This window comes from Marmota monax, unplaced genomic scaffold, assembly GCF_021218885.2.
Source record: "Marmota monax isolate L192 unplaced genomic scaffold, Marmota_monax_Labrador192_F-V1.1 WCK01_AAM20220418_F8-fsc00070, whole genome shotgun sequence".
In the NCBI taxonomy this organism is placed as follows: Eukaryota; Metazoa; Chordata; class Mammalia; order Rodentia; family Sciuridae; genus Marmota; species Marmota monax.
Window position 1 is genome coordinate 9,962,139 of NW_026692116.1, and position 122,298 is coordinate 10,084,436.

Sequence of the window (122,298 nt, forward strand, 5' to 3'; positions counted from 1 at the left end):
CCATGAAAACTTATTGATATTTTTCTATGTGACTAAATGAGCAATCATTTGTACAAATAGGACATGTAGGTTATGTTGATGTAATAAACTTTCCAAAGTGCTGGTTAACTTCATCTGGTGCTTTTCTAATTTTCCATTATGTTGCATTCAAGATGTACAAGTCTTTTACCACTGTGTAAGCAGGAAAATGACTCTCACAGTCTCAGTAAATTGAGAAGGAGGCTTTTTTTAAACCTCAGGCAATTAAAATAGATTGGCCTTTGCAGTTATACCATTGACCTTTTCTCTGAGTCTACTCAATTGGCAGTGAAATATTTCTTCCAAGTACTCTGGTTGTGCTGGTCATCAAACTTAAAATCTATATAGTAACTATCATTCATAGATTATATATTGTATAATTTTATTTTCACACAATGTACTAACTATATGTTGATATTGTTCTGTATAACCTTGATAGCTTAGTCAAAGTAAATTTATTTTCCAATTCTGGCTGTAGATTGCCGTTTGGCCACCTACCATCTGACAGTCTATTAACTAAACTATTGAGAATTGAATAATACATTAATCTATAATGTTTTGAAAGATAAAGCGATCAGTAATGACATAGTAAAAAAAAAAACAGCACAGTCCTCTCTTAATACAAAATACTAAGTGTTTCAGTTCAATAATCTCAAGTCCGATGCCATAACTGCTTACCTTTGCAGTATTTGCAGAAGTCAAATACTTTCATATTTATACTTTACAGTAAATTAACTCCATGGAAGTTACTGAGTTTGATGTATTCTGTCTTGGGGAAAGAAGCAAGGATAAGGCAAGATATACACTATTGTTATTTGATTCACTCCCAAGATGTTAAGTGATTGCTATATCATAGACCAACTTATGCCTACTGGAGATTCAGGAGAAAAGATGCCTTCTCCTCACAAGGAGCTCACTCTTTGTTAGGGAAGACATGTTGTACTGCTATGGCAGGAAATCTGATGCATTCTTACAAATTCTTCCATTGCAAGAAGCTTGGTCTTGAGAAATTTGCTTGTTTACCATCCTTAATTAGGAAAGGAACCAATAAAAACAGTCTCAAGCAATTTTTTATTCATAGCTGTGAAAATAAAGTTTAAAAACTAACCAACACAGGGCTGGAGCTGGAACTCCGTGGAAAAGTGCTTGCCTAGCATGCTGAGGTACTGGGTTCAATCCTCAGCACCACATAAAAATTAACAAAATAAAGCATTCTGTCCATCTACAACTAAAAAAACAAAACAAAACAAACAAACAAAAATACCAAACTAACCAACACAAATGAGAAGAAGGGTGTTCCTTTTGAAAAAAATGGCAAATGCAGCAAAGTGAGCACCATCCTAGACATAAACATACCAGGAGTTTGAAAGAGTGGAAATGAGGAGTTATTTTTCATAAGTATAAAGTTTCAATTAAGATGAAAGAGACTCCTGGGACTGGAAATGTAGTCAGTGATAGGGCATTTTTCTAGCATGTATGAGGCACTGGATTCGATCTCCAGCACCACTAAAGAAAAAGAAAAGTTCTGGAGAGATAGTACAAATAGGTGCACAAAAATATAAATTAAAAATGTGCAACTAATAATGGTTAAGTTGGTAAATTCTATGTTATGTATATTTTTACCATGATTTTTTTTTAAATTGGGAAAAAAAGAAATAAGCGCAGTGTGTTTGTTCTGGAAGTCTTTTTCCAAGAGATAATAAAAAAACTCTCACTAGAGAGAAAAAAGAAACACGGAAAAATATCCAAAATGTCAAAATAGTTTAAGTAAATTATTCATTAAACTGTAAACAAAAGTATAGATATTCTAGTAAAGTCATTAATAAAACAATTTATAATAGTATGCTATAGAGACCCTGAGATAATGATATGAAGTTTTTTTTCTTTTTCCTTTTTCTTTTGCAGTGCTAGGAATTGAGCATGCAGGCATGTACTCTGCCACTGAGCTACACCCTCAGACCTAAGGTTAATATTTCAACAACGTTGATGCACCTTTCTTATTTGCCTTTTCAACTTGCCCCATGAAGGCAAGAATTTTTTGTCTTTTTTTATTCATTACTATATCCTCAATGTATAAAACAGTGATCAACACACAGTCGGGACAGTTTATTGGATACATGGAGGTCTTGTGTGTGTGTGTGTGTGTGTGTGTGTGCGCTCTTTTTTCTAAATTCTGGGTGTAAAGTGTTATGCTAGGGTGTGTAGGTAGGTCCAAAAAGAGGGGTCTCAGCATAATTAAAAGGGTAAATTAAGGAGGTTAGTTTCAGACAGGATCTGATTTTCATCTCCAGTGCACATTTCATGGATCCACCATAGCAGAGGTGAAGTGATTCCAGCCAAAGTTTATGAAGTGGATGTCTTGGGCCTTGAACCAGGTAAAGAACTGGTCAGATACTTAGAAGGGTCTGCAGTGAAAGTAGGAATTCAAGGAAGTCCAAGAAGCATTGGCAGGGGTGGATTTAGACCCTGATGAAGCCAAGAAGAAACGATTGGGAAATTATCACTATCGGACATGAGTAGCTTAACCAGGAGCAGGATGTACTTCTGGTGGTGCTCACCCCTGAACAATGACCAGTTCATTGGTGTTCAAGTGAGACGGCTCTGAGTTGCAGGCACCACCTTAGAAGAAGTAAGGAGGGGAAGGGGTATCAAAAGGATAGAACAGTTATTTCAAATGGGGTTAATAAGATTATTTTAACAACATGATCAAAATTAAATTTAAAACAGATTAGACTGAAATTTGTTTTCTATGCCTGCCTAGCAAGTGGGGGAATGATAATGGTGATCAGGGAAGTTTTTAAGAAAAAATATACTTATCTTAGTATATCTAAGCAGTGTAAATAATTTTGTAACTCTGCCATCCAGAGATAGAAAACATAGTCCCTGTCTCAGAGACTCTGCTGGAAAAAGGAGAAAATTAAAAGATAATTCTAATACAATATTATATCACATATCCTACACCAAAGGAGCTTAAAAGAGCACCAAACTCATCAGATAGCAGGCAAGGTAGGCGAAGAGCTCCTGGCAGTGATGTTCTGAGGCATTGAATTTAAGCAGAGCCAGAATGTCCCCAGAAGCAAGGGATATTCACTCTTGGCTCAGCCACAAAGAAAGTCAGTGACATTCCAATCCAGTTTACAAGGCCTTTATTGCTACCTGGCCATAGGAATAACATCTGTGCCCCCAGATGTAAAGTTTATGGAACAGAATCACTGAGAATGCAAAGTCACATTCATCCATCCACTTGCTCACTATGTGTCTGTCAACAAGTTACTTGTATCTTGGAACTCAGTTTCCTTCTCTTTAAATTATGGGTAATAATAGTGTTTGTTTGGGGTACTAAGTTCATTCATCTAAAGAGCTTAGAATAGTTCTTTTTAAAAAATTTTTATTGTTGGTTGTTCAAAACATTACATAGTTCTTGACATGTCATATTTCACACTTTGATTCAAGTGGGTTATGAACTCCCATTTTTACCCCAAATACAGATTGCAGAATCACATCAGTTACACATCCACTGATTTACATATTGCCATACTAGTGTCTGTTGTATTCTGCTGCCTTTCCTATCCTTTACTATCCCCCCTCCCGTCCCCTCCCCTCCCCTCTTCTCTCTCTACCCCCTTTACTGTAATTCATTTCTCCCCCTTGTTTTTTTTCCCTTTCCCCTCACTTCCTCTTGTATGTAATTTTGTATAACCCTGAGGGTCTCCTTCCATTTCCATGCAATTTCCCTTCTCTCTCCCTTTCCCTCCCACCTCTCATCCCCGTTTAATGTTAATCTTCTTCTCATGCTCTTCGTCCCTACTCTGTTCTTAGTTACTCTCCTTATATCAAAGAAGACATTTGGCATTTGTTTTTTAGGGATTGGCTAGCTTCACTTAGCATAATCTGCTCTAATGCCATCCATTTCCCTGCAAATTCTATGATTTTGTCATTTTTTAATGCAGAGTAATACTCCATTGTGTATAAATGCCACATTTTTTTTTTAATCCATTCGTCTATTGAAGGGCATCTAGGTTGGTTCCACAGTCTTGCTATTGTGAATTGTGCTGCTATGAACATCGATGTAGCAGTGTCCCTGTAGTGTGCTCTTTTTAGGTCTTTAGGGAATAGACCGAGAAGGGGAATAGCTGGGTCAAATGGTGGTTCCATTCCCAGCTTTCCAAGAAATCTCCATACTGCTTTCCAAATTGGCTGCACCAATTTGCAGTCCCACCAGCAATGTACAAGTGTACCCTTTTCCCCACATCCTCGCCAGCACTTGTTGTTGTTTGACTTCATAATGGCTGCCAATCTTACTGGAGTGAGATGGTATCTTAGGGTGGTTTTGATTTGCATTTCTCTGACTGCTAGAGATGGTGAGCATTTTTTCATGTACTTGTTGATTGATTGTATGTCCTCCTCTGAGAAGTGTCTGTTCAGGTCCTTGGCCCATTTGTTGATTGGGTTTTTTGTTTTCTTATTGTTTAATTTTTTGAGTTCTTTGTATACTCTGGATATTAGGGCTCTATCTGAAGTGTGAGGAGTAAAGATTTGTTTCCAGGATGTAGGCTCCCTATTTACCTCTCTTATTGTTTCTTTTGCTGAGAAAGAACTTTTTAGTTTGAGTAAGTCCCATTTGTTGATTCTAGTTATTAACTCTTGTGCTATGGGTGTCCTATTGAGGGATTTGGAGCTCGACCCCACAGTATGTAGATCGTAGCCAACTTTTTCTTCTATCAGATGCTGTGTCTCTGATTTGATATCAAGCTCCTTGATCCATTTTGAGTTAACTTTTGTGCATGGCGAGAGAAAGGGATTCAGTTTCATTTTGTTGCATATGGATTTCCAGTTTTCCCAGCACCATTTGTTGAAGATGCTATCCTTCCTCCATTGCATGCTTTTAGCCCCCTTATCAAATGTAAGATAGTTGTAATTTTGTGGATTGGTTTCTGTGTCCTCTATTCTGTACCATTGGTCCACCCGCCTGTTTTGGTACCAGTACCATGCTGTTTTTGTTACTATTGCTCTGTAGTATAGTTTGAAGTCTGGTATCGCTATTCTAAGCAGGATTCACACTTCCTGCTTAGAATAGTTCTTGTCACCTCTTCGATGCTCATTCAAAATTAGCTGTTATTCAGTACTTGTAGGGCACATATTGATTTCCAAAACATTTCATACTTTTTTTTTTCCAATCCTGAGAAGATCAATAATATAGTTTAAGAACTAATGTACAAAAGAAGTTTAAAAGACTTACATGATAACAGAGGAAGATACCTTTCCCTATTTCTTATTTTCTTTGAATGGAGAGATTCCCTAAACCATATCCTGGATTCTCTACTTTTTAACTTCCTCCATTACTGGGGAAGCAGTGTGATTTATCTGGTTGGTAAATTTAGGAAGAAAACTATGTGAGATTGGCTCCCCTCCCTCCTTGTTCTTGGGAGTGAACATGCAGCAAGCATGATTCCCCCAGTCCTTCTGTGACTGTGAGACAAAGTTGGCCCAGTTCAAGGGTTCAGTTTTAGCAAACACATTTGGCTGACAGATGCAAAGCAGCATTCTACAACAGGACTGTGTGTGTGTGTGTGTGTGTGTGTGTATTTTGTTTTCTCTGAGTCCAACATTGATTAACCATGAAATTTTCCAACAGAAAACAATATGAGTTGTTTCTAAAACACCTCTGCATGTGGCCACACACATCAAAGAATCAGTTTTCTTTTCTTTTCTTTTTTTTTCTATTTTTCTTGGAGACATTTCTCACAGAGACTTCCATCCTCCTCCTGCAAATTGTATCACTTTGATGACAATTCAAATTTTAAAATGAAGAAAAATGCATGCAAACTGTGGCAGAGACTATTAGTTGTCTGCCAAAATCCATTTTCTCTTTCCATAACAACAAAACCCAGGCTTCAGCTAGTCTCATTACTGCCTAGATAAAGGCTACACTTGAGTGTACATTGTATGTAAGTTTGGTTAATGAGATACAAGAAGAAATGTTATATAGTATTTCCAGGATTCTCCTTAAAGGAAGGAAGTTCACCCATTTCTCATCCTCCATCCTGCTGCCTGAACATAGCTATGATAGCAGGAGCTCAGGCAGCCATATTATACAATTAAGATGAGGTCCCCACAATGAAAGAGAGAAAAGTATGAGGTATTGCAGGAAGCAGTGATTTGAATCATGGTTTCTGACTGTCCCACAGCAGCATATGGACATGCACTGGGAACTTCCTGTGTAAAGGTGCAGATTGAGAATGCCCAGTTGCTATAGTGACTCCCTGCTTAAAAGAGGTTTTGTGAAAGGCACAGGACTATCAGTCTTGACCCTGAGTTCAGACACCAGCTGCCAGGGGTAGAGAATTATTAGCACAAGTAGATAATTATAATTGGCTTTGTCCTTTAGTCTGCCTGCTCTGAAGAAACTTTCTCACAGAAAACCCTTTGATGATAAAACCTACATAATAAATGTAACACAGAGATAAAGTAGCTCTGGACCATTGTTCCTCTATCAGAGGATAATGTCCCACCTGGTCCTAGTTTTCTTTGTGTATGTGTGTCTGTTTGTCTTTTCTAATCCCCCCCATCGCCCATTGCTGATTTCTGAGTCAACAGCGGTGCAGGTCACAGCAAGGAAGACCCTACATTCCTGATAGCTTCAAAAGATGCCTTACCAATTTTGAAACACTTATCTCTGGACTTACATGTGGGATAAAAATAAACATATCTTTTATTTAAGTCATTAACAAATGGTGCTAAGAAAACTGGATATCCATATGTAAAAACCTAAAAAACTGGATATCCATCTGAGAAATGGTTGAACTTCCTTCCTTTAAGGAGAATCCTGGAAATACCATACAACATTTCTTCTTGTACCTCACCTGCACAAAAGTCAACTCATAATGAACCAGAGACCAAGAAATAAGACTAGAAACTTTGCAACTACTAGAAAAGAACATAGGGAAAATGGTCCAATATGTAGGCTTAGGCAGCAACTTCCTCAGTAGGACTCTTATAGTTCAGGAAGTACTACCGAGAATCAAGAAATGGGATGGCATAAAACTAAAAAGCTGTTTTTTTTTCCACTGTAAATTTTTGGCATCTTTGTCAAGAATCAGATTACTAGCTGTGTGGGTTTGTTTTAGTGCTTCTCTTTTGTTCCATTATACTATATGTCTATACCAAGTTTTTTTTTTTAAATATTGCTTTGTAGTATAATTTGAATTTGGGTAGTATGATGCCTCCAGCTTTACTATTTTTTGCTCAGAATTGCTTTGGCTATTCTTGGTCTTTTGTTCTTGTATACTTTTTTTTTTCTTTTTCTTTCTTTCTTTCTTTTCTTTTTTTTTTTTTTTGGTACCAGGGATTGAACCTAGGGGTGCTTAACCACTGAGCAACATCCCCAGACCTTTTTATTTTTTTAATTTGGAGACAGATTCTGTCTAAGTTGCTTAGAGCCTCACTAAGTTGCTGAGCTGACCTTGAACTTGTGTTCTTCCTGCTCAACCTCCTGAGTTGCTGGGATTATAGGCATGTACCACCATGCCTGGCTTGGTCTTCCATATACACTTTAGTATTTTTTTTTAGTTCTATGAATAATGTCACTGGTATTTTTAAAATATTGTTTTAGTTGTCAATGAACTTTATTTTGTTTATTTATATTCAGTGCTGAGAATCGAACCCAGTGCCCCACACATGTTAGGCAAGCACCCTACCATGAGCCACAATCCCAGCTCCAATATCACTGGTATTTTGATGGGGATTTTATCATCAAAGGTTTTATTATCAAAGGGTTTTCTGTGAGACAGTTCAGAGCAAAATCTGTATTGCATTGGATCTGTAGTACGTACTATTTTTATTCCCATTTTACAGTTGAAAAAATCAATTAAAAAGAGATTGAGTACCTTTCAAAGCTTCTCAGTTATTGGCAAAACTGGAAATAAAACCCAGGCACTATTTCACAATAATAAATTACAGTTTTGCACAGCAGGCATTCCAGGGCAGTCACTTTCAAACATTTTTTAACCATGATATCCAGTAGGAATCATAACTCAATACATCAAAATTAAGAAATAGAAAGTGATGTTTTATGAAATAATACTTTTACCAGATGTAATTCATTAATATATTCTTTATTTCATTTTAAAAATTGTTGATTACAGCTAATAAATTGTTTTTACAGGTCTTTAACGAATTTGAAAAACAATAATTTGGAGGCCAGGGATACAAATGTTAAATTGATATCTCTAATAGGATGTTTAATAATGCTCTCAAGTTTACTGTCTACAAACTCCTGATTTCATCAACTACTCCTACCCCTTCCCTTTATTCTTCCTCTCTAAAAAAAATGGCAACTTCTGTACTGTCCACATGGTAGCAATTAGCCACATGAAGCTATTGAGCCCATGATATGTGGCTGTTGGAACTGAGACATGCTAGAAGTATAAAGTGCAAACACGACTGTGAAGACTTAATATGAAAAAAGAACATAAAACATCTCATCAATAACTTTTTATATTGATTATTTGTTGAAATAATGACTTAGACATAGTGTTAATATATGTTACTAATAGGAAAATTTCACCCATTTTTTAAAGTGACAACTTGAAAATTTTCAATTACACTCAAGATTTCTATTGAACAGTGCTTGTTACGGCTGTTTTCATAGATTAAAAACCTTGGAATCATAGTTGACACCTTTCTCTCTTGTAAATCCTGCCCTCCAAAATAGAAAGTAGAATTCAACAACTTCTCATGGCTACACCTTTATCCCAAAACTTGCACATGTGTACACCACTTTCTCTTTCTTGGATAATTGAAATATGTTGTAACTGTTCTCCTTACAGTCCTTCTTTGCTACCCTCTTCAGTTTATTCAGCTGTCCCCCACAAAGTTGCAGAGTGATATTTTTACAAATTGTGTGTGTGCTGCTGGGAATTGAACCCAGGTCTTGTGCGTGTAATGCAAGCACTCTACCATCTGAGCTATATCCCCAGGCCTCAGAGTGATACTTTTAAAGGGTCACTCCTCTGTTCAAAATCCTTCAGTGTCTCTTTTTCCCAGAGTAAAAGTCTAAGTCCTTAGAATGGCCTGCAAAGCCTTACAAGATTTGATGACCACCCCATCTTCTATGATTTGGTTGAATGTCCACCAAATGCTCATGTGTTGATTGCTGGGCCCCCAGCCTGCAACACTATTAGGTGGGATCTCTAAGAGGCAAGTCTAATTGGAAATCTCCCAGTTATATGGGGGCACATGCTTGAAGGGGATGCACAAGGTCCTGGGTTCAATTCCCATCACCACACACACACACACACACACACACACAAAGTTGATTAACAAACACACCTCAGCATCCTTTTTGGACCTACAAAACTGTAATTTCACAGTAAAATAAGATTCTTATCCATACCTGGTTAACTTAACCCCAACCTTTTGTCCATTTTCTCATGACCATTAGGTGTTCTTGAAAAACTCTGAAAGATGGGTTTTCCTTTTTCCTCAGGCATAAAATCTTCTTAGGCATCTACACAGAGTCCAGAAATTCTGGTGTAAAATATGTGCAGCTTAATCTCAAGATGATCATCTGGTACAACCGGATGTTGTAAATACAAGCAGTATTCATCCTCTCTATTGTAGACTGGCCACACTTCACCCACCTAGTCCAGTGTCTGCATTCAGGAAGATGTTCCCTGCTAGGATATGATTTTTTGTTTGTTGTTTTTGTTGTTGTGGGGTCTTGTTTTGAGCTGGTCTCACTGAGTTGCTGAGGCTGGCCTCAAACTTGCAATTCTCCTGCCTGAGCTTCCTGAATAGATGGGTTACACAGATGCACCACTGAGCCCAGAAAGGATGGACACCTGTTGGATGGTATGTCAGAGACTGTAGCCAGGTTCCTTATTTCAAACCCAGGGAAATCAAGGCTAGGGGAACTTAGGCAAGTTTTTTTGGGGGGAAAAACAAGAAACCCCCCCCCCCCCAAACAGGAAACACACAGTGGTAGAAAAGGCACGAGAAGCCACATTGCTTGGCTCTCAGCATTCAGTCCTTCCCATGAAAAGATCCTACTGGGCGGCTCAATCTATTTCGTAGCCTGGAACCACAGAATTTTCAGTTCACAGGCTGTGGCACCCACGCCGCCACACCTCCCCTAAGGCCGGGAGAAATAGCGGTTCCCAGCTTGGGCCCGCTGCAGCCACTTGGGAAGCCGGCTTCCCGCAGCCTGAAACTCCGCAGTGAACACATTCTCGCGAGACTAGCGGTCTGGGCTAGTGGGCCTGGAGGTTCCCGGAAGTGGAAGAGAGGCAGGTCCACTCCCACTTAAGCCAGTGCACGCCTCGCCGGGTCGAATCTGGGCCTCCGGGGGACCCGCGCGAGGCGGAGTCTCGGGGACGCTCCCCGCTGGTCTCCGGGTGCTGGCGCCACCTCCCCTCCCTTTGCCCTTCACCGCGCCCTGCCCTCCCTGGGCTGCGGCGTTTGTCCACGGCTGGGCAGCCGGCCTGTCCCCTTTTGCTTGCCTTCCCGTGCCCTCCCCCGAATAGCGCCAGACCCGGGGTTTCCCAGATGCCGCCTGTATAACTTGCTCACCGTAAGTGCTAGGAATGCTGCTGGCCTCCCGGAGCAATGCATTCTTTCTATCTATAGCTCTCTCTGTCCATCCTATGTCTATTACAGCTATTCCAGGGGCGACAACTGCTTTCCTCTGTTCTCATCTCCCCATTGGTGGCTTCTGACCCGAATTTGGGAATGGGGCGATCTCCCACCTGTTATCTTTGAGCAGACTAATCTCCTGTAAGCAGAAGTGCCATTTGGAGACTTGACAGCCTTTTGGCCTGAGACCGGGGAATTTTTCCCCTTGAACTCCAGGCTTTCTTAAATAGTATCGCTTTTCTCTGAGAATGCTTTAACTTGTTTGGTTTTGTTATGTTTTATTTGTAAGAATTGACAATACAGTATATTTGCTTCAGTCTTCCTCATTGTGCTTTAAGGGAAGAGAAAACAATTTGCCATCTCGGATCTTCTTTATAAGATTCCTTCTTTCTCATTGCTCTGCTAGAGTTAAACGACATTTAGAACATGTAAGTGCAGCTAGCTGTCAGCCCTGGAGAGTTTAAGGTAATAGTTATTTTCTTTTTTGTAATTCCTTTTTTTGTGTGTCACAGGGGTAACTCATTTGATTTTGGAGTTCCTTTAATTCTTCTGAAAGATTTCAAAGCCTCCAGAATCCAAAATGGGACACGGTAAACAGATTAGAATTTTACTACTAAACGAAATGGAAAAGCTGGAAAAGACCCTCTTCAGACTTGAACAAGGTAAGTAGCAAGTTGTTTGAATAGCTCCTTTGTGTCTTTTAAATTTTAACTCATTAATGGGCAATTAAAAATTTTATTGGTTCTTCTTAGTTATACAGTTTAAAATTTTTAAAACTTTATGTTAGGGACTGGGATGATGTCTAAAGTAGTAGAACTTGAGCTTGACATGAGTAAGGCCTTAGGTTCAATCCCCAGCGCCAAACAATAAAACTTTGAGTTAGATACAGTTTTCTAGGATCTTCATATTCTGCAGATTAAACTAATTATAGTTGATTTTAGTTAAAAGTGTTTTATATCTGTCATGTAAGAACAAGGATAAAATAGGTCAATTTTCCTTCTGTGCAAACTCCCACATTAATGACCACATTATTTCTGATAGCATTTCTTATTAAAACTTAGTGAAAATATTTTATATATAATTTTGCTGAGATATCTGTAACTTTGGTTTTTTATAGCTCACTCTTTTCCTTTACTGAACCTCTGAATTAGTAGAGTACAGCAAAAATATAATAAACTATTTTTTATATTAATCCAAATGCTCTCAAATGTGGGGAAGATAAAAGCTGAAAATAGTTTCTTGCCAAATAAAAAATAGCCAATGAGATTATGCTCATATAGTTAAGCTGTGATTTAAAAGATCAAATTGTGTTTCTATAAAACAGATTCATAGATGCTGTATTTTCTTAGGTTTTGTAATTTTTCAACATTGAAAAACTTTCCACAGTGATTTTATGTAATATAATTTGTGAAATAGAAATTGAATATATGAAAAATAAATACAGCTCCCCCTTACTGGTGTACCAAATGGACAGTGGTAATCATTTTGAAGAAATTTTGTTATTTCTATAATATTTGAAGAGTTAAATTTATTTTTCTTTGAATTTCAGCCATCTCATGTGTTACCCCCAATGCCAACCCTCCTCTTCTTCCAACTTGGTGTGGCACTTAAGATCACCAAGTACTTACTCCATTTTTGGCTTTCCTGACTCTGCACTTTTCTGGTTTTGACTATTTTTTCCTCTTTACCCTCTTAATATTCCTGTCAACTTAATTTGTCTCACTGGACTCCCTTCTACATCTTAATTAATTGCAAGTATCTGCTAGGAATCCTTTTTTTTTTTCTGTTCCCCTAGCCTCAAAGAATTATGCATTCTTACTGCCTCAGCTGTTGTGCCAAGAACTCCTTAAAAGAGGTCCTTGAGCTTTGCTTTCTTCATGGAAGCTTTTGAGTACAGTGTAATGACAAGTGTAAGGAATCAGCATTTTCCTGGCTGTGCTGCTAACAAATTATGTGGCTTTCGTCAAGTTACATTTTTAGCATTAATTTCTCTATTTGTGAAATAAAGATATTCTGCCCTTCCACAGAAGGGCAGTTAATAAATACTTGCTGATCGATCACTACAGCTCTGATTAAATGTACCAAAACTTGGCAAATTCAGCTAACCTGTTTGAAGAGGGGATTGTGAAGGTCTTATGAAATAAGAATGATGTGGTTGACTTTGTAACTCTAGTTAAGAAACAGTAATTTCGTCCAAATGCTATGAATGGGAATATGTCACTTTTTTTGTAGTGATCATATTATTTTAGAAGATAATTTGTAATGTGAAGGATGAATTAAAGAGAGGGAACACTGGGACAAGAAATCATCCAGAAGGCTCTTTTAAAAAACCTGTCTGGGGGTTGGGGTTGTAGGTCAATGGTAGAGTGCTTGCCTAGCCCATCTGAGGCACTGGGTTTGATACTCAGTACCACATAAAAATAAATGAAAAATAAAGGTATTGTGTCCATCTACAATTAAAAAAAAGCTTAAAAATGGTATCTGGTTAAAGATAAGGATTTAACAATATCAGAGTTGCAAAGGGGGACAGAATGAGACATTTTAAAATGCATAGGACTTAGTAACCAATTAGAGTGAAAAAACTGGGAATTTTTAGTTTTTTTCATAGTTAATTGACAAACAACCAAACCATTCTTCATTTTTCTTTTCTTTTTTCCATAAAAGAATTTATCTTCATTTTCAAGACTGACATCTCTGTAGATTCTTTTAATTCAACAAGTAGAAGACTGAATAATTATTTTCTAGCCAAAGCATGAGTCTTCCCATTTTATTTATCTCACTTAGTAGCAGAATAATGAACATAATAAGTATTCTCCATATTTGGAATTCTTCCATCTTTTATATAGGTTGGTTAAATTTATCATTTTTCCTCTTTAAGAAAATATAAACATTTTATATATAAACATTCTTTATTTAGGAGCTTCAGTTTCTATAAATCATGTGGAGGGAAAAATTTCCATTTACAATAATACTTTATCACTCATCTTGCTAGCTGTCTCCAGGAGGGATATGTATTGCCTATGTCTGCAAATCTGTAATATGTATTGCAAATCTGAATAAAGTATTCCTAGTTTTAGCATGAGGAATAAGATAGCCACGCTATGTACTGCTATGATCTAAGTCAATTTTAGCATGATGATGATTAATTATGGAATCTGGCATAGGCCAGGTATTCTAGTGTTTCATTTACTGTACATAAAAATTTTAGTTTCTATGACTTGGATTAGAGGTCTAGAGTGTCTTGTATACACTGATCTATGTATTGGGACACAGAAAGACAACATAGACTACTACTTTTTCTTCTTTCTTTCTTGCTTGCGTGCTTGCTTTTCTTTCTGTTTTAATTCTTTAAAAGTAACCCAAGCTGGGTGCTGTGGCACACACCTGTAATCCCAGTGATTTGAGAGGCTGAGGCAGGAGAATTTCAGGTTTGTGGTCAGCATCAGCAACTTAACAAGACCCTCAGCAACTTAGAGAGAACCTGTCTCAAAATAAAAATAAAAATTAAAAGCGCTGGGGATGTGACTTAGTGGTAAAGTACTCCTGGGTCCAATCCCCAGTACCAAAAAAAAAGTGTTTAATTTTGCTAATATATGAACTAATATTAACACTCCCAGTTTCTGTCAGATAAGTTAAAAAACAAACAAACAAACAAAAAACATTATGAGGAAAGAATTGAGGTCATAGGTCTGGGGGCACTTCCAATCAAACCCTTGTTTTTTTTTTCAGTATGTTGCCATGGATTACATACATACTTAAGTCAAGTTAAGTAGATAAACAAGTTATATTATGTTAAATAATAGGGGTTAGAAATGTAATTCAGTGGTAGGGAGCTTGCCTAGCATGTGTGAAGCTCCAGGTTCAATGCCCAACACAACAAACACAAAACAAAACAATCTTTCCAAAACTCTGAAACAAGAGGAAGAATAACCAGAAATGACTCTTTTACTCTACTGAAGTTGGGAAAGATGAGTTACAAACTGTTTAAGTGTTTGAGACTTGCCCTTTGAGATTCTGTGTTTTCAGGAATGACAAGTAGCCTTCTAATATGAAACTTAGAAAATGTCAGAAAAAAATAAAAAGCATTTATCTTTTTCAGATACACAAACGATAAAGTTAATTGCTTTACTGAAGGAAATTGATACTGTGGAGCAGAGTTTGGCACACTTTTTCCCCATAAACTTTCAGATAGCAAATCTTTTCAGCTTTGTAGGTTACATACCGTTGGAGCTAATGAACTATGCCATTGTAACCCAAAAGCAGACATAGGCAATGAATGGATATCACTGTGTTCAATGAAACTTGATTTATAGAAACAATTTACAGTATGTCCAGTTCAGTATCTAGACATACTTTCCTTTCTGTAGCAAAAGTGTTTGAATATATATTTTAGAAATGCTTCTATCATTGTGTGATTTTTACCCATGTAAACGAACACATGTCCACTTTAAAAAATTGATAACCAATTTTCCTTTGTGTTTAAAATCTTCCACATAAAAGTTTTCAATTGGTTTTCACATCATTAGTTTATTATAGTCATGCTTCAGAATTTTGTGTGATTAGCTTATAAAAACAATTGCTGATGTCAGAAAAAATATAAATTCACTAGCATTTCAGCAAAAATCTTTATACAGTTGGTGAATGTGATTAAAGATTAATATCATGGGGCCAGGGTTTTGGCTTCTCAGTGCCACATAAATAAATAAAATAATGGTATTGTGTCCATCTACAATTGAGAAAAAAGATTAATATATGGTTTAATGAACACAGCACTAAGATTGTCTTTTATTTGTATTTGGATACCATTGTACAATATTTTTTCCACCTTTGAGGCCATTAAAACCACTTATCAAAATATAGAACTTTGAACTTTGAATCACTTTATAACAGAATATTAAAGACCTTTAAAAATAATGAAATTTATTTAATCAAATTGTTTTCACTGACAGTATCAATATTAATTTTTACTGAGAGTTGAAAGACTTCCACTTATTAATAAATAAAATAAGTTATTAAAAAGTGTTTATTTCATTTATATCTTATTCCTTTAATTTTTCTCTAGTGTTTCACAATTTACATAGTTTATTGAATTTACGTGTACATTATATAAATACTCATTTTGGGAATGCTTGTCTTTTTTTCTGAAATTAGACTATTTATTCAAATACTGTTTTAAAGATGTTAGATGAGTTTTAACCTTTGTACTGCAAGTTCTCTGAGTCTTTGTGTAATTAGAAAAACAATATTTGTATAAATGTAATGGGTGGCAGTTTGTTTAAATATGTCCAATTGGCTAGTCTCTGATATTTGCACATGCTTAAAATGTCACCATTTTCCCTGATGATAAATGTAAACATTCTTGTAAAGGTATATAGATGATTCTCATAGACACTAAGTATTTTATTTCATGTTTTAATTCTACATGCAACTATTTCTTAATCTATTCTTTTATGTTGTAGCTCTAATGACTTTCACCAATTATAAGAATGTATAAAAAAGACATTTTGTTTCTGTGCTTTTTGTTTAAAAATATTGAGATCATACTGTTTAAACAATTTTGTAACTGCTTTCCCCCCTACTGCTTATAATGTTATTGAGTGTATATTACCTTCCTTACTACCTTGTTTCAGCCATACTTTTTTCCAGAAAGGATTTCAGATACATAAAATTTAACAAAGTATTAAATGCTGTTTAAATACCTTTTTATACCATGATTTAAAATGGCTTTGTGATATTCCATCTTATAGATATATCATAAATTATTTCATTATTTCCAATTATTAGATATTTAGGTTTTTGTCAGTTTATTTAATCATAGTAAATGAGATTATGATAAATATCCTAATACATGACCTATGTTTGCATCACTATTTCCTCAAAAAGATATATACCTACATTAAATTATTAGGTCAAAACAATAAAAATTCTTGGGGCTGGGGTTGTGGCCTAGCATGGGTGAGGCACTGGGTTCCATCCTCAGCATCACATAAAAATAAAGGCATTGTGTCCACTTACAACTAAAATAAATAAATAAATATATATATATATATATATATATATATATATATATACACACACATGTATAATATATATAAATTCTTAATATATCAGTGCTATATTAATTTGTAGAAAAAATTGTGTATGTAGTTCCGTAGTTCCTGGGGAAAAAATTCTTGGTTTTATGGTACAATGTGAAAAGTGAGTCTCTGGATGTTTAGTTACTTAATAACACTGTTTGGATAATTTGTTTTTGATTTACTAACACCATTTACTATGAATAAATTTATATCCATATTTTATTTCAATTCAGGAATGTAATTAACAGTTCTTATCACTAACTTTTTTCAGAAATGGTTAGAACTTCTATTTACTCACATTATTCATACTACAGTATGAAAGCAGGCTATATTTCTCTTGGCAGTCATAGAATTTGATTGGATTAGAGTAAATTCGAAGAGTCTGGTATTCTATCATGTTTTACTGAAATCTTTACAGAAAATATCTTTCCCATTATTTAGTATTGTAGAAAAATTTACCACCTGTTGAACATCAATGTGGGCAATTTACTGCTACAAAAGAATAATTTTAGACTTGAGAGGAACATACCAACATGTTCTTAGTGTCAGGATTTGCCTTGAACCATACTAATTTTCCTTCTTTCCTTCCTTCCTTCCTTTCTTCAGGGCTGGGAATGGAACCCAGGGCTTCCAGCATGGTAGATGAACCGTCTGCCACTGAGCTACATCACCAACCCTATTATTACTATTAACTATTTTTTTTTCAATTTTTTTTTTTTTTTTTTTTGTGTGTGTGTGTAGTGCTAGGGATTGAACCCAGGGCTTTGTGCATGCAAGGCAAGCACTTTACCAACTGAGCTATATCCCCAACCCATCAATTTTAAAATTTTGAGACAGGTTTTTACTAGATTGCTTAGGGCCCTACTAGGTTGCTGAGCCTAGCCTCAAACTTGCAATCCTCCTGTCTTAGCCTCCCAAGTTGCTAATCCTCTCATCACACTTGGCCCAAGCTGACTGTAAACAGCAATTTATACTGTTACCTCTGAATCATATCCAATATAATATTCACTATAAATTTCCCCCCTTGTTTATTTGTAACAACCCTCTCTGACAGTGAAAAACCTGATTCTCATAATCTTTGTTTTTGAAAGATATTTTTACCAGGTATAGAATTCTAAGCTAACAATAGAGGCATACCTCAGAGATATTGCAGGCTCCATTCCAGACCAAGACAATAAAGCAAGTCATATAGTATTTTTGTTTCCCAGTGTGTATATAAGTTATGTGTACCTTATACTGTAGTCTACTGAGTATAAAATAGCATTCTGTCTTAAAAAACAATGTACATACCTTCATTAAGAAATAATTTATTAGGGCTACAGGTATAGCTCAGTGATGTAGTCTTGCCTCACTTGTGTAGGACCCTGGATTTGATCTCTAGCATTGGGAAAAGAATGGAAGGGAGGGAAAGGAAAGAAATATTTTATCACTAAAATATGCTTATGATCATCTGAGCCTTAATGACAATTCTCAATGTTGATTCCTACTGACTGATCAGCACAATGGTTGCTGGAGGTTGGAGTGGCTATAGCTATTTCTTAAAATAAGGTCACATTGAATTTTGCCATCTCAATCAACTTTCACAAAAATTTTCTATAGCATGGGACATTCCTAGCATTTTACCTACAATAGACCTTCTTTCAAAACTGAAGTGAGTCTTCTCAAACCCTGCCATTGCTTTATCAACCAAATTTATGAATATTCTAAATCCTTTGTGTCATTTCAACAGTGTACACAGCATTTACCAATAGTTTCCATTTCAAGAAACTACTGGCTTTGCTCATCATACAAAACAACTATTCATTCATTAAAGTTTTAAATAAATTACAGCAATTCTGCCATATCTTCAGCTGCACTTATAATTCTAGTTATCTTGCTGTTTTCATCACATCTACAATCACTTACATCACTGAAGTCTTAAGCCCTCAGAGTCATCCATGAGGATTGAACTACATTTTTTTCAAATGCCTTTTAAACTTGATATTTTGACCTCTTTCCATGAATCGTGAATGTTCTTAGAAGCACCTAGAATGGCAAATCCTTTTGAGAAGTTTTCAGTTTACTTTACCCAGATCCATCACTATTGATGCCAACTTTAGTCTTACAAACTGTATTTCTTAAATAATAAAGACTTACCAGGGCACAGTGATACACGTCTTTAATTCCAGAAACTCATCTGGCTGAAGCAAGAGGTAGATCACAAGTTCGAGGCCAGCTTGAGCAACTTAGTGAGATCCTGCCTCAAAACAAAACAGAAATTTAAAAGCAAGGGCTGGGGATATCACTAAGAGAACTTCCCTGGGTTCAATCCCTAGTACCACTCAATACATACATATATTTGTACTTAACAGTCAGAATTATTCCTTGATCCATGGGCTACAGAATGAATACTTTTTTAAACAGGCATGCAGACATTAATCTCATTGTACATCTGCATCAGAACTCTGATATGACCAGTGCATTGTCAATGAGCAGTAATATTTTGAAAAGAAACTTTTTTTTTTTTTTCTGAGCAGTAGGTCTCAACCGTGGGTTTAAAAATATTCGGTAAACCATGTTGCAAACAGATGTGCTATCATCCAGGCTTTGCTGTTCTACTTATAGAATACAGTCAAAGTAGATATAGTGTAATTCCTAGGGTCCCTAGGATTCTCAGAATGGTGAGTACTGACTTTGACATAAATTCACCAGTTGCATAAGCTCTAATGAGTGTCAGCCTGCCTCTGAAGCCATGCATTGACTTCTCTGTTGCTATGAAAAACTCCTAGATGGCACTATAAGACTGTTTCATCTACATGTAAAATCTGTTTAATGTAGCCACCTTCATCTTCATCATTAATCTTAGTTAGATCTTCATACTGCAGCTGCCACCTTGGAATCTGCTTTGATTTTTATATTAGGAAGATATCTTCTTCCTTTAAACCTCATGAGCCAACCTGTGCTAACTTCAACCTTTTCTTACATCCCTTAGCTTTCATAGAATTGAAAAGAGTTAGGGTCTTGCTCTGGACTAGGCTTTTGCTGAAGGGAATATTGTGGCTCATTTAATCTTCTATTCAGACCATTAAATCTTTTTCCATATTCAGCATTAAGGCTATTTTCCTCCTTTATTCACATATTCATGGGAGCAACACTAATAATTTCCTTCAAGAACTTTTTCTTTGTGTTCTCATTCTGATAAGAGAAGCCAAAATACTTACAGTGGCCTAGAAGGTCTGTATGATCTAATTACCTGTTTCTTTTCTTTTTCCTTTCCCTTACCTTATTCCAACCCAGCTATACTAAGCTGCTTGTCATTTCTGAAACCAGCACATACTTAAATACTAGTTTTATTGTCCTGTTTTCTTCGCATAGTCAGTGCTTTCCTTAGATGGCCATAATAGAGATGTGACCAATTACCTTACTTCTCTCAAACCCTTTAGCTTCTCAGTTACCATTCTATTTAAAATTTCTGCCACCACATTAACATCTTTCCTCTCCTCCATTGTCCTTAAAATGCTTATTTCCCCTTTTTTTCTCAATATATGTCCCCTCCTTTACTTATTTATTTGTGAAGTTCATTGTTTAATATGCTCTTTCCTCTCTAGAACTCCAGCACTGCAAGGGTGGAATAATTTTCTATTTTGTTCCCTATAGGTGCTCAGTCTTTAATGTTTTATTATTTTATTGGCTATTTAATAAATCAGTCATTATAACTATTAGTATTTCCTATCTTCTCAAAAATATTCCTTAAGTATTAAAAATTATACTTAACTAAATTTCCTGCTGCCTTCAGTTTTTTTGCCTATCATTAATTGAGATACATCATATTTAGAAGCTTTGTATTCCTAACAGACTGGAGTGTAGTCAAAACTTTCACATTCTAACAATTGTAACAAAAGTTCAAAGCCTTCCTTAAACCGACCAAAACTCTTCAACAGTAAAGTTTTAACTATAATGGGGTTTTGTTTTTGTTGCCTCTAATGATAAGTACTTGTAATACAAGTCTCAGGTATAGTTTAATAGAAATAGTATGACTTGGGAAAGAATGGGAATATCTTGGGTGTCAGGATTCCAACAAAGAGTTTAATAACTAAATCATGATGAGTAGGGATAGCAGTTCATGTGGAGGTTCATGTACTCACTCAGAAGAACCAATGTGTACTTCCCTTCTGATTCCACATTCAATGATGTGGCTTCAATAGCTTTAGATTATCCATGGTGGAATTGTTCTTATCAAGAAGTCAACAAGTGGGGCTGGGGATGTGGCTCAAGTGGTAGCACGCTCGCCTGGCATGTGTGCGGCCCGGGTTCGATCCTCAGCACCACATACAAACAAAGATGTTGTGTCCGCCGAAAACTAACTAACTAAATAAATAAATAAAAAAGAAGAAGTCAACAAGTACTACAAGTTAGTGTTTCCCACCACTCCAGCCAGTTGGTACATCTTTGTTAGCATACGACTGTATTTCAGCAGATATCAATATGGGGCTCACATGCCTTCAGAATTGTGAAAAGTTCAAACTCTGCCTCTTTTGAGTTTGACTTCTTTCACTGAAGACTTGTTTTCTTTGTAGAGTAGGATAGTTGTCCCAGTATACCTCCCAAGTTTTATATATAATCCCATACTCTTGACACCATAGAGAAACTCACTTTCTCTGCTGCAGTTTGAAAAATATTGGAGAACATCTTCACTCAGATGCCCACCTCTGCACAAGTCAATTTAGGGGTGAGGGTAGGGTGCTGTGAGGGATTGAGGAGATCAATATAAATAAGGATGTAAGAATTTTCACATCTTAAAGTAACTATGTGAATAGGAATCAGTTTACAGGGAAAGAAACAGGACATTGTGAAGCAGATGGTTCCACAGTGTTTGCTATACTTGGTAAAACAAAATGCAGCTAAATCAGAATCTTAGTTTTTATAATTCTTTAAATAAAACAGTATTTTTAACATAATTTTTTAAAATATGGTTTTTATTTAGGGTTCGAACTACAGTTCCGATTAGGCCCAACTTTGCAGGGTAAAGCAGTTACTGTGTATACAAACTACCCATTTCCTGGAGAAACATTTAATAGAGAAAAATTCCGTTCCTTGGATTGGGAAAATCCGACAGAAAGAGAAGATGATTCTGATAAATATTGTAAACTTAATCTGCAACAATCGGGATCATTTCAGTATTACTTCCTTCAAGGGTAAGTGAAGTTAGGTGTTCTGTATATGGGGAAAAAAAGTTAATTCATTGTAAAACTTGAAATTATGTAATTTATAAAAAGTTATCAACCATGGCAGTATAATTTTTACATTGCTTTTTGAGATACAAATAGAATATGGCTCTTCAATTTCTATGAGATTATCTAGTCTTTTCCTACAACCTGATTATAGGATGATATTTATTTAAGTGTGCTGGCTATTTCTGATAAATTCTAGTACATTTGTTTTTCATTAAAACAACATTATTAGATATTATGTATATTGTATGTGGTATAATTATATAGTAATTGTGCAATGTAGTATTAACTGTGTAATAATGCAGAATGGGTAAAAAATTGCTTTCCATTAAGTTTTGTTGCAACTTTGTAAATTATTGTATGTGTTAGAAATAATATAATTTTAAATAGGATAGTTCCTTCCAGTTATTCAGATACTAGAAAAATCTCGCTTTTTCCCTCTCATTAAATGGAAAGTTTTAATTTTGCTTTTTTTTTCCTTAGAAATGAGAAAAGTGGTGGAGGTTACATAGTTGTGGACCCTGTTTTACGTGTTGGCAGTGATGATCACGTGTTACCCTTGGACTGTGTTACTCTCCAGACATTCTTAGCCAAGGGTTTAGGACCTTTGGATGAATGGGAAGACAGACTGAGGGTTGCAAAAGAGTCAGGTGATGTCAGCTTGGTTTCTTTTCCTTTTCTTTTTTAAAATAAATGTAATTATCCTCTGAAATACAGATTTCAGAGGTTTTGCTCCTACTTCTAATTTTACCTCTTAATATATTTAGTAATTATATGAACCATATGAAAATAGAACCATATGAAAATAGAACCATATGAAAATTTTTAAAGTTGACCCTTTTTAATCCATAAAAATGTCAAGTTATGTGGTTCAACTTAAGGACATCTATGATAAAATGTGATCATTGTTATTTCTGAGATTTTTGCTTTGACATATAAAACCAGTAGCAAACTATTAAAATGTAGAGGAAATATATTATTATATAATTTTAATTAATAAATATTGACTTTCCACATGGAAGGCATGAGCTGCCAATACTTACAATAAGATAAAGCTTATTTTACTCTTATATAAAATAGGAGTAACATTAATTTTCTATTTTCAAGTTAAATGTAGGATTAAGAAAGGAATGAAAAGTTCACTGGCATAACTATGTACTATAAGTACTGTGAAACATTAAAATTAGGAGATGAGTATATACTGATATTTTTGTATATAAATATGTCTATTCAACAAATAGAAATTGAATCCCTAATAATAACTAAGCACTGTTTTGTGATTTTTTTTCTAGTACACTATTTTATTACCCTGGTCTTGTAGATGAGGACACTGATATTCTGAAAGATATAAGTGGACTTGCTTAAAGTCTCTTTTGGTACAGCTAGAATTTGAACCTAAGTCGTTGACTCCTTTTCCAATAGTATGGTAGCCTTTCTATTTTACTTAAGAAAGTTTACATTGATATTTTTCTTAGTTTTAGGTTGGTTTTGTTTGTTTTTTCTTACAGTGGTCTTTGTTGTCTTGCTTTTCAGGTTACAACATGATTCATTTCACCCCACTGCAGACACTTGGACTATCTAGGTCGTGCTACTCCCTTGCTGATCAGTTAGAATTAAATCCTGATTTCTCAAGACCTATTAAAAAGTATACATGGCATGATGTTGGACAGGTCGTGGAAAAACTGAAAAAAGAATGGAATATTCTTTGTATTACAGATGTTGTCTACAATCATACTGGTATGAACTTCATTAATTTTGATGAGAATATTAAATTCTGATTATTTCATTCCTCGATATTTTATATAACAGTTTGTTTCAGTGATGGGAACTGAACTCAGGGCTTCAAAACTGTTAGGCAAGCATTTCACTATCAAGCCACATCCTCATTCTTTATGTAATGTAAATTTTATAGACATACATGATGATAATGTCTTTCAACTTCAAATATCACTGTACATAGTATCACTTTTTTTGTTCCAAGAAAACAGTGCTAGTTGAGGATATAGTCAATATAGAATTTGTATGTGATGTTTATAAAAAGAGTCATGATAGAAAGGACCTAATAATCATATCTCAACATAGAGTATTAATACTTTCCAGACAAACAAACATATTCTGTATAGCAAAATATCTGGTACTATAGCATGTATGAAAAGAACTACATGATTTCTACTACTGGGGAGAAAATTATCAGTAAACTCTCAGAAGTTATATCCTTCACATATTAAAAGAGCTTTAGATCATCTCCAGCACCAAAAAAAAAAAAAAAAAAAACTATTTTTGTTCCCAAGATACCTTAGCTATATAGAGTTCTATAAAATGTACCAAATTTTCTCAACTGATGATCTTCAAGGAGATAGTTATTCCTTTTACCTGTCATAGCAACTGAGTCTGGACTGATGATGCCTCTGGGCATGTATTCAGTTTAACCCATCATACCTTACAAAATATTTTGTGGGCCACAATGTTGAAGAGTGTGGAAACCACTAATTTGCATATGTATAGAACAGGAATTCTGGGTGGTTCAAAAATTCAAGAAATTTCATGAGGTATTTTCCAAGTAAACATAGGAATTATGAAGATACTTAAAAAATTTATTGATCTATTTCATCAATATAGATGATAATCTCCAACAATAGCAGCAAAATTAGGTTGAAAAAATAGATATATTCTAACATTCGGTGTTTCTTTGTGTGCCTGGAAACCAGGTTTCAAAGTCTACAGTGAAGCCATTGTAATCTAACAACTAAGTATTCATTACTTATAAAATTGACAGTATTGGTAATTACTTAGGCATCTATAATATTATTTATGTCAAATTCATCAAATCATGTGATGGCATTGTATTAGTTACAAATGGTAAAAGTTAGAATATGGCTTAGGTAGCTGTAACAGAGAGACTGAAAAAGTGACTTAACATTGAGATTGTATGTAGATTTTACAAAAGATTAGGTAGGCATTTCAGGACTAGAGTACTAGCTCAGTGGTGCAGGGAAAGGAAGTTGTTTCTCTTGTAGCTCTGCTGTCTCCATTGCTTTGCTTACAGCTTTTAATCAAACATGGCTGCTCCAATTCCTGTGTCATATCCCACCCAGAGAAGATGGTAAAGGGAAGCTATGCCTTCTAAGTGCATGGTCTAGTATATGTGTTACTATTGATCATATTGCGAGACTGCTGTTCTTACATTAGATAAATGCTCTACATATGCTAAATGTTCACAGGATAATTTTCATAGACTTTAGATGATTGTATTTTATAATTCTCACCAATTGTTTTGCTGGGGATAGTACTTGCTGAGTTCTATACTACTGCACTCCAGAAGTCTATAGAGTGGATTTCTCTTTCATGTAAAATTAGAAAAATACTTACACTACCTAATGTTTAGAATTCTTTCACTTACCACTTGATTTTGTATCAAAATATTGAGAAAAGAAATAGAGTTTTAAGATTTTACCCTTAAAAACAATTGGGTAGAGTCAGACATGAAGATGGCCAGCCTCTTAGGAATCTGAGGCAGAAAGATTGTTTGAGCCTACTAATTAAAGACCAGTTAGGGCAACATATCAAAAGAAAAAAAATCAGATATCCTTGGCATTTATCCTTAACATACATATCTGTGTGTGTGTGTGTGTGTGCGCGCGCGCGCGCGAGCGCGTGCGCGCCCATGCACACGTGCACAGTCCTCAGAATCAAACCCAGGGCCTTGCTCATGAGACTCTACCACTAGGTTACATCACTAGTAAGTGAAAATCCTAATGGGATACAAATATGACTACATTTTGTCTTTTTAACTTGAATTTCAGTGAATGTGATGATAAATCTACGGGGCAGTATCTTGGTACCAGTTTGGAGAACTGTCAGTTTAACTTTTTTTTTTTTTTGGCAGTACTTGGGCCATGTGCATTCTAAGTAAGTTATTCTGCCACTGAGCTATATCCCCAGCCCTTTTTATTTTATTTTGAGACAGGGTCTCACTAAGTTGCCCATGCTGGCTTATAACCTCTTGATCCTCCTGTCTCAGCCTCTCACATAGCTAAGATTACAGATGTGCACACCAAGCTGGGCTTTAATTTCACTTTTATTATATGATCTCTGCTCCTTATATATCCTGACTTCACCTAAGTGTTTATTTATTGTGGATATAAATAAATAATAACTAAATTGCTTACTAAATAAAAGACAGAAACTAAAAATGATACTGATTCTAAAATTCTATAAGTGAGCTCACTGAGTAAATAAGACACAAACATGGTCATCTCATCAGCACAGCAAAGTGGTCACAATTGCAGATTCTGAAGAGAGACTTACATTAATTCCTCTGGCCAAATTACTCAACCCTTGAGCCTTAGTTCCTCCTCTATGAGAGGAACATAACAGTATGTTCTGTATTGTGTGAGAGGAAATGAAGAATAACAAAGTTTATTTAACTGCGTAGAACAATTCTGGGTGTGCAGTAGGTATTACTTTCCATTTTTCTAACCACTTGTATTCCTCAGTATGAATTCAGGGGGCATTAGTCCATTGTAAACATAAAACAAATTGGGTCTAACTTTTGTCTATTTAAAAAATTAAATTAGCAATTTCTCAATCTCATAAAAACAACATATTTTACCCTTTAGGATTAGCTGTGCAAAGATGTTACTTGTGAAAGAACTAATTTTTCTTCCTTTGTATTTTCCTAAGCAATATTTAAGTTAAAAAACAAGTGTATGAGAAGATACCAAAACCAAAGTTTTTTTTTTTCATAAAACAGAATCAGTATAAAATATCGATATCTAAATATAGAAGGAAGTGGGTGGTAGATGTTGATATTTCATCTTTAAACCTAACATAGATACCATTTTCAATTTAATTATAAGATATGAGTTTTCTTTTGTTCAAATTTATTTGTTTTTATTTTTTTTAAGCTGCTAATAGTAAATGGATCCAGGAACATCCAGAATCTGCATATAATCTTGTGAATTCTCCACACTTAAAACCTGCCTGGGTCTTAGACAGAGCACTCTGGCATTTTTCCTGTGATGTTGCAGAAGGAAAATACAAAGAAAAAGGAATACCTGCTTTGATTGAAAATGATCAACACATGAATGTAAGTATTTATACAGTAATACCAGACTAAATCAAAATAACAAAATTTCTTAAGTACAAATTAAATATACAGCTGAAAATTATTTATAATCAGTGTTTTAATATGTTAAACAATATTTGGTGAAATATTTAAAAATATGTTTTAACTGTTAAAATTTTTCAGTGTATTCGAAAAATAATTTGGGAGGATATTTTTCCAAAGATCCAACTCTGGGAATTTTTCCAAGTAGATGTTCACAAAGCAGTTGAACAATTTAGAAGACTTCTAACACAAGGTAAATAGATGCAGTAGATTGTTCCTATCAATTTTAAGAAATTTAATATTACTTTTAAAAGGATAACTCCTTTTTTTTCCTTAGTTAATATTCATTAAATCTGTTGTTTTGATACAATATTTTTGGTATTTGAAAACTGATTCTGGAAGCTGAAACATCTAAAGGGCATGCTCTAATAATAAAACCAATTTTTATTTTATTGTTGGCAGAATGCTCAGAATATAGTCAAACTCAGCATATATTTGTTAAAAGCATGAATGGGAATTAGGTAGAGCAGGTTACTTCAGCTGAGAAAGGCTTGAACAAGGCTTTGAAATCGAGAAATGTGAATCTTCTGCTGTCTAAGGTAAGAATCTTAACTATGCAAGAGGGACTTCCAACCGATGGTGCTCACCACAAACACCCTCCTTACAACTAGTGAGACTGAAGTTAGATATTAGCTAATAATAAAAGGTAAAAAAGTAAATATTCAGTTAAGGATGTAACTAATCTAGTTAATCAGTGTCCCCTTAACAAAATAAGAGGAAAAAAACATACTCAAAGAGAACTTGAGGTTTTTAGGAGACAAATTAGAAAGGATTATGAAGAAAGTATCTGCAAGTAGTATGGGACAGCCCAGCAGGGAGGATGTTTGGGGACTCGGGAGGGGTTCTTTTAAAATAGAAAATTTTCTTCCTTGTCCAGAGACCAAGACTAGAATAGGACCCAAATATACTGCCTTTGAAGTAGAAATGAGTTTGCCTTTACATTTAAGAACTCAGTTGGATTCAGGCATCAGCTTTTACAAGTAGGTAACACCTTAATACAGGAACTTTTAGTCCTGATTTTGCTTCATATTTTATTCACCAAAAATTTCTCTCTCCTTTAATATTTATAAGTAGTATCATTTATATGTAATATGTGTGCTCATTATAAAGAGAAAAAGCCCCAAATAGTTCAAAATATAATAAAATACAATGTGCAACTTCCCCTCCTACAAAACATACTTTGAGGGAACTACCAAGTAATAGTTTCTGTGTTTCCTTTCAGATTATTTTTGAAAGAAATTCAGATTTTACATGTGGTTTTACATAATTCTCTCTGTAAACTATATATATACTCGTTTTATATTTGTATATATGTTACATACATTAAACTAAAGCATGGACTATTTAATTTGTTCATTAGCTGACAATATGAATTTATTATAGTTATTTCTCTTAACTCCCAAGTAGCAATACACTGTTTTAACGTACTTTAACTGGTTGGGATTGTGGCTCAGTGGTAGAGTGCTTGCCTAGCACGTGTGAGGCACTGGGTTCCATTCTCAGCACCACATAAAAAATAGATAGATAAATAAACAAACAAACAAACAGACAAACAAATGTTTAAAAATAAAAAGAGTACTTTAACTAGCTTTTTTTTTCCCCAATTTTTTTGTAATTCTTTCATTCAATGCATTTTTATTGATCCACCTACTGTGTGCTGGACACTCAGGCATGAGAATTCAGTGGCAAACATAGCAAGAACCTTGCCCTAGTGGAACTTATATTCTTATAAGCAGTACTATCTAAAATATACCCTGTATATGTATGTTTATTTGCTATATAAGTAGATCTACAGGATAAATTGTTATACGTGAAACAAGTAGGTCAAAGGATATGCAAATTTCAAATACAATAGATATCATCAAATTGCTTTTTTAAAATTATACCTACTCACATATTTTGAAAAACTCTTACCAACATGTGATACCAATAATCTTTAAAATCTTTTTTCAGTCAGGCAAATCATCTTGGTATGTATGGTTAAATATCTTGTCTTAGTTGATATTTCTTTTTATGTTAATGAAGTATCTTTTCACATGTTAATTAGCCACTTACATTTCTTGCATTAATTGTCTGTTAGTATTTCTTCCCATTTTTTATTGGACTGTTTGTCCTTTTCAAATTGATTCATTATTATTGATGGTTCCTTATTATATAGGTGTTAAATATATTCTCTTAGTATGCTGTTGATCTTAACTATTGCTTATGGTGCTGTTTATTTTCAATGTAGTCAGTCTTTTCTTTTATGGCTTTTCACATCATGTTTAGAAAAGGCTTTTCATAAACATACTGTTTTTTCTAATAATATTATTCATATTTTCCAATAAAATATTTTATGACACTACAATTTATGTGTATCACATGAAAAAGGTATTTAGCTTTATTTTTAAAATGTTGTTAAATTGATAATCCATAATTTTACACTGATTTGAAATACAACCATAATACTTCTTAGTGTATAGCCATATCCTAAATATACTTTAGGCTTTTATCTGTGTTTTCCATTTATCTGCCTTCAATTCTACCAGTACTAAAAACTATTTATTGATACTACTGGTATAGATTTGTTTTTTTCTTTCTCAAGCATTTTTTAGCAGTTTTACTCTTCCAGATGAACCTTAGAAACTGGGTTTTAAGAATCTGTTTTATTTTATTGCTTATGTTTTTGTAAGCCATTTCAAGGTCTCTTTAGAATAAAACAAGGACCAATTAATTAATTAATGGAAAATTAAGCCTAGTATATAACAAAGGAAAAAGCCCACAAATGCTTTATTTATAAAGAAACAGGCCAAAGGAATTTATTGTGAGGAAGGGTTCTTCAAGAAGCAGGAGGCTGTGGGGAAGTTGGCATGATTGGTGACTTACCACTTGCCCAGTAATTCTTCCTCCTGGAGGCAGCTGGCACCTCAAGACTAGTTGGGGCACTGGTATCTCTCTCCGTCTCCCGGGAGTTGTGTTTGAATCTGGGGCTGTTTCACCCAATAAATTCCTCAGTATGACAGAATTCTCTCTGAGTCAGACATCCGCAAAAGCAATGGAGTGGTCTCAGATCCTTGAAATTGCACCAAGTGTTCTCCAAAGGGCCTACCTCCGTTTAGAGTTGGCTCAGATGTGCCCACAGTTCATTCCCGCCTTCCATCACAAGTACTTCTTTCAGAGAAAGCAAAGAAAGTCAAGTTTTTAATAAGATTTACTTTAGAATTAGAAGCAATCTTTGAGGAAACACAACTCCTGAGGTTAGATTATTTGGTAGCACTTGAGAAGAAAATGCTACTACCAAAGTACAGATGTCATAAAGTTTAATAAGTAGGGCTGAAGGAGTTGAGTATTTACTGGCACTCATAAAGCCTTGAATTTGATTCCCAGCAGTGTTAAAAAAGAAGAAGCAATAGTAGTAGTGGACATTGACTGAGAGCAAAAACGTGGGGCTTGAGTTGAACTGATAACAATCCCTATGTTTGTTTGTTTTTTGTTTTATAATGATATTTTTGTCTCTGTGTATTACCCCCACCCACTGTGTGTATGTGTATGGTATGTGGTATGGAGATGATAAGCAGGAGGATGGAGGGGTAGGAAGATGGTTATGAAATTAATATTTGTTTTATTTTCTATGAAATAATTGTATATTTAAAATTTGAAATCAGGGGCTGGGGTTGTGGCTCAGTGGTAGAGCATTCACCTAGCACATGCGATGCCCTGGGTTTGATCCTCAGCACCACATAAAAATAGATAAAATAAAGGTATTATGTACAAGTACAACTAAAAAATAAATATTTAAAAAAATTTAAAATCAGTGACAGTTATAATCTCCCTGTGAATATTTGCATTTAAATACTCATCTTTTCTTCTTTCAGGAAATAGGAGAGTAACCAAGTCTGATCCGAAGCAGCATCTGAAGATTATTCAGGATCCTGAATACAGACGGCTTGGCTGCACTGTGGATATGAACATTGCACTAGCGACTTTTATACCGCATGAGTATGTTATTTGTTTTCTTTGTGAAATAAATACTACTACTACTTATAAAACATTATGGCTAGTATAATTTTCAAAGAGCTTATTGAAATCCTTCATATGAAATGAAATAGGCACCATAATTCTACTTCAGCACATGATGTATTCATGTTTTTTATATGTGCCAGGTCATATTCCTGTGCATGTATATAACAGTCTTTACTGTTGGAAAAGTTTTTCAGTCATAATAAGATTCTGATGATTAAGATTTCTATGACCCTTGTTAGAAAAATTTTATATGTAAGTTTTGTAAAAAATGTTAAATAGGTTTGTATTGCTTTATCTGCTCTAGCGATGGGCCAGCTGCGATTGAAGAGTGCTGTAATTGGTTCCGTAATAGAATTGATGAATTGAATTCAGAGAAGCATCAACTCATGAATTACCATCAGGAACAGGTTTTACCTATATTTATTGCTTTTCTTTGAGTCTTTAAACTATTTTTTTATTGTTGATGATGATGCAATATAATTTAATATTTTCCAGGCAGTTAATTGCCTTTTGGGAAATGTGTTTTATGAACGACTGGCTGGCCATGGTCCTAAACTAGGACCTGTCACTAGAAGATATCCTTTAGTTACCAGGTATTCCATTTTCTTTTCTTTTCTTGAACGATTAAAAACTAAAATTTGTTTTTAACTGTGAATTAACCTAAATGTTTCCTTTAAAGCACAACTTCAGTACATTTCTTAAACTACGAGAGTTTTGATTTGGAATTAGGCTTAATTGTGTTAGGCAAATCTTTAGTTAGAAAAATGATCATCCATATGAACAAATTTATAGTTGTTGTTATTTACATTAATGTTTCTGGAGGTGTGCATACTTAGTGTCTTAGTCTGTTTTCTGTTGTGGTAACAAAATGCTTGATGTTGGGTAATTCATAAGAAACAAGGTTTAGGGGCTGGGGTTGTGGCTCAGTGGTAGAGTCTAGCACGTGTGAGGCCCTGGATTCAATCCTTAACATCACATAAAAATAAATAAATAAAATAGTTGTGTAGGTGTGTCCAACTACAACTAAAAAATGAATATTAAAAAAAGAAGCAAGATTTAGTTTTGTTCAAGGTTTTGGAGACTTGAGAAGTCTAAGAGTGTGACACCAGCATTTACTCAGCTTCTGGTAAGGGCCTCCAGCTGCCTCAACTCATGATAGGAAGGGGAAGGGCAAGTGAACACATATGAAAGAGACAAAGCAGGAGGGGCAGTCTTACTTTCTAACAACCCACTCTCTTGATAACTAATCCAGTCCCTTGTGTGAGTTCCTCCCACAAGAAAGGCATTAATTCATTCATGAGGGCTCCACTCATATGACCAAGTACTAAAAATAATGCCCATCTTCTAACACTCTCACATTAAGAAATTAAGATTCCAGCACATGAACTTTTGGGAGACACACTCAAACCATAGCAGTTAGTGATAAATATAGTGTTAATCAAATTGAGCAAGCATTTAGATCCTTATTTTCTCCTCCTCCTCTTTTTTTTTTTTTTTTTTTTTTTAACTTTTGACAATGCTGGGGATTGGGCCCAGGGGCTCCACAAGCCATCTACCATTGAGCTATACCCCAACTCCATAGTTCTTTACTTTATAGATAAAATGTAACATAAATTGGGCAACTAGAAGATAGTAAAAGCCTTTGAGAAGTAGCATCAATATCGCAATTGTTTTCTTGTGATTTTAAGAGAGGTTTTAAAAATTCCTTAAAATGTTAGCATTATATATGCTGCAATGTTAACTCCATTTGTCATATCCTATAAGATTTACTGCCATTTGGGGAGGTAAATAATGTTTATTGATTTTTACCTATATTGAAGTTTTTTTCCTGTAAATGGTGTCACACTAATTTTATTTATTATACTCATGAGGAAAGTTTAATTTTTAATGTTGCTAATTCAGATTCTCTCCAAGCAGTTTCTCTGTGTGGATTTAATATTTAATGTGTGGATTTAATATTTAATTTTATCTCTATAGGTATTTTACTTTCCCATTTGAAGAAATGGCCTTATCTGCAGAAGAATCTATGATTCACCTTCCAAATAAAGCTTGTTTTTTCATGGCACATAATGGATGGGTGATGGGAGATGATCCTCTTCGAAACTTTGCTGAACCAGGTACATCACTTTTGACTTCTCAATGGATAGGGAAAAAAATTCATAGAAAGTTCAATATGATCTGTTTTTTTGATTTGTTTCCCCACTAGGCTAGAGGTTTTTAAACTGTTTCACCAGTTTGAGAGAGAAGAAAAGGAGGTAGAACTTTGAAACTAATGCTGTTATAATTACATCTACATAAGAGAGATTTTCAACCACTGGCCAGAGAGGTATTAAGGTATTTGAAAGGCAGTTATACCAGAAACTAATTTTTTTTTTAGGTTCCCCTCACTTACTCTAGCATCTTGTTTTCAACAACCATGTTATTGCCAGGAAGCATTTTATAGGAAACATTTTGATATGTATTTTTTTCAACAGTTTAGAATTAGTAGTTTATTATTGTGACCTTAGAATTGATTCAGAAATCTTGTATGCTGTTATTTAAGAATATGACCTTGGGCTTAAGTATTTCTGCCCTTTCTTTTCTAACCATTCTAAACGAAAAAAGAAATTCTTCTATATGCCATGAATTTAATATAAATTCTTGCCAAAATTGAGTAGCAAGTTGGAGACAGAGCCTTAAAATGTTTTGGTAGAACTATAGTTATAAGAGTCTATGATAATGCTATCACTATTTTTCCTCAGGAAATAACTTGGAATTTTGAAATTGAGCTCAATCTTTTAGAAGAGACTATAAGGTGTAATTTTTGCCACATATATATAAGATAGAAAACTTTGTCCTATATCATTTTAGATATGATTTTAGCCAATATATCATTTATGGTAGAAATAATGCAGTTTTAAAATGGTATAGTTCCTTGAAGTAAATGTTTTTATTCTATTTCTTAAGCCATTGAAAACAAACTTCTTTTTTAACAGGTTCAGATGTTTATTTAAGAAGAGAACTGATTTGTTGGGGAGACAGTGTTAAATTACGCTATGGAAATAAACCAGAGGACTGCCCTTATCTCTGGGCACATATGAAAAAATATACCGAAATAACTGCAACTTATTTCCAGGGAGTGCGTCTTGATAACTGCCACTCAACACCTCTTCATGTAGCTGAGGTATAGAAAAACAATTCATCCACATTAAGCAAAGATATTCAAGATTTCTTCCCAGCTTTCCTCAAGTAGACTATACAGATAACCGTTTCACTCGGCTAGTTGAACACGAGCATTGATTTGGCATTGAATTATATTTTTGTAGAATTTGAATAATTCTAACAATCTTTAAATGCAATTGTTAAGGAATACTGGGTTATAAAATGTTTAGCAAGTTAATTTTAAATTTTAATTCAGGAAGAATTCAGGAAGAGCGATCATATTTGTCAGTAATTCCATTTTTATCAATTATTTATGAAAACAAAAGTGTAAATATAACTATTGTCTATTCCTCTTTTGGGTTTTTTAAAGCAACTTTTGAATAATGCCAATATTTATAATATTATCTTCTACCTAGTACAACTTTGTAAATAAATACTTATAATTTTAATCTTGCTAGTAAGATCCTTGATAGCTTCCTAGCAACAATTTTCTGGAAATACGTGCTTATCTGAAAAATACCTATTTCAATAATTTTCTATAATATATATGTCTCAAGTCCTATGATGAAAAATTGATTTGATTTTTGAGGGATTTAGTAAACATTAATTAAGTAAACATGAAATAAGAACATTGGCTGATAGAACATTATTTACCTCCCCAAATGGCAGCTCTTTGTCTTCATATTGTGCTTTAACAATAGCAAAAAAATATATACATGTATGTATACACACACACATATATATACTTATAACATTATGGCACAACTAAATGTTAAAGCTAACTTAATTAACTTAATTTTAAGTTATAAAATCCTCTAGGATTGTGCTTGTTAGGATTCCAGGTATTTTGTTATCTTTTATGTAAGGATATGTTAAAACATTTTTGGAACCAATCTAATTTTTTTATTATAAGCTAATATTTTCTGATTCTGTGTAGCATCAATGTAGATCATAAATCTCAGAGGTAGAAATTGTAACGAGTTTAATCTATTTTGTCCTATAATCCCAGATATGGAATGCATATAAAAACTTAAATAGAGTATACAACATAGAATACATATTATATAATATGATTAATTATATAATAATATAAATTTGATTAATATATGTAATCATAATCTATATTATGATTTTTTTTACCTGTTTTAATGTACCTATGTCAATTTCATTGGAATATTTACAGAATTGAAAATGGGACTCAGTGGCTTAAGAGTTTGTTATCTGCAGGCTTCAATTTGGTCAGTCAGACCTAAATTTTACAATAGCTAAATAATTCACCAGGAAAGAATTTATCATTAATTACTTAGGAAACCACCTGGAAATTAACAGTCTGACTAGATATTAAAACAAACAAACAAGGGCTGGGGTTGTGACTCCGCCGTAGAGCACTCACCTAGCAGGTGCAAGGCCCTGGGTTCGATCCTCAGCACCACATAAAAGTAAATAAAATAAAGGTATTGTGTCCAACTACAAACTAAAATATTATATATATATATATATATATATATATATATATATATATATATATATATATATATATATATATTTAACAAGAAGCAGGGAGAAATACTGGCAGAATTGCAGTGATACAGGTTACATTTTTTAAAAGCACTAACATTTTTCTTCTTCTTTTCTCCCTTGTGTCCCTATCTCTGCAAAATCTAAACTTCTTTTTAACTGCTTTACTCTACATATTCTCATATTTCCTATGTTTGTTGGTTCTGTTTGTTGTTTTGTCACATTTGTGCATCAAACTTCATTTGGAATTCTTTCTGAATTTTCATTTTGTCTTACCATATGTATCTTCTTGTATTAAACCCATGCCTAGTCTTGTCTCCTCCCTTCCTACCTGTCTCACTTTTCTCTCTTTTACATGTGTTACTGTGCTTTTTTCAGTACATGTTGGATGCTGCTAGGAAATTACAACCCAATTTATATGTAGTAGCTGAACTGTTCACGGGAAACGAAGAACTGGACAATATCTTTGTTACTAGACTGGGCATTAGTTCCTTAATAAGAGGTAGGCTTGTTGAAGTGTCTTTCCCATTTAAAACTTCAGCTTTTGTTTAAGTGTACTGAAAGACATTTAGTAGTTTTTTAATGTAATTCTTAATAATTTTCAATACAATTAATATTCTTTTGGATAGTCTATGGAGAGTTTCCAATCTAAGTCAATCTATTTTTATCAGTAAATATTTCTACTTTGGGGTAAAAGATCTCATTTCAAATCACAAGGTTGGCAGGATGATCTAATGGCTCACAATCAAAACCATTTTTTGTTGTTAAAAATATACAAATCTGTTCTTCATTTTCTACCTGGGTATATGATATAATCTTTAGATTTTTTCCTATAGATTTTTGTATAGCTAACATCTCAGTAAACACCTGAGGTTTCCTTTTTTCTATCTGAGCCATCTCTCCCCCTAAGTTATAAAAGACTTCTTTGGTCATTTAAACTAGTAGACATTTAGTAATTATCATTAATTACTTAGGAATTTGCTTAAAGAAGTTTTATATTTGATTATACTGATGTGTTCTTTATTTTAAAAATCAATTGTGAAATTTAACCTTTTCTTGGACATAAGTAGTAGAGATTGTTAAAATGTTCTGTAATGCTCCACAGAGGCAATGAGTGCATATAATAGTCATGAAGAGGGCAGGTTAGTTTACCGATATGGAGGCGAACCTGTCGGATCTTTTGTTCAGCCCTGCTTGAGACCCTTAATGCCGGCTATTGCACATGCTCTGTTTATGGATATTACCCATGATAACGAGTGTCCTATTGTGGTAAGCATCATTCCATTTCTTGTATTTACTTATTTTGCTAGATATTTTGATATTTACTTATCTGATATTTTGTGGCATAAATATCCACATACTTCAAAATAGTATCTTAGATTTAAAAGCAATTATAGCTTATGGTTTTAAAGATGTTCTTTTGTTGTAGAAGAAATTAATGTATCTTATAGAATGTATTTGTGTAATGATTTTTTATTTCATTATGATACAGAATTTTACTTATTTATTTTATTATGATACAGTGCTTTTCCTTTGAAAGAAAGTATATTTTGCTTTTTAATTGTTTCCTAGCATAGATCAGCCTATGATGCTCTCCCAAGTACCACAATTGTTTCTATGGCATGTTGTGCTAGTGGAAGTACACGAGGCTATGATGAACTAGTACCTCATCAGGTTTGTTTATGTGTTGTTTTTTAAAATTCATATGATTAGCATTTTTATAAAAAAACTCCCATTGTAATTAAAATGTATACATGGCCAAGTTTTACCGTTCTCCAGATATCAGTGGTTTCTGAAGAACGGTTTTATACTAAGTGGAATCCTGGAGCATCCCCATCAAATACCGGTGATGTCAATTTCCAAAGTGGAATTATTGCAGCCAGGTGTGCTATCAATAAACTTCATCAAGAGCTTGGAGCCAAGGGCTTTATTCAGGCAAGAGACCAAGTTTCCTAAATGTCTTTCTGAAAGTTTACAGGGGAAGACTTATCAGTTTGAGCACTCACTTTCAATTTGAGTGCTAATTAAGTGCCTTTTTTCACTTCTCAGGTGTATGTGGATCAGGTTGATGAAGATATAGTGGCCGTAACCAGACATTCACCCAGTATCCATCAGTCTGTTGTGGCTGTATCTAGAACTGCTTTCAGGAATCCCAAAACTTCATTTTACAGCAAGGAAGTGCCTCAAATGTGTATCCCCGGTAATGTAATCTAAAAATTGTTATTGTAATTATATCATTATATTAAATTATACTATAATGTCATATACGTCATCATTATATGTTCTATATAACAAATGCAAGTGTGAATGTAGTTAAAAAGAGGAATTACAAATTTTGGATAACTTACATTTTTATTGCATGGAACAAAATCTGGACAGAAATACACTCAAATATTAACCTTTTTTTGAATTTTAAAATGTTTTGTTTACATCTTAATACATTCTGTTTTCCCTTAATATGTATATAATGAACATGTATTTGTCTTATACTCTGACATAGATAAATATTTCTTTTTATATGTGTGACATACATTTATATGTGTGTATAAGTATGTATTGCATTTGCGCACATACACATATATAAACAAAAATGGAAAATAGTCTAACATGATACTTAAGATTCCTTGCAATCCATCCTCATCTACTATCCTAGCCCTGCATTCCTCTACTGTTTCAGCCAAATAGATGTTTTCACTGTTTCCGAAGAAGTCTTATTTCTATCTGTATATGATTTATCTCCTTCAAGGACTAAAGTTCCACCTCTTTGAAAAACCTATACATACTCAGTGATTTTTCTTTCTAAACATATAATAATCATATTCTATGTCTCTCTTTTGATACTTAATTATAAACTATATCCCTGAGATATGTTACTATTTCTAGACTTTTTTCTAGATAAGTATATTTTATTTTCTTGTTATTACAGATAGTATATGATAGCATAGCTTGATTCTGTGTAAGCAGCAACAGTATGACTTTGGAGAGTCTCATAAAAATAATCACATTCTATAGGTGTTCATTGCTGGTTGCTAAATATGTATAATTCCAATCTTTAAATATTATCAACCTGAATAGTTTTAGTGTTAAATATTCCTTACTTTCCTTAACTGTTAAATTTATATTCAGTAATCTCATTGAATCTTTACTAATATTCATAGATTTTTGTGTTTATTTTCTATTTTTTTTTTAGTTGTCAATGGATATGGTGATTTTATTTTATTTATTTATTTTTATGTGGTGCTGAGGATTGAACCCAGTGCCTCACATGTGCTAGGTGAGCACTCTACCTTTGAGCCACAACCTCAGCCCTATTTTCTATTTTTGATGCTGGGGATTGAACCCAGGGCCTCCTGCATGCTTAGCACATGCTCTACTACTGACCTGTGCTCCCAGCCCCATCCCTTCATAGTTACTTTTACAGAACTCCATCACTGTACAGTATTATCTCAGGTTTTGTTTTGATCAGTAATGATTCTTAAAACATTTCCATCTGTTAAGTCTACAAATTGTGATTTTAAGTGTATTTCGTATTTTGTCATTCAGTTTTTAATAAAATTTACTATGGTTGGTAATATTCTTATTTAAATTTTGAATGTACATTAGGAACAATTTTTTGTTAACTTTTTAATATATTTGTAGGCAAAATTGAAGAAGTAGTTCTTGAAGCTAGAACTATTGAGAGAAATACAAAACCTTATAAGAAGGATGAGAATTCAATCAATGGGTTACCAAATATCACAGTAGAAATTAGAGAACATATTCAGGTATTTGGGATTCACCTCTTTCTATTATTTTGAATATTTTAAGGTCATGTGAATTATTTGTTGAATGGATTTTCATAATTTTTTTCAAGCTTAATGAAAGTAAAATTGTTAAACAAGCTGGAGTTGCCACAAAAGGGCCCAATGAATATATTCAAGAAATAGAATTTGAAAACTTGTCTCCAGGAAGTGTTATAATATTCAGGTATGTTAATTAGAGTTCAAATTATTGACTTTACTTATATTTAAAACAGTTTAACTGTAAACTTTGAATAAATCACTCCTAAAAATCAACCATTTTTTATTAACATCATTCAGAGTTAGTCTTGATCCACATGCACAAGTTGCTGTTGGAATTCTTCGAAATCATCTGACACAGTTCAGTCCTCACTTTAAATCTGGGAGCCTTGTTGTTGACAACGCAGATCCTATATTAAAAATCCCCTTTGCTTCGTAAGTATGTCTTATTTTATAGAGATTTAACATTTTAATAACTGGTGAGTTGTTGCTGTCTTGATTTAAACACGTTAAGGGTCCTCTCTGTCCATACTACTCAAAGTGTGGTGCAGGGACCAGTAGTGTCAGCATCAGCTATTGTTATCCTGTTATATTATCATTCATGTGGGTATTCACAGGGGTGCTTTCTAATTCTTGTGCAGTCTTTCTTCAGATATACATACATACATGTCTACATAAACAGAGACACACACACAATTTTATTGAACTGAGATTAGGTTCTATACATCACACTCCTTACTACATCATTTTTAAAAATTTTAACATATTATTCTATTATATGACTATACCATGATTTATTCAATCATTTTCCATTTTGGACATCTAGAATGCTTCAAATTATTCCCTATTATTTATGTCTTTGTACATTCTTCTTGGAATAAATCTTTAATTATTCACTTTCTATGTGTTCCACTAATACTGAATAATATTGGTTTTGAAGCTTAGATGTAGGTTCAATTATAATTTCATCACCATCAATATGATTTTAGACAAGTTATTAATAACTTTCTTCAGCTCAATCCTCATCTGGGAAAAAGGGCTTATAATAAATAGTATCTACCTCTTAGGTTTTGTAAGGATTAAATAGGGCAAATACAAACCACTTATAATAGAATGACTAGCACATAGAGGGCTTGATGTGTTTGCTCTCATTCTTACTAGGATAAGTTTCCATAAATTAAATTTGGGGTTAGATTGTATTATAAGATTGTGTCTTTCAGTCTATACTGCCAAGTCTTCTCCAGGAAGATTGTACTAATGAGAATATTCAGCTCAGTGTTAGAGTGTCCATCCTTACCAATACTGAATATATATTATTGTAATGCAGTACGTTAAAGCTGAGTGTAGACCCAGACTAGGTAAGAATTATTATTTTTTGATTCTTATTAGCTATAAGAAATAAGAATGAGTGCCTGTTAATGGAGAGTTGTGAGAATTATTCATATAAAACACATCGTGTTTAACACACAGTAAATGATCATAAATGTTATTACTAATTAAATTGGTAAATATGAAGTATAAAATACTTTAAAATAACATCTCAACATATTAATTAATTTTTTTGTCCATTTGTATTTATCTGGTGAGATGTCATTTTATATATTAGCCCATTTTTCTTTGGTGTTAAATTTTTTGTTGTTTTATAAGCACATTTATTATTGAAGAAATTAAGAAATTAAGAAAGAATTAGGAAATTAAGAATTAAAGAATTAAGAAATTCAAACCGTTCTTAGCAAAGTAGCTGCTAAAAAAACAATCTGCAATAGATGTATGTTTCTGTAGAATGCTTATAAAAGCACATTCCCCCTTGAACCTACTCTGATTATTTCAGGGCAAGGGCAAGAAATCTGCCTTCTAAACAGCTTTCAAGGTTATTCTTGTTGAAGGAGTCCACTGGCTACATGTTGGAAAATAATGCCCTAAAGTGAAGTTGGTATTAAGTCTGCAAATGGTCAGTCTTGATTCATGAAATATAGCTGTGAGGAGAGAGGCTGAGATAGAGACAAAGCACAGCTCTAAGCCAAGACAGAACAAAAAGACCAAGAAGGATGTATGTTCAAGAGGACATATGTTCACATAAAATTGCAATTATGTAAAATGAAGTCACCTGAGCAACCAGAAATACAGGAAAATACAACTCAGGTATATTCATCTGCAGTCAGTTTTACAGTCTCAGTGCTAATTGAATGAAGGGAAATTAAGGCCACGACACTTAGACTTTCCTCTGACCATTATCAAGAAGCATCTTTTTTTCTGAGAAGATGCTGGTTTCTTGAATGATGGAACTGAGGGGCAGTGCAACCTGATACGAAAGATGGTGCCAGGAGAGAAATACAAAGGCAGAGACTGTTGTTTCTTAGGTGGTTAACTTTGACTTTTGATTATCCCTTTATTGATCCTTTGATAGGTATTCCAAGTTTTTAAGATAAACAGCATAAAAAGTTCTTTATGTCTCACTTATCAGGGAAAAAACTAAGTCTAACTGAAAGAACTAAAAAATAGACTTATAAAGTATATAAAAAACCAAAAGATCTTTGTATTCTCCCCACCCCACCCCCAGTACTAGAGATTGAATCCAGGGATGCTTTACCACTGAATCACATCCCCAGGCCTGTTTATTTTTTTATTTGAGACAGGGTCTCACTAAGTTGCTTAGGGCCTTGCTAAATTTCTGAGTCTGTCCTTGAATTTGAGATCCTCTTGTATTGGCTTCCTCAGCCACTGGGATTGCAGGTGTGTGCCACCACAGCTGGCTCCATCATGCCTTTTTTTTTTTTTAATTAATTAATTAATTAATTTTACAGAAGAATATACATTTTGACGTATAGTACACAAATGGAGCACAGCGTCTCATTCCTCTGGCTGTACATGGTTCAGTGTCACTCCAGTAGTGTAATCATACATATATATAGGATAATAATGTCTGTCTCTTTCTACTGTCCTTCCCTTCACCACAACCACACCTTTCCCCTGACTCCTTTGACCTCCCTGTACACAAACCAGTGTCCCTTCATTTTTCCCTATCCCCCACCCCACTATGGATCAGCATTCACTTATCAGAAAAAACATTCAGCTTTTGGTGTTTTGGGATTGGCTTATTTCACTTAGCATGATATTCTCTAGTTCCATCCATTTACCTGCCTATGTCATAATTTCAGTTTTCTTTAAGGCTGAGTAATATTCCATTGTGTGTATGTATCACATTTTCTTCATCCTTTCCTCTGTTGAAGGGCATCTAGGTTTGTTTCATAGTTTAGCTATTGTGAATTGAGCTGCTATAAACATTGATGTGGTTGCATCACTGTAGTATGCTGATTTTAAGTCCTCCATCATGCTTTAATCAATAAAATTTGGTACTTTAATCATGTACTTGGTTTTGGAGTAATATTAGTTGTAATTTAATTTCTAGCATCTTGATTACTATTTATAACATATATATGATGTTTATTTTAAAACTGAGTTCCTAAAATGTGTGTTACAAAGATACTTTATAATGCAGGTTTTATTCTTTTGCTTTTATTAAAAGCAAGTAAAAGTCAGTATATTTAACCATTTATCTTTGTTTTTCAATTCTTAGTATTGCCTCTAAATTAACTTTGACTGAGCTAAATCAGATACTTTACCGATGTGAATCAGAAGAACAGGAAGATGGTGGAGGTTGCTATGACATACCAAACTGGTCTTCCCTTAAATATGCAGGTCTTCAAGGTAAGCAAGTATAAGAATAGACAAACTTTTCATTTTTCTTTTACAGACATACAATGCCTTCTTTAAATAAATAGAAGTATGGGCTGAGAGTGCAACTGCCTGGGTTCAAACTGTGACTCTGCTCCATACTCATTGACCTTTGGCAAGTAACATAATCTCTCTGTACCCCAGTTCCTGCCTCAGTAAGATGTGAATAAATTGACTAATTCAGAAGGCTACATGAGGAGTAAATAAAATCATTCAAGTAAAACACTATAACCAGGGTGTAGCACAAGGCATTCACTCAGTACATGCTACCTAGAATTACTGGTCCTGTGTCATTCGTTCAAATCATTTAGAATTCTTAAATATACTTTAACCTTAATTAATATTTTTTGACTTGGTTTATTATGTTCAAAAAGCAGAATATGTTTGTTTAGTCTCCAAAAGAAACTGAGTTATAAATATAACACATTCTTCTTCCTTCTTCATCTAATTGGACTAATTGGATTTTTGTTCTCATTGCATATTTGTTTCCTCCTATAAAGGAACTTACAGGGCTAGGGACATGGCTCAGTGGTAGAGTTCTTGTCTAGCATGCTGAAGGCCCTGGGTTTGATTCCCAGCATCTAAGAGAGGGAGTGGGGAACAAACTTATGTAGTTAGAGTATTTATAAGATGGGCTATAGAAAACAAATATTTAACTATGAGTTTAATATTAATCTGTCTGGTTGGTAATATTTTCCCAGATTTTTGTATAAGAACTTTGGTTTATCAAACCCATATTTCTGGTTCATATATTTTCCCATTTGTCATGCCTCTTTTTGGACCTTTATTTCTTTGTCACTTAACCCTTCTTTAAGGATCAGTTTCATTTTTACACCTTCCATAAAGCCTTTCCTTTTATTTTTATTTTTTTAATGTTTTGTTTTCATTGCAGTACCAGGGATTAAACCCAGGGATGCTCTTCCACTGAGCTGCATCCCCTGCCTTTTTTATTGTTTAATCTTGAGACAGAGTTGCACTAAGTTGCCCAGGCTGGCCTTGAACTTGCAATCCTCCAAACTCAGCCTCCCAAATTGCTGGGATTATAGGTGTGTACCGTCATGCCCAGCTGAACTTTTACAAACTATCACTTTCTTCAGTAATTTCTTTGTTCTACAGACAGACACCCATTACCTTTATTTACTATACTTTCTGGAATATATTACCTTATTTTGGTACTTATAATTTTTTATGAATTTTTATCATTGTATTTAAGAAGCGGGCTCTAAAACTAGACCTAGGTTCCACTGAGTAGCTGCATAACCTTAGAGTAGTTAAACTCTCTATGGTTCAGTTTTCTCATTGAAAAATGTCGCTAATAATAGTATCTATCACAAGGGATTGTTGATAGAATGAAGGGAGTTAATGCATTTAAGACACTTAGACAATACTGAGTTCATAATAAGCACTTAGGAAGTGTTTACTCTAAAATTCTACTAAGATTATAACTTGAGAAAGAAGAATGTAGCTTTTAATCTTTTTTTGTGGTTCTTGTCCTCAGCTTTTATACCTCCTACTAAAGCAAGCACATAAGTTCTAGTAAATTTTTCTGAGACCTGTTGTATTTAATGGCAAAACAAAGTATTTTGTTCTATGAGTAGTAAGTAAATGTATCTGTTAGTTGTTTTAAGCAGTTACCCTACTCCATTTTCACTCTAGCTGTTGTTCCTTCCTCCACACTTAATTCCATCCCTTTGGTCACTGTCAGATCTGTTTCCTGAAACATTGTTCCCATCAAATTTCATTGTTCATCAGTGGTACTAATATTTACTGAGCAACATTCACCTTTCACAAAAGTTTTAGGACATATGTAGAATGTTATTTTATACTGTCTTGCTTTCCAGATTTTTTGTATTTAAGCTTTATTTCCCAAATTTTCCTTCCCTTGAAGGAAAAACTTTATCTTAAATTTATTTATTTCTCAGAATATACCATATACACAGTTCATGGATTTATTAAATTCTAACTAAATTTAGTTGATATCACTGAAACCAAAATAACATTTTTAATAAGGTGGGAATGATTAATTTTTAATTTTAATTTTTATTGGTTCTTTTTAGTTATACATGACAGTAGAGTGTATTTTGATATAACTATATAAGCAGGGAATGTATTTTATTCTAATTAGGACATCATTCTTATGGATGTACACCTGGGTGGGATTCACAGTGGGGTATTCATACATGTACATAACAAAATTATGTAAGATTAATTCCATTACCTTTTCTTTTTCTATTCCCCCTCCCTTCCCTCCGTTCCCCTTTGTCTAATCTGAACTTCTGTTTTCTCACTACCCCGCCTTATTGTGGGTTAGCTTCCACATATCAGTGAAAACTTTCGGTTTTTGAGGATTGGCTTATTTCCCTTAGCATGATAGTCTCCAGGTCCATCATTTACTAGCAAATGTCATAAAGGCTGAGTAATACTCCATTGTGTATATATACCACATTTTTTTTATCCATTCATCTTTTGATGCGCACTGAGATTTCATTTCACTCCAGTGAGAATGGCAATTATCAAGAATCCAAGTAACAATAATAAATGTTGGGAAGGATATGGGGAAAAAGGTACACTTATACATTGTTGGTGGGACTACAAATTGGTGCAGTCACTCTGGAATACAGTATGGAGGGAGATTCCTTAGAAAACTAGGAATGGAACGACCATTTGACCCACTCCTTAGCATATATCCAAACAATTTAAAATCACATACTACAGTCATGCAGGCATTATAGCAGCATAATTCACAGTAGCTAAGCTATGATTATCTTGTTGAATAATAAAAGAAATGCAATTGTTCTTTCATTGAATAGCAGACTCTGCTATGTACACATAGACATTCTAATGCATCTATTTAAGAATTTTGCCTAATAATAATTTTGCCTAAATGAGAATTTTCCTAATATCTCACTTTGATGATTTGCTTACTTTGAAGTGCCTCCTCAGAGTCCCTCAAAAGCAAGCTTTATTCTTCTTATCACCATAGGTATTCTTGCTTTCTCCGAGACCAGTTCTGTGATTTTCTTAAATCTTGCCTGAATTATAATGAATTTACCACTTTATATCATGGAAAGATACAGGATTATCAATTTTTTCTCCTTTATGTCTTAAGGCAAAAATAAAAATGCCAATTGACTTTGAATATTATAACATTAAAAAAAAGTAGACCAGTGCCACAAGTTATAACTTTTGGGAAGCTTTGTATGAATTGTGGCAGTAGTCTCCATCAACACGCCTTTGCATCCTGGTTCCAGTCCATACCGCCACACTTTCCTCATACTATGCTGAGTGCCATTGTGGACTAAGTGGCCATTTTGTCTGCTTCTCTGTTCATGTCAAATCATCAGGACTAGCCATAACTCAACTATGGGACATTTTGACTCTATCAGTAATGCAGCATGGTATATCTGAATTTTCAGGGCTAATGTCCGTATTGGCAGAAATAAGACCAAAGAATGACTTGGGGCATCCTTTCTGTGAAAATTTGAGATCTGGAGATTGGATGATCGATTATGTCAGTGGCCGGCTTATTTCACGTTCAGGAAATATTGCTGAAGTAAGTATTAAATAAGTAAGCTGTGTCCTACTCTAAAATAAGCAAAGGCACAATAAGAATTATTATATATAGATATATACAGTATGTATATATATAATATTTACCTGTTTTCCTCCCTTCTTTGTGTTTCTAGTTTTAATACATGGAAATTTGATTCATGAATTATTGGATAGCACAGTTTCATGTTATGATTTATCTCTTAAAATATGCGTAGCCTGTGAACACACCAAATTAACTTTTTAAATTATTTTTACAACAGGTTGGTAAATGGTTTCAGGCTATGTTCTTCTACTTGAAGCAGATCCCACGATACCTTATCCCATGTTACTTTGATGCTATATTAATTGGTGCATACACCACTCTTCTGGATGCAGCATGGAAGCAGATGTCAAGGTATATCCAACAAAGCTTATGTAAATAGGTGTGTTTGCATAGAAACTATACACAGAGTCACTTTACACATGCTCTTAAAAGACCAAAGCATGAAATTTGGAGACTCAGAGCTGGAAAAGTTTTAAGTGGAGAGTAAATTTATTAACATCCTTTAGTCTGAAACATACAAAAACAAACCCATGTAAAATCTGTTCTATATAAAATATGTTTGGGAAAAAGTAACTTGTTTTATGTTATTTGTTTCTATTTATTTATTCATTGATTTGTTAAATTTAATTGATATAATGTTTAGAATATGTACATAGAGTTCTTTCTCTAATTTTCATCAATTAAAAGAAAAAAATATTCTGGTATTAATATGAATGAAATCTGCCTTTTACAATGAAATTTTCTAAAATGAAACTACAAATGGAAATGAATTATGAGAGCCAGCAAGTTGATTTCGGCATGTTTTCAGATTTTTCAGAAAGAAAAAGCACTTCAATTCTGCCATTTGTGTTACAACAAGGCCTGGACTAAAGCCGGCTAAAATAATGGATGCCATGAAAGCAGTTTTGAAATCTAATCAAATTGAACATTTTTTTCCTACTATATTACTATCTTTATACATTTGTGTGGAGAAATCATTTGAAGGGGAAAAACAGAATAAAACTGCTAAAAAGTTTTGTATTTTTACAGATCATATCACTTTCATTACAGCTTTGTTCAGAATGGTTCAACCTTTGTGAAACACCTTTCACTGGGTTCAGTCCAAATGTGTGGAGTAGGAAAATTCCCTTCTCTGCCACTTCTTTCACCTTCCCTTCTGGATGTACCGTATAGGTTGAATGAGATCACAAAGGAAAAGCAGCAGTGTTGTGCTTCTTTAGCTGCAGGTAAGGAATTTTGTAGAAGGTTAAAATGTATAAGTCAATAGTATTCAAAAGGAAAACTTACAAGAAAAAGACTTTTTAAAAAAATTAATGAAGTTATCCAAGACTGTATATTATTGCTTAGTAAAATTTCATAGATACTCCTAAAATACTAACCATGTTATTATTTAGTTATAACTGTGTATGAGGCATTTATGTGTGTTTTTATTGTGTCTGGTTAATCCTTTTCTTCCAACTCATGGTATTATTTTAAATAATATTTAAAATATATGTTTTAAATCATTATTTTACTACCCATTTTCCTATATCTCTTCCCAGTTTTTAAAATAAACTTATATTAAGATCATTTAAAGGTGTCCTATAAGTTACAAAACACAAAACTGATTTTAAATAATTATTATATGGGGATTGGTGTTGTGGTTCAGTGGTGGAATGCTTGCCTAGCATCTGTGAGGCACTGGATTCAATTATCAGCACTGCATATAAATAAATGAATAAATTTAAAGTCTATCAACATCTAATAATTTTTTTTTGTTTTTTTTTTTAAATATTTTTTCAGTTGTTGATAGACCTTTATTTTATTTATTTATATGTGGTGCTGAGAATCTAACCCAGTGCCTCACACATGTCAGGCAAGTACACTAACCCTGAGCCATAGCCCCAGCCACAAGTAATAAAAGTTTTAAGAAATTAATATTATTATGCATCCAGATGCTGTCAATTGGACATAAAATACTTCCAGCCATGCTTATTGGCATCTGTTCCTGAAAGTAGATTAAAAAATTCAGTCAAATAACAAATATGAGTAACCAAATTAGGATAAAGAACAGGCTTTCTTTTTAAATAAATTTCCATCATATTTCTGGAAAATATTTAATTCTTGAGGTCACTGAAATTGAGAATTCTCAAAACTAACCTGAAATATGTGAAATTGTAGAAAGTATTATATATTCATGGCTCCCTCTGTTAAATTTAAATTTCATTAAATTTGTATCTGCTCAGATCAAATGAAAAGGCTTCATGGTACCCAACAACTACAATAAAAATTACCTTTTCATTTAGAATGATCATAAAAAAATCATAAAACTCTTTTTTGGGAGTGGAGATGTAGCTCAGGGGTAGAGTACTTGCCAAGTATGTGTGAGGCCCTAGGATCAATCTCTGTCGCCACAAAAATAAAAAAATAAAACAATTTTATTAAAGAATGAAATTAAAACTCTGGTTTAGTTCTGTAATTGTTTCATATTTTCACTTGACTGTTTGATCTTCTAGTACCTGTCATTTCCCAATGAATCCATGCAAATACTCATGAAACTGAACTGAGCCATTGTGGGGAAAAAACATGCTGATATGAAGAATTTTAGGTTTTAGCCTATTTCATAGAAGCCTATTACATCAAATAGTAATCTCAGTCTTTTGATTGTATGCTGTTGCTGTTAAATACCCCTAATACATGCATTTATTTATAAATTGTATACCAATATATGTTAATGGTACCTGATACACTTACATCCAAGTATAGTATAGTAAGTAAATAGAAATTCTGGTATTTTCTTCTAGCATGGAATGTTTTGCGTAGTGTTTACTGGCAAAAATAGAATAAACTCAGATTTGCAGGTAGGTTTTTTGGAGGTTCATTTTAAAATGGCTGGGAATTCATTTCTTTGGTGATAGTATTGCAAAACATGTTATAATTATAAACTTTTATAATAATTGACAAAGCAGAAATTATTCCAAAGATATATGATCTATAAGTTGTATACTCTCAGAGATGAAAAGGTTAATATGGGTGTGTGGGGAGGGAAGAATAGATGTTTGCTTGTTGGATTAGTCAAAGGGGAGTGAACAGAAGCAGAGATGGTAATAGGAAGCCCGTAGAATGAATTGGGAAGTAACTTTCCTGTGTACATTATGAACACATGACCAGTGTAACTCCACATCATGTACAACCACAAAAATGGGAAGTATATTCCTTGTATATATAATATGTCCAAATATACTCTACTCTCATGGATATCTAAAAAGAACAAATTTAAAAAGTTAATATAAATATTTCCACATATCAGTGATACAGATCTTATAGCCTTTCCTTTTTTTTTAAATTTTTTAATTTTTTATTGTGGGTTGTTCAAAACATTACAAATTTCTTGACATATCATATTCCACACTTTGATTCAAGTGGGTTATGAACTCCCACCTTCACCCCATACACAGATTGCAGAATCACATCAGTTACACATCCATTGATTTACAAATTGCCATACTAGTGTCTGTTGTGCTCCGCTGCCTTTCCCATCCTCCACCCTCCCCCCTCCCCACCTCTCCCCTCCCCTCCCCTCCTCTCTCTCTACCTCCTCCACTGTATAACCCTGAGGGTCTCCTTCCATTACCATGCAATTTCCCTTCTCTCTCCCTTTCCCTCCCACCTCTCATCCCTGTTAAATGTTAATCTTCTTCTCCTGCTCTTCGTCCCTACTCTGTTCTTAGTTACTCTCCTTATATCAAAGAAGACATTTGGCATTTGTTTTTTAGGGATTGGCTAGCTTCACTTAGCATAATCTGCTCTAATGCCATCTAATTCCCTGTAAATTCTATGATTTTGTCATTTTTTAATGCAGAGTAATACTCCATTGTGTATAAATGCCACATTTTTTTTTATCCATTCGTCTATTGAAGGGCATGTAGGTTGGTTCCACAGTCTTGCTATTGTGAACTGTGCTGCTATGAACATCGATGTAGCAGTGTCCCTGTAGCATGCTCTTTTTAGGTCTTTAGGGAATAGACCAAGAAGGGGAATAGCTGGGTCAAACGGTGGCTCCATTCCCAGCTTTCCAAGAAATCTCCATACTGCTTTCCAAATTGGCTGCACCAATCTGCAGTCCCACCAGCAATGTACAAGTGTACCCTTTTCCCCACATCCTCGCCAGCACTTGTTGTTGTTTGACTTCCTAATGGCTGCCAGTCTTACTGGAGTGAGATGGTATCTTAGGGTGGTTTTGATTTGCATTTCTCTGACAGCTAGAGATGGTGAGCATTTTTTCATGTACTTATTGATTGACTGTATGTCCTCCTCTGAGAAGTGTCTGTTCAGGTCCTTGGCCCATTTGTTGACTGGGTTGTTTGTTCTCTTATTGTTTAATTTTTTGAGTTCTTTGTATACTCTGGATATTAGGGCTCTATCTGAAGTGTGAGGAGTAAAGATTTGTTCCCAGGGTGTAGGCTCCCTATTTACCTCTCTTATTGTTTCTTTTGCTGAGAAAAAACTTTTTAGTTTGAGTAAGTCCCATTTATTGATTCTAGTTATTAACTTTTGTGCTATGGGTGTCCTATTGAGGAATTTGGAGCCCGACCCCACTGACTGTAGATCGTAGCCAACTTTTTCTTCTATCAGACGGCGCGTCTCTGATTTGATATCAAGCTCCTTGATCCATTTTGAATTAACTTTTGTGCATGGCGAGAGAAAGGGATTCAGTTTCATTTTGTTGCATATGGATTTCCAGTTTTCCCAGCACCATTTGTTGAAGATGCTATCCTTCCTCCATTGCATGCTTTTAGCCCCTTTATCAAATATAAGATAGTTGTAGTTTTGTGGGTTGGTTTCTGTGTCCTCTATTCTGTACCATTGGTCCACCCGCCTGTTTTGGTACCAGTACCATGTTGTTTTTGTTACTATTGCTCTGTAGTATAGTTTGAAGTCTGGTATCGCTATACCGCCTGATTCATACTTCCTGCTTAGCATTGTTTTTGCTATTCTGGGTCTTTTATTTTTCCATATGAATTTCATGATTGCTTTCTCTATTTCTACAAGAAATGCCGTTGGGATTTTGATTGGCATTGCATTAAACCTATAGAGAACTTTTGGTAATATCGCCATTTTGATGATGTTAGTTCTGCCTATCCATGAACAGGGTATATTTTTCCATCTTCTAAGATCTTCTTCTATTTCTCTCTTTAGGGTTCTGTAGTTTTCATTGTATAAGTCTTTCACCTCTTTTGTTCGGTTGATTCCCAAGTATTTTATTTTTTTTGAAGATATTTTGAGTGGAGTGGTTGTCCTCATTTCCATTTCAGAGGATTTGTTGCTGATATACAGGAATGCCTTTGATTTATGCGTGTTGATTTTATATCCTGCCACTTTGCTGAATTCATTTATTAGCTCTAATAGTTTCTTTGTAGAGCCTTTTGGGTCTGCTAGGTATAGAATCATATCATCTGCAAATAGTGATAATTTAAGTTCTTCTTTTCCTATTTTGATGCCTTTAATTTCTTTCGTCTGTCTAATTGCTCTGGCCAGTGTTTCGAGAACTATGTTGAAGAGAAGTGGAGAGAGAGGGCATCCCTGTCTTGTTCCAGATTTTAGAGGGAATGCCTTCAGTTTTTCTCCATTCAGAATGATGCTAGCCTGAGGCTTAGCATAGATTGCTTTTACAATATTGAGGTATGTTCCTGTTATCCCTAGTTTTTCTAGAGTTTTGAACATAAAGGGATGCTGTACTTTGTCGAATGCTTTTTCCGCATCTATCGAGATGATCATATGGTTCTTATTTTTAAGTCTATTGATGTGGTGAATAACATTTATTGATTTCCGTATATTGAACCAGCCTTGCATCCCAGGGATGAATCCTACTTGATCATGGTGTACAATTTTTTTGATATGTTTTTGTATCCGATTCGCCAGAATTTTATTGAGGATTTTTGCGTCTAGGTTCATTAGAGATATTGGTCTGTAGTTTTCTTTCTTTGAAGTGTCTTTGTCTGGTTTAGGTATCAGGGTGATGATGGCCTCAGAGAATGAATTTGGAAGTTCTCCCTCCTTTTCTATTTCCTGAAGTAGCTTGAAAAGTATTGGTATTAGTTCTTCTTTAAAGGTTTTGTAAAATTCTGCTGTATACCCATCCGGACCTGGGCTTTTCTTAGTTGGTAGTCTTTTTATGGTTTCTTCTATTTCCTCAATTGATATTGGTCTGTTTAGGTTTTCTATATCCTCCTGACTCAATCTGGGCAGATCATATGACTTAAGAAATTTATCTATGCCTTCACTATCTTCTAATTTATTGGAGTATAAGGATTCAAAATAGTTTTTGATTATCTTCTGTATTTTTGAAGTGTCTGTTGTGATATTGCCTTTTTCATCCCGTATGCTAGTAATTTGAGTTCTCTCTCTTCTTCTCTTCGCTAGCATCGCTAAGGGTCTGTCGATTTTGTTTATTTTTTCAAAGAACCAACTTTTAGTTTTCTCAATTTTTTCAATTGTTTCTTTTGTTTCGATTTCATTAATTTCAGCTCTGATTTTAATTATTTCTTGCCTTCTACTTCTTTTGCTGTTGTTTTGCTCTTCTTTTTCAAGGATTTTGAGATGAAGTATGAGATCATTTATTTGTTGGTTTTTTCTTTTTTTAAGGAATGAACTCCAAGCAATGAATTTTCCTCTTAGAACTGCTTTCAATGTGTCCCATAGATTCCGATATGTTGTGTCTGTGTTTTCATTTATCTCTAAGAATTTTTTAATTTCCTTCTTGATGTCTTCTATAACCCATTGATCATTCAGTAACCTATTGTTCATTCTCCAAGTGATGTATGCTTTTTCCTTCCTTCTTTTATCGTTGATTTTCAGTTTCATTCCATTATGATCAGATAAGATGCATGGTATTATCTCTACTCCTTTATATTGTCTAAGAGTTGCCCTGTGACATAATATATGATCTATTTTTGAGAAGGATCCATGTGCTGCTGAGAAAAAAGTGTAACTGCTTGATGTTGGGTGGTATACTCTATATATGTCAATTAGGTCTAGGTTATTAATAGTGTTATTGAGTTCTATAGTTTCCTTATTCAACTTTTGTTTGGAAGATCTGTCCAGTGGCGAGAGAGGTGTGTTGAAGTCTCCCATGATTATGGTATGGTGGTCTATTAGACTCTTGAACTTGAGAAGAGTTTGTTTGACAAACATAGCTGCACCATTGTTTGGGGCATAAATATTTATGATTGTTATGTCTTGTTGGTGTATGGTTCCCTTAAGCAGTATGTAGTGTCCCTCTTTATCTCTTTTGATTAACTTTGGCTTGAAATCTATTTTATTTGATATGAGTATGGACACTCCTGCTTGTTTCCGAAGTCCATATGAGTGATATGATTTTTCCCAACCTTTCACCTTCAGCCTATGTATGTCTTTTCCTGTCAAATGCGTCTCCTGTAGGCAGCATATTGTTGGGTCTTGTTTTGTGATCCATTCTACTAGCCTGTGTCTCTTAATTGGTGAGTTTAAGCCATTAACATTTAGGGTTATTATTGAGATATGGGTTGTTCTTCCAGCCATATTTGTTTATTTCTGTTACTAAACATGGTTTGTTTTCCTCTTTGATTATTCCCCCCCCCCCTTTACTGTCCTACCTCCCACTGTTGGTTTTCATTGTTATTTTCCATTTCCTCTTCCTGTAATGCTTTGGCGAGGATGTTTTGAAGAGATGGTTTTCTAGCTGCGAATTCTTTAAACTTTTGTTTATCGTGGAAGGTTTTAATTTCATCCTCCATCCTGAAGCTTAATTTCACTGGATACACAATTCTTGGTTGGAACCCATTTTCTTTCAGTGTTTGAAATATGTTATTCCAGGATCTTCTAGCTTTCAGAGTCTGTGTTGAAAGATCAGCTGTTATCCTGATTGGCTTACCCCTAAATGTAATCTGCTTCCTTTCTCTTGTAGCTTTTAAAATTCTCTCCTTATTCTGTATGTTGGGCATCTTCATTATAATGTGTCTAGGTGTGGATCTCTTATGATTTTGCACATTCGGCGTCCTGTAGGCTTCTAGGATTTGGGATTCTGTCTCATTCTTCAAGTCTGGGAAGTTTTCTTGTATTATTTCATTGAATAGACTGCTCATTCCTTTGGTTTGGAGCTCTGTACCTTCCTGTATCCCAATGACTCTTAAGTTTGGTCTCTTAATGTTATCGCATATTTCTTGGATGTTCTGCTCATGGTTTCTTAAAAGTCTTGCTGAGCTGTCTATGTTCTTTTCCAGTTGAAATACTTTGTCTTCATTGTCTGATGTTCTATCTTCTAAGTGTTCTACTCTGCTGGTGGTATTCTCCATTGAGTTTTTAAGTTGGTTTATTGCTTCCTGCATTTCTAGGATTTCTGATTGTTTGTTTTTTATAACCTCTATCTCCCTGTATAGTTGATCCTTTGCTTCCTGGATTTGTTTGCGTAATTCGTTGTCGAAGTGATCTTTCATTGTCTGATTTTGCTGTTTAATGTCTTCCTTGATACTCCAGATCATCTGAAGCATGTATATCCTGAATTCTTTATCTGACATTCCATCTGCTGCAGCTGTTACCTCTTCTAAAGTTGCGTTGACCTGCATTGCTTGTGGTCCTTTCTTTCCTTGTCTTTTCATACTGCTTGCGTATCTTTCCTGCAGGTGCGGGCGGCGGCTCTGCTCTCTCCTTATTCCAATTGGGGTGTCGTGGCTACCACGCCGGCAGGTCACTGGGCCTGTTCTGGGAGCTGGCGGCCGCTCTGTTCTGCCCCTACTCCAATTGGGGTGACGAGTGTACCACGCTGGCAGGCCACCTGGCCTGATCCGCCGGTCGGTTGCAGGTTTGCCTACCCTGCAGGCGCGGGTGGCGGCTCTACTCTGCCCCTACTCCAAATGGGGTGACATGTCTGTCATACCGGCAGGCCACTGGGCCTGTCCCGCTGGTCGGTCGCAGATCTGCCCACCTTTCGGGCACGGGTGGAGGCTCTGCTCTGCCCCTACTCCAATTGGGGTGTCGTGACTACCCCGCCTGCAGTACGCTGGGCCTGTTCCTGGCACGGGCGGCGACTCTGCTCTGCCACTACTCCAATTAGGGTGGTGTTTGTACCACCCCGGCAGGCTCCTGGGCCTGATCCGCAGGTCTGTTGTAGGTCTGCCTACCTTGGAGGCGCGGGCGGCGGATCTGCCCTGCCCCTCCTACCACGCCTGCGGACCCCTGGGCCTGATCTGCAGGTTGATCACTGGTCTGCTCACCCTGCGGGCATGGGTGGCGGTTCCGCTCCGCCCCAACTCCAATTGGGGTCACGTGACCACCACACCGGCAGGGCCTGATCCAGGCGTGGGAGAAGGATCTGCTCTGGCCCTACTCCAGTTGGGGTGACGTGTGTACCACTCTGGCAGGCCACTGGGCCTGACCCGCCAGGCTGTCACAGGTCTGTTTACCTTGCAAGCGCGAACGGCGGCTCTGCCCTGCCCCTCCTACCACGCCCATGTACCACTGGGTCGCGGGTCTGCCCACCTTGCGGGTGCGGGTGGCGGCTCTGCTCCGCCCCCTCTCCAATTGGGGTCACGCGGTCACCACGCTGGCGAGCCACTGGGCCTGCTCCGGGCGCTGGCGGCGGCCCGGCTCCTCCCCTCTGGCTCGACGACAAATTGAGGAGACTCGGGTGACTGTGCCTAACCCCCCCTACCAGGAGACCAACTGCTTATGTCACCGCTGGTATTGATGAAGTTCTCTCCTCCGCCGCTTTCTGATGACATCAGATCTCTGCCATGTTGGTATCCTATGCGAATGGCAGCATTTCGTTCCCCTTGCCGGGCAACCAAAGCAACGGGTGAGTCCTGACCGGCCCTCAGCAGGACCCGGACCGAGAAGCAGTTTCCGCAGGCTCCTAGCCCCGGTCCAGGGAAGTTCCGGGAGCCGGAACTCGGCCGCTCCGTGCTCGGTGTAAGCTCCTATAAGTGTAAGCTCCAAGAAGCAGTCCCCGCGGGCTCAGTTCCGGGAGCCGGAATTCGGCTGCTTAGAGCTTAGTGTATGCTCTGATAGGTGCAGGGTCCAAGAAGCAGCCTCCGCAGGCTCCGCAGCCCTGGGCCAGGGCGGTTCCGGGATGGTTCCGGGAGCCGGAACTCGGCCGCCCCGCGCTCGGTGTTCGCTCCGATAAGATCAGGTTCTAAGAAGCACCCAGGCGCTGAACCCTAGCAATCTGTCTGCAAGCCGCAGGCGAATTGCAGCCTGAAATTACCTGTTCTATGGCTGAATGAGGTGCGGTCAGTCGAAAACAGGGAAGGTGACGTCAGTTTACCAACATGGTGGCTGCTGGCCTCCTCTGTGGTCTGACCGGTGTGGAGAACCGAGATGGACCGCTTCCTTCCCCTGTCTCAAACCCAGAATTCAGCCCTGAGTACGGTGCTTGCGCGGCTGGCAGAAACTGCAGCGCTGTAACCCTACGTCTCTATCCCAGCGCGCGCTGCAGACTCTAGCCGCGGGGCGATTTGCTGAATAAGCAGTGTTACCCTCCGTGCGACAAACCTCTCGCGTTTGAGTCCCCGTAGCAGATCCTCGTGCGATGGAAATCCTTCCTCCAGGTTCCGGCGCACCCCACTATTGCTGGAAATTCCTAACAAGATATCCTTTAGCCGTCCTGACTTGTCGTACTCCCACACAGTGAAGCAGCACACGGGGGCAATGCACTCCCCTCGCTGCCATCTTCCTTCAAAATTCCAAAGTTTTAGCCTTTCCTTTTTAACAAAGACAGACTGTATATATTTTAGGATATACAAATTTAAAGTCACCTTTGAATCTCTCTATCTAGGTTTCATACAAAATGTTGAATGGGTTAAACTATAGGAATGCTGTCTGACACAGACTGCTACCTATATGTTAGCTGCTGTCATTGTCATCATCATCAAAGTTTGTAGCCATCAATCATGTATATCAACCATTATTTAAAAATACACAGTGTGGGCTGGGATTGTGCCTAGTAAGAGTGAGGAACTGGGTTCAATTCTCAGTTCTGCATGTAAATAAAGTCCACTGACAACTAAAAAACATATTAAAAAAACACTGTGTTTAGGGAAACTCTGTACTATCATTTTGGAGATAGCATAGAAAAAAATGTCTAATGTTGCCCTTTGTTCCAATATTTCTCTTTTTCTTCCTCCTCTTTTTCTTTCTCTCTCTTTTTTTTTGCGGGGGGGGGGTTCCCCTTTGGCACTGGGGATTGAACCTAGGGTGCTAAACCACTGAGCCACATCTCCACCCTTTTTTAATTTTTACTTTGAGACAGGGTCTCACTAAATTGCTTAGGGCCTCACTAAGTTGCTGAGGCTGGCTTTGAACTTGTGATCCTTCTGCCTCTATCTCCTGAATTTCTGGGATTATAGGCCTGTGCCACTGTACCTGGCTGCTTCACCATTTTTTGACTATTTTTTTTAGTACAAATAACAGCTAACAATCATATTTCTTCAAATGTTTTATAAAAAATCAACTGGACTGGGAATGTAAATCAGTGGTAGAGCACTTGCCTAACATGTACAAGGACCTTTCTTCAATCCCCTGAATCGCAGGGAAAAAAAAATAAAGAAACTCAAATCAGTTTAAAAGTAAAATTTTAGAATTTTTCCTATTACATATCCTATTTTTATCTTACACATAAAAGTTGTAATTACCAGGAATGTTCATTGTTTAGCATACAAAATCCCGTTTTCATCTGCAAAAAATTTTTATGAAAGTATAACACTTTTTAAAAATTCATTTATTTTTACTTTTCCTTTTTTGAGGGGGCAGGTACTGAAAGTTGAAACCAGGGGTGCTTTATAACTGAGCTTCATCCTAGCCCTTTTTTATTTTATTTTTTTTATTTTGAGCCAGGATCTCATTAAGTTGCTTAGGGCTTTGCTAAATTGTTGAGACTGGCCTCAAACTCGTGAACTTCATGCTTCAGCATTCCAGATTGTTGGGATTACAGGCTTGTGCCACCACACCCAGCCAAAATATATTTATTTTCAGTTGACAAACATTATATTTATTTATTGTATACAAAGTGTAACAGTATTAATTTATTTTAAATTAATAGGAAATTTGGTAATATGTTTGACTCCAGAATAATAGAGTAATATACGTATTTAGTTGGTTATCATTCAGGTAATCATTTCATATTTAGATTTATTTATTATTCTTAAAGACATGGTAGAATCTTTAAAGCATGTACTTAGTATCATATTATATTACTTTATATGTTAAATATTTGATTTCTTGCTTTTAATTTATTAAAATAAAGGTTTTTGTCTTTTTAAAGATACCTTGAAATCAGTTGTATAGCAATCTTAAAATCAATTCTCTAGCACTGGTTCTTGGGGCAGAGGATGTAACTTAGTGGTAAAGTGCTGGCATAGCATACAGGAGTCCCTGGGTACTAGTCCCAGAACCTCAACAAAAAAAATCTAACACTGTTTTCTAATCTCCTTTGGGTCTTCTAAAAATCTGGTAAATCAGATGTGGTGGTACACACTTTATTCCCAGCATCGGAAGCTGAAACTGGAGAATGCCTGCGCAACATAGAAAGAGCCTATCTCCAACAAGCAATCGAAAAATAACCTGATAAGAATATAGAATTGGGGCTGGGGTTGTTGCTCAGCAGTAGAGCACTTGCCTGGCATGTGTGGGGCCCTGGGTTTGATCCTCAGCAACACATATAAATCAATAAAATAAAAGTATGTGTCCAACTACAACTGAAAACCAAATATTTTTAAAAAAGAAGAAGAATTGCTCTGGTGGGGGTGGCACATGCCTATGATCCTATTGACTCAGGAGGTGGAGGCAGGAGGATCATGAGTTTAAAGCTAGCCTCAGGAATTAAGGCATGCTGACCCTAAGGAATGTAGCGAGACCCTGTCTCAAAATTAATAAAAAAGCCTGGAAATTTGCCTCAGTGGTTTTATATATTATAAATTTCATTCCATAAAAGTTGACATAACAGACATACATTTTGCAGATAATTTTAGAGAGTTTGCAGACACATTGTAACTTACTCTTCTACCCTATGTTTAGAGTAACTATTGTGTGATAATACAGTTTATTATATTTATATTTACATATATTTATCTTTTCTGTTAGGCTTACCTCATTTTTCTTCTGGTCTTTTCCGCTGCTGGGGAAGGGATACTTTTATTGCTCTTAAAGGTTTACTGCTGGTTACTGGACGATATTTAGAAGCCAGGTAAGAGATCATCTAAAAAGTTGCAACGTAAGTTTATGTCTTAATGTTTTCTATATGTTCTTCAAACCTTTCTTCTGATCCATCTAATCTCAACATTTGAGAGGTATGTTTTCCATAAATTTTTCAATGGTATTTTTATAAATGTTCATTGAAAAATATAAGAAAAATTTAAAGGAGGGAAAACTCTTTGAATTTACCAAGTTCTACTCATCCATATTATAGGTTAGGTTATGTTCAGAATTTGTAAGATTATTTTTATAAGATAAAATTTTTGATCATTTTATGTCTTTTATAATGAAGTTACTGCTGGCTTGTTGAGTCTTACAGAAAAAAAAAAAGAGATAGCAGCTTTCCTTCTGTTTGTTGCAAGCTTGTGAGCTCCAGTTTCCAGATTCAAAATGATCTTTTTTTTTATGTCACACAATAATATAAATGAATTTATTGGAGGTTGAAAAGAAAGTTCTGCAGCAGTGTGATTCAGAATGTTCCACAAACCAGTACTAACACCATCATCTGATAACTTGTTAGAAATGCCTATTCTTTGTGCCTATGGCAGACCCCCTGAATCTTAACCTGGGGATGGAGAGGGCAAGGTTGGTAGGAGAAACTGTATTCACATCATCTAGGTAGCAATCACCAACTGGAAGTCTGGTTAGGAAATGCGAAATGGAACAACTATTTTGACTACCTATACCACAGGGGTGGTTTTCCTTCCTCCCTTTGTAGAGGTGTTCATGGATCAGAAATCTTTTTATTCAGTTTTCATGTATATGACATTTTTCTGGAGGGTCAAGATTGCTAGAACTCTCACCTTTTATTAATTGGGAATGTCATGTGCATACGGACCCTTTTGTATTTTAGAAAACAAAACTTTGCTATTGTACTATTACTGGATAAACATTAAACTGAAACATAGAATTAATAAAATTTCTGAATGTTTTAGTTAAAAAGCATTAAAGTCTAGATGTTTTTAAATGACTTTTTCCAAGATCATACAGGTTGGCAAAGCTAGGATTTAGACCTCAGCCATATTATTTCTTAATTTTATGATCTTTCCAGAACACAACTCCATCTTACAAATGAGATACACCAAATCTTACATCTCATTTGGTGTATGATAGTAGAATACTATTTTTAAATTTAAATACCAATTTTTAAAATTGAGTGGTTTTTTTTAAAGTCAGCTTCTGGCCATCGGTTTTCTTATATATTTGCTTTGCTTTTGGTATGTTATAAAATAAAAGTTTATGCCTAATAATTACTTGGATTTTGAAATACTATGGATTTCAAAAGTAGAATCTAGAGCTATAAGGAACTTTAAAATCACCCAGCCCAATCCCTGACTACACAGATGAAAAAACTGTTCCAAAGAGGGAAAGTCACAAATTGTTAGAGAAAAAGCCAGGGCTGCAACCAAAATCTCTTACTTTCAATTCATTGCTTGTTTATCATATTATGACCGCTTTCTAAAAATATATACAAAAAGAAATAAGGACAAGTGAGAAAATACTTCCATGACACAGTCACCAAAAGTGAACATGTTTGTCTTCAGTTTTTAATAGTATGTTTTCATTTCAAATGATCCCTTCAATTCTGTTGTTTAGGAATATTATTTTAGCGTTTGCTGGTACCCTGAGGCATGGTCTCATTCCTAATCTCCTCGGTGAAGGAACTTATGCCAGATACAATTGCCGGGATGCTGTGTGGTGGTGGCTCCAGTGTATTCAGGATTACTGTAAAATGGTTCCAAATGGTGTAGACATTCTCAAGTGCCCAGTTTCCAGAATGTATCCAACAGATGATTCTGCTCCTTTGCCTGCTGGCACACTGGTAAAGAGAATTTATTAAAACATTTTTCTTGAAATATGACTTATTTCCTAATATACAGTAAACATAAAACTGCTCCTTGCCTAAAGAGCTTGTAACATGGTAGAAGAGATGATGTGTCCACATAAACATGGTCATTGCAAAGATGGACAAGTAGTACTATGTAGTCTCATAAAAGGGAGAGAGGAGTAGTAGGTGGGACTCAGGGAAGAGGACTTATAAAGTAACTAAAATTTCACCTAAATGCACTCTGAAAATGTGAGTAGGATTTTAGGAGAGTTTGTGGGAGAGTATGGGAAGACTTGAAAGATGAAAGGAACAGTGAAGCATATTGAGTTGAAGCACAGTTTAGGACATACTGCTCTGCCTAGTTTCAATTTCTGTGTAAAACACCTGAGGGTAGTGAGAGAATATGGAAAGGGTGAATCAGGTGTAGAGGGCTTTGTCAACCAATCCAGGTAGTTCAGAGTCTATCTTATGAATGATGTTGAACTGATAAACATTTTTGAGTGTTTTTCCCCAATAGGGAATATACAATAATACTACGTTTTTTGTCACTTCTGATCTGCTTTTGTTATCATGTATTCAATATAAGACTTCAGGGGTGGTGAAAACTGCTTCAGGGCTAGCATGTTTGTGTCCCCATGATGTTTATATTTATCATGAAGTATTCAAAAGACATTTGTCAAAAAATAATTCTTTATCTCGTTCCATTGTCCTACATGGGTTAATGTTATCAAGTAGGTATTTATTTTAGATCTATTTATTTTCTCAAAATTTGGTAAAAGTTGCACAGTATTTTTATGTGCTTCATACATTTTATAACTATATCAAGAATTTTTATATGATAGATTCAGATTTATTTACAGGTTTTTTAAAAAATAAAGTATAAAATATAATCAAATATATGAGGACTCTAAATTTCATTTTTTGTTTATATGCTTCACCTTATTTTTAAAAAATACAATTATATATCTCTCTATATGTCATCCTAAGTATTACTTTATTATTAATATGGGCAAAGAAAATTATCTGTGGACTCTTTACATTCACTGGGATATTTTCTGAAGTCATCACAGATTCCCATGTTTGAGAGTACCACTTTTGCACATAATTTAATCACTATTACCTATATGTGCAGAGGAGTGAGAATATTTAGGTGCTAAATGACAAGCTAAACTCATTATTGTTTATTGTTCTGATAGAAACTATTCAAGCTCATCATTTCGCCTATCTGCAAAATTACAAATTATTTTGTCACAGGCCTGAATATTTAAAACTACTAATGTTAAATATTCATATGACAGATTGTATTATTTTGTGTAGTGGGAGCTGCTGCTTTTCCCTGGGCCTACTCCAATCCTTATTTCTCCCTCCAAAGAAAAGTATGTGTTTTCATATTACTTAAGTTGTGGGATTTAGGAGAAGATAAGTATGTAGTTTCTAATAGAGGACACATCCATTCTGTCTCAAACAGGATCAGCCATTGTTTGAAGTAATACAGGAAGCCATGCAAAGACACATGCAAGGCATACAGTTCCGAGAAAGGAATGCTGGACCACAGATAGATCGAAACATGAAGGACGAAGGTATGGAATTTTAACTCCATAGTGAATATTCACTGATGCAGAGAAATTAAACCTTGTAATCATCCTCTCACTTTGCAGTAATGTGTGAAAAACCTTAGGATGTAACAATGAGAAAGATAACACTGTTTTTGATCTCACTTAGTTTTTAGTTTCTAGAGGAAATATGAAATTTCATATCATTCGAGTCAGCCAATATTAACAGTAATATTGATGGTTACAATTTATAATGATAACATCAATATTTTTTTTTAAAGAGAGAGAGAATTTTTTAATATTTATTTTTTAGTTTTTGGTGGACATAACATCTTTATTTTTATTTTTATGTGGTGCTGAGGATCGAACCCAGCACCCCGTGCATGCCAGGTGAGCGCGCCTCCGCTTGAGCCACATCCTCAGCCCCAATAATATCAATATTAATTGCCATGAATTGAGTCATTATCTGGTAGGCATTGTGCTAACTACTTAACCTATGTTGTTCCAATTTAATACTCCCAAGAACATTTGGAACAAGTTATTTTGTTTTCATTTTTACTAAATGAGAAAACTGAAGAGTAGCCTGCTCAGAACCACAGAGCTAGTAAGTGGCAAACTACGATTTTTTCCCTGGTCTCTCTCTTTGGCTTAGGCTCCTATAAAACAGTTTTTACAAAAAGGATATATGTATATCAAGTTAAAATTGATAAACTTTTAACTTCTTCTTCCTTATTTTATGGTACACAATCATTACTAGCCAATGCAAGGCTGATTGTTTCATTTTTCCCCTATTTCTCTTAGAGAATCATTCTAATGCATTTATTGTGTATTTATTTTTATAAAACATGTATTATTTTATTTATATGTCATTTTAATATTTTGTTAGTGCATTATAGTTATATATAATTTTGGGTTCATTTTGAGATAGTCACATAACCATTTGTTCCACTTCAGTCCCTAATACTTCTTCTTTTCTTCCCCTATTCCCTCCACCCATGTTCACGCCGCCATATTCCCTTTCCTCTACTCTACTGGTTATTTATTTATTTATATAGTTTTAATTGGTGATTTATAGATGTACATAACGGTGAAAATCATAATTTGGTTAATTGCATTCTACTGTTCCTCTCCCATCCTGTCTCCCTCCCCCTCTGCTCCACTGATCTCCCTTCAATTTTCATGGGATCTGTACCCTTTTCTTTTTTCCTTGTTTCTGGCTTCTGCATATGAAAGAAAACAGTATACCCTTGACTTTCTGGATCTGTCTTATTTCACTTAGATGCTGTTCTCCAGTTTTATCCATCTAATAGCAAATGCCATGTGTATCAATTTTTTAACTTTATAGTTTAGAGAGAATTTGAGATTCATAAAAGTTTGCAAAAAAGTGATTCATGGATAACCATGAACCACTCTCCCAGTTTCCCTTAGCTTTTCCCAATGGGGATGCCTTATATAACTGAAGTATCTTTAGGAAATTGACATTAGTGTGATACTGTTAACTAGCCTATAACTGTTAACTAAACCTGATTTGGTTTCTTTTTTTTACATTTTCTCATCTGTGTGTCTGCGTGTTTGTGCATATATGCTCACACTTGCATATATGTGTGCATGTAGCTCTGTGAAATGTGACTCCATGTATAACTTCATGTAACCACTACCACAATCAAGAAATAGAACTAATCCATCACCACAAAGGTCTTTGTGTCTGTTTGCCTTTATAGTTAACACCTACCCACTCTACTGCCACACTTGAACTCTAACAACTGCTAATCAGTTCTCTCTATATATGATTTTATTATGTTGGGAATGTTATGTAAATTGAATCATACTGCATATAACCTTTTGAGTGGTTTTATTCATTAATCATAATGCCCCCGAGATCCATCCAAGCGGATGCATGCATTGTAGTTTATTCCTTTTTGTTGCTGAATAGTATTCCCTCTTAGGGATGTCAGAATTTATTTAACCATTCATCCACTGAAGGACATCTAGGTACTTCCATTTTTTTACTAATACAACTAATATGAATATTTCATATGTAGATTTTTACATGACACATATGTTTAATTTCTCAGGGAATGCCCAAGGATATGAATCAGTCATATAATGAGTGCCTGTTTTATTTTATAAGAAATTGCCAAACAATGTTCCAGAATGGTTGTACCATTCTGGTTGATTTTCATCTATACTGAATCACCGTTTGTTGTTATGGAGTTTTGTTTTGTTTTGTTTTGTTTTCAAAGAAGTGCTAATGGTTGTGTAGACTGCTATACAATATTTGCATTTCTCTAATGTTAAACATCTTTTCATGTACTTATTTGCCATTCATCTTCCCTAATTGTGTCTTTCGCTTATTTTCTAATTGGATTGCTGGTTTTTTGACTGTTAAGCATTTTAAAAATATTGTTTCAAAATTTTTATTATAAAATGTCCCAGTTTAGCCATTTGTAAGTGTGCAGTTCAGTGGCTTTAACTACATTCACATTGTTGTGTAGCCATCATTACTATCCATCTCCAGAACTTTTTTGTCATCCCAAACAGAAACTACCCAGTAAACAATAAGTACTCATTCCCCAGCTCCTAAAAATTGCTATTCTACTTTCTGTGTCTATGTATTTAACTATTTGAATGTATTTGTCCAGTTTCTGTTGCTATAACAAAATACCTGAGGCAGGCCACTTTATAAAGAAAAAGATTTGTTTAGCTCAAAGGTTTGGAGGCCGAAAGTATAAGCTGAAGCATCCCTGTTGAGTTTGGCGTCTGGTGAGGACCCTCTTGGTTATATCACATCATGACAGATAACCTCATAGTGGGAGAGATTATGTGTGGGGGAGATCTCATGACAAGAAAGAAAGGTAGAGATTTAGGGGTCACAATCATTCTTATTCTTTGGAACCTAACCCACTCTGAAAGGCCGTCATTGATCTTTTCCAATGGTAATATCTCCAGTGACTCAACCACCTTCATCAGGCCACACCTCTTAAAGCTTCCAGCACATCTAAATCATAGTCTGTGTACCTCATATAATTGAAATAATAATATATTTGCCCTTTGTTTCTGGCTTATTTCATTGAGCATAATTTTTTTACGGTTCAACCATGTTGTATGTGTATCAGAATTCCAAAATTTCTAAAATGAAATTTTCCATCTAACATTTTTCAAAACTAGAAATTACAACCAAAATAAGCTGGAAGAAAAAAAAAAAACCCTCTTAAAACTTACAGAGATTCTCTTCCAGACTGTTTCCATGATTTTCATTAGAGAATCTCAATGGGATAGAGGGTCTTTATATGCCAAACAGAAATAAAGGACTTACCCTGGCTGTTCCCCTTGTTGGTAAGTATTCTCTCCACATCCATGGCTTCTTAATGAAGCAGGCCTACATTCTCAAACCTGAAAGGATGCCAGTCGTTCTGTAGGCATCTGTCTTCTGGCACCACACCGCTACGTGCCAAGTCTACAGCTGAGTTCCAAGAAGGCCATACATTTTTGAATTGCAAATATGTGCTAAGTATATAAGACAATGACTGACAGGAAAAAAAATGTTTTTTAATTACAAACTCAATCCATGTGGTTTATTTATCAGTGGAAGAAGTTAGAAATTAATTCCCCTCTCCCCCCCCAAAAAAAACCCCAGCAAATAGCAAACAAATTTCCTTGGAAATCAGTCACATGTAGAGTGCACCCTAGAAAAGAGAAGGGGCAAAACAGTTGCCACCCACTTTCATGAGTTTCATCAAATACTGGATCTATTCAAAGGTGAAGAGAAAAGGCAACTTTCAAAAAGGCTGTGAGGGAAAATCTGTTCCAAGCCTCTCTCTTTATTTAGTATGGAATCTTCATGTTCACATGGCATTCTTCCTATAGTTCACATCATCTTCCCTTTGGGTGTATCTGTGCCCAAATTTCCTCTTATAAAAATACCAGTCAGATTGGATTAGGGTCCACCCTAATGACCATTGTAACTTGATTACCTTTGTGAAGTTCAGTTTCTAAATAAAGTCACATTCAGATACACTGGAGGCCAGGATTACAATTTTTAAATTTGTGGGGAGGGATCCATTCAAACAAAAACAAAAATGTTTAGTTTTGAGAAGTATTTATATACTACTGATGGCATTCCTTTTTTATTTTTTTTTATTTGTATGTGACAGTGGAATGCATTACAATTCTTATTAAACATATAGAGCACAATTTTTCATATCTCTGGTTGTATACTGAGTATATTCACACCAATTTGTGATGGCATTCCTTTTTTAAAATAATTTACAGTCAGGCATGGTGACACATACCTGTAATCCCATGGCTTGAGAGACTAAAGCAGGAGGATTGCCAGTTGAAAGCCAGCCTCAGCAAATTAGTAAGGCCCTAAGTAACTTAGTGAGACCCTTTCTCCAAAAAAAAAAGAAAGAAAATTTACAAATGTATTTATCGAGATATAAAATATTCCTCCCATGCTCCCACTCCCACTCTAGATAGGGCAGAGGGTTGGAAGGGAAAGGAGGGGACATAGGTTATTAATGATGGTGGAATGTGATGATCATTATTATACAAAGTACATGTATAAAGATATTAATTGGTGTGAATATACTGTGTATACAACCAGAGATATGAAAAATTGTGCTGTATATATGTAATAAGAATTGTAATGCATTCCGCTGTCATATATAAATAAAAGAGATATAAAATATTTATGTTTTTATTAATTTAATCTGCTCCTAGGTATCTAGCCTATGAAATAATTTAAAACACACAAAAAAGTCATATTATATGATGATATTGATCATACCATCATTTATAATTATGTAAAAGGAAGAAATAGCCTTTATAATTAACATAAAATATTTACAATGACCAGAATGAAAAAATTACAAAATTATACCTCTGACACACAAATGTGAAATCTAGTAAATAAAAAATATTTGGATATAAGCCATTTATAAAAATATTACTGTATAAAAATATTAGAAGGAAGTATATGTCTTTTGATTTTAAAATATGATTATGGTTTTATAATTTATGATTTTAAAATATAATATTACATTTAAAATATATTAATATGTTAATATTAATATAATGGCACCATTTTTAACATAATGTAATGAACCTTTGAGTTTCTAGGTAACTCACTAAACTCATTGGCAAATATTGTATGTTCAAAATTACATTTTATATATTAATTTAAAATCATTAATTTATTATTTCTAGCAGTAACATTCAAATACTAACCCTGCTAACCCAAGTTAGCTGCTAACAATCACTTATAGTTCTTTTATCCTTCAGTAAATCAATAGAAATAGATTTTATATTTAAAGAACATATTTTGTGATATCTTTGAATTAATTTCATTTTTTATTTCAACTTACAGATAGTGGTATAAATTTTACCTCAAACTTAGTACTCAAATTAAGCAGATATTAACATTTGGTTATATTTTCTTCAGATCTTTCTGTTTTTGTTTGAAAAGAAATAAACCATATCAGGTATATCCAAAGCTTCATTTCTCCTTTTCTTCCTTCCCTCTCTAGAATTAATGACTATCTTATAATCAGGGTTCACTATTTCCATGTATATTTTTAATGCTTTAGACTTTTGTGTATTCAAGTATATGCAAATTACATGTGATCTATGTTGTGTTGTATATATTCAGTGTACTATAACATATACACTGTATAAATATTAGATGTATTTTAAAATTATACACAAATATGTGTATAATTTCATGAGTTTCTTATAGACCAGATAGACATGAATAGTTGTATACATTAGTATTATCTGTTTTAAGCTTTTACAGAAAAAGTTTTTATTATACATCTCCTTTTATGACTTGTTTACCCAATCATTTTGTCTTGGGTATTTTTGTTCACATAAATCTACTTCTTTAATTTTATATGATAGAGAGTGTTTCTCCATATATAAACAGCATTTAATCATTCCTCTACTGAGTGGCTTATTTTTTTGCTGATAAAAGCAATGTAATGATGAATATTCTTATAAGCATCTCCATGTACACAGGAGTAAGGATTTCCCTAGAGTATATTTAGAAAGAAATGTAACTACTGTTCAATTTTACGTCTCTAATTTTTAAGATATTACCAAGTTGATCTTCAGAATAGTTGTCGTGGTTTATTATATTCCTATAAATTATATAAATATTTTAACTAAAACATTAATTTTCATTTGCTATATATAATATGTACCGGTTATAGAACATTTGTTTTATACATGTTTTGGGTTTTTTAGGTTTTAATATGACTGCAGGGGTTGATGACAAAACAGGATTTATTTATGGAGGAAATCGCTTAAATTGTGGCACATGGATGGATAAAATGGGAGAAAGTGACAGAGCTAGAAACCGAGGAATCCCAGCCACTCCAAGGTAGTGTTTATTTTAAAGTGCTTTTGTAATTATGCCCTTTTTTTAAAAAAAATATTTTTTAAATATATATATTTTAGTTGTAGGTGGATACAATACCTTTTTTTAAAATTTTTATGTCATGCAGAGGATCGAACCCAGTGCCTCAGGCATGCTAGGTGCGCGCTCTATCACTTGAGCTACAACCCCAGCCTCTAATTATGCCCTTTTAATTTACCATTTCAGTTTTTAAAAACACATACTTGTAGAATCTTTTACTCTATTAATGATGTATTCTTCATAGTAAATCAATAAAAATCTGCCTCTCTTCCTCTCTTCTATTTTCTGACTCATCCTTTCTTTCTCCTTGTCATGCAGATATGTTCCTTTTGATATATGTTGTATAACAAAGCTCTCTGTTCTTTTTTTTAGAAATTATCAAGGTTTTAGCCTCTGCAAGTACTTCAAAATCAAGTCTTATGATCTATTATCCCAATGGTTAATATTTCATTGTGCATATCTTTTGTAAATATGAGCAACCATCAGTTGTTCTGTCTTTTATAAAGTCTTTTCACTTCATCAAAAGGGAATCTTTTTTCTTCGTGATTTTTTAAACTTTTGTGCCAGAATTTGTCATTTTTCTTTTTTTATTTCAGAAGCTATCAACAAATAGCTTCTTGTACTATATTAAGCTGAGAAGCTCTTTTCTTCAAATTTTATCTTCAGTCAGAATTATCTAAAAAATAATTTTTAAATAGTTGCTACTGGACTGAGGGGTGTAGCTTCCTGGTAGAACACTTCTCTAATTTGGGTGAGGCCGGGTTTCAGTCCCCAGCAAAATTATATATTCCTTATAAAGTTAGGATTTCTTAGTAGACAGTTGCTTTTATAATGAAATGGTTATACTATTTATCAGAATTGTTTATCAAATTACTTCTTAAAATAGTGCCTAAACAAATCCTACTTAGAGAATAAAATTTATTTTTAATTTTAGAGATGGGTCTGCTGTGGAAATTGTGGGCTTGTGTAAATCTGCCGTTCGTTGGTTGCTGGAATTATCCAAAAAAAATATTTTTCCTTATCATGAAGTTAGAGTAAAAAGACATGGTAAGCTGTTCCTTTTATTTACAAAGAAACTTCTAATACTGTCTGTATTTTTAACTATGTACTCATCATTTGATGCAGTTAGCTAATATTAGAAAACCATAAATTTCAAGAAGAAAGAAAAATAATTAATCTACTCTATGGAAATTGTAGAAAATCTAGTTACTAACCATATTTTTGATAGCAGTTTAAACTGAGGTAAGAAAAACAACATAGTTACTGCCTTATTGTGCTTTTCTTTTATCTTAGTGTGACTGTGAACAGGTTCTATTTTCACGAACAATTTTGAAATCTTTACATCTTTTTTGAGAAAATTCTGTCCCATTGAAATATTATTTGAGCCAAATAAATAATTTAAAATTTTCTAATTCATTTGTTAAAAGTAAAAAGAAATGGATGAAATTAATTATGTTTCATTTAAGATAATGTGTGTGAAATATTATTCAGTATGTAGTCAATATAAAATTATTCCTGAGCTATTTTATATTTTGGGAAGTACTAAGTTTTTGAAATCCAGTAAATGTTTTATATCACATCTCAGTTTAGGCTAGCTACATTTTCAAAAAGTGGACAATTTATTTCTCCCTAGTAGATAAAAAGTAATAAGTGTACTAAATACGACTTTTTGGCTCTTATTAGAGGTTTGAATTGCTTTAAATGTCTGAAACTGCCATGTCTTTTCATCATTTTCCAGGGAAAGTTGTAACAGTCTCATATGAAGAATGGAACAGAAAAATACAAGACAACTTTGAAAAACTGTTTCATGTTTCAGAAGATCCTTCTGATTCTAATGAGAAGCATCCAAATCTAGTTCACAAACGTGGCATATACAAAGACAGTTATGGAGCTTCAAGTCCTTGGTGTGACTACCAGCTAAGGCCTAATTTTACCATAGCAATGGTCGTGGTAAGTGAAGTGTTTGTTACTGTCCAAATTGTAATAGAATTTACTTAATTTATTTTTTATTTTTTACTGTTTTCATTGAACTTCAGAAAAGAATATTGCTTACTAGTTTTATATAGTCTTTTATAATTAAAAAGGTCTGCTTATCACCTTTAACATTTACCAATCAGTATCAAAAAATAGAAAACAATGGAAGATGATCAATGAAGTGTTTTCTTGATGTATTTTTCACATCCTGAATACATTTAGAAAATGATATTTGTGCAAGACACTGTGCTTGGATTTTGCTGTTTATGCCAAATCCAGCTGCTTCAATGAGCCCCTGACCCACCCAGTTGTCCTGAAAGCTAAAGATGTCTGTATTTCCAGTCATCTGAGCCACAACCAGTGCCTCAGCATGCTAGATGGGAAGTTCTGGAGTAGTGAATTACCAGGAGTAGCTTAATTAATAAATTATGTATAGCCAAGGATTCTAGAGTCTCTCCTTTTTAAATTCTGCCTAAACTATGAGGGCAATAAAATAGTGGTTTGTGTTTGTCCATGCCTGCCTAGCTGTTTCCATTTTGTCAAAAACATAACTAAGCATGGTATTATAAATTACAGTAGAATGAAAAACACACAGGCACACAGGACAGCTTTGGTTCAATGTGCATTTGATTTTATTAATCATTAACATTAACTGTAGGTCAACCACCAAAATTAATGCAGATCCTCCTCTCCTTCTTCTCTGTATCACAAGTAACTTTACACTGTCTACATTTTATTATGATCCTAGAAGCAGAAAGTGGGTTCAGATATACCTTACAGGAAACTCTTGTAAATATTATAAAGAATCAATTACATGAGTTGAAGTGAGTTCTATATTCCTAATAACTATGGCAACTTCCTGTTGATCTAGTACATTTTTGAAGAATACCCACACATTTTCCTAACTTCTAAGGCCTAGAACAAGGCTTCCAAGTTAGCATGATGGAAATAAATCTGGTTAGGCATCTACTCTTAAATTCTGCCCACACTGTATTTTTAAATATATTCATTCTTTTTCAAGATGATGATTTGTATATGTAGGTGGAAAGTAATTCTTCTGTGATGTGAAAAAGTTGTATGTTTGTGTTTGGCATTCATTAGGCCCCTGAGCTATTTACTACAGAAAAAGCATGGAGAGCATTGGAGATCGCAGAAAGAAAATTACTTGGTCCCCTTGGCATGAAAACTTTAGATCCAGAGTAAGTTGGAATCTAATATTAAGAATGTTGTTAGTATTATATTTAATCCAAATATATTAACACCAGCTATTAATTTTTCTTATCGATAACATCTCCAAAATTTCATTCAGACTGAGTTTTTAAAAGCGTCATCTGTACTTTCATTAAGCATCAATACTCAGAATGCCTCTGTCTTATTCTGTATTCAATAATCAGTTAGAGTTTTAGTTTTTAAACTAATGCCATGAATATTGTCTGATGCACATTTTTCTTATCATAAAGGTGGTAAATGATTATTATAAACATTAGAAGTCACAGATATATAAAGAAAAACATGAAATTACTTTAAACCCCTTTATCTAGAAGTAAGCATCATTATCATCTGATCTATCTGTGCATTTTTGTACAATTTGGACCATATGGGCATATACCTAAGAGAATTTATGCAAAACATTACATGGGGTCAATCCCCAGCACCACAAAAAGAAAAAAAAATCATTCCCTTGCTTCCTTTCTTCACCTCAATTCTACTCCTGAAAGGTGGTCATTATTTTTTATATTGTTTCTACTAATAGCTATTTCTACATTTCTAAAAAAAAGTATATGCTGCTGTTTTATGATATTTTAAGTATTAGCTATTATTCACATATAGTGATGACAGGTGAGGATTTAATTCTGTTCTCAATATTAGTTATCTCCATCCTTTCTTTGTAATTATACTACTCTTTTTACTTATATCCATAAATGATTTCATTTTTATTTTACAGTTGTGGGTTTATGCCATCATGTATTTCTTGTCCTTTCCAACTTTTTTTTTCTTCAGTTTCTTATAACCCTTCTGTTTTTCCTTTATGATTTTTCTTTAAAACTTGATAGTTGTTATCAACTTGCTTTCTGTATGAATTGATGACAGAACCTCACCTTTGTAGAATTTTCCTACTTTACTATGTACTCATTTCCATCACGAGATGCAAAATTTTATGTTTTTTCTTAACTACATTCTGAGACTCTCATATTTTCAGAGTAGTTAAGAAGCACTGATCAAAACTAAAACACAAAGTTTATTTTTGTGGCCACATCTATCTTACTTTAAAAAAAACTTTGTATTTAAATTAAATCGAGTATACATAGCCCTTGTATTATCTGTTGCAATAATTTTGTTTGCTGCATAAATATGTTCTACATACTATCAGAATGTATGTTGAATTGCTATTTGTAGTCTGATGATATGCCAAATATGATTTTAAAATAACTTCATGGAGAAGTTTCAAAAACAACCTTTATAATCTATAACCAGTAAAACCTTATCTATAATACTTAGTAATTCAATTTATTATATGGCCATTTCAATTATTATTCATATATTAGAGACCTTTTGAAATACTTGACTTTAAACCAATGGTTAGTGTCAAGCTAACTCCTGGAAGGCAAGATACCTGAATATTTAATATTTTTTATATTAGTCGGTATTTGTTAATCATTTCTGAACACATCGCTAAAGTCCTCTGGACTCATTATATTCTTATTTAAGGTTAAATTATGTTTTAATGCTGAGCTTATTCTATGAATTGGAAGATAACATGATTATTTCTCTTAGCATTGCTATTGAAATGTTTTTAATGCTTTCTATGATATCTGAGCTTCTTTTATTTAACTTAAGTTCCAATCATTTTGCAGTGATATGGTTTACTGTGGAATATATGACAATGCCTTAGACAATGACAACTACAATGTTGCTAGAGGTTTCAATTATCACCAAGGACCTGTAAGAATTTATTTTTTCTCTGAGTTTTCAGTTATTTTTCAAATAGTTGTAGATATTCACAGTTCTTTTTCTTTCCTTTACTTTTAAATTATCTTTTTTCAGGAATGGCTATGGCCTGTTGGATATTTTCTTCGTGCAAAGTTATATTTTTCCAAATTGATGGGTCCGGAGTGTAGTGCAAAGACAATGTTTTTGGTTAAAAACGTTCTTTCTCGACATTATGTTCATCTTGAGAGGTAAGTTGTCATGGGCATGTAATGTCTATAACTGGTGTGTCCTCAGTTCATTAGATATTAGGTAAACTAGGTTTCCTTAGGATTCATTTCTCTGTGCTCTAGGTATCCCAATTAAGCTTGAAACCTTTCTTCTTTAACATGGCATCGTGGAAATTTTACCTTCCCTTCATTACTTTAGGTAGTAAGTTACTTAAAGCTAAGGATTTGATATTGTATGATTTGAACATATGGAATAGTCTTTGATTTTCAAAATTTAGCTCGTATTTTTAGAATGTGGTTAGCAAAGAATAAATACAAAAAACAAAAATATTTGAATCAGGCCTTTTGAACTAGTTCAGGTATATATATATAAATATATGTATATATAACAATTTTCAAAAATGTTCCAATTATAGTTAAAATATTGGAATTTGCCTTTTGACTGTTATTTCAGAAACAGTTTCTCACCTCCTCTGTCCTACTTATTAGCAGATTAACAGTGTCAGAGTTACATATTTTTCTAAAATGGTACAAATTTCATCAAGTCTATCTTAATTTCTCAAATTCTAGATTATGCCTTCATTTTATTGCTCAGACTAATTATGCATAATTGGCATAAATTGTATCACCTCTCTTTCAAGAACATAAGGGACTTCAAACTATCATGGCAAATATTGCATGAAAATTGGTTTTCATTAGCTTAAATATACTCACAGAAAGCCCAACTCTGTCATTGCCCTGTACTGTTTCTGGGGGTTTTGCATTTATTTTCTCTTTGTTCCCTTTTATCTGTTAAAAGTAAGACTATCTGGCATGCATGGGGTCATTCTACTTTTACCTGTCATCTCATCACTTCAGACCTGTTATGAGACCTTGTTCCAGTAATTAATTATCTTCTCTTGGTATTCCACTGTATCTTTCCTACTGAAGCTACAGAGATATCTGTCAGCCCATTCTAAAACAAAATCCCTTCATATAGTTATTAACTCAAACCTGGTCCTGTCTCTCTTACCAGCCCATGTCCCCTTCAGGAGTAACCTCTTTTTTCTTTCTCCATTTTGACCACCCACTTAGTCTATTACCACCTTCATCTGGCTTTCGCCCTCACCACTCTGGCAAAGCCACTCAACAAGATCTCTCCTAGTTTCCAGACCCCATGACTTCCCTTCAGTTCTCTACTTTGAGCTGGCTATTGCTTTCCTTTTTTCATGAAAAACCTTATGGTACTATTAGTATTAGGTTTCCCTTGTTAACATGGTAGAACTAATGGTAATAACAACAAATGATATTCATTGATCACTTAACCATGTTGTAGGCATTATTCTAAATGTATGTATGTAAAATGACTCATTTAATGCAAACAACTATGTAAAATTGCTACTGTTACCATCATCATCATCTCCACCACCACCACATATTACTGTTATCCACTTGTCCACTTACACACTGTGTGACCATGAAGAAGTTGTTTAACTTCTCTAAAGCTTGGTTTTCTCATCTGTATAGAGTGAGATGGGATCTTTGGAGGTTGGATTGTTTCAAGGACTGGTATATTAACATATGTTACATAGACAAGATAATAAGACAGATATGAGCTATCATTAATTATCTTCATTTTATAAGTTAAGAAGGTGAAGTAACTTGGACAAAGTCAAACAGCAAGTAATCTACTTTAGCTTTTACTAAAATCCAGGCAGTCAGGTCCTCCAGGCTGTGCTCTTAACTACACTATTAACTCTGTTTACTCTTTCTCTGGCTTTTATTTCCAGCACCTAAATATGCTCATTCTCTAAAAATCCAAGGGATTTTGTTTGTTTGCTTGCTTATTTCTTGTTAGTGTTTTTGCTTTGCAATACTGATTTCTGAACTCAGGGCCACACACATGTCTGGCAAGCACTCTACCTGTAAACTACATCCCCTGCCCAGGCAGGCTTTGAACTTGTGATTTTCCTACCATAGCATCCTAAGTAGCTTGGGATACAGATGTGTACCCTGGTTGCCTCTTGTCCTTTCTAATACAGGTGTTTAGTGATATACATTTCCCCTTAAGTATCAGTTTATCATATTCCACAAATTCTGATATGTTGTATACTTATTTTCATTTATTGAAGTACTTCCTTTTCTTAAATTTTTTTATTTGTTCTTTTTAGTTTTACTTAACAGTAGAATGTATTTTGACATATTATACATACATGGATTATAACTTCCCATTCTTGTAGTTGTGTATGATGTGGAGTTACACTGGTTGTGTATTCATATATGAACATAGAAAAGGAATGTCTTCTGTCTTTCCACCCTCCTTGCCTTGCCTTCATTCCCCTTTGTCTAATCCAATGACTTTCTATTCCCCCACCCCTTATTGTGTGTTAGCTTAACAGAGAGAACATTCGGCCTTTGATTTTTTGGGATTCATTTATTTCACTTAGCATGATAAGTCTCTAGCTCAATCCATTTAACAGACAAATGCCATAATTTCATTCTTCTTTATGGTGAGTAATATTCCATGTGTATATATACCTCATTTTCTTTATCTGTTCATCTGTTGAAGGGCACCTGGGTTAGTTCCATAGCTTCACTATTGTGAATTGAGCTGCTGTAAACATTGAGGTGGCTATATCACTGTAGTATGCTGTTTTTCAGATCCTTTGGGTATATACAGAGGAGTGGGATAACTGGGTCCAATCGTGGTTTTATTCTAAGTTTGGTTGAAGTACTTTCTGTTTTCTCCTTTGATTTCATCTTTCACTCATGGGTTATTTAGAAATTTATTATTTAGTTTTCAAATGTTTATGAATTTTCCAGAGCTATTTCTATTATTGTTTTTAAAATTGAGTCTATTGTAGTCAAGGAATATACTCTGTGTGACTCAAATCCTTATAAACTTATTAGTAGTTATGATTCAGAATTTTCTGTCTAGGTAATTCATCTGTTTTCAGTTGCAAAGAATATATATTCTGGGGTTGGGGATGTGGCTCAAGCGGTAGCACGCTCACCTGGCATGCGTGCGGCCCGGGTTCGATCCTCAGCACCACATACAAACAAAGATGTTGTGTCTGCTGAAAACTAAAAAATAAATATTAAAAAAAATTCTCTCTCTCTCTCTTGAAAAAAAAAAAAAAAGAATATATATTCTGCGATCCTTAGGTGGCGTGTTCTAGAAATGTCAGTTGGTTCAAGTTGGTTGATGTTCAAATTCCTTAAGGGGTTTTCATCTCCTTGTTCTATGAATTGCTGACAAAGGAATATTGCAATCTCCTGCTGTACTTGTTTCTGTGTGCTGTTGTATATGTTTTTGCTCCAGGTGTTTTGAAACACTATTATTAAGTATATAAACATTTATGAAATCACCTTCCTTATCACTGATACTTCTCTGCTCCAAGGTCTACTTTCTTTAATATTAATATAGCACTCCAGATTTCTTTTATTTGTTACCAACATATATTTTTCCATCCTTATATTTTCAAACTATCTGTGCCTTCTCTGGCTCTGACATCCCCTGAACAGATGTCCTGAGACATAAATGCCCTTCCCATATTGTCTTACACTCCACACTAGGCAACCTCTTCATGAAAGTGCCTTCCTTACATCACTTGAGTTCAGATTACTCTCAACCACCCCCACACCTGTTGTGACCTCCACCTTCTTCCTTATACCTCTTGAGCGCTGACATCTTGCTTTGAAGTACTTGTAATCTGTCTTAGTCAGCTTTCTCACTGCTGTGACCAAAAAGACCTGACAAGAACAGCAGAGAGGAGGAAAAGTTTATTTGCGGGCTCACTGTTTCAGAGGTCTTAGTCCACAGAGAGCTGGCTCTATTCCTTGGGGCTCAGCTCCATTCCTTAGGGCTTGAGGTGAGGCTGAATATCAGGGCAAAAGGGTGTGGTGGAGAAAAACAGTTCAAGACATCACAGCAGGAAGTAGAGAAAGAGCTCTACTCCTCAAGGACAAAAATATATATCCCAAAGTCACATTCCCAGTGACCAACCTCCTCCAGGTACACCCTTCCTGCCTACAGTTACCAGTTAGTCCCTGTCAGGAGATTAATTCACTGTTTGGGTTAAGGCTGTCATAACCCAACCATTTCACCTCTGAATCTTACATTTTCTCACATGAGCTTTTGGAGAACACCTAATCTAAACCATAACACTATCCTTTCCTTCTTTTCTCCTCCTCTCTCTTATTGTAGATACCCCCTTTGTTCTGCCTGCCTAATGAATTTAGGGATGATTTTTTCAGGAAAGGAGACTTCTTTATACTAGTGTGGGTATGTTCCATGTACTAGTGTCCACATTTAATTGTGAGCAGCATAGTTTTATAATCTTATAATTTTAGTAATTTTATAACCTTGTTTTGTTTCATAATATCAGTAGGACCTTGTTATGGCCACGGCTGCCATAACAAAGCGCCACAAACTGAGTGACTTCACAGAAGCTGTTAAACAACAAGATATTGTGTCAATTTCTGCAGCCAATAATCTGAAATCAAGGCATGGGCAGGGCCATTTTCTCTCTGAAGTCATTAGGTCTGTGACAGCAAACCTTCAGTCTTCACTGGACATTCCTTTTGTGTGCATGTTGGTGTCCAAATTTCTCCTGTATAAGGATGCCAGTCATATTGGATTAGGGCCCACCTTACCCCAGTATAACCTCATCTTAACTAATCATATCTGCTGAAAACTAATCATGAATGTGGGCGATATAGTTCAACCACTTACAGATTACACAACTATCCAACTTCAGAGATTTGGCATTTCGCTCTGAAGTAACTTTAATACTTGGAGACATTTAAATAATTTTTCTATATTTTACATTTCTATTTGATAGATTTTTTTAAGGAATATAATACCAGGCTAGGGTCGTAGCTCAGTGGTAGAGTGCTTTTCTAGCACATGTGAGGCACTGGGTTCATTCCTAAGCACTACAGAAAAATAAATAAAGGTATATGTTCATGTACATATACCTTTATTAAAAAATGAATATAATACCTAGCTTCTTTGATAATACCTATCAAAAATAACTCATATTCATCTTATGGAATATTTTCCTATTTAATTATGAAATATTTCCTATATACAGAAGAATATTTGTAACACAGCTGAGCTCCAATGAAAAATAAGGAAATTAATATATTCTCACAACCCCACTTAAGAAAGAAACATTATGGGCTGGGGTTGTGGATTAGCTGTAAAGTGCTGACTTAGCATGGCGAGGCCCTGGGTTCAAAGCACCACATAAAAAAACAAATAGATGTTGTCTATCTACAACTAAAAAAATATTAAAAAAAGAAATATTACAAATTTCTGTATTTTTACTTTTTTGAAATTTGCTTCATATTTAAGGATGTATTTTGAAACTAAGAATAAATTAGATACAATAATAGTTCTGTGTTCTAGAACACATTTTTAACCTTTATTAATGCCTCTTAATTCTGTATTAGTAAGGAGTAATTCTAGCTCGTGTATCGTAGGGTTACGGTGAGCATTAAATGAGGTAATGTATATAAATTACTAAAAATTATAACATAAGTGTATACTATATAAATTTGTTATTTAGTAAAATGAAAATGGTCAGTTTTTCTCAGTGACAATTCCTAGTGTTTATTACTTTATTTAGTTTTACAGTTATATCAAGATCACACATGGGGATGTACCTCAAAAGTAGAGTGCTTGCCTAGCATGTATGAGGCCATGGAGTCAATTCCCAGCACCACACACACAAAAATCACACATACTATCTACATAATTACAACTTGAGTCTTATAATTTATTCTACAATAATGAAATTAAGCCTCAAAGAATATTCCTATATTGCCTGGAATGGTGAGGGTTTACTATATTTCTAATAGATAAAAGGATCCTTTGTATTTGAAAGTTATAAATCCTAAGGATGGAATAGGAAAAAGGACATCTTTAGGATATTCTGGTTTATTTTGTTACAAGTGATTGTTTCTGTACTAAAAGGCAAAAAACATGAAGTGTTAACTATATTGTTAAAATGTGTTAGATTATGTCTCATAAAAAATCCTTTCTATTTTTCAGATCCCCTTGGAAAGGACTTCCAGAACTGACCAATGAGAATGGCCAGTATTGTCCTTTCAGCTGTGAGACACAAGCCTGGTCAATTGCTGTTATTCTTGAAACACTTTATGATTTATAGTTGGTTCAGATATATTTAATAAATATACAACTTCATTATGCAATGCAAGATCATAATGCAAATGCCTATGTATACAAATTCAAGTTTTTAAAAAAATCTTTCATATAATATTGATGCCCAATTGGGTAAGATTATAAAAGCATTGATTTATCTTTTTCTTTTTAATGTATGAAGATAGCTTTCAGTTTGAATAAGAGAAAAATATGATTACCAACAGAATTTTCTTTTGAGTTCATTAAGTATTCCTTGAAATCCAGCGTTAGGAAAAGAAAACCTATATAATCTTAATTTTCTACAAAAGTAAAAATGGAAAAGTATCTTTAAATTGTGGTATATATTCAGGAACAATACATACTGAACAGGCTGTGGATAATTAACATTCTCACCATGTACTATGACTTTTTTTTTTTTTTTTTTTTTGGTACAGGGGATTGAACTAAAGGGGCACTCAACGACTGAGCCAGCCCTATGTTTTGTATTTTATTTAGAGAAAGAGTTTCCTGGAGTTGCTTAGCACCTGTCTTTTGCTGAAGCTGGCTTTGAACTTGCAATCCTCCTGCCTCAGCATCCCGAGCTGCTGGGATTACAGGCATGCACAACTGCACCCGGCCTGTGACTGCCTTCTTAATACCTTATTCAATATATATTTCAGAAGTGCTTCATGAATGTAGAATTATCAACATTTCTACCATATATGTTCATAAATGAAGCACAGATGTTCAAACTGTGATATTATTTTTTCACTGATGTATCAATATGTTTTCAAATGTTATGAATGTCAATAGTTTATTAAAGACAACTGACTTGTGCTAATGATGCATAGACTGGGAAAAAAGCAGAACATTAAGAAATTGATTTCATTAAAAACAGTTTTGTAAAATTAGCCTCAAGTTCCAGTTTCCTGTTATATGAGATGACTTACATTTTCAAAATAGAAATTGTTGGACATATTTATGAGAACTTTCAAGAAGACAAGAATGTTATATTAATTTTTAAAACTTGATAGCTCTCTCTAGTTTCTGTGCAAAAGTCTATTGACAGAGCATAATAAATACTGGTTTCTGTTAATGAAAGCCTACATTGACAAGTTCAGTATTCAGAACAATCTATTTTTTTTTTTTTTTTTTTTGGTACTGGGGAATCAAACCCAGGACCTCATACATACTAGGCAAGCACTCTACCACTGAGCCACATTCCTAGGCTGACAACAATCTTAATATAATAAAAGTATAGATACAAATTCAGTAGTTATCTTGAATCCAATAAAATAATTTGAAACATATTTTGTTTTAAGATACCTTAAACTTGAAAATGACATAAAAGTGAAAAGGTTTTTAACATTTATAAGAATTTACATTTTTGAATAGCACTTATTTCCTAGATGGAATTTTTTTGTACTATTTTTTTCTCAAGAGTAAATTAATTATATCATTATACTTTTGTTTGGGAGAAAGTAGTTGTAAAAATCCTTTCATTACTATTTAATATTATTCAGGGATATGTATGTTTATATATAAAATAATGAACTTTTCTCAAGAGATGATATACCTAACAACCTAAGAAATGAAAATAAAGATAGGCATTCAAGGCACAACTTCTAGTACCAAAATCTATAAGTGCATCAAATGTCAAATGCCCATGTTGAAAGGCTCATGCAGTTTACTGCAGGATTACCTACCCACCCTTCTGCAAAGCTGACCCTGCTTTAGAAATAGTTTTCACTAGCTTAGTTTTCTGGTACCTAACCTAGAGCAGATTAAGTCCTACAAATTCAAGGAAGCTTGTGATAGTAATCTGACCACTATTTATAAACAAGAATTTCCAGATTTTCCTTTTTTCTTCATTCCCTCCCTTACTCAGTATATAACCTCCTCTAAACTTTGGAGGTAAATGGAATGACCTTAGCCAGGCCTAGAAACCCATACTGGTTATCCCAGCAACTCAGGAGTCTGAGGCAGGAGGATCACAAGTTCAAGTCCAGCCTAGACAACTTAGTGAGACCCTGTCTCAAAAAAATGAAAAGGACTAGAGATGTAGCTTAGTGACAGAGCACCACTGGGTTCAATCCCCAGTACTGGGGGTGGGGGAGAATGACTTTCCTTGAGGGAACTATTAGTTCATCCAAGGTTTATGTAGCTATGTGCTCTACCCTAACAATACAGGAAATAAGAAAGGTAACAGAAAACCTGCATATGTAACTAAAGCAAGAACTGACAGCTGGCAGTTAAATGTGACTAAATAAATAACAAGATGATGGTTTTTAAAAAATAGATATGCTAGTTTATCTACTGTAGGGGAAATACCCATCTTGGTAAATCTTTTGGATATTGCATTCTTAATTAGGAGTATTAATGAAAGAACATTGTCATATTATGCATGGTCTGCTTTATAGTTTAAAAAGGCATGTTGTGAGCTAGGGATGTAGCTCACTAGTAGAGTGCTTGCTTAGAATTTGCAAGGCCCCTTGGTTAGATCCCCCACATATCTCTCTCTCTCTCTCTCTCTCTCTCTCTCTCTCTCTCTCTCTCTCTCTCACACACACACACACACACACACACACACACACACACACACATTGGGGAAAAGACAAAGAAGAAGAAGGCATGTTCTGCATTATTCCATCCATGGTAGTTAAAGTAACACTTTTAGACTTTAGAAGGATAAATGCCATTTGACTGAAGAACATTTATGTAGAATGCTTCATTCCTGTGCAACACTGGATAAGCTGTTATTATATTACATTTTGACAATGGTCTGTGCCTTGGTTTTTCGTTAATCCAAATCAATCTGAACCCTTCAAAATGAGAATGAAACTTGCCACTTTTACCAGTGTGCTGTGATATTTTAGTAACTTTTCAAAGGTAATTAAGGAAACATGAAACTTATCATATGTATCAATATTGTAATATGAATTGTAATCCATTCTGATATCAGTCTTATGCTGCTGTATCTACTGGGCAAATGTCATTTATATCTCTGTGTGCCAAGAAAATAAAATGTTTTCTAAAGGACTGTGTTTTGATTTCCTTACATCATTTTCCAAATAACTTGACATTTATTAAGTACTTACTTATTTGGGTGCTTACCTTTTTGATAGGATGTGTGGGGACAGAGAAAGAAGAATTTTAAGACATTTGATAATTTAATTAGTCATGTCAAAATTTGGAGCTAATTAAACTCTTGATGTATAAATAGATCTATTAGCAACTATGCACTCCTCTTGTATGTCTTCAATACCATGAACTTTTTATTTTCCTTTCAACTTATTAAATGCAAATACTACATGCCAAGTAGACATACATACATAGTTTCTACTGAAGTAACCAATAAAGATTTTGTCACTTTTATATTATTTTACTGAATAATATATATGTGTGTATATGTATAACCTAAATTGATATTTTTAACTTTTGCCTTAAGTAGTATTGCTTCATTTTTCTAATGTAGATATATACCTTTATCTTCAGATAAAAGGTCTTAACCTAAAAATCTAAACCTGTAACTGTCAAATGGTTTAAGGTTAACTTATCAAACTTGCTAACTTTACTTATTTAAATCCTCAATGTGTTGATATAATGAACTCAAGGAATTTGCTTAGTGGTTTATTGTTTTTGTTTTTTCTATTTGTATGGGCCTTGAATTATAAAATTATAAAGCAGTATTGAAATCTTGTCATTTCGGCTGCAACTTTTTTTTTTTTTTTTTTTTTTAGAGAGAGAGAGAAAGGGAATTTCAGTATTTATTTTTTAGTTTTCGGCGGACACAACATCTTTGTTTGTATGTGGTGCTGAGGATCAAACTCAGGCCACAGGCATGCTAGGTGAGCGCACTACCGCTTAAGTCACATCCCCACCAGCCCCAACTTTTTTCCTAATATTTGTTTTCTTAATATATTTGGTTTTGTTATTTTGGCTAGGAGAATTTTTTGTTTAACTCACAAAGGCTTTTAAGTTTTCTTTAATCAAATCTTTAATTTTTACTTATCTCTTCTCTCCATTCAAATTTTAATCAGACACACACAATTTAAACATTCCTTCTATTTTCCTTTGGGCTTATGGGTTTTTAACAGTTATATCTGATAAACACTTAGGTAAAAATCACTTAGGTTTTTTAAAAATTGTTGCACTCTAAATTCAAGTTGAATATGTTTATGGTAATGCCTTTTTTCAGTCATTGAATTTTTTTTAATAGTAGGACCTACATTTAGGGATTATTGTTGAAGTTATCTGCCTACACATTCACTTAACTACTGTAGTTTTTGTTTTAATATTTATTAGTTTTTTTCTTATCACCTTACTTTCTAACCAATTCCCTACTCTTCATTTTTCAGAATTTTCTTATATATTCCCAACTTGGCATTCTTATGTATTTTTCAAATCCAAAAACTATTAGTCTTTTTCACTAAGTACATTTAATAAGAACTAACATAATTACAATATTTAATTTTATGTAAGAACATAGAATGTTTGGGATTTTTTTGTTTGGTCTAGTTTTTTGTTTGTTTGCTTTTGCTTGCTGCAATTCTTCCTAATATTTATGTTTTGGTTGTTCAAAGCTATTTTAGTTCAACTGATAGCCTATTAGTCAAAATAAGAAATTCAAATACAAGGCTGAAAAGGTACATGTGAAAGTATGTATGAGAATACGTGTATAGACACACACACATACACACACATATAAATACATATATGTGTGTGTGTGTGTGTGTGTGTGTATATATATATATATATATATATATATATATATGTTTTGAAGTAGGGAAAGTTTTAATGTGAGTCATATGAATACACTTATTAAATTTGGTGATGAATGTATATATAGGAATATATAATAATATATATGCAAATATACCATTGATAATTGTTATGACAAAATACACATAATATTTATAATATATGCTTTTATGTAAAATGAAGTTTAGGTTTAGGATAAATTGTATCTAGGAATATATAATGATGTATATACCTTTGGTATATACATTGGTAATTGAACATAGAATTCAAATATACTGAATATTCATATGAATATATATGCTGACGTGTATAATTAGGTTTAGGTATAGTGGTAAGATTTAGTACTAAAGTTTGGGTTGAGTTAAGGTAGAGGGTTGGGGAACGAATCTGTATATTGAGAAACATCAATATTCATAAGAATGTATGCTTGAAAATATGTATCAAATCTTATATAAACATGTTTTGAAATAGGAAATTGTTTTATGTGATGCTTATGAATACACTGCAAAAATCCACTGTATGGGAGTCTTCTCATACTCTCTGAGATGTTGTATTCCGTCTAGGTAAGACCTTGTGGAGAAACTGCCTCCATCTAGGTAAGACCTTATGGAGAAGCTGCCTGTCTGCTTTCTTGGTTTCATGCTACAGAGCAGCCAGAAACAGGACCACCTCTATTCTGCCATCTTGGATCTGCCCAAATAATTTTATTAGGGAGAACTGAGAAGACCCTTCTAAACAGATGGTGATAATAGAAGGATTATGCACCTGTTAAATCTCTAAGGACCTATACATTGAGAATGTGTAGCACATCTGACCCCTTTAGTTACAATAATAGATAGCCCCTTCCACCTTGCTTAGAAGAAGATAACACCCTCCAGATGTCAATAGAGTATATATGTAGGTATGGGTGCCCCATGGACAACAGGGAATTCACAGACTTTCAAAATCATGTAAAGTTCCCCTAACATAGAATGTGTTGTGCAGTTACTTAAGTCCCCATCTCATGGTATCCCCAAACCTGGAGGTTCTATTTATTGATCCCTGTGAATAGACACCAATAACTTTTTTGTTCTTTCCATGTCTGGAGCCTCTAGAGCATGTTATCTCTAGGGATGTCAACTACACTTAACAATATAGAGCTAATATTAATAGTTTGCCTCTTTGACGCCCCCCCAAACCCCTGTACTCAAGAGGATGGCTTCAGGAAACATTTTTGTCTCAGCACTTGCCATCTAAGCATCCTAGACATACACAGGAAAGTTGACATCTCCTTCAGATAGCTGATGTCTGTCTTTGTGCCTGGTCACTAGATGGTTTCACTGACAGGTGGGGATATCAAAATGGATGTTCTCAAAGTGCTTAGAAGAGGGAGAACTGGGATCAGTACTGGACTCTCTTTCTCTTTTAGTTCCCCACCCAGGAAGCCTGTCCCCATGGACTCTTGAATGGAGAGGTGAGCCCCAACATGCCAGAGGTGCAAGCCTCACATGCACACATGGAGTCAAGAGCCCAAAGGAAAATTTGTCTTGGAATGCAACTGGATCTACACTTTGATGGTGACAGCAAAGTCAGCCTGAGCCTTTCCTGCACCAACTAGAGCTTTATGATCAATACTTTCCCTTCTGCAAAATAATGGATGCTCTTCCAAGGTAGGGAAGGAAAGGGGAAGAGGAAGCCCGAATCCAAGTGTTGGTTGTCAGGGTGTTGAGGCCTCTCCATGTTCTCTTAGGGTCAGACTGAAATCTGAGATTCTCCAATATGATGAGGCGAGCAAGATTGGGATTAGTATCAGAACTGCCCTCAGGTCCTGGACTGTCCTTGGCCACGTGGATTTTGTAAGTATTTACATCTCAATTCCCTTATTTCAGAGACCTGATAAATAATATCTACATTTATACATGTGTGGTATCATTAATTAAATAATTTTCTTAGTGATAATTCAGTAAACAAATTGTCCAATTAAAGCATTCACTATATAATATCAAGTCGTTAGGTCTGACAATATAAAACAAAATGATGTCTAGGAATTTTTTTCATCTTATATAGAATATTTTTTCAGTAACAGTGTATAAATCCTAGGTCCACAACTCTGTGTCATGACATATCCAGCTCCTTTTTCTCCTTTCCTACTCTCTTTGAAATAAAGTACAACCTCAAAAAGAAAGTGCACAGATTGGTCTCCTTGATGATTCCACACTCAGTCCATCCTCTCCATCTGTCTCCATGGCCATGTCCTCAGTGTCCTTCTCAACCAAGGTCCACTTTGCTCAGGTGTGAAGACTGAGCTTTCAGCCCTGAAAGCCCACTTCATCTGGGTCAGGATCATCTTACTCTCTGGTGTTCACTTCAGGTGGCACCCTCATCTGAGATATGAGACCCTCAGTGCAGGAGGAGGCAAGGGTCATGCCACATAAGGAGCACCTGCCTTGCACAAGGATAGCTGTCTTGAAAGAGCTCAGTAAGCATCAGGGGTGCATTGTTCTTCACACACATATGATAACATATACTGGTGAACACCTTTTCTTCCCACTGGCCTTTTACTTCTCCATGGGTTCCCACAATCTGTCAAGACTCATCCCATGGCTCAGTTTTTGGTCCCCTGCACAACTCCCACAGATACCAGAGCATGAAACCAGCTCCAGTCAAGATTTTGTAAGGATAGTTTGAAACGTCTGTTTAGTCCCACATACCTTCACACTAATTTCTTGTTGTTATCTAATAGGGCATCTGCTTTTCATGACATCTCTCTCTCATTCTTCTCATATTTCTAAAGATTTTCTATTTTCACATGACTGTAATAATAATTATATATCATCTCTCCTGTATTCCTATATAACATCTTTGTTCAGACAAATATCAATACCTACATGATACCTATATGAGGGTTATTATATATATGGGTATGTATGAAGCATATCATTCTTATGCAAGTTTTGTGAAATTCATAGGATTTCTTTTCTTTTCATTAATAGTGGTCTCCTCCTACTTTGATTTTGCTTGATTATTTATTTTCTCCTTCCTGCCCGTAGTGCAAACTATACCAAGTATGATTTCCTTGTCTTTGCCTTATAAACCTGGGAGATATTGGTTTTTAACAATCCTATTTTACTTGAATATTTTTTTATAAAATGGGAGAAACTTTACCTCCCAGAAAGCTTATCATCACCAGATATGTCACTTAACCCACAAATATTTTAGGATCCACTTAAACAAGACATTGGATGGTGAATCTTACACTAGAAACTTAAAACTCCGTATTTACCAGAAACTGTACAAGAATTGCTAACTCATGCCTCCTTTGAACTCATGTTGTAAATTTCTAGTTCATTTATAACAAAATGACTCTCAACTTTTAAAGAATAGAAATAAATAATCTGTTGATTTTAGGAGCCAAATAAAAGTAAAAAAAAAAAAAAAAAAAAAGCTAAAGTAACACATTTAAGGGTTGGGGCTGGGGCTCACCTGTAGAGTGCTTACCTTGCACATGTGAGGCACTGAGGCACTGGGTTCAATCCTCAGCACTACATTTAAAAAAATTAATAAAGGTATTGTGTCCATGTACAACTAAATATATATACTTAAATATATATTTAATAACATAAATTAATAAATATGAATTTAAATATATTAAATAATTATTAAATTATTAATTCATTAATTAATTCTCCCACTTGATATATCTTTTAAGGATTTTTTTTTAATTTTAGAGATTTGTTGTTCTACTTGTTTTCTTGCAACTTAATTTGTTGAAGAAATTGTGTTGTTTGTCCAATAGAATGGCCCACAGTCCAAGTTTTGTTGGATGTATCGTGTGGAATAATTTAATATTTTTCTCTGTCCTAAAGCTTACAAAGCGGTAGTTGGATCTAGAACCTTTTGGCACTATTAACCATTTGGGGCTGATAATTCCTTGTTGAGGATGGGGGCTTCCTGTGCATGTAGGCTGTTTAGTAGCATCCTTGGCCTCTACCCACTAGATGTCAGTAGAGCCCCCTTAGCTATCACAGTCCTCCATCCCCACCATCCCCCCCAAAAAAACACAAACAAAAACCCAGGTCTCAAGATCTTGTCAAATGTTTTCATAGCAGACCTATGTTCTGCTGTGAAAAGTAGGTTACTTGTACTACAAAATTAACAATATGGTTGATGTCACCACTGCAGATTAAAAGATCATTCAGTCTGGAACCACAAATACTTTGAAGAGAACACCTGAACACGATTTTAGGAATATTTAATTTAAGCCTGCACAGAATGGCTGACTCAAAAGCAACATATAGAGAATGTGAATTTCCTTTTGAGAAGGAAAAATATTAGAGACAATAATAAAATAAAATAGTAAAAACGCAAGTAATTTCTTTCCCATGATGGAAAATTCTTTTCCATTATTGGAAACTTCTTTTTCCAGAAGTGTTTTTCTAAGACTTGTTGAACAACTTAAGATGTTGGACTTACACAATAGAGATAATGATGGTTTTTCTTTTGGAGAGGCACTTTATACTTTTATTATAAACCAAGCATTTTGGTCTTGCAGAAAAGTATTATTTCATGCTCCAAATTGATTTGTGTGCTATAAAATTACTTTAAACACAACACAAGTCAGGGGAGATTAATAAAATAATGCTTTTAATTTAAAAGAGAGCTGGAAGCTGTGCTGCACACCTATAATCCCAAACGAGTGGGGAGGAGCCTAAGTTCAAGGCCAGCCTCAGCAACTCAGTGAGGCCCTGACCAACTTAGTGAGACCCTGTCTCAAAATAGAAAACCAAAAGGTCTGAGGATGGCTCAGTGGTACATCATCTCTGGGTCCAATTCCTAGTACCAAAAATAAATAAATAAATAAATAAATAAATAAATAATTTAAAAATGAACTACCATTTTTGTTTGTCTTTGCAAGTGACCTCATTATCTGGATGCAGGATGACAGATAATATATTTAAAGGATTTAGGAGGAGGTTTCAGATTGAAAGACAACCCTACTTATAATTTAACCAGTGAATATTAATTCTTCAAAAAACTTCTTTGTATCAGATTTGACATGTAATACTTGGCTGTTTGAGGATGCTTTAAAGGCACATCTGTTGTGGAGGGTGTTGAGAATAACCTGGAGCAGATAGGGTGGCAAATTTGCTTCCTTGAACTCTTGAGAGTTGCCCTCCACCTGGTGATTGACTTTCAGAATCCTTATCCCTTCTGTTGGTATCCTTCAGTTTTGAGTCATCAGTGGTTTCATGAGTTGTACATGGTGCATCATTTCTCTAGAGTTTTTGAAGGAATGTTTGTTTGGGGTGTCTTCAGTACTATTAGTGCTATTGATTTGGGAACAGGTATGTTTAAGCCTTATGGGTAAATTTTTAAAAATCAAATCTGAAAAACAATTGTGGATCCAGATTCTATTTATCATTTCCAGGTAATTTAAGGACGAATTGGCCTCATTTCCACCAGAACTTTTTGCATATGAGAAGTGTTTCTCCTTCTTTTTCTATCAGTGAATGGTGTCTCTCTTTCTTTATCACCTGTTGTCTATCTTCCTTATCTCTATCTTCATCTTATTTCTCTTTCCCTGACTCTACTTTCCCCTATATCTTCCCCTGTCTCATTTGGTCTACTTTATTCTTTTCTCTTTCTTCTCCTTTCATAATTTCCTCTCCTTTCCATACCTCTGTCTCTATTTGCTTTTCTCTCCCAAACACCATTGCTTCCCATTCCACCCACCATTTCTCTTCATCAGGAACTTGTTCATGATATTGTAAATGACATAGCCAGTTCCATTTTAATCAGGAACACCATCATCTTTATTAAAGGGAATGGTGGATAAATGCATGAGTAATTAATGCATTTTAAAATAGACTTCAGAGGGTGTTTGGGGTTAAGGAACTTCTCCACATTTCCTTCCAAAAACCTTATTTATGATTTAACTGTGGCTGCTCCACTCCAGCCTCTGATTATTCCTTTCTTCTTATTAGTTTGCTTCAATTCAAGCATCATGAGTTTCCATATAGAGAGTGTTTGTTGCCTTTATTTTCCAGTAGTTAAAAGGATGTTTGGTTTGGAGGTTTCCTGAGTTTTTGTGACTCAACCTTGGTATTATTCTGTTTGGGGTGTGAAGGGATAAGTTGTGAATCTGAAAAATTCACATAGTAACCAAAGAGCCTCATTTCTATCTTTTCTAAGTAGTACTCAAGGGACAAAATTTGTTTTATTTTCTCAACACTGTTTTTCCTGTAATGTTTCTGTTATTTAAGAAGTATCCTGTTCTCTGTCAGTGAGTGTTTTTTTTCTATCTCACCACCCTAACTTATTGGTTTATCATGCTGGCCTCCTTTTTCTAAGTGGGGAGTCTCTTCCTCCTTTTGTTTCTTTTTGCCTTCACCTGTTACTTTCTTCCATCATTTCATCTCTGTCCCTATGTACACCCCCATTTTCTGTCCACTTCTCACACTCCCCTGGGCCTTTTCAGTTTCTCCCTATAAGGTCATTTTTCTGTGCCCCAGCTTGTTGATCCTAGACATACCACCTGTGTTTCTGGTTTTTTGTTTGTTTGTTTGTTTGTTTGTTTGTTTGTTTGTTTTCTGACAGTTTATCTCCTGAGATAAATGGCATTACTTGTTTCAGTGAGTAGTGCAGGCCAGGAGCTCTTGGGGGGGGGGATTAGTTTATATACCCATTCCATAGTCATTTTCTCTCATTCTGAGATGAATTTTGAGAGTGCAGATGGAGAGAGTAAGATAGACCTGCGTGGAAAATGCTGCCCTCTACTGTGGGCAGAGTAGTGGGCTGGTTTCAATTTAAATTTTTGTTTGTTTGTTTTTACCAAAATCTGCCTTTATTAAGGGAACAGACCATCAGCCCCTACCCAGCTTCACCTGCACAGCCACTGCTGGCCCAGCTGCCACCTCACAGCAGGCCATCACCAGCCAGTAGTACCCCTGCCATCCTCACGGCCACCTGTTGAAGTCACCATCTCCATGCCTGTAAAGGGATGCTGCAGAGACCGACTGCTGCTTTCAGTGCCTTTAGTGGACTGGAAATCTCAGTAAACTTCTCTGAGCAGCAAGGAACAAGGATTTGTTCAGACATCCCAGAACTGAATGTAGAGGTTAGCAGTAGAAACAATCAATAAATAGACAACTTCTCAAATAAAAAGACTCCACATGAGCTCCTCTCAGGAAGACATTCACACACCTGACTGCAGAGCACACCTGCCTCTGGCCAACGGGAGGGCGGCAGGCAGCCATTGGAGGGGCAAGCAAGGGAGACATGCGCTGGAGACCTCGCTGCACAACGTCCGGATCTGAGGGCCAGGGTGGTCAGCAGGCACCACCGCAGCTGCTATTTAAAACAGGGCACATGCGCCCCCTCTGGCCCTCCTGGCATGCCCTGTGCATGCAAGGAGGTGAGAGAGGGCTTGTGTTGTGGTCTAAATGCCTCTGAAAAAGGTCAGTGTCTCTGCATGCTTCGTACCCCAGTAGACGAAACAGTAACTATGGATCCCGATGGCGTCCTCAGACCTCAGGCTGCACTAGGGTCACTTACCAGTCTGGTTCTTCTTTGGCACTGCGGCCCGCTTGGGCTGCCGCAGTGGTTATGGATGGAGAGGGCGTCCATGCTGATAGACATGGTCTTGGCTGGATCAGGTTGAACTGTTTTGGCCTGAGCTGTATTTGTACAGCTTGCCGATCATCTTCTTGGTGATTCTCCTGGGCCCCGTGCTAGTGAGCTTGGAGATCTCCTCGGTGTCGGGGTAGTAGCAGTACAGCGCCCTGAACTGGCAGCCAGGCATCACGGAACAGGATGAAGTAGTGGTTGGTGTCACACTTCTCCAGCTCCTCCAATATGGAGCTCTTGTGAGGCTCTTTCACCTTTCCAGCCAGACAGCAGTGGGAGATGGCGTTGTGGTTGATGGGCTTGTTGGACTTTCTACTGGGCTCCTTGAAGAGCTTGGGACCTGTGTACTCCGCCACTGAGGCCAGGGAGGAAGCTGTTGACGCCATTTCCCAGTCCTTGTCTATGGTCCTGCTTGGGTTGCTGCTCCATATGGGCAAGGCTTCCAAGGATTCCACTCGCTGAGAAGGTGTGCTCCCCGAAAGAATGCTCTCGGGCTCCATGGTCGCTGCATAGGCCAAGGACAGGCTGGAGCCAAATGAATCTGACTCAGGTGATCATGGTGGAGGAGCACTTGCTCCCAGAGTCACTGCCAGACTCTTCCCAGTGCACGGACTTTGGGGGCAGCTTTTTCGGCTTCCACCTGGGTTTGCCGAGCCCTTGCTCCTCTAGGATCTGTTGCTGCTTCCTCCGCAAATACTCCTGCTTAATGAGCTCTCGCCCTGCGTTCTCCTCCTCCTTCTGGATGTGGTCCTCCTCAGCTTTAGATGGGGCTTCATCCCGTTGGAGCTCCACTTCTGCTTCCAGCTGCTGCTTCCATACTCGAGCCTCTTCAGCCTTGCGCTGCTGTTTTAAGAGGAAGGCCGCCCAATTCTTGGCAAGTTCATCTTCTGCTTTCTGTTCATCCTTAAAGAAGAAGCCAAGCCCAGGCTTCTGGTCACCGTCACCGAGGAGGTCCACAGAGCCCATATGTCCAGCCCCCAGTCCCCTCTTCGTCCTCATTGGGGGCCTGTAGGTGGGACAGGTCCACCTCAATGAGGCTGGCCTTGCTCCTCAGTGGCTCTTCCCCAGGAATGTGGTCGCTCCCTGCGGGGTCTTTCCTGCTCCTGTCCATGGCTTCTGTGAAGTTCACCTTTTGTCACAGAATATTTGCCTCTTTACAGGAGGATAGAGACAATGTCGCTGGTTGCTATCATCATGAAGTCTGTAACTGTCCAACAGACACTTCTCAGGAGGGTTGCTGCCAAGGACTGCAGCACTGTCCACACCTGGGCTGGGAGGTGTTCGTGAGTGATCTCCAGAGGGGAAAGGTTGCAAATGCGGGAGGGTCTCCAGGCAGGGTGTTGGGGTCTTGCTTTGAGAAGAGCCCTACTGCCTATCCTCTGGAACCTTCAGCTTAGCTCGTCTTCCTGAATGAGAGCTTAGGCCCTGCCCCAGACGGGGTGGGGATGGGAGAGTGGTGGTGGTGGTGGTGGTGGTGGTTTGCAGTGACCAGCCACCCCAGTGGGAGAAAGCGCTCAATGAAGTGGATTGAGGTCTTTACTTTTTGGTCCTGAGAGTTATTTTTAGGGCCTGGCATTGGTCCCCTGGGGGACTTCATGAGGAGCTGCTCCTGCTGTGGGAGATCTTCAGTATGGCCTGCTGCAGTGTGCTGATGGTCTCGTTCAGCTTCTTGATGGAAAGGTCGCATTCACTCAGGTCTCCCACTTTGCCAATGCCGTCCTCCAGGAGAGCAGCGGAAAGCGCTCTGCCCTTCTCCCCATCGTGCACAGCAGTCAGCTCTTTGGGGCTATGAAGCTGGGCAAAAAGCTGCCAACGCCTTTTCCCAGTCCTGGTCTGTTGTCCTGCTTGGGTTGACGGCAGAGTCCTCGCCAATGAAATCCTGTTCCACTTCTTCTTTGTCTCCCATATCAGAGTCAGAATCTGGCCTCAGGCAGCCCAGGCCTCCTTAGAGGGGGTGCCAGAGCTTCTTGGGCCAACACATAACCTCCCCTCTGTGTCACCATCAGCCCTGACTAGGTGAAGGAAAAAGCCATTGGCAGACTGTCACTGAGACAAGGGATCCAATCTGCCAGTGGCCAGAGCCCGCCCCCCCCCCCCAATGCACTTCTGTAGCTTCTGCAGACTGCAACCCCACTCTGCAGGGTCAGTGCTGGCAGCAAGCTCTGAGGACGAATTGGTGAAAGTGCTAATCAAGTCACCATGGCAGGTCATCTTCTTTCGGGCAGCAGGTTGAGTGCCCTCCCTGGGCCTCCTGGGCACATTGCTCCAAGGTCTCCTTTCCCCTCGCTCATCCTCCTTGGTAATGGTCTGCTTCTTTTTGCTGGCCTCAGCACTGCTGGAAGCAGGGGCTCCAAGAAATATCTGTCAGGCTTATTCTCTAGGGCATCCACCTGCCTCTGGGGGACTGGATCAGTGGGCTTCACAGCTGATAGCCTGTGATCCACAGGCCGCCCTCATCTGCCGCTGGCCCTGGTTCCACCCCCACGAGCGAGCGCTGGCCAGTGGCTGGTCTCTGGGGGACTTGGCAGTGCATGGCGGGGAGGGGCTTATGTGGCCAGGGTGGTCTTGGAGGTGGCTTGATAGGGCATCCAAGGGCCATGCGGGGATGGAGGCTGCGAGCTCTGGCCCTCTCTCGCCATGCATTAGGCGGGAGTCTGAGTCCTGAACGCTGGAGGAAGCGCGGGGATGAGTGTGGGATGGAGGTGGTCGCTCTGGTGCTGCATTGGGCTGGGGACTGCAGAGATGGCTGCTGACCAATTGCAATCCAGGGTCAGGGCGCCACAGGGTCACGCGGTGGTCCCGCAGGGGAGGCGGCTGCGGGAGGGGCGGGGTCTTCCGGGAGGATGGAACCTTGGGATGGGCGCCCACGAGCGGTAGATGTCAGGAGCGGGCACCATGGGAACCGGAACACTGGTGATCAGTGAGCAGTTGGAGCAGGACTACGAGGCTGCGGCAGCTGCGGACCAGAGCGATACTCGTGATACTCAGGATACTCACGGGTTAACTTGACTTTTCCTTCTTGGTTTTCGGGTCTTCACAATCGTCTTTCCCACTGGGATCTTTTCGTAAGTGTCGTGACATTTCCTGAAATTTCATTTTGATGAGTACCTAGGTAAAGAAACTAACAAGTGCTGTTCCCTTTTTACTTTTTCTTTACCCACTTCACCTCATCTAGGCCTTGGTTGATGACTACTTTGGGGAGGGGAGGGGGCCCTAAAGGTGTAGGGATACTCTCCTTGCCTTTATTTCTGAGGGCCCCCTCTGTTGCATCTCTATCCTACCTCTTCTCTGTCCTTCCCTTATTACTGTCCCTTTTGTTTCCATTCACCATTTTTAAACCATGACCTTAGCACACAAAGTTAGGATATAAATTGGAATTGATAAGCTGGGAGATCCCAACTGCTACAAGGAGAGTATGTCCCTGTGAGTATGAGGCCAGGATGCCCCAAGACCCTGTCCGTGATAAAATCTGGTGTTCCAAAGGTTCCCCCCCTTCTGTGGAAACCAAGTGGACCAGGACTGTCTTTTTCTTTGAGTAAGACAGGTGCTGGCTTATTTCACTTTTTCACTACTGTCCCTGCCTTAGAGACCAAGGATAGGGTTCCACACTGAGTCATTTGGATCTTTGACATCCACTGAGTTCTTTGGATCTTTGGAGGGAAGGGAGGAGTGTTAGGTGTTTTGTGAATATTCCAAGACCATTTCTAAACAGCAGGCAGCTTGTTGTTCTATATCAGTTTTGTTCTTTTCCTCTTTGGGTTCACTTCACCTCCTTATTGAGTTTGGGTGTAGGGGTCTCCCTCTTCATGAAAAAGAATTCAAAATTAGATGTGAAGGTGAGTATTTAGGATGAGTAAATAAATCACAGCACATTATACATGTATACATGTGTGTCTTTGAAATTTAGATCCTCCCCCCAGTGTGTTCTTTAAGCAGTTTGCCAGAAATGCCTACTTAGAAATGCTACCTTATTGTAAGAACTGTGCAAGTGAGGAACAGTGACACTTAAGCCTCATTAGGTTGACAATACCTATAGCTCTGGTCTCATGATTTTGATAAAACCTTTCAGACTGAATTGGAAGAAATCCCAATGGGCCCAGGTAGAAAAGATTCACCCCCCAAGTTGGCAGGATATTGAAGTTTGGCTGAGTTGAAGAATCACTATTCACTGAATGGAGGGTAACACCAGCCCACTCCACCCTCCGGAAAATAGAACAACCTCTCAATTATCATCGCCTTCACCTCCCACCTGTAAAAGCCCTTGACCTAGGAATGTGGGCATTTACAACTGCTCTTGGTCCCAGGGCGTTAGTACTACCAGTGAACAAAGATGATTCTCAGAGGGATTCTGGAAGGATTTTGATTCCTATCTATGGTAATTTATTCAGCATTCACTCTGAAAATTTAGCAGGATCTCACTTTATGCTAGACAGAGTCCCTGTAGAACCTTTCCATTTAATGAGTGGCAGAATACAATAACCAAAAAATAGAGCCAAAGGAATGATTATTTTCAATGGAGGGAATGAAGTGATATTTTTGTGTGAGCTTGAAAGTAAAGGGTAACTTTAATAAGCACAGAAGTGGGGAGGCTTTCTGCACAGAATTTCTGGTTATCTCTAATGTCTACCAGGATCTCACTGCTTTGACAGTGCAGCCATGTGCTCAGAGCCACTGAGTAATCTGAAAGAGAGCTCTGTAGGTGGCCAGAATGTGCAGGTGTCTCAAATCAAGCCAGAACCACTTGATTTGAGACAACAAGTCACAGACAATAGCTCTGCTTTGAAGTTTTGAAGAGTAGTTGGTTTCCTGTTTCTTTTTAATTTCCCATTCACTTTCATCATGGTGATGAGCCACACACATAAAGATAATCCATGTGTGTAAAGAATCCAGGGGATTGATAAAGGTTGGGAGCACATTCTGGTCTTTTCTGTGGAAAGTGGTAGGTGTTTTTTTAATTGTCTTTATTATTACGTGATAAGGAAATGAGCCACCTTGTTCATAGAGCAGATATTTGGCAATAATGCCTCCCTTGATAAGAGTTTTATTTTTCTTGAAGAAAGTTTCAGGGTGTATTGCTGAGAAAGTTTTCAAATGTCACAGTCTTCCTTTTTATTTTATTTGTTGTGGTGTTACATATTGAACCAGGGCTTCAGGCATGCTAGGCAAGCACTCTACCACTGAACTACAGTCTAGCCCCATAGTCTTCCTTGGAAAGGAAGAGGTAGGAGCTAATTAACATGTTTATAGAAGTGTTAGGGAAGAGTAAGTTCAGTTTCAACTTCAGGGTGTATACAGACAGAACCTTCCATAATTTTACTTATAATATATTTCTCTAATATTCATTGAATACTACCATGATGTCACATTTGTGCTTAGCATGTTAGAATGAATGGCTGGCTTCCACAGGACATTCAGGGGACTCTAGGCTTGGTTGAGCCTTGCTGGAGAGAAATGGGAAGGAGAGTGATGGAGCTTATGGGGATGATCTTGAGATAGCCCAGAGTAGATCGGAACGTAGACTAAAAAAACAAAAACAAGTTTTTCTTATGGGAAATTTCAAACAGGCATCAAAGTAGGCCAAACAGTATTTGAACTCTGTGTATACCACCTCAGTTTCAAAAATTATCAACACCTGCACAGTCTTTTATCTCTACTACCATTATAATTAATAATCCTTAAAAACAATTATACACAATACATCAACATGGCTGTGTTCCTAAAACATCCTTTATTTATAAAAATAGGCAGCTACCCTTCATAACCCTGAATTCAAAGACGGATAGTGTTAGGTTGTATGTTTAGTTGTGTGGTTCCTGTTCATTTTGGAGTTGACTGAAATAAGGTTTGAGGTTCAACCCTCACATTATGGATATCTGTTATTTCAGCACCATTTATTGAAAGACCACGGAATTACTTTGGCATCTCTGTCAGAAATCAGTTTACTGGGATCCAAGGTGGCAGAGTAGAGGAGATCCTGCTTCAAGCTGCTCTGTGCCTGAATCAGAGAAAGCTATCAGGTGGCTTCTCCTGCTCAGGGTCTTGCCTTGAGGGAACACAACATCTCAGCGCATGTGACAGGACACCATCCAGCGGATTTTCGCAGAATCCACCAGATCTGTGAACACCAAGCAGAACTCAGAGCCTCTCTGTTCAGGTGAGACTCCAGTCTTCCCTCCAAAAGCCTATAGTTTGAGCACAGGCGCGACTCTCAAGTGGGGGAGCAGAGACACCAACTCAGCACCTCAGCGGAGTGGCAGAACTCCAGAGGACGCTCTGCTCCCACGCAGGTCCCCAGACCACATTCTAGGTACAGCACGAGGACATCCCAGCTCCCCCCACCTCACCAGACATCCGGACTGGAAAAAGGACTGACTCTACCTTTCTCACCATCTTTGGTGGGTGTGGTTACCAGCCAGGTCTGTGACTGAACAGGTACCTGGGTTCCAAATCCCCTCCCCCAGCTGTGATAACTCTGTATAGACACTATCCGCACAAAATCAGCTCTCAGTTGAAAAAGGGCGCAGTGCCACCAGGACGCTGCCCACCTGGTGCAATCCTAAGGTGGAGGGCGTGAGGTCCCCTAGCTGAGACCTGATAAGCAAGAGAGGGGAGGGGGCTAAAACCCAGGAACAACTCAGAGAGACCAATATTAGGGAAGCCCAGATGAGAGAGGCAGAGCTTTAGTCTTCTCACACTGGTTACCTACACCACCATGAGGGCAGAGAACCAAGCTTGGAATAGACAACTCCACCTACTGAAAGAGAAGGGAAGAAAAGGGAACTCTGAGAGTATTTTGTTGTTTGTTTGTTTGTTTTCTCTTCCATTTTATCCTCTTTCTTTCTCCTCTACCCCTCCTCCTCCTCTGGTCCTCACAACCCCAACATATGTGAAACCAAGAACTTTGCATGAAATAGAACTGAGTGACCAGAATAATATGATAAAAAGGAATTGCATAAGCCACCCCTCTTTTTTTATTTCTCTCTCTCTCTTTTTTCTTTTTTGCTTCCTTTTTATTTTTCTTCCTTCCTCTCTTTCTCTTTCAACCTCCTAATTTTCACTATTTTTACTTCTTGTAATTTTCTACACATTTATGTGGTTTTTTTTTTGCATTCTACTGTCCTTTCACATACTGGTCTCCCCTAAATTACCTCCTGTCTATTCCCCTGCTACTAACCCTCTTGATTAGAGTTCTCCTCCAAATTTCCTAAGTTTTATTAATCCATTGCCCTCACATCTTTCACCCTTAACATAAAGTCAGATACCTGACCTCCAGTTCTCTGTCCACCACCAGAAGAAAGTGTACATCTTCTATGAAACTACTGATTATATTTTAAATTATAATTGAATCTAACATTACTAGACATTGAGACTATAAATGTCTTAATAGCAGTAATTTACACATAGGTAATGTATTGTTGATATTGGGAACTGTCAACATTGTCCTTCCCCACAAAGAAGGGAATTTGGAATATACAAGAGCACTACAAATATATAGGGTAAAAAGAATAACAGTCCAGTCCCATAGAGCAGGAAAGAAATACCAGCAACATGTAAAGACAAGGGAAGAAAATACCACAAACAATTGAAGACAATGCATCATTAGAAGAATTATAAGAAACAGCAGAAAAAATGACAGAGAAAGATTTCAGGATTTACATTATTCAGATGTTTTGGAATCTCAAAGAAGACATTAGACAACAAATACAGAGAGTGAAAGATCACTTTGACAATGAGCTACATAAACAAATCCAAGAAGCAAAAGATGACCTCTACAGGGAGATTGAGGAGATATATATATATATATATATATATATATATATATATATATATATATCAGAAATCCTTGAAATGAAAGAAATAATGAACCAAATTAAAAACACAAATGAGAGCATCACCAGCAGAGTATACAACTTAGAAGATAGGACATCAGACCACAAAGACAAAGTATATCATCTTGAAAAGAGTGTACACAGCACAGCAAAAATGATAAGAAACCACAAGCAGAAAACCCAAGAAATATGGCATAGCATAAAAAGACCAAATTTAAGAGTCATTGGGATAGAGGAAGGCACAGAGGTTCAACCCAAAGGAATGAGCAATCTATTCAATGAAATAATATAGAAATACTTCCAGACATGAAGGATGAAATGGAAATACAAATCCAAGAAGCCTACAAGACAACGAATGTGCAAAATCACAACAGACCCACACCAAGACACACTATAATGAAAATGCTCAATATACAGAAATAGGAGAGAATTTTAAAAGCCGCAAGTGAACAGAATCAGATTAGTTATAGGGATAACCAATTAGGATAACAGCAGATTTTTCCACACATTCCCTGAGAGCTAGAAGATCCTGGAACAACATATTTCAAACCGGAAAGATAATGGGTTCCAAACAAGAATCTTGTATCCAGCCAAACTAAGCTTCAGATTTGAAGATGAAATAAAACTTTCCATGATAAACAAAAGTTAAAAGAATTTACAGCTAGAAAACCGACACTAAAACACATCCTTGGCAAAATATTTCAGGAAGAGGAAATGAAAAACAATGATAACCGGAAGAAGGAGGTGGTACACTAAAAGAAAAACTAATCAAAGAGGAATCCAAGTCATGTTAAATAACAAAAATAAAAAATATGACTGGAAATACAAACCATATCTCAATAGTCACCCTAAATGTTAATGGCTGAAACTCACCAATCAAAAGACATAGGCTAGCAGATTGGATTTTTAAAAAAGATCCAAGAATATAATGCCTACAGGATACTCATTTGATAGGAAAAGACATCCACAGACTGAAGGTGAAAGGTTGGGATAATCATACCTCTCACATAGATTGATGAAGCAAGCAGGGGTCTCCAAACTCATATCAAATAAAGTAGATTTCAACCAAAGCTAATCAAAAGGGATAAAGTTGGACATTACATACTGTTCAAGGTAACCATACACCAACAAGACATAACAATCATAAATATATATGCCACAAACAATGGTGCAGCTATGTTCATCAAACTCTTCTCAAGTTCAAGAGTCAAATTGACCTCCCAGCACAATAATCTTGGGTGACTTTAACCCACCTCTCTCACCACTAGACAGATCTTCCAAACAAAAGTTAAATAAAGAAACTATAGAGTTCAATAACATAATATCTTAGACTTAACACAGACACAACATATCAAAATGTCTGGGACACTATGAAAGCAGTACTAAGAAGAAAATTTATTGCATGGAGTTCATTCCTTAAAAGAAGAAAAAGTCAACAAATAAATGACCTCACACTACACCTCAAAGCCCTTGAAAAAGAACAAATCAGCAGCAAAAGCAGTAGAAGGCAACAAATAATTAAAATCAGAGCTGAAATCAAAACAAAAGAAACAATTGAAACAATTGACAAAACTAAAAGTTGGTTCTTTGAAAAAAAATAAAATTGACACACCCTTATCCATGGTAACAAAGAGAAGGAGAGAGAGAACTCAAATTACTAGCATATGTGGTGAAAAAGGCAATAACACAACAGACCCTACAGAAATACCGAAGATAATTCGAAATTATTTTGAAACCTTATCCTCTAATAAAATAGAAGACAGTGAAGGCATTGATAAATTCCTTCAGCCATATGGTCTGCCCAGATTGACTCAGGAAGATATACACAACTTAAACAGACCAATATCCAGTGAGGGAATAGAAGAAGCCATCGAAACACTACTAATCAAGAAAAGCCCAAGACTGGATGGCTACACAGCTGAGTTCTACAAGATCTTTAAAGAAGAACTAATACCAACCCTCTTCAATGTATTTCAGGAAATAGAAAAAAGAGATAGTACTTCCAATCTCATTCTATGGGACCAATATCACCCTGATTCCAAAACTGGACAAAGACATTTCAAAGAAAGAAACTTTCAGACCAATATCTCTAATGAACATAGATGCAAAAATCTTCAGTAAAATTCTGGCAAATCCAATGCAAAAACATATCCTAAAGATTGTGCACCATGATCAAGTGGGATTGATCCCAGGGATGTAAGGTTGTTTTATCAAACAGAAATCAATAAATGTAATTCATCATATCAATCACCTTACAGATAAGAATCATATGATCATCTTGATATATACAGAAAAGCATTTGACAAAAGACAGCACCCCTTTATGTTCAAAACACTAGAAAAACTAGGAATAACAGGAACATATCTCAACATTATGAGGGCTATCTTTGCTAAGCCTCAGGCCAATATCATTCCAAAGGGAGAACAATTGAAAGTATTTCCTCTAAAGTCTGCAACTAATCAGGGATGCCCTCTCTAACCATTTCTATTCAACATAGTTCTTGAAACACTGGCCAGATCAACTAGACAGATGAAAGAAATTGCAGGAATAAATATAGGAAAAGAAGAACTTAATCTAGCACTAATTGTTGATGATATGATTCTATAATTGGAAGACCAAAAAACTACACCAGAAAACTTCAAGAAATAGTAAATTAATTCAACAAAGTAGCAGGATATAATGTCAACACACATAAATCAAAAGCATTTATGTATATCAGTCACAAATCCTCTTAGCAGGAAATGAGGAAAACTCCCCATTCACAATATCCTGAAAAATAAGATACTTGAGAATCAACAAACGAGGTGAAATAAATATACAATGAAATCAACAGAACCCTAAAGAGAGAAATAAAAAGAAGACCTTAGAAGATGGAAAGATCTACCTTGCTTATGCATAGGCAGAATTAATATTATCAAAATGACCATATTACTAAAAGCATAATACAGGTTTAACACAATTCCGATCAAAATACCAATAGCATTCCTCATTGAAATAGAAAAAAGCAATCATGAAATTCATCTGGAAAAATAAGGGATCCAGAATAGCTAAAGCAATTCTAAGCAGGAAGAACAAAGCAGGTGGTATCACTATACCAGAACTTAAACTATACTACAGAGCAATAGTAACAAAAACAGCATGGTATTGGCACCAAAACAGGCTGGTAAAGCAATGGTACAGAATAGAGGACACAGTGACTAACCTACAAAATTTCAATTACCTTATAGTAGACAAAGGAGCCAAAAGCATGCACTGGAGGCAAGAGAGCATCTTTAACAAATGGTGCTAAGAAAACTGGAAATACATATGCAACAAAATAAAATTGAACCCCTATCTCTCACCATGCACAAAATTTAACTCAAAATAGATCAAGGACCTAGGAATTAAACCAGAAACTCTGCATGTAATAGATGAAAAAGAAGGCCCTAATCTTCACCATGTGGGATTAGGCCCCAACTTCCTTAATAAGACCCCTATAGCACAAGAATTAAAAACAAGAATCAATAAATGGGATGGATTCAAACTAAAAATTTTATTCTCAGCAAAAGAAACAATCTGCAAGGTGAATAGAGAGCCTACACCCTGGGAGCAAATTTTTACCTCACACATCAGATAGAGCACAAATCTCTAGGGTATATAAACAACTCAAGAACCTAAGCACCAAAAAAACAAATAATCAATAAATGGGCCAAGGACCTGACCTGACACTTCTCAGAAGAGAATATAAAATCAATCAACAAATATATGAAAACATGCTCATCACCTCTAGCAGCAGAGAAATGCAAACCAAAACTACTCTAAGATATCATCTTACTCCACTCAGAATGGCAGCTATTATGAAGACAAACAAAAACAAGTGTTGTCGAGGATGTGGGGAAAAAGGTACACTCATACATTGCTGGTTGGACTGCAAATTGGTGGAGCCAGTTGGGAAAGCAGTAAGGAGATTCCTTGGAAATCTGGGAATGGAACCACCATTTGATCCAGCTATTCCTCTTCTCTCACTTTACCCAAAGGACTTAAAAACAGCATACTACAGGAACACAGCCACATCAATGTTTATAGCAGCACAATTCACAATAGCTAAACTGTGGAGCCAACCTAGATGTCGTTCAGTGGATGAATGGATAAAAAAAATGTGGCATTTATACACAATGGAATACTACTCAGCATAATAAAAGAACAAAATCATGGCATTTGCAGGTAAATGGATGGTGTTGGAGAAGATAATGCTAAATGAAGTCAGCCTTCCAGATTTTAGAGGGAATGCCTTCAATTTTTCTCCATTCAGAATGATGCTAGCCTGAGGCTTAGCATAGATAGCTTTTACAATGTTGAGGTAAGTTCCTGTTATCCCTAGTTTTTCTATTGTTTTGAACATAAAGGGATGCTCTACTTTGTAGAATGCTTTTTCTGCATCTATCGAGATGATCATATGGTTCTTATCTTTAAGTCTATTGATGGTGAATAACATTTATTGATTTCCGTATAGTGAACCATCCTTTCATCCCAGGGATGAATCCTACTTGATCATGGTGCACAATTTTTTTGATGTGTTTTTGTATCTGATTCGCCAGAATTTTATTGAGGATTTTTACATCTAGGTTCATTAGAGATATTGGTCTGTAGTTTTCTTTCTTTGAGGTGTGTTTGTCTGGTTTCGGAATCAGGGTGATGTTGGCCTCATAGAATGAATTTGAAAGAGCTCCCTCTTTTTCTCTTTCCTGAAATAAATTGAAAAGTATTAGTATTAATTCTTCTTTAACTTGAAGGCGTTCCCTCTAAAATCTGGAACAAGACAGGGATGCCCTCTATCACCACTTCTATTCAATAGAGTTCTCGAAACACTGGCCAGAGCAATTAGACAGATGAAAGAAATTAAAGGCATAAAAATAGGAAAAGAAGAACTTAAATTATCACTATTTGTGAATGATATGATCCTATACCTAGAAGACCCAAAAGGGTCTACAAAGAAACTAGGAGAGCTAATAAATGAATTCAGCAAAGTGGCAGGATATAAAATCAACACACATAAATCAAAGGCATTTCTGTATATCAGTGACAAAACTTCTGAAACGGAAATGAGGAAAAACACCCCATTCATATTTTGAGGATATTTCCTCAAAAAAAAAATACTTTGGAATCAACCTAACAAAAGAGGTGAAAGATTTATACAATGAAAACTACAGAAACCTAAAGAGAGAAATAGAAGAAGATCTTAGAAGATGGAAAAATATACCCTGTTCATGGATAGGCAGAACTAACATCATCAAAATGGCAATATTACCAAAAGTTCTCTATAGGTTTAATGCAATCCCAATCAAAATCCCAATGGCATTTCTTGTAGAAATAGAGAAAGCAATCATGAAATTCATATGGAAAAATAAAAGACCCAGAATAGCAAAAGCAACTCTAAGCAGGAAGTGTGAATCAGGCGGTATAGCGATACCAGATTTCAAACTATATTACAGAGCAATAGTAACAAAAACAGCATGGTACTGGTACCAAAGCAGGCGGGTGGACCAATGGTACAGAATAGAGGACACAGAGACTAATCCACAAAGTTACAACTATCTTATATTTGATAAAGGGGCTAAAAGCATGCAATGGAGGAAGGATAGCATCTTCAACAAATGGTGCTGGGAAAACTGGAAATCCATATGCAACAAAATGAAACTGAATCCCCTCCTCTCGCCATGCACAAAAGTTAACTCAAAGTGGATCAAGGAGCTTGATATCAAATCAGAGACTCTGCATCTGATAGAAGAAAATGTTGGCTCCGATCTACATATTGTGGGGTCGGGCTCCAAATTCCTTAATAGGACACCCATAGCACAAGAGTTAATAACAAGAATCAACAAATGGGACTTACTTAAACTAAAAAGTTTTTTCTCAGCAACAATAAGAGAGGTAAATAGGGAGCCTACATCAAGGGAACAAATTTTTACTCCTCACACTTCAGATAGAGCCCTAATATCCAGAGTATACAAAGAACTCAAAAAATTAAACAATAAGATAACAAATAACCCAATCAACAAATGGGCCAAGGACCTGAACAGACACTTCTCAGAGGAGGACATACAATCAATCAACAAGTACATGAAAAAATGCTCACCATCTCTAGCAGTCAGAGAAATGCAAATCAAAACCACCCTAAGATACCATCTCACTCCAGTAAGATTGGCAGCCATTCTGAAGTCAAACAACAACAAGTGCTAGCGAGGATGTGGGGGAAAGGGTACTCTTGTACATTGCTGGTGGGACTGCAAATTGGTGCGGCCAATTTGGAAAGCAGTATGGAGATTCCTGGGAAATCTGGGAATGGAACCACCATTTGACCCAGCTATTGCCCTTCTCGGACTATTCCCTGAACACCTTAAAAGAGCGTACTACAGGGATACTGCCACATCGATGTTCATAACAGCACAATTCACAATAGCTAGACTGTGGAACCAACCCAGATGCCCTTCAATAGATGAATGGATAAAAAAAAAATGTGGCATTTATACACAATGGAGTATTAGGCAGCACAAAAAAATGACAAAATCAAGGAATTTGCAGGGAAATGGATGGCACTAGAGCAGATTATGCTAAGTGAAGCTAGCCAATCCCTAAAAAACAAATGCCAAATGTCTTCTGTGATATAATGAGAGCAACTAAGAACAGAGCAGGGAGGAAGAGCAGGATGAAAAGATTAACATTAAACAGATACATGAGGTGGGAGGGAAAGGGAGAGAAAAGGGAAATTGCATGGAAATGGAAGGAGACCCTCATTGTTATACATAATTACATATAACAGGTTGTGAGGGGAATGGGGAAAAAACAAGGAGAGAAATGAATTACAGTAGATGGGGTAGAGAGAGAAGATGGGAAGGGAGGGGAGGGAGGATAGTAGAGGATAGGAAATGTAGCAGAATACAACAGTTACTAATAGGGCATTATGTAAAAATGTGGATGTGTAACCGATGTGATGCTGCAATCTCTATTTGGGGTAAAAATGGGAGTTCATAACCCACTTGAATCTAATGTATGAAATATGATATGTGAAGAGCTTTGTAATGTTTTGAACAACCAATAAAAAATAAATGAAGTCAGCCAATTCCAAAAAAACAATGCCAAATGTTTTCTCTGCTATAAGTGGGGTGACTTATAGTTGAGTTGGGAGGAACAGCATGGGAGGATGAGATTAATTCTAGGGAGGGGTGGGAGGGAAAGGGAGGGGGAAGGGGATTAGCAAGGATGGTGGAATGTGATGGAAATCATTATACAATGTACATATATGAAGACTTGAAATGGGTGTCAACATACCTTATGTACAAACAGACATATGAAAAATTGTGGTTTATATTTGTATTAAGAATTGTAATGCAAAAAAATAGAACATATATAATGGCATAAACTGACGTGAACATACTTTATATCCAGAGATACAAAAAATTGTGCTCTGTATGTGTAATAAGAATTGAAATGCATTCCAGTGTTGTCATGTATTTAAAATAAATTTAATGAATTTAAAAAAAAGAAATAGCTTCACTAAATACAAGAGAGTCTACTTTGAATTCTATTTTATTCTGTTGATTTGCATGTCTCTTCCTAAGCCAAAAGCACACTGGCTTGATTCCTGTAGCTCTACAGTGAATTGTAAAGTCAAGCAGTCTAGATTCTCTAAAATTTCTTTGGCTCTCCTATATCTTTAACATTTTCATATAAACTTTAGAATCAACTTGTTAATTTCTGCATAAAAATGTGCAGGGTTCTTCCAAAATCCTATATACTCAGCAATAAAAGAGAATAAAATTATGGCATTTTCAGATAAATGGATGGTGTTGGAGAAGATAATGCTCAGTGAAGCTAGGCAAGCCCAAAGAAACAAATGCCAAATGTTTTCTCTGATATAAGGAGGCTGATTCATAGTGGGGTAGGGAGGGGGAACAAGGGAGGACTCTGGAGCAGAGGGGTGGGAGGGGAAGGGAGAGAACATGGGGTTAGAAATGATGGTGGAATGAGAAGGTCATCATTATGCCAAATACATGTATGAAGACACGAATTGGTATGAATATATTTGTATATGACCAGAGATGTGAACTATTGTGCTCTATATGTGTAATATGAATTGTAATGCATTCCACTGTCATAAGTAAATTAAAAAAGAAAAAAAATGTGTGTTTTATAAGAGATCAATAAATGAGATGCTTTTTTATGTTAGAAATTCAAAATAATAGCTTTTGTAATATATAAGTAATCTCAAAGTCTAAAAATTATTCCAAGTACAATATCATGTGGTATATGTTTTTGTCATTTTACCCTTCTTACATACTAACATTTCTGTTGTTAGGACCCTGCTCCCTTGGAACATTTCAGCAATCATTAATGGCAAAAGCAGCTGCCACCCATAAGTTCAGAAAATGGAGATTTCCAGCAAGATGTAGATACTGTGAACACATTGTCATATTTGGAGGTCTTAAATGCGAAGAGGTAAGATCTTTTTGGAATCACAATGTTTTTAATTTGCTATATACCTTTTTGTTATGATTTTACTTATTTAGAGATGTGTGTGTCCAGACACAAACACACATTTAAATATATATAAATTTGTTGTTTGTACTCCTGGGAACTAAATTCAGGGTCTTGCACATGCCATATTTTTAGAGAGAGAGAGAAGAGAAAGAGAGAGGAAGGGAGAGAGAGAGAGAGAGAGAGAGAGAGAGAGAGAGAGAGAGAGAGAGAGAGATTTTTTTAATATTTATTTTTCAGTTTTCGGTGGACACAATATCTTTTTTTAAATTTTATTTTTATGTAGTGCTGAGGATCGAACCCAGCGCCCTGCGCACACCAGGCGAGCGCATTACAGCTTGAGCCACATCCCCAGCCCATCTACCCTTTCTTAAAATTGTGTTTTGAAATGGGTTCTTGCTAGATTGGTCTGGCCTTCAACTTGTGAAATTCCTGTGTCAACCCCTCAAGTAGCTGGAATCATGGGCATATGCCATCACACCTGGCTTGCCAGTACATGTTTATTAAAGTCCCACAGTTTATTTCTATACTTTTCTTGTTAAATGTAATTCACAAACCACAAATAGTACTTTTTAACTTATTTTTGTCGTTATTAGTCGGCCTGTATTTTGCTTAGTTGTGAATAATTTTAAGGTGAGTCAATCAGTTTTCAAATATCATTTTCTTATAGTGTCTTCTTGTCTGCCATAAAAACTGCATGGCAAACTTAACCATCGTTTGCGGACATCGGAAACTTCGGGGGAAAATACACTTATTTGGAGCAGAATTGTCCTGTGTTGCCAAAAAGGAGCCAGATGGCATTCCTTTCATAATCAAAATGTGTACTTTAGAAATTGAAAAGACTGCCTTGTGTTTACAAGTATGTTGTTTACTCTTAAAACTCTAAAAACATAAATGCTTTTGTGATTTGTTTTAATGAAAAAGAGATTTTAAGAAAATCAGCACTCTCCATTTGTAATAACTAAATTTATTCACATTTATTTGGAAAATGTTAATTTATTTGACTTCAACTTGTATTTTTTAAATACTAATAAACATTGAAGTAGATACATCAACTCTGTCTAGATGTCTGCATTTAGCCCTTTGTACTAAAGTAAAATATTGCATTCTGTTTTTCTTTTCTCTTCAAGGGAATTTATCGAGTCAGTGGCAACAAGGCAAAAATCGCAATACTGTGTCAAGCTCTGGAAAACGGAAGGCATTTAGTAGATCTGTCCGAATTTTCTTCACACGATATCTGTGAAGTGTTAAAATTTTACCTTCACCAGGTAAAAGTTTTATTCTAAACCTACCATCAAATGCAAAGAGCAAAAATATTTTATATTTCATATTTTTCATTGGTATAGACTATGTCATCACCCCCCTCATTATTCTAAGATTTTATAATGATGTACTTTGATGTGGATATATTTCCATCCAGTATTCTGGCCACTCCATGAGCTCTCTCAGTTGTGAGCACATTAGTTCTTGGAACTTTTCCTGATTTTTATTGCCATTCTCCCACCCTTGTACTTGAAGCTCTTGTTTGGAGATGTGTGTGTGTACACATACACAAACACACATATAAATATTTATAAATTTGTTATTTGTACTCGTGGGGATTAAAAATTCAGGGTCTTGCACTTGCTTGGCAAGCATACTTGTTCTCCAGTTTCCTTACCTTTTCTTTATTGTTCTTTTTTTCTTCAAAAACTTTCTAAGACATTTCCTTGTCTTTTTCTTCTTGAATAAGTAAATTACTCCATTTGTGAGATCATGTTTCAATATTCCAGAAGTCTGATTTTCTATTCTTTTGATAACATTTTTTAAATGATTATATGATGCTCTTTTATTGTGGATATTCATAGATTTTTCTCATTAAGGGTTCTTTTCTCTATTTGGCCTCTAACCTCTGTAGAAATACAATGTGACCCTCATATATAACATTAAATTTTCTATAGCAACATAAAAATTAAAAATAAAGTGAAGCGAATTTTATTATATCATTTAACATTTTGAATATCTAGTTTTTCAAATTATGAGGTATTTTTTTTATTTATTTATTTGTATTGCAGCTCTTCTTCTTTGAAATCTGTTATCTATTTTTCATTTGGAGCACATCTCAGTTTAGATCAGTTGCATTTCCAGTGCTTTTTCACCATATCTGACTAGTTGCCAGCATATTGACAGCATCATTTTACACCTTCAATTTGTTCTTTTTCTACCCATTTTGATTTTTGTCTTTCATGGTGTCTAGTTACACAAGTTTGGACTTGAAATCACTTTGGAAGCACTTGAACACACATCAAGGCTTTTTAAAAACTTTGAACTTTACTATAAAGTGGTCTAGGTGGACTGTTTGTTATATGCCTAACTACATGTCTCTAGTTCCCTGTTCTGGCACTGGTGTGATCCTCCTGGGAAGGCATTTTTTTTAATTGTAGATGAACACAATACTTTCAATTGATTTATTTATTTTTATGTGGTGCTGAGGATCAAACCTAGTGCCTCACACCTGCCAGATGAGTGCACTACCACTGAGCCACAACCACAGTCCCCCAGGAAAGGGGTTTTTCCTTGCCTAGAGATACAATACCAATACTGTGGAAGCCAGGGTTACTAAGACTGTAGGATCTGTGCTTTCAGTGTGCATATAGCCAACATATCCCCATTTGAAGACAGTTACCTCTCTGTTCCTTATGTTTGGCATTGCCTCGATTCAGAGAGCCTCTGTATACCATTGCCCAGAGAAAAATTTTCCAGAGTTTTAGAAAGGAGATTGCCCTAGTACATGGAGTGGAGACAGGATTCTATAGAGAGCTAAGCTTTCTCAGCTGGCCCACCTGCAACCTAAGCCAAGATCAGAGGACCTGGTAGTGATTGTCCTCATCCCTTTAGGATTCTGAAATCATGTTGAGTGACAAAGGGTCAGTTCTCTTGGAAATGCTGCATCAGGACTTATTCATCTGCTCTTCTACTTGTGAATTGTTGCTTTTTGTTTTCTCTATTTTCCTAGTCCTTATGAGCCTACTGTATTTTAGTGGAATTGCAGGAAGGAAAGAAATTAAGTATAAATTGCTGGATCTATAAGGTTAGCCCAGGAAAGCATTTATAACCCTTTAATCACATTCTACAGACCCCTCAACTGAGAAATGGAGGTTGATACCTTTGAATGACTGGAAGTCTCATAATGTGTCATCCTTAATCTTGTTTAGTCAGTCAGGAAGAGGAGATGAATTGAGTACAATACAATACACTTGCATTCTGTTGAGGAATTTTGTGTGTCTAAGACTTTCATTTGGGAAAGTGTGCTCAATTCTTGCAATATTGTTAGAGAGTAGCCTTTATCTAACTCATTGACCTAAAGCTCCAAGAGGTGATGTGACTTGCTTCAGATCCCAGAGTGGTGAAGATAGAAACTGATCACAGGGCAACACCTTAACTTCCCACAGATATTATAGGACATCAAGTAGCTAATGGTTCACTGAATTTTCTATTGTAGATCAGTAGAAACATTGAAATTCATTATGGCAGTGGATATTTGTTGTAAGAACTACTTCTTTTGATCTATTCATGGCAAATCAGCCTGTTTTAAAGTTTCATGAGATGATGACAGTATGTTTTTGTAGGTCATATTATCTTGTGCTGATCTTCATTCTTGCCCAAGTAAAATCTGTGCCCTTTAGCACTTTGATATTTTTACCCCTTACTCATAAAATCCATGGGTTTCTGATTCATTTTATAGATTTTGTTCACTATTCTATGTTTGTTCCAGTAAAACAGCTGAAGATTATGCTATTTGGGGGGCAGATGTGAATATAATGTGTTTAGGATAGAGATGAAGAGTTTTAAAATCCCATAATGAAGCTTAAAGCTTAAACTTCATTTAAAGTTTAGAATTTCACTCATTATCTATTAATTTGTTATTAACATAAATATAATTTATAGTCAAGATTTTGATTTGCTTTCTAAGTCACTTCTCTACCAAACATATATATTTTATTTTACGGGCAGGGATGAAGCTCAGTACTAGAGTGCTTGCATAGCATGCTTGAGGTCCTAGGTTCAATCTCCAGTACTGAAAAAGATATCAATAAATACAGATTGACTTTAGATTTTGTTAATCTAAAGGGACATGCTAAATTAATTGAGTAACTCTCACTTATAGTTGACTTTAACAAAGAAAACAGGCAGAAGATTTTTTCAAAATATTTATTTTTTGGTTGTAGCGGGATGCAATACCTTTAATTTATTTATTAATTTTTATGTGGTGCTGAGGATCAAACCCAGGTCCCCGCATGTGCTAGGCAAACACTCTACCTCTGAGCCACAACCTCAGCCCAAAGGTATTTTTAATATAATTTTGTTTCTTTAGCTACCAGAACCATTGGTTTTATTCCAATGGTACCAGGAATTTATGGAGCTTGCAAATGTCATCCAACATATTAACCAAGAACAGGACACCAAAAGGGACAACTCTGAAGACAACACATCTCCAAATATGTGTACGGGAATCAACCAAATTCTTCTCAAAACCAAGGACCTTCTAAGACAATTGCCACCGTCCAATTTTAACACTCTACATTACCTTATCATCCATCTTAAGAGGTAAGAATTTTTATACCATCTTAGCCATTTTTAATTGAACAGGGCAATAGTATTCAGTACATTTATATTGTTGTGTTATGATGTTCAAAATGATTTTTAGGATGTCTTTATTATGTGTTGGGAGAGGGAGACATTGAATACATGTTCATGCAGCAAACATGGTTCCCTCAGATGCTTCCTGTGTGCCAGGCTCTGGCTGGGGAAACTAGGATGGAAACACAGGGTTTCTGCTATTTGTGGGCTTATCCTCTTGGGGTACAGATCTGTATATAACCACAGTTCACCATCATCCTTTTTCTAGTAGCTGTGCACAGCTTGTAGGCATGCAGAGGAAGTTTTGGGGGTAGGAATAGAGCAGAAGAGGCAAAAGGCCTTGTGTCTGATTTTAAGAACTGAGTGGTGATTTGGTAGTGAATGTACAGAAGAGCATATGAGGCAGAGAGAAACAGACATGGAGACACAAGAAAGCATTTTGCATTTAGAAAATTTGATTTCATTAGGCTACAATATAGCAAGCAGTAGCAGGAACTGTGCTACCCTTCTTAGAGACTTGATAAAAAATCTTACGTACCTGGCAGATGAGTTGACCATGTTGTTTCTATACACACTAAAGAACTTGGAATCAGGAATTTCACATATTCAGATTTGCCTGCTAGACCTTTCTGACAGCAATTAAGATCTCCTTTTAAATTTTTTTTTTTTAAATTTATTTTTTGTGGCTGGAATTGTGGCTCAGCAGTAGAGCATGTGCAAGGCCCTGGGTTTGAACCTCAGCCCCACATACAAATAAATAAATAAAATTAAAATTTTAAAAAAATTTATTAGTTCAAATCAGTTATACATGACAGCAGAATGCCTTTCAATCCATTGTACACAAATGGAGCACAAATTTTCATTTCTCTGTACATGATGTAGAGTCATACCACATGTGCCGTCATATATGTACTTAGGGTAATGATGTTTGTCTCATTCCACCCTCTTTCGTACCCCATACCCCTCCTCTTCCTTCCCTCTCCTGAGCCCAATCAATGTTCCTCTATCCCCAGAGACACAATTATGTATCAACATTTATTTATCAGAGAGAATTTTGGCCTTTGATTTTGGGGGATTGGCTTACTTCATGATATTCACCAACTCCATCCATTTACATATAAATACCATTATTTTATTCTCTTGTAATGCTGAGTAATAGTCCATTGTGTATAAATACCACAGTTTTTTTTAACTATTCATATCTTGAAGGGCTTCAAATTATTCCACGAAATAGGATAGCAGGAAACCCTTCCAACCTCATTCTGTGAAGCTAGTATCACCCTGATACCCAAACCAGCAAGAGACACATCAAGGAAAGAAAATTTCAGACCCATATCTACCCGATGAACATAGATGCAAAAATTCTCAATAAAATTCTGGCAAATCACATACAAAAACGTATGAAAAAAAAACAATGCACCATGATCAAATTGTGTATCCAGGGATGCAAGGTTGGTTTGACATACAGAAATCAATAAATGTAATTCATCACATCAATAAACTTAAAGAGAAGAAACCTATGATTATATCAATTGATGCAGAGAAAGCATTTGACAAAATACAGTACCTTTTCATGTTCAAAATATTAGAAAAACTAGGGATAGTAGGAATATACCTCAACATAGTAAAAGCTCTCTTTGCTAAACCTAAGGCTAACATCATTCTAAATGAAGAAAAATTGGAAGCATTCCATCTAAAAATTGTTCAACATAATCCTTGCCACTCTAGCCAGAGCAATTAGGTGAAAGAAATTCAAGGGAATACAAATAGGAAAAGAAGAACTTAAATTACCATTCTTTGCCAATGACATAATTTTATACTTGGAGGATCCAAAAAACTCCACCAGAAAACTTCTAGAATAATAAATGAATTTGGCAAAGTAGCAGGATATAAAATTAATGCCCATAAATCAAATGCATTTCTATACATCAGTGATGAATTCTCTGAAAGACAAATAGCAAAACTACCCTATTCACGATATATATATATATCACAGTTTTTTTACCCATAGATGAATCTAGTATCATCCTGATAGCTAAACCAGGCAGAGACAGATTTCTTTGGATAGTCATAGAAATAACAAGCTGAGAGTGTTTGAAGTAAAACCAGAACATTGATAGTGGCACTAGAACAGAGACATGTTCAGGAGAGAGAATCATCTAGGCTAGAAAACTAGCTGTGGGCAGCTGGGAGTGTGGCTAGTGATAGAACACTTGCCTAGCACATGTGAGACACTGGGTTTGATACTCAGCACTGCATAAAAATAAATAAATAAAGGTATTGTGTCCATCTCTAGGTAAAAATTACTTTTTTAAAAAAGAAAACTAACTGGGCAGTGAGAGAGAAATTGACAGTGCTGTTTCAGTTTCCCATATAAGAAACGGGGAGTATATCCCACATACAAGGATGGAGCAATATTTAGAGGAGTTTTTCTTCCTTCTGCTACTGAGTTCAGTAGTTCCTTCTACTTACATTTATTTTATCCTAATATAGTACTCTGAAACTCAGTTTGGTGTGTGGTAAGTATCATAATGAAACAAAGGATTCTTTCCCTAGACCCACCAAACTTGACCCTTGACAAACGTTTTGTAGTCTTCTATAGCCCGAGTTTTCTCCACCCTTCTCAAGTCATAGTAAACTACCATTAAGGACATCTATTAGGAAAATCTTATACACTTTATGTGTTCTTCTTTTCAGGGTTGTAGACCATTCTGAAGAAAACCTGATGAACTCAAAAAATTTGGGGGTGGTATTTGGACCCTGTCTGATGAGGCCCAGGCCTACAACCACTCCTGGTACCATCTCCTCCTCTCTTGTTGCATATGCCAATCAGGCCCTGTTGGTAGAATTCCTCATTACCAATGCACAGATGATCTTCGATGGGTCCCTAGAGCCACAAAATGTTTCATCTAGTACTGATGTTGTTGCACCTTGGGTAGATAAAAGCCCTCCTTCCAAACCTGTAATATCAACAGAACACTCCACAAAGTCACAGTATTTTTCTACAAAGCAAGTGAGTTTTGACCATTACAGAATTGGAATAAATTTGTGATGTTTATGTTAACAAGTTAATAATCTTTGAACTGTTTGTTTTGAGGTGTGTTTTGCTTTTAGTTTAAAACTTTTCTTGTATCAATAGGATCTCCACACTGCAGATATTGAAATTGAAAATTATGAATTGGCTACATCATTTGAGGAATCAGAATGCAAGCAAAATGCATTGGAAAAAAGGGATGCATGTCTCATTGGTGAGTGGTTATGTAACATATATCTTTGCATATTTCAAACCTTGCCAAGAAGTAGTGATTAACAACCAAGGTGAGGGCTGGGCTTGTAGCTCAGTGGTAAAACACTTGCCTCGGCATGTGTGAGGCCATGAGTTGGATCCTCAGTACCATATAAAACAAATAAATAAAGATAAAAATATTGTGTCCATCTACAATACTCATCCTTTAAAAAAAACAAGGTGTATTAAGTTGAGGTAAGTTCAAACTTCAAGATTTTATTAGTTAACTTTTCTAGCCACTGAGAAAGTTTAATGAATGTCATTTAAATGAATATCATGCTTTGTTTCTTTCTTGTAAAAAGATATCTTGAAATTCATAAATTATTTTTGTTCTCTTTCTGAGATTTGTTTTCACCTTTACTTCTTTGTCATCAATTAAAGTCAAAACAGAAAAAAGCTGGACTCCTGAAACTCAAAAAAATAAACTCCTAAAGTTTTTTGTGTCCCTTTACCTGTGGCCTACCTTTAGCACATTAAGCACACATGTCTTCCATTTTCCTGGCTCCAGTCTTTTTGTGCAGTTTTTTGATCGTTTTATTTCAGTGAATGGTTTCTGGTAAAGGGGTTGAAAACCTTTCATTCGTTACTGATTTAGTAGAGCTAAATCCGAATTTTTCAATATATAGTCATAAATGTTAAATTTGATATATAAAATTAATGAAATATCAATGAGTGTAGCCTGAGAAAGTCTGAAAACAAAGACAGTCCATTACCTCTCTGCAAAGAAAAGCACTGGACTCACTGATTCCATTTATCTGATTTGATCTTCTTAGCACTTCTGTGCTATGAACCTTGGCCTCCTTTAAGCCATAGCTAACAGTCTGAGGAAGGTAAATAATGCCAAGTTTCATATCCCTAAATTATTGTTGATTCAGGATTTGAACCTCATCCTGTCTCATTCCTAAATGTAACCTTGTTTCACTGTCCAATGAAATTGGATTCCCAGGTAGGTATGGTAATAACAATAAATAATTTTAAAATATTTGAAATTTTCATTACATATCAGGTAATTCTGAGCCTTTTCTTTAGAACATCATTAACACCACATGCCAACATATCTCCACATAGGAGTTTGTCTTGACAGAAGAAGGCAAGTAGGGCTAGTGCACTAGCCCTACTTGCAGAACTGGAGCAGGAGCTGAGCCAGCACCCAGGCAGCTAGAAGTGGTGCTAGAAGTTCTGCAGGACTGTAAATATGTTCTGGTGGTTGCCATCCAACCACAATGGCTCAGCTCACTTCCATCAATGTGGTGAAGGGTCTAGGAGAGCAAATTACATGAGCACTGCCTGGGAACCAGGGAAGAGAGGCCAGCAGCCTGAGGTGAATAAGGAGGTCAGATGAGATGATGACCTGCGATCATCATCAAGTGATGCTGGTGTGCACCTGTCTGCAAACCACTGCCCAAGGATATGGGAGAAGGACCAGGTGGCAGGGATGAGGACTCTGGGCTATGAACAGGGCTGTTGGAAAGCCATCAGACCAGTGGCAAAGCACACAGTTGTCTGATGTTTCTCAGCAGGGAGACGAGGATCATGGCCAGATGGCTGCACCTTTCTAGCAACAGGAGCTTCTGGGGTACATGCAGCAAAGACAGAGTGGGAGATGCTAGGGTTCTAGGTGAGAAAACAGGGACCTTGGGACCAGACTAGAGGAGAAAGAGAAGGAGGTAAATCTGGAGTCTCCAGGACCAATAGCAGAATGGCAATTTTGACAGCTCTTCAACCTTCCTTTGTCCAGAGGATATTGCCCTGTATTAGTGGGTCAGCTGGAGAGCATCCAAGTCCTCTTTGGTGTTTTGCCCTCAGTATGGACAGAATGTAGCTGGAAAGCAGATTAAGTGACAGGCAAAGTCCTTGGTATTCATGACATGGCGTTTTTTGGCATACAGAATAGTGTTACTGTTCTAGAGTTACCATTGTCTGCCTGTTGAAATCAGGAAAGTCTTAACACAGAAAATATTCATTCATGGGTAGTATATTAAAACAAGTTACTACAGGAAGTGTTTTTTTTTTAAATTTTATGTGCTTTGTGACTATTTGTTCTATTAAGATAAATTTTAAAAAGTAATGCTTTAATTAAAAATGTGCCTTTAATATTGTATGGATTTTTAATTCCTCTGCATAGATGACTGAGAAAATAATGTTGGAAAAAATATGTAAGACTCTGTTGTTTGAGAGAATGCCCATTCATAAATAACCACATTTCCTTATTAACCAAACTTCATGAAGTTAAAAAAAAAAAATCTCTTCTTTTTCAGATCAGAGAGAACTTGAATCATCATCACAAAAGATGGACAATATGTGTAAAACCACAAAACCACTTAGTCTGAAATCTGATGTGACAACAAATGATATACAGAGGCCTATGCCAAGCCCCAAGTTCAGATGTTTCTGTTTGCCTGTATATAGGTTCCATCTTGCAAGCTCTCCTAATGAGAAAAACAGCAGAAATGTGGGAAATGTCAATTCAGACAAATTTTGCCGGAATCTTACCTTTGAAGGACTTAATAGAAAAGATACCCCTACGAGTTTTGGCTCCCAAATTAATGGTTTTGATCAGCAGATTCCACAAAAAACTCAGGGACAACAATGTGAACCAAAGAACTTAACTGGCATGAGTGCAGTGATTGTGCCAAGTATACTCCAGGAAAAAGTGACAATGAGCATCAAGGTTAGTGGTGACCATTCCAACGGTGCCACACAGCCCAACACACCAGCCAGTTCAGCAAGAGAGGCACCAGTGAGAATGTCCTCTCATTCTCACCATCTTGCTCCTGCAAGAGCACCCAGAATACTGCAGCCCCATCTCGGGACAACATTTTACAAACCACCTACCCCGACCGGCAAAGTCAGGGGGACTGAGGAGAGACCAGCTTCACCTTCAGCAGCAGTGCCTCCTAGCACAGCTCTTACTCCCCTGAGTCATGTGGAGAAATCTGTTCCAGAGGCAGACAGCACATCAGCTTATGCTTTGAAGCCAGCTGCTGAGCCTAAAGAGAACTGTGAGGAGGTTGGCCTGCCTGACATGAATCCAATGTGCCAGGGACTCAGGCTAAAACAAATGGAAGAGTTACAAGACCTTGAATTTGAAATGCCACAGTTTGTGTAGGTTGTCAAAATTCAGTTTTTCTTTTTCTTGTTTCGTTTTTATGTATTGTGTTTATTTTATGAAAGAATGTTGATACAAAACCCCTTTTGTATAGGATTGCCAAAGTATATATTTTGCCTTTTGGCCTTGTATTTTGTTTGCTAATCATATAGAATGATAGTGTTTTAGTCATACAGAATGATAGTGCTCACTGGTATTGTCTTTAAATTCTGTGTTTTTGAAGTTATGCATAAAATAAGTATTATAATTTTAAATTTAAAATAATTTTCTCTATAAAATGATTCATGTAAATGCATCTTTAATGTATAATATTGTTCTCAACAAATAGGGGTAGTAGGGGAAAATGAGCTTTATTTTGGAGCAAACCTGGTGCTGATTCATAAAATGCTTCTGAATGCAAGTGCCTGAAAAATCTTGATTGGGTATGAATATATTTTTTTCCCACATAATGTTCTAGTGCATCTTTGACCACTTGTGTTGTTATAGCATGTATGGAAGCATTGGCAATTCACTTAACTTTTTTAATATTTACATAGTGGCCTAAAAGCTTGTGAATCTGTGTTTAGGAGCATTCTACTTGTCAATTTTTACATATGGTAATTAATACAATTGTAGAAAGAAAATACACTTCAATACTAAAAAGTTTGAGACATTGGCAGAGACAACACAGACGGACAGAGTTGAGGCATCTCAAGTGTAAGAGACCTGTAACCACTCTGCTGTCACCTGCGGCCTGTTGCTGGATTGCCTGCGACTTCTGGCTTTCTGCTGAGGAGAGCAACTGGCCAACAGCAAGGGCAAGATGAAGCTCTTTCTGGTGGCCATGGTTCTGCTGCTGCTCTGTGCAGCACGGCTGAGGAGGATGACAAGAAAAGGACATGGGTACCATGGTCGGCATTGAACTGGGGACCACTTACTCCTGCATCGCGCTGTTCAAGAATGGCCACTGGAGATCATCTCCAACAATCAGGGCAAATGCATCAGGCCGTATTATGTGGCCTTCACCCTGAAGAAGAATATCTGATCCGCGATACAGTCAAGAATCAGCTCACCTCCAATCCTGAGAAGATGGACTTTGATGCCCAGCGGCTCATTGGCAGCACTGGGAATGACCCTTCTATGCAGCAAGACATCAAGTTCTTGCCTTTCAAAGTCTTTGAAGAGAAACATAAACACAAACCATACATTCAGGTTGATATTGGAGGTGGGCAAACTAAGACATTTGCTCCAGTAGAAATATCTGCTATGATTCTCACTAAAATGAAAGAGACTGCTGAGGCTTATTTGGGAAAGAAGGTTACCCATGCAGTTGTTACTGTACCAGCCTATTTTAATGATGCCACTGGCAAGCAACCAAAGATGCTGGAACTATTGCTGGCCTGAATGTTATGAGGATCATTAATGAGCCTACAGTAGCTCTATTGCTTATGGCCTGGATA

At 35.9% G+C, this 122,298-nt stretch overlaps 2 protein-coding genes and 1 pseudogene across 5 annotated transcripts; 2 read left to right on the forward strand and 1 right to left on the reverse strand.

Annotated features, from left to right (window-relative positions):
* The first annotated feature begins 10,307 nt into the window (after positions 1-10,307).
* Agl (amylo-alpha-1, 6-glucosidase, 4-alpha-glucanotransferase) lies at positions 10,308-84,174 on the forward strand. Of its 4 annotated transcripts, none has more exons than XR_009228584.1 (35): positions 10,308-10,588; positions 11,163-11,312; positions 21,691-21,901; positions 22,421-22,587; positions 23,471-23,674; positions 26,845-27,026; positions 27,189-27,300; positions 30,962-31,085; positions 31,414-31,516; positions 31,605-31,702; positions 33,087-33,226; positions 34,085-34,272; positions 36,147-36,270; positions 36,874-37,037; positions 37,341-37,442; positions 37,548-37,703; positions 37,818-37,968; positions 39,408-39,532; positions 39,622-39,734; positions 39,848-39,982; positions 43,125-43,255; positions 46,699-46,835; positions 47,095-47,228; positions 47,928-48,103; positions 59,970-60,072; positions 61,677-61,902; positions 63,377-63,488; positions 69,705-69,840; positions 70,811-70,923; positions 71,615-71,826; positions 72,952-73,049; positions 74,706-74,793; positions 74,896-75,029; positions 81,046-81,288; positions 81,591-84,174. XR_009228584.1 is itself a non-coding variant. In XM_058585453.1 (34 exons), the coding sequence occupies exons 2-34, from the start codon at positions 11,231-11,233 to the stop codon at positions 81,161-81,163; spliced, it is 4,599 nt and encodes a 1,532-aa protein (XP_058441436.1). In that variant the 5' UTR covers positions 10,308-10,588; positions 11,163-11,230; the 3' UTR covers positions 81,164-84,174. The 4 variants fall into 4 exon arrangements, 2 of the variants coding, with proteins under 2 accessions (XP_058441436.1, XP_058441437.1); XR_009228585.1 differs by having other exon boundaries at positions 81,652-84,174; XM_058585453.1 differs by having other exon boundaries at positions 81,046-84,174.
* A 9,247-nt stretch (positions 84,175-93,421) lies between these two features.
* Positions 93,422-96,034, reverse strand: LOC124105412 (calmodulin-regulated spectrin-associated protein 1-like; annotated as a pseudogene).
* Positions 96,035-109,607: 13,573 nt separating this feature from the next.
* On the forward strand, positions 109,608-121,480 carry LOC124105423 (rho GTPase-activating protein 29-like). Its single transcript, XM_058585484.1, has 8 exons — positions 109,608-109,805; positions 110,515-110,703; positions 110,975-111,112; positions 114,199-114,431; positions 117,162-117,477; positions 117,604-117,716; positions 119,525-119,541; positions 120,009-121,480. Exons 1-8 carry the CDS (start codon positions 109,608-109,610, stop codon positions 120,857-120,859), a joined length of 2,055 nt encoding a protein of 684 aa, XP_058441467.1. The 3' UTR covers positions 120,860-121,480.
* Positions 121,481-122,298: the final 818 nt, after the last annotated feature.

Coding starts and splice junctions, on each gene's coding strand:
- Agl (XM_058585453.1), top strand. CDS start 11,231: ATGGGACACGGTAAACAGATTAGAATTTTACTACTAAACGAAATGGAA. Junction 46,836..47,094: donor GTTCAGGAAATATTGCTGAA/GTAAGTATTAAA, acceptor TTTTTACAACAG/GTTGGTAAATGGTTTCAGGC. Junction 70,924..71,614: donor AGTTAGAGTAAAAAGACATG/GTAAGCTGTTCC, acceptor ATCATTTTCCAG/GGAAAGTTGTAACAGTCTCA.
- LOC124105423 (XM_058585484.1), top strand. CDS start 109,608: ATGTGGTATATGTTTTTGTCATTTTACCCTTCTTACATACTAACATTT. Junction 114,432..117,161: donor CTTATCATCCATCTTAAGAG/GTAAGAATTTTT, acceptor TCTTCTTTTCAG/GGTTGTAGACCATTCTGAAG. Junction 117,478..117,603: donor AGTATTTTTCTACAAAGCAA/GTGAGTTTTGAC, acceptor TTGTATCAATAG/GATCTCCACACTGCAGATAT.